Source organism: Pleurodeles waltl, chromosome 2_1 (genome assembly GCF_031143425.1).
Source record: "Pleurodeles waltl isolate 20211129_DDA chromosome 2_1, aPleWal1.hap1.20221129, whole genome shotgun sequence".
Lineage (NCBI taxonomy): Eukaryota > Metazoa > Chordata > Amphibia > Caudata > Salamandridae > Pleurodeles > Pleurodeles waltl.
Window position 1 is genome coordinate 66,279,201 of NC_090438.1, and position 144,179 is coordinate 66,423,379.

A 144,179-nucleotide genomic window follows, 5' to 3' on the forward strand; every position below is an offset into this window, starting at 1 on the left:
TTCTAAATTTAGTGAGGTGATAGGGGTAGTGTTGACTGAACAGGAGGTGTTTATTCTCCTAAAGTACCAATAGAAGTTGTAATGGAGCCGCAGATTTGAAAAGGGCACACAAACAACGAATGATTCAGAGTTTTTTGTTGAATATAAAGGTCTCTAGAAGCCACATGTCCGACCTTCATAGACAGCAGTGCCCCACTAAAATTTTCAATTTCCTGAAGTGGTATTGTCAGTAATTCAGAATATGAGTTTCAGTACCATACAGGCTTTTTTTTCTTTTTATAGAGTCATCCACCCTCTATAGGAAGACACTTCAAATACATAAGCAGTGGGATAATGTGGTGAAATCATTTGCTCCCAGTTGCATTCACTGGATCAATGTGGATTTTTGCGAGAACCGAATTGCCATTATTACACCCGGAGCCGACCAGGGACAGGACCATTTTTCTTTAGGTCCTGCTCGGGGTTAGTGGGATTTTGCTCATGATGCTTTGGTGTTACAGGTTTTCACAGGCTGAAAGTTCTCCAGAATGAAACTATGGGCATATGATGCTGTCAACAAAGGTACATTTTAAGTCAAGTCCGTTAATCAAGTCAATCAACTTTTCACCATGTTTCCGCAAGCAAAGAGGGGAGATGAGTACCTCATTTATGGAGCAATTGAAGTTTAAATGATGAAGAGCCATGCAGGTTTATTTGTGTATAATTTCCTATTGATGGTTTAATGCACCAGTGTTGTACAGAAGGTCACCCAGGGGTTCAGCATATAAATTGAAGGATGAGGGAGGCGGAATGGAGCCCAGAGGGACATGTGGCAGGAGAGGAACAGGGTTTGAGACTCAGCAGTCCAAGTCGATCTGTTGAGAAGGTTTTTATCATATAGGATAAACCATTTCAGGATCTTGTCATCTAGCTCCCTGCGATCTCTCAGACTTGGGTTAGGATAGTGTGACCAACAGTGACAAATGCTGCCAAAAGGTTGAGCAGACACAGCTAGCAGGAATCACAAGAATACAGAAGGCAGACAAAGCGACCAGCACGACTGAAGAAGACATCTGTATTCAGTGTATTTTTAACTTGCATTGCTTTTGTTTTATTCCTCTGTTTGTATCAGTAAGCCTGGGGATTTATCCCTATCATAGAGGTGAAAGCAGTGTAGGTGTTTGTACAATCGTGATCCACTCTCCTTCCAATTAGTAGTTCACCAGCGGTGGCGGTCCAGCTTTCAGCGGATGCAGATCATGAACCTCCCTCTCGAGAGAGCTACATAAGGCTGGTACAGTGTTAATGTGCCAGCAGTGTGCCAAAGGCAAGCCTCTCTGTGCCCATCCACACCCGAATGCGTTCGGTAGCTGACTACGCTGCCCATAGCTTCTGGCATACGTTAAGGACAAACAACCGCACAGTATATCCCCAAAGAGAATTGTTGGCGTGAGCCTCATTTGTGGAGGCTACTATCCCAAGACAAGCAAGGGAGGGTCTCTTTAAGTGCTCCCCCACCTCCTGTACCAAAAACATGAGCCAAAAACATAGGGTTTGGAATTAGTGATGGAATAAAACAGGCTTCTGTAGTGCCATACCATCAATAAATATTTCTGCATTAACTAAAGCCCTAATCACAATACAAAGGGGGTTATTACAACTTTGGAGGAGGTGTTAATCCGTCCCAAAAGTGACGGTAAAGTGACGGATATACCACCAGCCGTATTACGAGTCCATTATATCTTATGGAACTCGTAATACGGCTGGTGGTATATCCGTCACTTTACCGTCACTTTTGGGACGGATTAATACCTCCTCCAAAGTTGTAATAACCCCCAAAGTCTGAAAATGCCCTTTCTCGCTCTAACCTGGGTAAGGGGGATTTTAATTCTTTAGTGAAAGACCTAGGTCCACTAAACTTTAATATCAGATGGCAATATATCACAATTCACCTGAGCTAAGAGTTAACCTGTGCACCCATTAGCTGGGGTGAAAATGCTTTCACTGGAATTGGGTAATAAATTCACCTTGCACTCTTTATTGATTGATAATCACTTCATGTGCCTCAGGGTTTTTAATATCAGGGTAGTCGACTGAAATCTTTCTCACTGTTAGGTATGGATGAAGTGTTAAGGTCCAACCCATAAAATAGGCCGCACTTTGGATGTAATGTTCAGATTGAAATCATGTGTAATCTTTTTACAACATCTGGAATTGACCTGGACACTTTTGATAGTGTTGACAGCCCTAACAGAAACTGAATATTCCTAGAAATTGGTGACACCTGTGCCTTTAAGAAAAGATACGGTAATATAGCCATGGATCTTCTCTTTGCTAAGGTTGGTGACATATTCTGGGAATTAGCTTTAAAATTTTGATGGAGCTCTTGCCTTGGCACTCAATATGGCTGCATCATTGAAAAAAATAACTATTAAGCCTAAATCTAGTTAATGCTGCTGGTTCACACCCAAGATCAAGTGGCAGAAACTAGTTCTGCGAAAATGTAGCCTCATTTGGCAGAAGTATGATGACAAGCTGATACAGCCAAATATAATTGGGCATTACACACATTTATTTATGTGAATTATGAGAAGCCAAGCAGAAGTATCCTGTATAAAAAAATCTTGGCAGGTAATAGTACCTCACACAAAGTATTCTCCATAATTGAGCATCTCACTGATCTGATAAATTGGCAGATGAATTTAATCAGACATTTTTAAATATTAAAGAGAAACTCAAGGCCTCTCAGCCCAGGGACTCAGTGAAATATTTTCTGAAAATATTAAGAATGCGTACAGCTTGAGGGAATACAGCCTCCTTTGAAATAATGTCTAAATATTTTCTATTTTAGGCATCCCTCTTTTGGATTATACATGTTCATTTATTTAGGGGTATGTCCAAATATAAATACATAACTATTAGTGTTATTGAGGTACCTGATGCATTCCAATTAGATACTTCAGCTTTTGTTTAATATATTCATGTTTATGTTTGCATGGTTTGACATGCTTTTATAGTTATTTTTTTTAAGTAATTAACAAGGCTTCATAAAAATTGACACTTTAAAGGTTTGGTAAAAAGGTTGGTAAAAAGCTACAGGAGCTTCCTTATTGATAATTTATTTTGAATGTTCAACATCTGTCAGAAAGACAAAGTACTATTGAATAGAGAAGAACTTAGATCCAGGGATTTTAAATTGTGGGCCCTTATAGAAAAGGCGCATCAAGTCCTCCAAACAAGGTTATCTGCATGTTGGAAGACAACATAGCCCCTGAGACAAAGAGACAAGGAGAGCAGCTGCTGTCTATTGATCACTGATCCTATTGTTCAGAAAAGGTATGCAGGTGTTGACCATCTAAGAGACTCAAATATGTCCCTTTTGGTGCTACGATCAGTATAGATAGCTAAAGGAGAGGAGGAGTTTGGATTATCAATGTAAATTCTCCAAATTTAAACTTTCAGAAGTCATCCATTGGCCAGCTTTACTAGGTAGCTGTTCCACTTCAGTAAATGTGGTCAGAAATCTGGGTATTCACTTAGATGTATATCTGGCTTTCAATACACAACAGTGGCAGTACTCAAATTCTTATTTCAATGGTTGCATTGTTAAAATGTATTTCCCTTTTCTAACACGATCGCATAGAATGACAGTCATAAATGCTTTTGTGGGAAGGCCACCGCCTTCTCCCCCTCCTCAGCACCTTGAGACCCTCATGGGTGAGTAGTGTGCTTTACAAATCCCTGATTGATTGATTGATTGAATCTTGACTATATTTTTGCCATTTGGATTACTTAGGGCTCAAAGGACATGACTGAAATCCTCTAGACAGTCCAGAATGCCATTGTGAGACTGATTTTTAATCTGCACAAAATGGACAGTGTTTCGTCTTATTTCAAGCAACTTTATTGGCTACCAGTTGTCAAACAGCTTTAAAGTAAACATGTGGGAGACCGGAGTGATACTCGTCAAATCACCGTCACACCCAAGACAGATATTAGATATTATACAGTCCTTGATATCCTATAGCGACTGTAGGAAGGTACCCTCTTTCTGGCATGGTTACCCCCACTCTTTGCCTGTTGTCAGTATGTTTTGACTGTGTTCACTGGGATCCTGATAACCAGGACCTCAGTGACTGTGCCCTCTGCCTTTAAACGTGGTTGCTTGGACCATACACACTCCACATTTGGCATACCGGTGTCCCTTATAAGTCCTTAGTATATGGTACCCAGGGCATTGGAGCACTAAGGGTCCCCCCTGGGCTGCAGCAGGTATTATGCCACTCATTAGGAGCCCATGCAAAGTGTATCTGCAGGCCTGCCATTGCAGCCTGCATGAAGGAGTGCATGCACCCTTTTCACTACGTGTTATTGCACCAGGTCACTGTAAGTTCCCCCTATGGTAGGCTCTCCTAGCCCAGAGGTCAGGGTGCAGGCACCTGTGTGTGAGGGCACCCCTGTATGAGCAGAGGTGCCCCCACAAACTCCAGCTCCATTTTCCTGGACTTTGTGAGTGCAGGAACGCCATTTTACGAGTGTACTGGACATAGGTCACTACCTATGTCCAGCTACATAATGTTAACTCCGAACCTGGGCATGTTTGGTATCAAACATGTCAGAATCATACCCAAATACTATTGCCAGTACTGGTTGTATGATTCCATGCACTCTGGACCCCAGCATTGATCCTACCATCTGTCTGGTGTTTTCCAGACAGCCCACACTGCTGCCACCCCTCAGACAGGTTTCTGCCCTCCTGCTGCTTGACCAGCTCAAGACCAGGAAGGCACAGCAAAGGATTGTCTTTGGGAGAGGGGGGTAACACCCTTTGGAAATAGGTGTTACATGGCTTGGTAGCCTTTCCACGCCACTGGTATGCTTAGAAGGGCACATTTGGTGCCCTCCTTGCATAAACCAGTCTGCACCAGTTCATGGACCTCCAGTCCCTGCTCTGGCACGAAACTGGACCACTCCCCTTTCCATTACCACCCCAGGCGTGGCACCCAGAGCTCCTCGAGAGGGTCCCTTGATTCTGCCATCTTGATTCCAAGGTGGGCAGAGACCTCTGGGAGCATCTGAGTGGCCAATTCACCTTACAGGCCTATTTAGGATCTCCCTCTTGGGTGGGTCCTCAGATTTGATGGGCAAGACTCCAGAAGGACTCCCCTGCACTGCTTACTTTGACTTCTGGAACTGCAACTGAACGCCACAGGAACCTTCAACCTGTAGCTACAGCAATGACTCTGCAACATTATTTCTCCGGCTCCTTTCAGCAACTGCAACATTTTCCCGACTGTGCATCTTCCAAGGGCGGCAAGTCTTCAGTCTTCACAAGAAGCCAGAAGGGATCTCCCTTGGAGTGAAGGAGTCACTTCCTTGCGTCCAAAGGCACCAACTGCAACGACGACCATCTGCGTGGATCTCCTCTCATCCTGAGGTGTGTGGATCCCTCATCATGGGTGGTAGTCTGGAGTGGTCCCCTTGGCCCTCTCTGCCTGCTGTCTAACTTTGGTGAAGGTAGGCCCTTCCCTTCCCAAGCAGGACAGTACCCCCGTGCACTACATCTCTTGCAGCTACCAATGCTTGTTGGCATCTCCTCCAAGGGATCTTCAGGCTCCGTGTAGCACCAGCCCCCAGCACTCTTCCCTACGACACACAGTCCTCTGCATGCTTTTCCTGCGATGTGGAACCTCTCCGAAGGTGTGCTGCATGGGCCCCTCTGTGACTCCTGGGCTCCTTGCCTGTGGGTCTTCCATGGGGGCTGTCTCCTCTTCTTTGGATTCTCTGCACTGCTGAGGGTCACCTGGGACTCCCCCATGGGTTGAGTCCCCTTTGGACCTTGCTGGTCCCCGGCAGCTCCACTTTCCTCTAACCGTGACTCTGCCTTTTGCCAAGGCTTGTTGGTGGTTTTTCCACACCACAGACTGACTGCAATCCTTCATCCGGCATGGGGCATCGACTGCATCACCCAGGCACTCTTCATCTGCTCCAGTGCAGCATTGCTGACCATCTTTGTCTCACCATCGACCAACTCTGGCATCCACAGACGGGTGGGTAGTGGCTCCTGCCACCACTGGACACTCCAACTGGAACTGGAATTGGTCTCCTTCTTTTGCAGGTCTTCCTCTTCCAGGATCCACCTCTGGTTTCTTGCAGTCTTGTCTGGGTCCTGCAACATCCTTCTCTGAAGTCCTTTAGGTTGGTTTGGGTAGAACCAGCCATTTACCTCTTTTCTCCTGGTTGCTGGGGACCACTCTAGTACTTATCTTTAGGGTTTCCTAGTACCTGCAGCGTCCCTCTACCAATACCACTCCCTTGGGTGGGGCCCTGTCTTTCGCATTCCATGTCCTTAGTCTATGGTTTGGTCCCCCCAGGCCTTCAGTATTGCCTATTGCTTTTCACTATTTTCTATTTCTTTTTATGCCAATTTCAGATTGCTTCAGTACATACAATAGTGTGTTTACCAATCCCCTATTGGAGAGTTGCCTATCTAGTAATTTAGTATTGGTGTCACTAAAATAAAGTATCCTTATTTTTGTCTGGTTCTTTCATGTGTGTAAGTGCTGTGTGACTACAGTGGTATTGCATGAACTTTGCATGTCTCCTAGATAAGCCTTGGCTATTCACCCACAGCTACCTCTAGAGAGCCTGGCTTCTAGACACTGCCTACACTTCACTGATAAGGGATACCTGGACATGGTATAAGGTGATACTACCATAGCTACCTACCACACACCAGACCAGCTTCCTACAGCGACCAACAAGAATGACTAATACTCACTGTCATTCTTGTGTTAGAGAATATAGCATTCTCAGGCCGTATTTATTGCACATTATAAACATGGAATAACATTACAACCAATAATCATATTAATTCACAGTATGTACATAATCGAGAATCATTGCATGGGCACAACTAATAAATTAGATTTTCAACCACAGTGGTTCTTAACCTTCTGACTTCTGTGGATCCACACTTCATCATTATTGGAACCTGGGGGCCTCCCACTGAACCATTACTGGAATCCGGGGACTCCTACCAAGCGATTACTGAAACCCTGGTCATAAGCATTCAATACGATCTGAACTGAAAAACATAGTAGAAAACATATAGAAACCAGCATTCATCAAAGAATACACAAAAGATTTTATTTTATTTAATTCAAGTAAATATAAAAATATCAACATTTTAATATTAATTGGAAGTTTGGAACTTTTCTAAATTCAATTGGGGTCATCCATCATCAATAATATGTTCTGTTTCATGCACTTGCACTGCTCTCAAAAATCAATCTGGGGATAGTAACTTAATTTTAGCCTTCAATTTCAAATTCCTTCACATTTGCAATTTTAAACATCGCTACTTGATTTATTTACACTTTATTAATCCGTTACTATTACTTAATTTTCTAAGCAGTCACAGATCCCTTGAGTAGACTTGGCAGACCTCCAGGGGACCACTGTCCTACCACAATCTTGAAGGATTCATAGTCGAGCACCCCTCAGGTCCCTTGCGATAGTAATAATTCAATTGACTTTGGCCTGGGTCTATTTTTAATTGACTTCGGTGGGGAGTTTGCCTTTAGAAGGCGAACTCACTCGCTCCCTCACAATAGCAGTAGATTGGGGTCAGCATGAAACCTGGTCCTCAAACTACCATTCCAGAGCACCCCAATAAAGGGAAACTCCCTGCCACCCCTTGGAAGATGGGCCTGGGCGACTGGGCCATATTGTGTTTCCCCGGCACAGCCAGACAACATCTCCCTGCATCTCGAGGGCCATGTCATGGAGTACCTTGGAAGTCTATGGACAATTGCTGTAGCGAACATTGCCACTTCTTCACTGGAGTCCCCATGGCCCGTCTTTAGATATAGGCTTAATCTAATTCCATCCTGAATTCCTGGAGCCAAAGTTGTCTACCTCTTTTGTGGCCAAACACAAATCCTAGCATGCCAAAGGCCTGGGGGGTTCACCGACCATCAAGGCCTCCCCCCCAGCTTCCACTTCTAGGCGTGATGTGAAATTCTGTACTGCAAAAGTCAATAAGTTCTCTACAAATAATGTGTTATCTTGCAATGACAGAAGGACCCCCATCTCTGTGCAATCCAGTCTCCACAGTGCGGACAGGGGGCGTTGGTAGTTGTCGGGGGCAGCAAGGCAGGTATCTGTTTTGTGCTCCGATTGCCGACTATTTAACCTGTCCTGCTGCCCCTGCCCATCGCCCAAGTGCCCCACCTCGAGCAACCAATGGTTAAACACTGTGGGGAAAAGCCTGCAAAAAAACGTCTAAGAGTGTGGCCACCCCTGGCCACTGACCTTGACCGGTTTGATCCAGCACATACCGGTCTCCGAGGCCTGCTATCTAGTGCAGTGGCCTCTTGATCAGAGCTCTACATGATGTTCAAACCTATAATGATACTGGAGTTGCTTTCTGTGCCAGAAAGTTCTCAAATATATTCCATAAAGATCTCTTCCGTCAAAAACACATGCTTTGTTCTCCATTCCTAAGTGAAAATATAAAAAGTCTGGAGAAAGTGTGTAACCGACTGCCAGTCTCACTCTGGATGGAGAGTTCGTTAAGGTGATGCTGTAAAAAGCTAAACAATGTGGATATATGTTCCATAATTGTTGCTGCCTTCTGCGTGTTGTCAATCACTCCCTGGCTGGTTTTCAATTAGATCTGTCCATAAACGCCAAGAAACTCCTACAGTGTATGTTGCACTTTATAAATGTCCACATAATAATAATAATAATAATAATAATAATTTACAACTTGCAGAATAGCTGTTTCAGTGAGTCCTCATGTTCTAGAGTCTGAAAGCCACCCAGGAGGTTATTGACACTGATGAACTATTTCAGTTGGACTATTAGGGTGCCGAATGCACTCATAACTCTTTGGCCACAGATACAAGGATAGGTTTGGAGACATGATTAGGGGGTTTAATTTCAGAGATGATGTTATTAGTTCAGTTTGGGATATTTCACTGCAAACGGACCAGCTGTTCTGAGATTTTCAGCCAGCAAGTATAAATCAATATTGTTGGAAATTAAATCAAAAGAGGATATTTCACCTTCATGTCAAATAATGAGGCAATTCCCTCCAATGAGTGTTGGGGTTCTTATGGCGGAGGTGACCTTATTGGTCACCTGTCAATCCACAGGTAAATCCATGTGCTGAGATTAGCAAGGCACTGACACAAATCAAGTGGACAAACGCGAAGATTATTTCCAGCAGGTTGAACAAGTCTTCATAAGTTTTCACATTTTCCTGTTCACACACACATTCAAATTACTGGTGGAATCACACATCCAAGTCTAGAAACTCTCATGCTGTTGCATACTAATAGTTCTAATACTTAAGCCAATTTTTTTTATTGATGTTAAAGTTGTCTTCTATGATGACTCCTAACATCCTCCAAGGCCTTCAATGAGAGATGTAATATTTCTTGGGGAAATTGATATTACTACAAAATAGGGTGTGGTCTTTTAAGGCATTACTTTTATGTGGATGTTCAATTGGGAACAGGCACAATTCGCAGGTCATAAGAAAACCAAGCAGTGGCCCTCTCATCATGGCTTCTTAGAGTGATCATTCTTAGGAAATAAAGTACAGAGTTTGGGTAATCCTATTGTCAGAGGTTTAAAAAAAATCAGTTTAGTCCCCACCATATATTGTTAAGCGCAGAGGGTGTGAAAATACTCCTTGTAATATTAAATGCCTTCCAAACACTAGCGGAGCAAGTAGTGACAACAATAGGTACACATGAAATTTAAGCTGAATGTGTAGTGCTAGAAAAGGAATAGCATACCACAGCAGGCAATCTGCCTCAAACTATTTAAAATGAGTAGTAGTAATGTGTCAGTAAAAAGTATTATTAAATACATTTTGGGGCCAATGGAGTAGCTTAATCAGTGAGATTTTCGGGGGTATGAATCCCATATTTCCCAACTAAAAAAGCAATGGGGCACAGGATGAATGTGAGCGGTGACCAAGGTTCGAGAGGGGCTGTTGTCATGAGGAGCAGTGTTAGAAATGGGGTCTCAGTTGGCAGTGGCTTGTCCCCCGTCCAAGTAGGGACCCTCACTCTAGTCAGGGTAAGGGAGCCACACAGCTAAGATAACCCCTGCTTCCCCCCTCCCCTGGTAGCTTGGCACGAGCAGTCAGGCTTATCTCAGAGGCAATGTGTAAAGTATTTGTACACACACGCAGTAACACAGTGAAGACACCACAAAAGTACTCCTCAACAGTTTAGGAAAATAGTCAATATTTATCTGAATAAAACAAGACCAAAACGCCAAAACTCCAACATACACAAGTAAAAATATCACTTTTTCAAGGTTTCAATGAGTCTTGGTTCATAGGAATTAATGGTGGTATGTTTTTAGCACAAAGTACCTGGGATGCGAAAACAAAGACAATGCGGGCCCCAGGGGAGGTGAGGTACCGAAAAAGCAAAGAGATGTGTCGATTCCCTACTGCGCAGGGGAGCTGATGGACTGATTCTTTCCTCTCAGGTGCGGCAATCTGTCTGTTCCTTACTGGCAAGGAAGGTGATGCGATGATTCTTTCCTCACAGAAAAGGCGATGCATTGATATCTAGACACACAGCTTTGGTTCCTTACTGCGGTGTGGGGTCAATGAGAAATTGACACCCAAGGACGATGCGTGGAAAATCCTGACATGCTGTGATGATGGAACTGCAATGGAACAGGTGCTGCATCGATTCTTGCAGGCAGTGCGTTGGTTTTTCAACCGCAAGACTGCGTTGATTCTGCAGGCGTTGCATTGACTTTTCAGCCGCAGGGCATCGTTGTGTGGATTGTCTCTTTCAAGTCACCAGTTTACACTTCCAAGGGCCCAGGGACTAGAGTTGGCACTACTTGGCAAATCAGGACTCTCAGCAGAAGAGACCAGGCACTGGCAAATGAACAACAAAACAACAGCCAGAGTGGCAGTTCCTCCTACAGTATCCAGCTCTTTTTCCTGGCAGAATGTCCTCAGTTCAGAAGTGTACTAACTTTGTAGTGTCAGAGGTCCAGTACTTATACCCATTTCTGTCTTTGAAGTAGGCAAACTTCAAAGAGAAGTCTATGTAGTGCACAAGACCCAGCCTTCCCCTGGCATGGCTCCAGAAACACTCCAGGGGGTCAGAGACTGCGTAGGGTGAGGACAGGGACGGCTCTATGCAGGTGCAAGTGTCAGTTCCTCCCACCACTTTGGCTCAGGAAGATCCATCAGGAAATGTAGGGCACACCTCAGCTCACTTTGTGTGACTGTCTAGAGTGAATTCACAAACAGCCCAACTGTCATCCTGACCCAGACGTGTATTCCATAGATAGGCACCGGCACAGAATGGTAAAGCAAGAAAATGTCCACTTTCTAAAAGAGGCATTTTCAAACTTACAATTCAAAAACCAACTTCACCAAAAGTTGTATTTTTAAATTGTGAGTTCAGAGACCGCGAACTCCGTACCTCTATTTGCTCCCAATGAGAATTTACATTTAAAAGATATGTCAAGGCAATCCCTACGTTACCCTACAGGAGAGATAGTCCTTGCAATAGGGAAAACCGAATTTAGCAGTGTTTCACTATCAGGACATGTAAAATACAACATCACATGTCCTATCTTTTAAATATACCGCACCCCGCCCATGGGGCTGCTTTGGGCCTACCTTAGGTGTGACCTACAGGTAGTAAAAGGGAAGGTTTGGGCCTAGCAAGTTGGTGCACTTTAAAACTGACCATACAGACACTGCAGTAACAGGTCTGAGATGTTTACAGGGCTACACATGTGGGAGGCACAATCAGTGCTGTAGACCCACTAGTCGCATCTGATTCACAGGCCCTGGGCAAATATGGTGCACCATACTCGGGAGTTACTAGAAAATCCAAAATAAAGTTAGCTTTACAAAATAAAACTTTGCAATTTTGTTTGTCCTGCTGGGCACGTTTTTACCAGTCACAAGACTTATATTTGCAGGGCACTGGAAGTTGGAACAAAATAGTACCCGGATCATGTCAGGAGCAGCAGACGGGCAAAATTAAGTTGAAATCAATTAGTGCTTAATTCCTGCTCCACACACAGAAACGGAAATGATGCCAGACATGCCTTGACGAATTACGAGCCTGCAAAGAAGAGTGCCACGCTAACCAACAATTGGTGAGAGGCAGGCTCCAAGCCTTTTACTGAACACAACAGCATCTTGCATGTGAGACGCATGCCCAAGCGAATGTACTCACTGGCTCAACCTTAAATAATTACCTCCAATATATTGGGAGAAAACTGGTGTGAGGATCATTCGTTTTTTGTTTAGTGGTACAGTGAGCGTAAAACAATAGTTTAGAATCCTACCACGAGGGACTGCCAGTGATTAAGACTATGTGCAAGCATTTGTCCATTCACCTTTTGGGAGTTTGATTTCTAGTAGTGTGTCTGGAAAAACCTAAGACTGGTGTAGTTTCAAAGTTACTATTATCAAGGTTTGTGAATTCTAAAAAGTAGCACAGTTGTCTCCATTCAGGGCGTATATCTATGAGTACACATGTGCTACTTTTTTGGTAAACCAGTCACTAAGGGGCTTATTTATAAAGCAGGGTGCAAAGTAGCACAGCAAGCAAAATTACTGCGCTCTGTTGCATCATCTGAAAAGAGCAAACTGCGCCATCTCTTTGAAGAAGTGGTGCAGTTATGCTTTCTCCATGCTCTGGCGCACTTGGGGCTACATTGCACCAATGCAGGCACCCATACGCCATAGTGTAAATGGCAAAAAACCCAGGGCGACCATGCAGAAAAAGGCAGATTTCATACAAAGGGATTCCCTCCAGAAGGGACCATCCATTCCAGATAGCATTCATAAAGAAGCTTAACAGCTGCACCAGGTTGGATCTCTAGCAGAAGCAATGGAAATACGTTGGATACAGAATAAGGCTCAGGACAACACAGCAACAAGATGAACATTGGGGCCCTCTCTGGTAGCACGACCCCAGAGATAAAAATAAATGTTGGTGGCAAAGAGAAAGACTGACCATTCTCAGAGAGCAATAGTTTTTTTATACAGTGCAAAGTTATCATATAAATGCATTATGGCCATAGGACAGGACACAACACAGAAAAAGAATGAGGCCATGAAAAGGAAAGATAAAAATCTGCAAAATAGCCAGGTTTTCAGTAGTTTATGAATGGTAAGAAATAAGAAACTTATGAGATTCCAGGGGCAGCGCATTCAAAAGTTTGGAGCCTAAAACCCAAAATGCTCTACCTGTCCTGCGTCTTTTCTATAGCACGAATATTCAAAAGTGAAAGACGGCTGGACAGGAGGTGAGCAGAAAGAGCATAAGCTGCCAAGAGCTGGAAAAACACTGTGGGTTCCTTTGGTTAGAAGGTACAATGAATCAAGCCCATGGTCTTAAACTGAATGTGCTGCTTGTCTGCAAGCTAGTGTAGATTCCGGCAAGCATTGCAGAAGTGATCAGACTTGGGTAAAGCAATATCAAGCTGCACCAATAACAACCACCATGTTTAATGTCTCCAAGGTTTGTTAATCTGGGCCTCAGGGAGACCAAGATAGACAGGGTTAGCACAGTCTAAAAAATTGAGGATTGGAGAGCCAACTACCAAGGCGTGGGGCTCTAGTGGAGGAAACAACAGAATTGTTCTACACAGCCGAGTAGATTTGGAAACACAGTCTGATGCTGGTGGTCTTGGAAGTTAAAGATATCTTTGCCAACCCAGACTTTGAGCTGTTCAATCCTCTGCAGTGTATAAGGCATAAGGTATACAGAAGGTCACTGGACCAGGCAGTTCAGTCTTTATCAATGATCAGGATTATTGGGCTTCAGCAGGTGGGCTACCATCCTACCTTGTAAGGTGAGGATACTATCATTAAGCAGGAGGGACTGCATAGCCTAGAAGGTAGACCAGTTTAAAGAGCAACTGAGTACCATCAGCGAATCAGAGCACCTGGAACCCAAACTTCATAATCAGTTCTTTTAACGATTGAGCATATATGTTAAAGAGAATAGAAGATAGGGCAGAACCCTACCTCCTCACCAACCTTTCACTTGTGGCAGCCTGTAAGAAAGGAGTGAATCCATTTCATGGCACAGCCAGTCAACGCCTATGTTTGCTAGCTGATCAAGGAGAATGTTATGATCTGCGGCATCGAAAGCCGCAGACAGTTTCAGGAGTAGAAATGTAACATTCTGAGTTTTATCTTTTCTGACCTCGGCAAAAGCCCACCTGCAACTTGTCAAGAAATCCTGCACCTTCCAGAGTAGCTGTGAGCCATGTGGCTAGATGATGTTTCATACTCTTGGCCAGTGTTGGAAGAAGGATAATTGCCATATTCTAGTGAGGTCCCTCAGGTCATGATCCGTTTTTTCAAGAATATCGGGGTCAAATCCCTCTTGGAAAGCAGCGTTTACAGCCTCAGCTATGAGAGTGTGATTTTAGCAAACATGAATCCAGACGTGAGCATGACTTGAGGCAGCCAAGAGCTTTTGTCACTTCTTCCAGTGAGATAATAGGTAGATCTGAAATTTGGGTGGAGTGCAGTTTGAGGTTTCCTACAGATGCTGCCTGGGAATTGGCTCTAAAAAAATAGTTTCTTCAGGTATGTTGATGGACTTATTGCTGAAATAGGAGGCCAAGTTGTCACATAGCTTGTGAGCGGTCTTAAAAATGCCACAAGATTCTTGAGATAAGGTTTGGAGGCATGCACTAAAGAAATCAATCTTGGCCGCATGAAGATAGTTCTTAGGCCCCACCTAAGCGGACCTTTCTATCTTGCTCTAGATTCTGGGGAACTGTTATTTCTCCAACTTGTATTGTTGCTAAACAGGCTTTCCTTAAGTTGGAGGTTTACCAGTGATTGATGTATTTGCCATTCAGGCACCTAGTGGGATGAAGTCACTAGGGCATGTGTACCAAGTAGATGTTCCAGTTTCTGTATGAGCATGAATAGTGGCAGTCGCGCTGGAGTTTCTGAGGTAGTAAATTAAAGTCATGTTGGTCTCCTAAGGCCACCACATTTGTAAGCTGACTCGCTTTGTAAAACGTGTTTCGAGGAGGTTATAAATCAACATTGCCTACATTTGCAGGTAGACAACCCTTGCAACAAATAAGAAAATTCTGAAACAATTCCATAAGCTTGGTCTTGGGGCAAAGTTTAAACTCTGGTACAAAAGTAAGCTGCAGTTCATAAGGCAAAGGTGGTGAAGCAACCTACAATGCTTGTAGACCGAAGTAAGTCAGGGGTCTCAGAGGACCACAGTGACGATTCCATGTGAGATTTCAGATAGGTTGAGTGATCCTTGGGGGTCCTGGAGGTAGCAGAGCTCAGCCGGCATCAGGGCAGTGGTATTGGGGGATACTCATTTCTGAAACCGGGCAAGGATGTTGAATTAAGCGCTTTTATCATCCAATTTTTCATCCCAGTTTGTTCATCCAGAACAGGATATACAGGTAAGAGGCAAGAGGGAGCTAACACAAAACACACAATAGATGTCCTTAACAACAGAAGAGAGGGGGTAATGCTTCTGTCACTAGATGCTGAAATTCATAGAACATAGGATACAAGACTGGCGATCGATGAATTTCTCAGATTAACAACTAAGTCTTGGTCTTCATTTTACATCTCTGTTATTGCTATGAGATGGAATAGTTCAGCACAGTTAAGGGCTTCAAACTTAACAATACATACCTGGCAACCTTAAACATTAATATCTCTAGTAAGGACATGCACCAGTTTTCTGGTGTTTTGCCGTTCAGGTGGTGTTCTCCCTCTATTACACATTTGGGCAACACGTTTCAACAACTACTCAAAGACTGTAGACAGATATTACACAAGTTATCAGAGCTTTAATGACAGCTCTTTAGAACAAATATAATTGTCCTGCCAGATACAAATAAAAGGCCGTTTTCTTTAATTTCAAGGTCTACCTATATGGGAGGATCAGAAAGTACTCACCCAATTGCACTTACAAAGGGTGTGCTCTGATGTTATTGGAGGGCGGACCTACATTAGAACAGGTTTCTGGCCCGGCAAATCAGGAGGACTAGGCATCCAGAATTTGACATTGTATTATCAGGTGTCTCTCCTTCACTATCTTAGATTGGTCCAGAGCCATAGTGGTGATTTACTGGTGATGCATCAGCAGGTAGACTCCTGTGGGAGGCTCCATGGCACAAAGCGAAAGATCCTAAGTCACACGGGCTGCACTGAAACTGTGGGATAGGATGGGAACTAAGCTTGATTTAACTATTTTGTCATATTCCAACCAAATTGTGGGAACCCTAAGTTAAGTACAGGTTAGCTATGGAAAGCGTTTGGACTGGGGCAAACACTGAGGAGTGTAAAGCAAGGAGATATGTTTGAGAAGGGTACACAAACGTCCTAGAAACTAAGCAGATTTTGGACTGGGAGAAACAGAAAGATACTGTCATGTGCAGATCCAACACTGGGCCAATTTAATATCCCCCTGAAGATCACCTGGGAAAATCCTCCTGTGGAACATTCTACTACAGCACCTCTAAGCTAAAGCCCCATAAAGTGGTCCAGGAAGGAGAGATGGCTGGCAGCTTCCTCACTGTACAGACTTACCAATAAATCTTGTTCATTCACTACATTCATGTCCCGCTTCTTTACATGGGCCATCTTGAGGATGGAAGATTTGGCACCGTCCCACGAGAGGACAGCAACGAAGACATCTTTAACTTGGGGAAAAGCATCCACCATCACTTCTGCAAGAAAAGGGAACCTCTTGCTGGGTTTCATTGGACTCATTCATCAGCTGGTCCTGCTTTAAACTTGACGCCTTTGGGGGGTTAGCAATTATCACTGAGGCTTGTCTGCCGTGGTGTTGAGTGGTAGCAGGCTTGTGTGGTATGGTGAGCGCAAGGTGGTCAGTGCAGGCTGTTGAGTTGAGCTGCAAACTCCTGCTACTGGCCTGTGTGGTAGCTTCGCTGTGATGTGCTTCCATCTGAAGGGTGCACTACAGCTCAGTCAACGGGGGTGGAGTGTGTCAAGTCAGCAACTGAGCCAATCTTCCTCCTTGCACACCGCTGAGCTGGACAGCTCCTCGACATGCCTGACCTATGCGCCACTCGAAAGACAGAGAATGTCCTTAAGTATAGCTACGAACAAGCGTAAGCACCAGTTCAGGATAACCTTATTTCATTGACGTTTGATCAGATAGATAGGATATTTTCAACAACAAACACTTCACAGAACCACTAATCCCAACTTGCCCTTCTGAAGAACAACTTATGCAATTAAAAAGGAACAATAATATGATTTTTTTTCTCTCTCAAAGCTATTTATTGCATTGCTTTGATGGAAGTGAGCAGCACTTCATAAAAATTTTAAAAATCCTGAAGGACCTGCATTAGTCTGGGATCAGGTGAAAGGTTTGAGGTTTATGTGGAAGCAGTTCGAGGGAATACCTTTACCGCATCTCACAAGTTGGTAGTGCTCAAATACTTTTCTAGGAGCAGAAGAAGGCATTGTGTTGAAACATCTACCGCCGCCTTTGGAAGAAGACTGAAGAGGTGGTGCTAGATCAGCATGAAATACCCACCGTGAAACTCAATAAAACTTATGGAAAGAAAAAAACGTACGTGGTTGAAAGATTCAGGTGAAGGTGCCCGGGGAACATTTTGAGAACTTCAACGTAGCATCAAGACTTTTGGCAGCTACGTTGTCCGGAAGGAAATGCTTAGAGGCCAACTGGTGCATACAGTTTTTAATAGGAAAGTACAGAGAATCCTACTGAATACAAAAGGCCTCAATCTACAAAAAACCTTGTAGACAGAGAATACCAATCAAGGTTTGAAGGAATTGTCTGGAAGCACTACTGAGCATGCGACGTTAGTGAGGAATGGAAAAACAATAAGGTCAAGAGTCCTACAAATATGATGAAGGAAACCAAGACAATGGGGGTATTGATGAGAACTTGGTATTGTGTGAGAACTGTGAAAAATAATGTAAGGAGTAAAGAAAAGGATCACCACTGCTCCTGCCTTGAAAAGTTCGATGAAAGAGACAAAATTATAGTTAAGTGTGGATGCAAGCAATGAGGATTTGGGGCCAGTTGTGCACCTCAGGGAAGGAAGGAAAGTCGCCATTGCTTACGATTCCAGGATTTTGAGAGGCTGAAAGAAATTAATTTCACCGCAAAGAGTTATAGACCTCTTGGTAGGAAATGAATTATTTCAGGAGAAAGAGAAGATAACACGGGGATAAGAAGGTGGTTGCTGAGATTGTAAGTGTACAATTGCGAAATATAATATACAACTGGAAAGAAGAGCAAGCATGTATGAGCACAGATCCAATAGATTATTATCTGGTTGAATGTGTGCAAGAGGTTACAAAAGGCAGAATATCTCATGAACAGTAGATGAGTCCTGTGCAACCAGATGGCATCTTGGCAGAAGTTCACAAATAATTTATGTCTATAGCTGAGAAGTTACTTTCAGTAACGCCTTATCTGGAAGAGACTATCTAGCTGCAGATTCCTTACCTTAGAACAGTACCTCTGTGCTCTGGTACGCACCAACCCCAGCCCGCCAATATGTTTCTTCATGTAACACTTTCTGTGACAGACGCATGGTGCCAAGTCAGAAGTTTGATTGACAAGTGTGCAGAAGTAGAGGACCTACATAGACCTTTTTAGGTAGTTCGACAGGCTCGCAGAAGCATGGCGGTTGGAAGACGTAAGGAATCTGGGGGTCAAGAGAGTCTCTACCAGGTAAGGCATTACCAAAGGTAAGTAACTCGTTCATCTGATGAGGAATCTGCAGCCAGAATTCTCTATCTTAGAAGAGATACCAAAGCAATACCTTCCCGGCGTTCAGTCTACAAACTAGTTCAGACCAAAAAGTCCTGTAACAACAAACAGTAAAAGTGCCCGTCATGACAGACATAGCTGTCAAAGAGTAGTGTTTGGTGAACACGTGCAACGATGCACACGTCACAGCCAGACAGATGTCAAGGATGCCAACTCTACAAGCTAATGTAGTTGTCACAGCTTTGGCTCTGGTGGAATGACCGGGGGAAGACTGAAAACCCTGACGTGGGTTGCAACCACAGCCATCACATTCATGAACATCTGAGGGGCTCTGGTGAGACCGAAGGGAAACACAGCATATGTGCTTGTGGCCCACTGTGAACCACAGGTAATGTCTGTGGGCTGGCAGGACCGGTATATGGAAATATTAATCCTGCAGGTACAGCGCTACTATCCAGTCTACAAGGCAAGACCTGTGCTAACGAGCATTTTTAATGTCTCCTTTTTTCAGGAATTAGTTGAGGGCACAAGTCTACTTAAGGGCGGAGGCCTCTGTCCTTACAGCCAAGGGCTCCTCTAGGTGGTCAGGATAATCGTGAGGATCTTCAGATCTGCCCTAATTGTACTCTACACAAGGCCAGTCAAAAAAAGCACTGTCTCCGGCTCAGAGGGTTTTGTTCTTGTCGGTGATGGAGTTGACGTTGGGCGACGCCACTCCAGCTCCGTATCCGAGTTGGGAATGTGGCCATTGGAATGGACTCGTGGGAAGGTCGCGGATTACTGACCGGAGTCATTCCAGGTCCAGGAATAGATTCCCAGGGCCCAACTGATGGGGAGGATGAACTCGCTGACATTAGGGGCACCTTCTGAGCCAATAGGGTCAGCTTGCCCAAATAAGAAGTGCATGGTCTTGTAAAATTTCTAGACGGGTGAGGGTGCTCTAGGTCTGGGAACTTCTGAGAGGCTCAGAGCAGAACCAGACTTTGGCTCTGCGGGTGAAATGTGTGAGCAGGGCCAGCACTTGTGGAGTTGTTCTCATGTCTCGTCCAATGACTTGGGCTGGCGCATGAAGTCAAAGTATGATTCAACTTCCTGGCCTTCTCTTTTTATGGGAATCACCTGATGAAGATTTCGATCTCAAGGAAGACTGGTGCAGAGCCGTCTGGTACCAAGCAACCAGGAACTTCATGGCACGCTGCCGGACCCCCTTGGGATTCATCGCTCGGCAGCCTTGGTCCCAGCTCAAGGTCCCAAAGATATCTACTTGTGACAGTCTCTGCAGGGATTAAAACCCACAGGTCTTTTAGGGGAAATCCTTAAAGCACACTGGGATCAAAACTCAAAAAAAGTTTGACAGAAAGTCTAAATAAGCCAGTCAGAAAATGGCTGAGATAGCTCTTCCGGATCTTCACTGATGGTTGCAGAAAGAAAAGAACTGAGCTTAACGGGCCTAGGTGGCGCCTAAATAGGCACCAAGCATGCCACATCTGGCGGGGATGGCACTGATGCAGAGCCAATTGGTGCCACCTACCGGTGCGCAGAGGAAGTGCTTGAGATTTTCCAGAACGTGTCTGGCACCTGCAGAATATTGTAAGATGTACAATCTGTGGCTAGAAATCTCTATCTAATACAAGATGAAGTAGAGGCTTTCAGAAGTGTTGGTGTTAAGTGTCATATAAAGAGAGGCTTGTATTCAGGAAACAGCTGCCAGTGGTACCAGAGACACTGAAGGAAAGAGTACTAACCTTAGCCCATGAGACACTGGCATGAGTGCTACCATTCACATAGCTGAGCAGATTTCTGGTGATCATGGCTAGACCAGGAGCTGGAAAGGAGAAAAAAAAACTGCAACCTCAAGTGTGGCGGTACAAATCTCAGAGAATACTGAGTTACCCTTTTGCTTCCTCCTACCCCACCCAGTGTGGTGGCCGACAAGGTTGAAGGTCCCTTTAAGAAGAAAGCGTTAGACAACTCCTGCCCTTTTAATGTGTTGGGTAAGTCCTCTAATATGCAGTTATTTTTACTGAACTACTTTTCGCATTGACTAGTGATAAAATTTACAAGTCAGGTTTCCACAACGGCGATTTAGGAATTTAGGAACATCATTTATTTAGGTCTCGCCTAGACAGCGCATGCACTGCCTATGAGACATGCTGTGTACACTCTGTTGGCTTACAGCCTGCCCATTGCTTTTTATTTGCTATTCCGATTGTCATCCATAAATCCTTGCTTGTATGTGGTCATTTTCTTGTAAATATTCCTCCTTTTCGTGTGTTGTTCCCTACCACAAAGCATGGCCCAGTTACTTGTACTCTTACACTTTTTGGCTTGTTGGTTTGTTTTACAGCACTATTTTTCTCTTTGCTTGCTGTAAATGTTTCTGGAAGCCTGCCCTTTGTTTGTGTGTCATCTGTAGAGCTTTAAAACCTATTATTATTTTGCTTTTCTGTGTGCAACTGCAAGGCAAAGTGTGTTAGCTTTTGAAAGCAATTTTTTAACTTTTCTTTCTGTTTGCAGCATGTCAGCTTTCTTTGCAATCTATATGCAATTATTTATTCGCTTTGTGTTTGTGTCATCTTTAAAGCCTTATTTCTGTATGCATCTCCAAAAAAGCATGTGTTGGCTTTGTAAAACTATTACTTTTCTTTCTCTTTGGAGTGTGTTTTAGCTCTTTAAAGCTATTGTAATTATTTATTTGCTTTCTGTGTTTGTGTGTCGTCTGTAAAGCTAGAAAACAGATGTTTGTTTCTTGGAGTAGCAGAGTTTGCCAAACATGGCCATACATTCCAAAATGCTGTGCGAGTGAGAAGCTGCAGCCATCTGTTTTGTCATGCTGGGGGTTGGGTGCTTGCTGCTGAGAGGAAAGCACAATCATGAATTTATTTTTATTGCAATTGTAACTACAGCAAAGCAGACTTTCTTTCTCAGTCTCTTCCCACGCAGAGGACATCACAAGACATTGTCGTAGTTTGTCAGAGCCTTTAGGTGTCCTGCAGTGGACAAAAGGCCTCACTCAAAATGCAGTTACCTGTACCCCAATCCGATTTTTCCCTCGGTTTTCATTATATAGCTCAGTAGTATTACTTGGTGGCTTCAGTTTTCGCAGCAGATTGAACTAAATCCAGATGTTTCTGACTCCGTCCTTTATTCAGGAGCCCGCTGTATTGATTCTGACAATTTACAGCCAAGATTGCACAAAAACACTGAAAAGCTTCTTTTTTTCTCGTTTGCTTTTTTTGGCGCCATCCACTGTTAACGTTTACTAACACCCACCCTCCTGTTATCGGCTCCCGCCCCCTCCACCCCAATCCGATTGGCAAAGCCAATAGCTCTCCTATAGGAGAGACTTATTGGCTTTAGGAGAGACTTATTGGCTTTGCCAATTCTTGTTTTTACTTAGTGCCACTTACTTCTGTAAAGTGCTTTGTGAATGAAGTGATGAATTGTTCAATACACACCCTTGAAAAAATATCAACTGACAGGAGCCATACAACTGAAATAAAACTTAAAGGAAACTTTATTTTTGTCATAAATATTCACCTTTGATCAAGAAAATAAATCCCCTCCCAAAAAGTAAAAAATATGTACACATTATCGATTTAAAACTAGGTTTATGCAATTCCATCCTTCAGTTTTTAAATGGATTAAACCCTTTATGATTTGTCCATCAGTAGTCCAAGTTATGACATTTTGTGAGTTACCAGATTTTAGCCTATGAAGTCTCTCTTGACAAAATATTCTGGTCCTAACTTCTTAAGTAAACTAGCACAATATATGGACCATAATACACCATGCAAATGCGGATTATAAGACCAGTCTTTCTTTTCACTGCAGGTACCCCCTTTCCTTATTGAGAGTATACCCAAGAGACCTTTCCAAAAATCAATGGTATTTATAGGATTCTTCATTATTGGTTGTTTCCTTTTTTCATGTGTTTCATTTGTGAAACAACTCAGGCAGTAAAATATTCATTGTAGGCACATTGTTCTAGAAAATGGTTGTTAAATACTTTGAAGAATATTTTTTTGTTTGCATACGTACACGATCAAGAGGGAGGCCTGTTTTCTGCTGCATTCTATTTCTCTGAAATTATAGATTCCTTCTTGAAAGAAAAAGTACAGAATGTAATCCACGTAGGTGGCTGTTGAGATGTCCATATTAGTCTACATTTACTTACTTATAAAAACTAGGTTAACTCCCTTCTGTAAAATGTCACAAGTTAGCAGATTCATTTTAAAAATTAGAATGCTGGCAATGAGTTTTCTTCAAAAAATCAAGCAGCCCTAGGGGAAAATATTTATTTTGATGGAACATGACAAATATGATGCTACTGCTTGGTACAATGAATTTACAGTGGAGGATCTGCATGCAGCTGGATTCCTGTCAGTCTCAACAGTGCACTAAGAGTCCAGGAGAAGCTCTGCCGAGAAGCCTCTACACTACCAACCCCACATCTTCAGAAAGTGAGCATACCAGTCTGCGAGGGAACCTCAAGTAGTATGTAAACATTAAGAGTGTCACAAACTATTCCCCTGCAGATGTGAAGCAAAGACTGAGGCAACAACTAAAAAAAGTGTGGTCACCACAAAAAAATCTGTGCATAACATGTAAACGGGTGACGCATGGAGCGAACTTGCTTAATCATAGAGATGACACAAGGTTCTGATAAGTAGCTGCCTTCAGGGACACTTTCCTACCTACTCGCTCCTGGATGGACTGATTGACAAGACAACACTAGTGCTGTAATTTGTAGGGGAAGAGACTAGAAGAAAGTGGTGGCATTGCTGTAAACTGCAAAGCACCCAATGAAAAATAGCTACACCTTGGATTTTGAAAATATTTTCTATGTAATAAATGCACGGAGCCTGTGATAAACGCGTGTTCATCTTCAAGAGTTCTCTGTGACTATGCCTATAATTTCATGTTGTGTTTTTAGAAAAGATGTCCATATGATGAAGATTAATCTTGCATTAAGTTTAAACCGATCCCCTCTGCTGTCCATCAATACTTCCACTACACTGGTAGTCGGTTTACTCAATTTTCTGTTGTATGTAGCAAGACTTTGTTACCCCCATCTTCATATTTAGCTCTCTAATCATCACTTGAGGTTAGAGTCTCAGACCCTTTAAATTTCCATGAAGCTGCTTCCACTATTCCTTTCTTTGTTGCAGTGTGTTCAACATTTGTCTTTGCACAGATGGGCCCGTCCTGAAGTCGCTCACTATGTCTCCAGCCCTTGGCAACCACTCGCGACTAGGCTGTGACAAAACCTTCATTCTTGTTTAAAACCCTGGGGGCTATCCGAGTGAAATTCAAATAAATAGTTATCTTCATAGCATAGCTTTCCCTTCCCTCCCAGTTTTGATTCACTGCTAACCACAGAATGCTTTCCGAATACAAATTGTGCATACATGTGTATTCTGAAGAGTAAGACTTTAGTTGTACTGCACTAACCGGCACCTTTGCATAATATGCAGTTAATCAGACTGTGATCAACTTCAACAGAGGGAAAGACCCCGGAAAAGCTGAAAGACGTCATGATCACTACTAACTACGGGGCACAGTTTAGAAGGGAAGATCTTGTGTTTAGCAATGAATAGTAGTAACCTGTAACTTAGTGCTTACATTCACATTATTGTGACTTAGCAGGGCGGGAACTGCATGTGCTACTATGACCCAACTAAATATACCCTCATGTACTAAACCCGGAGGAGGGACCACTGATCAGACCCATTTGGATCCTAACAAAAGCCTTGCCTATTGCTCTGCATGTGTATTAATCAAATGGCCTATTGAACTTGTTCCGCTCTTGCCATCACTTCTGGGCAGGCTAAGGTTGTGTTGCTTTCTCCCAGTACCACCCATGTGTTTAGGGTTTCAGTGAGACGCTAGAAGTCAGAATCACCGATTTCAACATAAAGTGCTCGCTGCACGCCCAGTTCAAGCCTGCTTGTTTCTTCAGGAAACGAGAGATCTGCTACATCAAAGTATGTTTTGCATTTTTTTTTTTTTTTAATCCTGCTTTTCCTATATTTATATACCTTTACTCGTCTTTACATAACTATCTCACAATACCATCTAGGTCAGTATAAGCAGTCTTGGTTTTAGCGTAGAGATGTGAACTCCCTGCTTTGCATGGTGAAGAGTAAATGCAAGCAACTTAATACAGAGCTAGACCTGTTGCATGAGTAGGACAGTTTCCTCATCAGTACATGACCACCTAGAAAGGCACTCTTCTGCAAACCGATCTAGATGCATTCACCAGAAACCTTTCAACCATCACTTTAGAACAACCACAGCCTTGAAACATTCACCTGAAGCCACCCGTCTAAGCTATGAATCAGACACCACAGGCAGTTTTTTGCCACCACAACTTCTGGCAATATTTGGTCCAAATCCCCTACATCTTACAAGAAGGACCAAGTCTTAAATGCATTAAAAAAATATAACACACCAGTAGGGTTGAAACAAAGACACCTCAGAAGGAAGCAAAGTTCACCCAAAGGCAGTAAGGAACGGAGAATGTGCAAGAGACACTGGAAGCGTGAGCCCATGAGACAGCATTAAACACGGCAGACTGAATAGTCCAGGAAGAGAAAGAGAGAAACAGAGAGAGAAAGAAAGGAAGAGAAAAGAGACAGAAAGAGAGGGAGAATTGCAGCCTGAACAACCCACAGAAATGAGACAAAGAAGGCTAAACCTCCAAGGGGAGTGAGACAAAGCTGGCAGCATTTGCCTTGAGGGGAGCGAGACACTGCTGCTGTACCTCCCTTGATAACAGAGTACGACACTGCAAATGTAATCACTATTGGGATGAGCAAAACTGTGCAGCTTCCACTTCCCTTTAAAAACAGCAAGGAAATGCAAAATGCAACCCCACCCCCCCGGGAGGGAGAGATAATCTGCAATCTGCACTTCGAGCGGAGGCGAGTGAGCCACCACAAGCTGTACCTACATCGGGTACAAATAAATCACAGTATGCTGTACTGCCCTTTGGATCAATGAGAAACGTTCTGGTGAGACAACCACATGTCCTATGGGCCGTCTCCATCACTCAGTCTTTTGCGTGTCTAGCCTAGATTCACAAAACATGTTGAAAACCCACGACTTCCATTGCAGCTTTCCCATAAATTATTTAATATAGTGCCTTGAGTCCATGTGAGCCCTCTTCCTCACTAGGAGCTCGGCGTGAAGGTCAGGATCATCCAACTGATGACGAAATAGAAGAGAAAGATGGGGTAGACTGCAAGGGCTTTGCGGTTAGGAGGTTGGCTGTCCGCCAAGAACGCTGTGGATGCTGAAACAAAAGAAAAGCAGGAGTTACTACTACATATATTTCCATTACCATGCAGGGCTTCAATATAGGTTTTCAATTCTGTACTCTCTAGCAAAATAGTGAGATGTTGAGATGAAAACTGACTTCTGATTGGGCCAGCATGTGCTGCAGGTGAGATGAACAGAATCAGCTTTCAGTTTAAATGCTACAGTGCAAAACTAATAGTCAGCAATACATGTTAAAGTGTCCTGAAGGTCCTTTTTTTTAGGTCTTGCTTACGGACAACTTATATCGGTGTCTGTTGTCGAAGACCTTTTGTGTACAAGGGAGCTACTTTTTTCCTTTTTCTTTCACCACTCCACGAGAGACTAAAGACCTCATTTAATTGTTGGCGGAAGGAGTTTACTTCCTCAGGTTAATGGAGTAAATTACTCTGTAGCCCTGACAGAGTACCCATCTGCCAAATTTAGAAATGTCTGTCTGCCCAACAGACATTTCTAGCAATTCACAAGAACTGCCATCAAGGCCATTCCTGAGAATGTAATGTAACGGATGTATGGCTCCATCCAACATGACGGACTGATACGTCAAAGCTACAATGTTTTTTTTCTCCCCCAAAACAAAACCCCAAAGTGTGATTGTTTTTAAAAATTTAAGACAAAAAATTTCCCTCGCCATGGGAGGCATTTCCCATGGCAAGGGGGGGCATATTTAGGTTTTTACTGCTCTTTACTGCCAGGATTTGTCTGGTGGTAATGGGCAGTAAAAAACGACTTTGTGAACGTCCATCTAATTTGGGTGCACAGACATATTTCTCTGATGGCCCTTACTCCGTCAGAGTAGTTTGGCCACGGCGGAGATGGTGTAGTCTCCACTACTGTCAAACTATGATTCACCCACTTTTCAATTTTGAATTTTGGCCATTAAGACGGAGCGCCCTTGCCACCAACATATAGATTAAATGTTTTGTGTGCTACTCTATTGCCTTTTTGAGAGACTGCTGACCTATTGCTGCAGACACAGCTCTTCTTTGTTTTATGCCTAGCCTCACAATCTGATTGTTGGAGGCCTGTTTAGCACTTCTATGCAGTAGCCATGTTGAACTAAGTTTAATATCCATTTGTCGGAGGTCATTTTCTTCCACTTCTGGATGAACTTCCAGATTATGCCTCCTCCAGGTGTTTTGTACAGGAGGGTCTCCCTTGTAAAGTCACTAGCTGGAAAGTCCAACCGTATCAGAGTAGTTCTTATTCGTTTGGCCCTCCCTCAAAACGTGTATCACGATGGTGGCCCACACTGCCACTACAATCGTGAACTTGGTGGCCCATTTTGTGGCATTGAGGTGCTGTGTTATATTGTAGAATGCAAACCTCCCCTTGACAGTGTTCTCTTCACTGGGTCAATCGCGTCAGAAATAGCATGTTGTATTGCAGAGCCCTCATTACATTGGCCATCTTGTTGCCTTGCTCACATGTTGCAACACGTTGTCAACAGTGCTACAATGAGACCTCATTGTAGGCAGGTTTTGGCAGTATTCTTGCCTTCTTAAATTACTATTTTTGCCCTCTTCTTACACTTCTCTAGCAGATGATGCATAAGGTCCTCAATTTCGTTCCATTGCTGGTGGGCATGCTGGTTGGCAGTGCACTGGAGTTTGCAGTATGCCAATGTGCTGCTGACCTCTCCATCTTTCGGTCAACTATATCCACTTGTTTGCTCTCTTAGCCAGCAGAGACGCCAGTGGGGGTCAGTGCATTTTCCCTCTTTCAAGCCATTGTGATGACCAAGGGGTCTGCAACAACTTTCCCCTTTGATGTAAGGTGGGTCTCGGGTAGAATGCCTGTATTTCTTTTCTACCCTTGCTTTAACTGCCTTTGCAGCAGCTCGTTCCCTGAAAGCCTCCTGACCCTTGCCTGGGAACAACCAGCGTAAGTCAGAATTGATTTCTCTTTTGGGCTGATAACACCGTTTCAGAGGGAAACATGACTCAGGTTGCTCCTCCTCCAGCTGTATGCCTATAAATGACTGCTGCCTTCTTTGTGAGATTGTTGCAGACTAATATCGTCAGGGGGTAGTGGACTGGATTGGTAGAGGTCAAACTCCTCCTTGGGCGAGTTGATATAGTGCTTCTGCCCGTGCTCTGTAGCTTCTCCTCCCTGGGAGGATTCCTGATCAACTAGAAACATCTCCCTCTCTTCTTCGTACTTTAAGAATCTATTCTCAACTTTTCCTGCAGTTCTGATGTTGCAGAAACCTGCCTAACCTCTTCTGAGGAATTCAGAAGGATTTCACGGGAATCGTTAAACTCCCTGTTCCTGTTAATCAGTGTCTCAATTTAGGCCTCAAAGTGTCACTTCTTTCTTTCAAAGTAGAGGGCCTTTTGTCAAAGTTGACCATCTCTAGCTTTCTTTTCAGTGTTTAAACCTCCCTTTTGTGAGACTCATACTGTTTTTCCTTCCAGCGTGCTCCATCACCTCTCGATGTTGAGACCAGTACCAAAGGCCGGCCTTCTACAGTGTCTTTATCCCTCAGCCACTGGGGCTCTTTCGGTTTTCGGTGCGGAAGCCGATTTAGCGTGCTTTGAGTTGGGAGATTTTGGCTATGTTGTGGTGCACCCTTGGTGTACTACCTCGTGTTTTTTAAGTCATCCTCAGAAGTCTTTCCATCCCCGACTCTACTATTTCCTCAGCGTCAGAAACTTCCCCGAGCCTCACTTCGGTGTTTTTGTGGGTTTTGTCATCACTTGACAAATCCTGATCCTTGAGTGACTCTGTTCTGGGGCCGTGCCAGAGCGTCCCACTTCTTCTCTATGGCTTTAAGGGTCTTAGTTTGGAACTCAGCGCACACTGGCACATCCCTCGGACTTGTGAACCATTCAGGAGAAAAGGTTGCACATGCTCTCACTGTCCTGTACTGATCCTGGGGTGGCAGTTAGGGTGTGCTCCATCCCCTGATCATTCTCTTATCAACATGGCTGAAGCCTCTGTTCTCGAAAAACTGTCATTCAGTTTTTCTTGGTGCTTTCTTGCCTTTCCATTGGCATGCGTTGGTAAAAGTGGTTGAATTCCCTCTGACCTTCTGTGTTTTCTTGGATCTTTCAACAAACTCCAGCAACAGAGCCTTCAGCTATGCTTCCAGACCCAATGGCAGAAAAAACAATCTGAAAATGGTGACCATGTCGAAGGCTGTCCGTTTCATACATTTGACGTCATTCAAGGAAGGATATGGCACCAAATGGTTGAATATGCCCACAAAAAAAACATTGATTAGGTCAGACTACATAAAGAAGATTTCATAACAAAATCCTTTTAAGCCTCAAAGGCCACTGATTAACACAGCTAGAGTGGTGGGTAGTATTTTTCAAAGGTAAAAACTTTAGCCACAAGAATACTTCAGTGAGTTAAACATTCGTGACTCATACATACTATGATCTCTCCATGGCCAACTCAGACATTCATAGTTTCTAAGTCAGTGAAGTGAATAACCGTAACACTTGTTACATGCATTGCTTAAAAACTACTGGAGTGCTTTTATTTAAAAAAAAAAAGTTATTATTACATAATGATTCTGCTCTATAGTGACAGAAATGGTGCTCAGCGATATTGGTTATGCTTACCCACTGTCGACCAAGCAAACATAGAGATGACAACCACAAGTCGCACGATGAAAGTAACCACGGTCGTGCCTCCCAGAAGCACTAGCCTGCAGACCAGCATGGCCACCGTCAGAGGCAGGATGCAGTACCCCAAGACGCACAGGCTCTGGAAAAAAGAGCTGGAGGGGGAAAGAATTCACTCAAACCAAAATTCAATCAAGAATTCACTGTATTTCAATGAAGGGTCTATCATTGCTCACACTTCTAAGTGAACATTATCTACACAGCTTTCAGTTACTAACATGCTACCTGCATGTATTACCATATTGCATCTAATACATAAATAATTTAGCCCCACCTCCGATATCTGTGGGAGGCTGTTCAAAACCAGATAGGGGGTAACGAGTCTTAATGCCATTTTACTCTTGCAGATTTATGCTACACCGCCTGCACTGCACCACGGGTAAACATGTTGGGGGAGGTCCATGCAAAAAATAACTAAATAAACAAATAAGAGAGGGCGGGGCAACCCCAGTCCCCGGTATATAACAAAAGAAAGGTGTGGTTACTGTAGGGTGCCCCCCGCACACTGAGTTTATTAAAAATAAAAATACACACACACATCGCAGGCAGAGGTGGGCAGCAGAATCTGGTTTTACATATGGGTCCTGGTCCACTCCTCCTCGATGAGCCTTCATGTCGCTCTTCAAACTTGCCAAATAAAACAGGGAAACCAACAACGAGGTGGAAGGGCAGCAAAAGCAAGCAAATGGGGAACTGGGAAAGAGTTCACGCTTAGTTGAGATTTCGCCACTGAGAAGCCACTGGCGCAGAATATGACAGCGAATGTCCTGCGGAACATTGTCCTAGAACCCCATGGAAATAAGGACCACATACAGTAAGGAATGCTGGCCTGGGAGTACACTTTAAAGGACTGAACATCACTCAGGATTGGTGACAGAGAGTACAGCTTGCAGTGGGAAGTTGTACTGTTACACTTTGAACGTAAAGGGCATTGTAATCCCCATGTGAATTTCATGACTGGCCATGGAAGGGCAGCGTAGCTCTTAACATGCTCTGTGACTGACAAGCACAAATGCATTACATTTGCACTGATGTATAATTCAGTGGACTACTTGATAGAGATCACAGACTTCTAAGTTAGCAGCTTCTCCATACTACACAACAAATGCAAGGTTTCTGTCTAGAATTCCCTCAAGCTACATATTTTGATAGGATGGTCAGAAGTCTGGAAGAGGGAGCATGAGTGTTGCTTTCAGGAAGGTATAGATGCTTCAGTCTCTACCAATGACAATGTTTGATATAATTACTTTACTGAAACAAGTCATTCATTAGAGTCATATGCTTTTCATTTTAGAATATCTTTTTTGGATTATGCTGGATTTAAGTCAGTCAGGCTCGGAGACTCCTATAAATTATCATAATTATAAAAATAAATGCACCAAGTTTCTGTTGTTGGAGAAAGCCATGAAGATACAATCACTCTTACTGTGGAGATACCAATGCAAAGGCTTAAGTGATTACATAAAATAAGAAAGCTGGAGCAATATTCTTACATATAAGTAACTCTGTCCCCCTTCCACATAGATTTGCGTTTACAGGCACAAGGTTTTAAAATGAGAGAACCAAACAGAGAACTGCTCTGACAGCAACAGTGCAGAGATCTAAGCACTTATACTAAGTGTTAGGTCCACATGGACATCTTCCCATGCGTTAAAATTGAAATAGTTGTGCGAAACTAAGTGTTTGGTAAATGTCGTCAGTGACAGCAATGACGACAAAGCAGCAAGTCACCACAACAGTTTAAAATGTGAAGCATAAGCGCATCAACCATTCATAAATATTGAAAGTAGATATAGGTCAACAGCTTGCTCTGCACCTGCCCACAACTCAGTCTCTAGCTCTGTCTTAGCTCACACACCATCATTACTCCAGTGACTGCCCTTGGACTTTAATAACCAAGCTACTGGTCTCCAGGCGACAGTAGGCATTTGCACTATTTTTACATAGAACGCGGTCTTTAAAATCCTAATTCTATGTCTACAACTCACTTCTTATCAGCCCATTTTAAAAGGAGATCTCCAAGGTAGCTACATAAAACTCAGAAGCAAAGACACATGTATGCTTGCTGCCCCACACAAAAAAGAACCTGTGAAAAAATCTTGGAGAGGTCACATTCCGAGGACTTGGAACACCATCCCCACCGAAATCATAAATGCCCCCAGGTTTTCTATGTTCAAGGCATCCCTAAAAGACCTGCTCACTGACAAATCGATTGAATACTTTAATTTTACAGTTTTATATAGCACACCCACACTTCAGAGACCTTGATAACATGCAGACATGGGAAACCAAGAAAAACTCCCACGAGAAAGACCGGAACAAAACGTACAGCTCGATAAAGATACAGAAATGGGTATCCGCTTGGATACCTCTAATAAAATGGTAAATCAAGGACAATGGTATTAGTTCAAGTAAAGGTGGAATAGGTAAGATTTTAGATGCTTTCTGAACTTAAGCATCAATTATAAAGTTTTTATACCCCATGTAGAGACTGGTGTCAGTATCTAAGTAAGCACTGGTAAAGCTAATAGGTCTCGCCTATCCCAATGTTTTTAGCAGTGTTATACAGCAGCAAGGTTGAAAGGAAGAAGAAAAAGAAAAAAAAGCTATAACGTGGCCAGCATCAACAGTGTCATAGGATTTGTTTTTCTTTTAATTTACTTTCACCCATGCTGGTGTACAACACAGCTAAAAACACTGAAAAATTCAAAAAGCTCTATTATTTAGCTCTGTCAATAATTTTAAGCCATGCTGAACAGCAGCATGTTTGAAAGGAAAAGAAAGTGGGCAGTACTGATTCGATGTGATAAAGTCTCCTCAAAATTCAAAACGTGTATTTCACCAACATGCAGAACTGTTTCACCTTAGTACATCAGACAATATCAGTGCACTAAGAAGTATGTTTTTTAAGAGATAGTTTTCAAAATTAATTTAGAAACAAATTCTTCCTCCATCCTGGCAACAATGCCAATAGTGAATAAGAAGCAAGTCAGTTGTTATGTGCAATATTTGCAATATTTACACCTAAACAACATAATAGTTTATTAAATCAAATCCAAGAGAAGGTTTTCTACAGCGCACATCCTGAAGTCATGTATTTTGAGGTCCTCTTATCTGTGATAATGAAGGGAAAGTGAAATAGAGCACCTGACTAGGATCACACATTTTGATAAAGTGGGGAGCCTGGATTAATCCCAGGTTTTCTGGTTTCACATTGTGCAATTCTGTCACTATATGTTTACGTTACGCTTCCCCTACACCCACCATAGCGCCAACCCCTCATGCCCCCCATTCCATCACCCTCAAAACCCTCCTCTTCCAACAGCCGCCCTGCTGGCATCAAAGTGGCCCTCAGTCACATCACAGACCAAGCTTTTGGGTCCCAGAGAAAATGTTTGCAAGCACCCATGTTCTAGAAGAATGGATGAGGCCAAGCAGATGTAACACGTGCAGATCAAGGAGTTGTATCCGAGTCAGAAACCTCTGAATTATTTTCTAAATATCGGTGGTTCCCTAAGGAGAAAAATCCTTCATGCGGGTCATAACCAGAACCGCTCCTATAAGGGTCAACCTCTGCACTTGAATAAGGGAAGACACTTGGGCACCATTAGTAAAAACAAAATTAGGAGAGTCGTCATTCACTGAACGTGGTCCCTGGCGAGCACTGGGGACTCCAATTTTGCTAGCCAGTCGTCAAGGTATGGAAATACATAAACTCCTGAATGTCACAGATGTAGAAGATGTTTACCTCCCAAGAGATGCTTAATTTCTTAAGGTCACTAGCGATTGTTTGTTTGAAAACAGCCTTGTATTTGCTTCAAGCCAATGGTCTGGCTGAGCGTATGAATAGGAGGGTAACGTCTGTGTGCAGAGGGCTGTTGAAACCAGATTCCTGCTGGCTGAAATACTCAGAGAAATGTGATGGTTACACTGTAATACCTCAAATACTATCACCATAATATCTCCTTTCATGTGTTTACGAGGTAGGGTGAGTTGTACCAAAATGAACCCAGCATGGATGGAGGAAATACTGCAGTCAAGACAATGGGAAGACAGATTGAACAAGAGTACTGAGTTGAGAAAAGCGTATCAGGAGAAGTATAAGGCAAGGTATGATGTTAAGCATGGTGTTTCTGATGCTAAATGGGCGGTCTGTGATAAGGTATTGATAAAGAAACATGGATTTGGGGGAAAAGGGAAGATCTGCATTCATTGGTCCTTTCCAGATAAGGAAGGTATGTAATTTTAGAAAATTGTGAAGTATGGAGTATGTTCCACGTTGTGAAATGGTGGGGACCGCCTGTTAGTTATGAGAACGAAAATGTCAAGGCATCCCAGCTAAAAGGATCAAAGACTATGGTTCTTACTAAGGAAGGAAGGAAAGTTAGAATCCGTCACAAATCTGAGTGGATGAAAGATTATGTTCCTTGAATTTACTGTATTGAAGTTATGGCACTTTTGACTGTGCATCTTCTTTCCTCATGCTTTTATTGTTCCCTTGTCATTATTTTCTGGTTCCTCAGTTATAGACCAAATGATGTTGATATATTTTGTTATTATTGATAAGAGTGTGGGGAAGAGGATGTGTTATGGTTTACTTTTACTAAGTGTTATGGTAACAGAACCTGTGTGTACAATAGAGAACTCTGGGAGTCCAGGGTTCTGTATATGGTCAGTTGACTTATGTATTCATGGAGGCTGCCTGCTTCAGTTGGTGGTTCTGCAATAAACAACTTTTAAAATTGACTGTATGCGGAGTCTGCTTTCAACTGATATCTGTCAAAATGTTATGCTTTGTCTCTATTGAGGGAAGGGTCTGTTCCAAAGCTACTACTGCTTCTGCTTTATCGTACATCAGTAGTGAAGAGGTATACTCTGAGGAAGGGCTGTGAGTAAGAGATATCCCCTTCTGCTGAAACAGCCAGGATACTTACATTTTGTAAATCAAGAGATAAGACATCATCTGAATTATTGGAAGGGGAGGGAGGGGTTTGGGGAGGTTATAACCTTCATGGTCATTATCGTCCTTGTGGCTGTAATCCTCTTTAGGCACTGCAAGGGCAATGGACGTGGAGCCTAAACATTCTTCCGCCCTGGCGAATCTCTGAGCCACAGGAAGGTGTTCGATGACAGTTTGTCACCACTACATGCCTTCACTGTCCATTTCAGCCCTCAAATAATCTCAGCAGACTTTGAGGGAAGCACCAGAGTCTGCTCTGAGGTTGGTGCCTATATTGGTACCCAGGGAGGCACCAAAGGTGAGGGATACGAAGCCTTGTCAGAATTCAGTCTTGGGCTCCAGAGCCCATGCCTTTGGAGGCCCAGTCTCGGAAGTGGTCATGTCGGAGCCTCTTAAATCACCAAGTACTCAAGCTCACTCATTCAGGGTGGTCCAGAGTGTACAGGAGATGATCTGAACAAGGCCATCATCGCCCACCTAGATCAGTGGCAGGGTCAGACAATAAAACGGAGAACTTTGCTCTCATCTTTTACAGCATCAAGATTTTATCCGACAACAAGGAAAAATCTGGCATCAAGACTCCAATCAGTCTCAGAACCGGTTCCTTGAGAAATAAGTTGATTTTACTTTCCTAATTTTCTTTTTGTGTTTTTCGTTGTAAGATATTTTTGGAGATTGTTCCCTGTCAGGAGACTTACCTGAAGGCGAAGAGGGTAGCTGCAGTGCCATGTTTCAAGTCAAAATACCACATGCAGATGTCATGTGGATCCAACGAAGACATCAATGAAGCAACTAGAGAGCTCTTGACCTAAGTCAACAATCGATACTTAGATGGGTGTCTAGGTTTTAAAAATAATTGTGTGGCCATGATGTTTATATTTTATGTCACAAATGTTTGTGATTTCTGTAGTAATTGACTTAGACTGCACTGTTTCGTTTGTGAGTGACTTGAAGGTCATTTGTTTCAGACACTTTGTGCACTGTAAATGAAAGATACAAAATAAATAAATACAAATGGTGCCTCACAAGAGACTTCTAGTGTGGCAGAATGCAATCGTTTTGCATTATCTACCGAGATGGCTAAATCTGTGTTGACATCTTACTGAATTTCTCAAGTGGGAATGCAGAAGACAAACAGTCCAAGTAGATTGCTGTGCTGACCCTCTTTCCCAATAACCAGCAATCAGAAATTACTTGATTTATGATAAACTTCGTCAAATCCAGAGGTCATGATGCTGTTCTTGGGGATAGATGAAGATGAGAGTCTCAGCAAAGCCTGTTCCCATATTAATTTCCAACCCAGCATGAATTACCAGGTTCTGTTGGATCTTCTAGTGTACAGTCTCACTAGCTGCAAGCTGCTTTGGAAAGGACAGTGTCAGTGGGTAGACTGTCACCATAGCATTCTAGTTCCATAACACTCGAGTTCTTGTAGAACTAGGGCATGTGTAATGTTAACTAACCGGATATCTGACTAAGGAATTCCTAGGAGAACCAATGGCCTCTTTTGGAAACGGTTCTCTAGGACTGGAATGTGGTGCAATGTGGCGAGCAACACATGGTGAAATGAGAGAAAGCCTGGCAAGCTCCTAGCATTATCACCAGTCTTCTTACCTGAAAAATGAGTAAGGTCTGAACATATTGTGGTTCATCAGCAACACTGATCAGCGATTGTGGTTCATCAGTTAAGGCATGCTGATGGAGACAGATTTACTGGAAGTCGTCAAATTGTCTAACTCCATTCTTTACGAAACACTCATTAGGATAATACTCTGTAAATTCTCCTTGGTAATCAAAATGGTGTAAAGTTGCACTCTTTAGTCCAGGCCCTGACAAAGCATTTCCCTAATCACAAAACATATGACTTAACCTAGGATATGTAAAGGGACTGGGAAAAGAACAGGCCCCTTTGCAGGTGATTTCAGCACACACAGGTCAATTCTGCCTTCATTACTCCCCGACTGTGGCACGCCTCCTGAATCTGTAGATGTATATCTGCTAAACCGTGGTTGCCTGGTGCCCACGTCTCAGACTCAGTGCGATTATGAAGTTCGCTGCCCAAGCGACAGCCAGTACATCGGCTCACGATTCCATCTGTGGCTGCCAAACATCCATGACTCAAGCAGAATAAGAACTCCATACTCTTTTACAGAAGGGGTACCAATTACTTCAGAAAATAGCCTGCTTTAACAAAATGGCCAATTTAAAACACGGTGCTGAATTTCATGCACAGCTAAATTAATGTTAAAATTACAGAGACTAGTAGACCAGTGCATCCCCCCTTCAGAACAAATGCCCCTCATACTTACATGGTGCCTCCGAGTAGCTTTGAGTTTAACGTTATGACAATGGCTCCAAACCAGATGATAACAAAGACTTCTGCAAACTGGGGACCACCTTCTTCCTTGCTGTTTGCTGAACCACCCTGCAGCATTCTTAGAGGAAGAGAAAAGAGAACGCTTATGACTACAGGACTTCAGATACACAGTAGTCACAAAGGTGAAAGACACCTACAGTTGGCAATCAGGCGATAGTACACGTTCAACAAGGGGTGCTTTCCAGATTGACAATGAACAGTGATGGATTTATTATTTGGACATCTGCATACACGTGGCACTGGTGGCATGTGTATATGCATTAATTTAATGATGGCTAAAGAACCTTTCACTACTGAACTACTGAGGGTGTATGGTTCTTATGAAGTTTGACACAGAATCTTGCTCCAATGATTTGGGGCAACATATCCTTGAGGGGTAAAGGCTCTTGGATGGAGAGCGAGAGCTGAATTATGACAACTAGGGTGCACATACCTGGGTCACGTGTATGCATGTAACAAGTGGCAACGTGTAGAGGCAAAACTGCAGCAGACAGTATAGGTAACATGCAAGAACAAAATCACAGTAGAGCAATTTCAGGTTGGTTTACTTAATCCTTTTTTGGTTTCTTACATCGACCGTCTATATTTTTGCTCTTAATATCCCTTCCCCTGCTATTTAGGCGAGGTGTATATTGGAGCCCCAACAAGCTGTCTGATCCTTTCTTATGTCATCAGACTGTCGGTTCTGATTCTGATTCATTTTACAAAGGGGGAAAGCTGTGTTCATTGTTTTCCATCATGGCAATTTGTTGTGTAGTGTGGACTAGAAATTTCTCTACTGTAATTTGTTCCCAAATATAAACATTTTTTCTTGGCCAGAGAGAGTGCAAAGTTTCCCCTTGTAAGTAGAACTTATTTTAATGCACTTTGGTGTGTGCACTTGGAGTTGGACGTTTTGACCATAAAGTGGGAGCACTTTATCCTTTTGTAATTACATTGTTCCTGTTTTAATTAATTCTTCAAATTTTTAAGGATTGTGTTCTTTTCTAAGCATCCCTTTAACACTTTTTGTCTTGATGAGACCCCACATAGACTAGAGGGTCAAAACGTCACCGACTAGGCCTTAATGAGCTCAATGAAATTGCCATGATGGATTATGGCACATGAATGGACATGACTTAACTTAAGTCGCATACCTGTTTTAATACATACATTATATGTATTCTACTATATTTTGCAGGTCCTATTTGTCTGGGACATTATATAACTTTTCATAGGCACCTCACATGAGTAGATGTGTTTCTGGGACGTTGTATAACTTTGTATATGTACTTTACACAAATAGATGTGTCCAAAATGTTACCAGTGTGTAATTATTCTTTTTATACGGGTGTGAGAGTTACCTTTCTGGCTGTCAGTTCTGTTGCCGAGATAATGTATGCCATTGTGCTGGTTTGGATCAAGAATTTAAGTGTATTTATAAATAAGAACCGCTGATTTTTTAAATACAGTAATAAAGCCCAGGTTCTTACGCGGCAGGGCTGCTTTTGTTTACGTGTCTACGTGATCTGGTAAGGGACATCTGGTACCAGTCTCTACTGGGCAATCCCTCATTACAGACATGGAGTTGTGGCCCCCATAATGCCAATGGTCTCTCTCGCCGTTCCTGTTTGTTTATGCATCTGGCTGTGTCCTGTTCGTTTATGCTTCTGGCTGAGTAAAATCTGGAATCCTTAAGTGCTGCTTGTTTGAGTGACTTACAAAAATAACTCAGAAGTACAATGCACTTGACGTGAGCCAATGTCTCTACAAATATTTCAATAAAGATGAACGAATAACCCAGAGCAGGTGACCACCTGTTTTACTAAATACGTCTTACAAAGCTGGGTTTCTTTAGCTCTTCGAGTATTAATCACGCAGTGTTTCATGTATAAATAACAATTTTGTTGCACATTCAATTTTACATTTCGATTTCTATGGTCCTTTGTCGATTAATGAAAGTGTTCTCAAAATTCACAAAACTTTAATAAATATTGCCATTTAAAGTTGGTCTCTGCCATTTCATAATTCTTACTGCAGCATTATGTTTCTTCCAGTGTATCAGTCCTCTGTTTCAGCAAACAATCAGTTTTCTAACAGCCATAAGACATGAGCTAGGAATGCACGCATACAACACAGCTCCACCCCCCCAGTGTAACATGCCTGCTACACAGCACGCTTCCCTCCTTCATACCCTTCATGACCCAAGTGTAGGTCGCTCCCCCTGCCGCTGCAGCTCCTCCAGGTTCCTGAGTTCCTGAGACCCACCCCACAGTAAGTACCCCCCACCTCTCAGCCCCTCGCTCTGCCCCGCGCTACTCACCCTCTCTCCTGCTCCTGCTTCTTTTCCTCTTTTCTTCTTCTCTGTTCTTCCTCCTCGCTCCTCGTCTGTATTCTTCTTCTGTACTCCTCTTCTCCCCGTCTTCTCTCCTCTTCTCTTCTTCCTCATCTTCTGCTGTGGTCTTCTGCCCTCTGTTTCTTCGTTTTTTGTATCTTCCTCCGTGTTCTTCTGTGTTCCTCTGTCTTCCTCTCTGCTCTTCTGTCTTCCTCTCTGCTCTTCTGTCTTCCTCTCTGCTCTTCTGTCTTCCTCTCTGCTCTTCTGTCTTCCTCTCTGCTCTTCTGTATTCTTCTCTGTTCTTCTGTCTTCCTCTGTGTTCTTCTGTATTCTTCTCTGTTCTTCTGTGTTCTTCTGTGTTTCTTCTGTTCTTCCGGTCTTCTGCTCTTCCGGTCTTCAGTCCTTCTGTTCTTCTGTTCTTCTGTTCTTCTTGTCTTCTTGTCTTCTTGTCTTCTGCCTTCGGCCTTCGGCTCTTCTGCCTCCTCCGTCCTCTTCTCCCCGCGCCTGCCCTCCTGCTCCTGCCTCATCCCCCTCCCCCACTCGCATCCCCCCTCTATCTCCCCTATCTAACCCGTTCACTTTCTACCTCCCTCACTCCTCCTATCTACCTATCTCTCCATCTCTCTATCCCACTATCCAACTCCCTCACTCTCCACCTCCTCCTATCTTCCTATCTCTCTATCTATTTCCCTATCTACCTTTTCTCTCTACCTATTTCTCTATCTCTCCCCCCTCCCGCCACCCCCTCTATTACCTATCTTCCTATCCTCTCACCCTCACCCACCTCTACAACCCCCCCCTCCCCTATCTTCGCAACCCTACACCTATCTTTCTCCCTAATCTCCTAAACCTCCTAACACTCTCCCCCCTCCACCCTTAAACCCCCCCTCCCCCAGCTCTTCTCACTCTACCTGTCCCCCCCCCTCCCTCGCACTTTCCCGCCGCGACCTCCTGCACGCCCCCAGCTCCCATTCGCCCCCAGCTGACCCCTCCCCCCCTCCTACCTCATATGGCGGCCGCTGCGCGACTGCGCAGTGGGTGCGCGCAGCGGGTGCGCCGCTGGGGCGCCGGAGGCGCGCCAGAGGCAAGCCCGTCTGCGCCCCTCCGCGCCTGGCCCGCGCCCAGCGCCACGACCCCTGGTACCCAGCTCTCCCAAGCCCCGCTGATCCGCTACGACCCCACCACCCTCCATGCCCTCAACCCAGGACGCTCCAACACCTGCTTCCAAGCTCACCCCAAACGCATCTCACTGTTGATGTCTGTATATTGGCTCGCACAATGAAATTAAACATGATCAAATGGAAGTTTTGTCATCCGATATTCAGTAGATTAGAGTTCGACACTCCAGCACCTTCTGAAATACATGTCACAAGCCCCCAATTTAATAGGATTTCTTCTTTTGTTCTGGAAGCTGCTCATAACTCTGAAGAAAATGATTCCACTTCTCCCTATTTTTCCAATAAGTTGTGTTTGAGGAAGTTAACTACTCCTTATTTGACTTCAGTAGGCCCACATTTCTAATCTGCAGACTGCAAATGATTCAACTACATATCCCTTTAAAATTCAGACTTGTGGCTTACAATGAAACAGCATACATGGTGATTAAATGTTTGATATAAAACAATGTATTTTGAACTTAGTGAATTATTAGCTTACGTCTGATTTTCATAGCAAAATATAAATAAATGCATGCTAAAAAAGGAAATGTATGCAGAGCAGTACGTCCCTAGAAAAAGCATTAATTTCATAGTATCAGCCATTACAATGCCTTCTCATACTCGGACATCTTTTTCTATGTTGAAAAAGGAGCTCCAGACACTTATTTCAAAGGCCACTGATCAGAGGTACCTGCGGATACTGAAGGTACAGAATAGAAAAACAGCAGATGCACGTAGGCGCCTATGCTGCAATTGTAGATTTTGGAGTGATTAGAAAACATCAGTCTAGTACCTCAACTAAATAGGCTCAGTTTATTTATATGGATGTGTGCAAAGCAGATATACTTTGATATACTTTTGTAAAATGTACATTTGTCACAGATGCGGAATAATTTACTAATATTTAGCAGCAGTAACATTTTCATCAAGAACATTTTACATAGCAACAATGGTGGCACAACGATCAATGAAGGTGGAGTGTTAAAAATTACGGAAACTATAATTGTGGCGTAGATTTAGCTGCACCAAGTTTATGGATATGATTAGCAATGGGAGCAAACATATCTAAGTTACATCAGTTTAACTGCAGAAAAACATGCAGCATAATATAAACAAAAATACAGGGAGTGCAGAATTATTAGGCAAGTTGTATTTTTGAGGATTAATTTTATTATTGAACAACAACCATGTTCTTAATGAACCCAAAAAACTCATAAATATCAAAGCTGAATATTTTTGGAAGAAGTTTTTAGTTTGTTTTTAGTTTTAGCTATGTTAGGGGGATATATGTGTGTGCAGGTGACTATTACTGTGCATAATTATTAGGCAAGTTAACAAAAAACAAATATATACCCATTTCAATTATTTATTATTACCAGTAAAACCAATATAACATCTCAACATTCACAAATATACATTTCTGACATTCAAAAACAAAACAAAAACAAATCAGTGACCAATATAGCCACCTTTCTTTGCAAGGACACTCAAAAGCCTGCCATCCATGGATTCTGTCAGTGTTTTGATCTGTTCACCATCAACATTGCGTGCAGCAGCAACCACAGCCTCCCAGACACTGTTCAGAGAGGTGTACTGTTTTCCCTCCTTGTAAATCTCACATTTGATGATGGACCACAGGTTCTCAATGGGGTTCAGATCAGGTGAACAAGGAGGCCATGTCATTAGATTTCCTTCTTTTACACCCTTTCTTGCCAGCCACGCTGTGGAGTACTTGGCGCGTGTGATGGAGCATTGTCCTGCATGAAAATCATGTTTTTCTTGAAGGATGCAGACTTCTTCCTGTACCACTGCTTGAAGAAGGTGTCTTCCAGGAACTGGCAGTAGGACTGGGAGTTGAGCTTGACTCCATCCTCAACCCGAAAAGGCCCCACAAGCTCATCTTTGATGATACCAGCCCAAACCAGTACTCCACCTCCACCTTGCTGGCGTCTGAGTCGAACTGGAGCTCTCTGCCCTTTACCAATCCAGCCACGGGCCCATCCATCTGGTCCATCAAGACTCACTCTCATTTCATCAGTCCATAAAACCTTAGAAAAAATCAGTCTTGAGATATTTCTTGGCCCAGTCTTGACGTTTCAGCTTGTGTGTCTTGTTCAGTGGTGGTCGTCTTTCAGCCTTTCTTACCTTGGCCATGTCTCTGAGTATTGCACACCTTGTGCTTTTGGGCACTCCAGTGATGTTGCAGCTCTGAAATATGGCCAAACTGGTGGCAAGTGGCATCGTGGCAGCTGCACGCTTGACTTTTCTCAGTTCATGGGCAGTTATTTTGCGCCTTGGTTTTTCCACACGCTTCTTGCGACCCTGTTGACTATTTTGAATGAAACGCTTGATTGTTCGATGATCACGCTTCAGAAGCTTTGCAATTTTAAGAGTGTTGCATCCCTCTGCAAGATATCTCTCTATTTTTGACTTTTCTGAGCCTGTCAAGTCCTTCTTTTGACCCATTTTGCCAAAGGAAAGGAAGTTGCCTAATAATTATGCACACCTGATATAGGGTGTTGATGTCATTAGACCACACCCCTTCTCATTACAGAGATGCACATCACCTAATATGCTTAATTGGTAGTAGGCTTTCAAGCCTATACAGCTTGGAGTAAGACAACATGCATGAAGAGGATGATGTGGTCAAAATACTAATTTGCCTAATAATTCTGCACTCCCTGTACAGAAGAATGTGGGATCAGTAATTCTGACCTTTTAAGCTGCAGATGTTTTTTTCTGTGCTAAAGGAGTTACAGTTGTCTGGTGGTGACTTTAAGGGGAAGGTGTGAATCTAGTACAAAAACTGGAACTTAGGAGGAGTCACTGGATGGTTTGGGTTTAACTAGGTTGTGTTTAACTGCTGTTAGGTTCTTGGTATGTATCAGGAGAGCATGCCCAAGACGTAATTGAGGAGCAAACCATTCAGCGCTTTGAATCAAAGGACCAGTATGTTGTACACTGTGCTATTCTTGGAGGTTCGTGAACTGGCTTCCTTGTTGTATGAACGAGAAATGAAGAAGTGAAGGCCACCTAATATGGCTATAACCCAATCGACTGAATATTACTGACGATGTGTGTTTTGGCTGAACTAAATGGTATATGGCTTGAATCCTACGTATGTTCATTAACTCCCAATATGCAGCAGCAGTTGTAATAATTATGAAAGGTTCCATTTTCGTGGATGGGCTGGTACGACATTTGAGCTTTCTCACTGATTGGGGCATCTGAGAAAGTCAGCGGGGAAGTGGATAGAGTCAGTAAGAGTCAGTAAGGGAGAGGAGTCCCAATGAGGGAAAAAGTACTGGACCACAGTTTCAGAAATGGTTACTGTAAGTAACCATGGTGTCATTCAATATCAGATGGCAGTAATGTACTTTAAGATGGAGGAGTGGACTGAAGGTAGGGGAAACGATTGGGTATCATCAGCAGAACTGATGTAAGAAACAAAAAGATGAAATGATATTGCCAAGGGAGCTGGCGTCAAGTGAGAAAATGGTGGAGCAAAGGACAGAGGATGGTGGGAAATAGGGTTGGTGTTGATATCCAAGCCCATGATAAATAGGAAGGAAGGTATGAGGAGAGCCAGTTGTGTTAGGCATGTGAAGCCTTCTGTCCGAGGAGGACAGTACAGTAAGGCAATCATCGGTGTTAAAAGGCACAGCTATGCCTAAAAATAGGAGAATGGAAGACAATTTGTTACAATGGGCAATGATCAAAAACTTTTAAATGTGTGTACATGTTCTTTCCATGGAGTGGAGTGCACAAAATCAAATTGAAGGTAGACAACTATGTTTGTTTGTAGAAAGAGCGTGAGGCGACTGATGACAGGCCGGTTGAGTATTGCAAAAAAAGAAAAAAAGGAAGTTGAGATAGTGTATGATGCGGGGGGTAGGTGTAAAGTCATCAGTAGCTTTTTTCCGTTTAGAAGAACAAGAACTGCTCCTGCTTTGAAGCATGTCCAGTATATGCCACAAGTGAGCGGGTTGTAAAGGGAGGTGAGAGAAAGAAGACGTCTGGACATCATGGTTGAATGTGTCCGATGGCATACATTTACACATTTAGAAAATAGTACTGTAGGAATCAGCAAGCCTAGTCATTGTCAATACACTGAACATTGCAAGATGAATGCCCTGCATAGAAGAACAGTGAGAAGGAGTTCCACCAATAAATCGCCTCAAATGCAGATCCTACATCATATGCACATTTTGCAGGGTGGGTGTCAGTACAGAGATGGAAGTGGCGACGAGTGAATGGCACATGTGGAGTAGGGACCTAAGGTAAGCCAGAGCACAATGTATGAAATTCCACAATTTAGGATGAATGAGCCATACATGAACCTACAGGCCATTAGGCATGTACAATAGCCACTTTCTTGCATAAAGTGAAGGGCTGAGATAAGGTGATATGCATTGTCACTTCCACACCTAAAATATGCACTCCTTTTAAAAAATGAAAGCCAACATTTTGCTACAGATGAAAACACAGTTACTGAAACAAAGTCAATTAATGGAAAGAAAGGTAAAATAAAATAAGGCAGCGGTTACATTATGTTTCAGGAAAGAAAAAAGGAAATTATATTTTTTTAATAGAAAGGCAAAGGCCCCTGGTCATCTATCAGAACTCCTGCCAAAATGACAGTGTGCCTTTATAAATCGGGGAGTTTGTATGTAAACACTAGGATTATGAAACCACGGAATACAGTAGAAACAGATCTGTGGAATCATTCATCTGTTTAGTATTATTTTCACAAGGTATGATAGGAACAGATATAACAGCAGTGTACCAACATAAGTACCAAAGACGCAAGAATGCTGACCTGTCTTACAATTCAGAAAACATTTACTTAGAAGATAAGAAACACATTCTACACGAGTCCCAGGCAGCATGTTGAAAGACTTAATCAGAAAAAAAAAACGACCAACTAACAGTATAAAACGTGCTGTGATTGTTAGAATGATAACTGCAGAAACTGTAGGGTGCATGGGGACTATATTTAAATGTTGTTGACCCACAGATTCCAGGGCATGCACTCCTCCCCCAGCATCCTCCACGTGTGATGATAAGTGTGACCTCGGTATCCCCCATGAAGCGCTCGCGGGAGATGGGTGACAACATTGGAGGTCCTAGGAATGACAAAGTGGGGCGATGAGGAATATAGGTGGAATGGACCGAGGCAGTCGATGTGGACTGCGGCGAGAGGACGCTGTGGAACTGTGAACAGAGGCGGACCATGGGGATGAACTAACCTAGAATGTGGAGTTAACTAAAGTGAACCTACTTCAGCAGCTGACGCTTTCAGCCCTGGACAGTCACTGAGACACGAGAGTAGGCAATCCCATCAGTACTGCCTCTTGCCTTTTTTTTTTTTCTACTTGATTCTTTTCTTTTGCAATTTTCACTTCCACCCCTTTTTCTCTAAATGTTGATGTGCACTGCACCGTTTCCCATGGCCGGGATGAGTGGTTATGGGGAGGGAATGGCATGAAAGGATACATCATGGGATCTCCATCAGTGGGAACGGTCGGTTGAAATGTTTTTAATACACTCTGGTTTGTTTGCTCCAATGTTGGACTGCATTGGAACTTTTGCTACTGACATGTACGGACGAACTGTGCTCACTGTGTCAAGTACGTGGTAGACTCAATGAAGACATGTTTTAAAAAATAAAATGATAAAAAAAATGCAAGATATAAAAGGAAAGGGGGTGTACTTACAGTGCTAGGGTCACACATAAGACCAGGGGTCCCCATAAATCCCCTGTGGAAGTAAAACAGCGCAAGTATTAAAGCACTAGCAAAGAAAATAGAAACACATTTCCAGGAAGAAAAAAAAACGTCAATGTTTTTTTTAATTCCAAATCTTAAGCAAAAACAATTCTTATTCAAGGTTTGATTTTGAATTCGCCTCTTAGGCAGATACTGATTACAAGAAAAGCCTTCAAGTTTGTGCGAGTGACCCATTTTGGCTGTGTGTCGCGTGGCAACTGATACTTCTGCTGCAGTGTCGACCTCAACCATCTGCTTGGATGAGGTATAAAAGCTACAGCACTAAATGAACAAACTGCCTCTCACAAGAGGAAGGAGCCCTCTCATTTTCAGAATGTTGACCCAATATATCCCAAATTTACGCCTACTAGAATTATAACAGGACGTCTGGCAATAACATTTATTTTCAAAACGTCCCTAGGCTCAATTCTACATGTACTTGACATCTACTCCATGCAAACCACCCTGAAAGCCCATCAGGTGACATGATGGCACACCACATTTGTGGTGCTACCCAAGGTGGTCATAATTCATCAATCTAGTAAGAGTGCAGTATGAAAACACATTAAGGAGCCAAAACGCCCCAGGGAGCACTGCACCCCTACTTACAGTCACGGAGCAAAGCTGTGCTCTTCTTGGGGTACATGACATGGACAAACTTCTTCCCAACGGCCTTCAGGTCACGCAGCTGAAACAGCAAAATAAAAGCCTTTTGCCTTACCAAATCAAACACAACTGCCTTGAAGTGCAGTGCAGAATACCAATGATTTGTAGTGAATCTAAATGTTGTTTTTATTTACGAGTCCATTATTTGCATATTTCTTGCAAGTTCTGGCTTCAATCTGCATTCTTGTCAAAATACATTTTTCTGCAACGTGACAAACGTAACAGTATTTACATTTTACGTTTCTGCAATACCCACGGTACTTGCGTATTGATTTATACAATCTCTAGGAGAGTAAATCCGTGTACAAACCTGTTACTAAGTAATGCAATGTGAATTGAGAAAATCAGTTTAGGACGTGACATTTTGAAATACATGACTAATGGCAATAAAAGCAACATGTTCGATACTAACTGCTTACCTCCTACCTATGCTACTCTGCGATCCCCCCATCCTCCAATGTCAGCACCGGTCCTTCACAAAGACACGTATCATTACAATCAAAATACATTGAGGCACTGACCACTGTTATGAAATATACATTGGGGAATGTTTGTTTCTGTGACATTTAGGAGTTAATGTGGCAGATGTCTAAACTGACTAATAATCTAGGAAATCATCTCTCCCTTAGTCACCAACCAATACTGGTGCCAACAACCCTTGCTTTCGATATGGAAACATTGTTTCCTGGAAACTTAACTGATGGAAGCCTCTTCATTCCATTTCTTGCCTAGTAAAAAGCTAATCATTTTGAATGACACCTCTAACTTGCAACAAATATCCAATCATTTGTTTCAGCAGAATATTTACTTCAAGAGACTGGTGATGTGTTACCTACCTTTGTGCACACAAGAAACTAAAATAAAGCAACATTAATTCACTTACCCTTCTATTGTACAAATCTGGAATACAATATGCATTAAAATGAGGCAACGGAAAAGCCACCATGTTATGAGAATCTCCTGCATGGTTATTTATTAACCAGTTAGCTTAGATGTCACCTGCGTCTTACTTCATTGGAGTACTCCCAAAAGTCTGGTAAAAGTAGATTAATCGAGAGAGTTCGATAAGGTGGCCCCTGCAGTTTCACTGTCCAGAATCTGCCCAGAGATGGAGTGTTGAGCCTGTGGTCCAGGATAAGTCGTGCATGCGTGTGAACAGATATGGCCTATGATTGCACTATTCAATAGCGCCAATAGATTCAGGGATAATAAAGTCACACCAAACTTCAGCTGCAATTGTGTTTTTCCACAGACCTGGAGTTGCTTTGCCTAACAGGAGCACGTAAGATTTTGGAATAACACTACAAATAAGGAGGATCCTTACATAACCGGCAAACATAAACAGGGAGCTAAACGACCCAAAGATACACTCAACACCTTACTCTATTTCAAACTCCTCTAAAAATCGACCTTTTAAGGCTAAGGATTTACCAGAACGAGCGATATGCTACAGATGCATGTATGTATGCAAGGCGATTTGAAGTTCTTTAGTGCTGAAACCCATGGACAAGTCAATCTGTCTCTACAGATCTTGGTTAAAAAGGTACATTTTAGGTTTAACTACCTACCCACTATAAACACTCTAAAAACAGTATCTGGGATCAGTATAGCTACACAAGCCTAATCACTGAGAAACAAAGTTCAGGAACTCTAGATGTAGTACAGGTGGCCTCACTTGCAAGCTCAGTAAGGTCTAAAAGCTAACAATGTACTGCATCTCATCAAAAAGAAAGAGGCTCAGATTCGTCCTTATACATAGATAATTCATTCATGTGTTTCCTAGAAAACTAAATGGTGAGCTCCACCAACTGGGCAGCCACACAGGAACCATGTCACAGAATGTGCAACACATCCATACCAAAACAATGGGCTTACATAGTATTTCACGGCAAGTGCAAGACCACAAATTAAAAGATACCTTACCTAGTGGCCACGCAATAACATGCATTTAATCATATGTAGAATGGGAATAATTAGAACTCACTCCACTGGAAGCAGAGGTGTGAGAGCACAACTGAGAGCATTCTGCTGCTCACACAGCAGCAAAAGAGCTTTCCAATAAGAGCTCTTGAAGATAAGAGCCTTGTGGCTTATTCGTTCAGTCTCCTGGACGGTGCCACACTGCTAGTGCAATTCTTTCGAATTCTTAAGAGTTGGAACCTGCCACCACGCTCTACACAAGGTCTGAAAAACTGATTCAGAAAAAATCCTCTTCTAAAATATGATCTACTTCCCTTCTAGAGTGAAAAGGTATCATTGACAAGTCTTTCCCATCACCAAACAGAAGATTTTAATGGGGGTCTCTTTTATGGGAGACTGAAGGAACAGAGAAGGTTTTACAGTGTGAACATGTCCTAGATTTACATGCTGTGCATTATTCCACCCTCTCATGGCTAGGTTCAGAATTGTATCTTCAAAATAAAGGTTTCACTTTTTAGTGTGAGTATAACCTTCATGGCATCGACCACAAGGCTGCAATGTCCCAGAATGTAACATGTTTAGATTCTGTTTTTAGCCGGTGGGTTCGTAAACAAAGGGAAGGGCTCTGCAGAAACTTGTCCTGATGCAGGACGTTAACCAAGAAGAATGGGGTATTTTATAAGTTCATATGTGCAAGAGGGATCAGTGTTGATACAGATAAATGTTCTAACACCAAATACAATGCTGACTGGCCACATGACCCTCAGAATACAGATTTTCCTCACAGTGTTTGACCAAAGGAGGTCCAGGTCAGAGAATGACTTGACGTTCCTGCTGTTTATATTGTGTGCTTGCCACTCCTGGTTAAAGTCTTCAGTGATGGAGAGAACACTATTAATGTTCTATTCAAAGTGTCATCAATCCACAAACTTTGATGAACATGATGTACACAACGTATGTCTGTTCTTAGAGTTGAAGAGTGTGAATCATGTTTGAAACTGAAACTAAAGACAGAGAAAAGACTAAAAAAACTATGGTGAGCTTTTTATCCCATGGTGCAGGGGCCAAACTAAAATGCGCTGCATTCTACAAGACCAACAGCGAAGCAGATGTCTCAACTCAAGTCAAGGCTCTGACAGACTCAAGTGGGCAGAGGAGGGTCAATAGATTGCCTCTTTAAGTTCAGGAAATGAGTCTTTTTTTTAGCAATAGATACTCTCTCAGCAGCTGGGACAGGGAATCCTCTAGGTTGTGGAATGAGATGCCGACTTTGGAGTAAGTGTGACTACAAGGAGCAACCCCCACCCCACCTTCCCAGACCTGAGGCAAATTGCCTTTTCATCATAGGAGCGTGACTACAGGGGGCAACTCACCCCCTTCCCAGACCTGAGACAAATTGCCTTTTTATCATAGGGCCACTCTAACTGTTATCTTGAACAGGTAGGCCCAGTGTGTATTTCAATGTATTTGCTCACTCTTTAGCATAGCCATCCACCCCCATAAATAGGAGGGATACTAAGCCCCGACGAATGCCCCAGGCCAGTTTGGGTATAGGAGAGGGCAGAAACATGTTGGCCATATAAATTTGGACGACACCTTGAACCATTACATTCAAGATTGTCTCAACTGTTTTTAATCTTACCAACGAACACCGTTATTAAAGGATTACATTTTACAGGGGATTTGTTAGGTAATTTTAGCATATATTCCCCTTCAACTGGATCCCCCCTTTATCCAGAAAGATTTATGTCAGCACTCCCTCAAAGTTCTTTTAACAACAAGGTTGAGTCCGCCCAGGTGGTATCATCTTTCCTGGGTGGGGGTAGGTGGTCAAATTATGAAGCATGACACTATAATGTGTATGAGACTACTTAGTCCATAAAGGGAGCACCCCCACCCTTTTTTAAACACCCAGCTGCCACTACCACACCCCATGCCGACAATTAGATCACCAAGTTGGTGATCTGCTTACCAGCGGAACGGGCCAGAGTAGCCTGTTCACAGTATTCCCCATACACTTTGTGGTATTGATTCTTGTGTAAGGGAGACCGTATGGGTCTGATACCCTCCCAGAACTCTCTTTGTGTGTAATATTTGATACTCTCCTAGGACTATTCCAAAAGACATATCATCAACACTGAAAATGATGATATTTAGTTTGGGACTCAAATTTAAAAAAAATAATGGTGAGATTTCAAGGTTGAAACATAGGAGTAATGAGAAAGGGAAAGTGTTGAAACCTTTACAGAACACAAATTTCTCGAGATGAATGAAAAAAACACTGAATGCAGATAACAAAGCACAAGATTCGACTCTGAGGGTGACTGATCTTAAAAGAGATGAATGAAACGTTTGATTCTGGAACAGAAGGATAAGGCATCAGATCCTGAAATCCAAACGTTCACTAACACATTCAGTTTCAAAAATCAAAAAGACACCACAAAGTTGAAATCAAAACAATTGTTGCAAAAAAGAAAAAAAAACATTCAATGATGCAGAACATTTTCAGATCAGGAAAACTGAGAAAGACGCTGACTTGCACACGCAAATAGAGGCGTAACAGTACTCTTCTAAGAAAAAAGTAGGAGGAGGAATGGAAGCTAATTCTCTGAAACATTCAGAGTGGATGAAACCTATGGTATACACCCGGAGCAGAAAAAGAACCTTGTTTTCTATTAGAAACTACAATCCAGTGCTGCATCTAGAGAAATATTCAGGACACCAGAGCCATAACTGGTCGCACCAAGGACAGAGAAGAAAAACAGAGTTTCCCTACAGGCTCCTGTCCTATATATATACAGGGAGTGCAGAATTATTAGGCAAATGAGTATTTTGACCCCATCATCCTCTTTATGCATGTTGTCTTACTCCAAGCTGTATAGGCTCGAAAGCCTACTACCAATTAAGCATATTAGGTGATGTGCATCTCTGTAATGAGAAGGGGTGTGGTCCAATGACATCAACACCCTATATCAGGTGTGCATAATTATTAGGCAACTTCCTTTCCTTTGGCAAAATGGGTCAAAAGAAGGACTTGACAGGCTCAGAAAAGTCAAAAATAGTGAGATATCTTGCAGAAGGATGCAGCACTCTTAAAATTGCAAAGCTTCTGAAGCGTGATCATCGAACAATCAAGCGTTTCATTCAAAATAGTCAACAGGGTCGCAAGAAGCGTGTGGAAAAACCAAGGCGCAAAATAACTGCCCATGAACTGAGAAAAGTCAAGCGTGCAGCTGCCACGATGCCACTTGCCACCAGTTTGGCCATATTTCAGAGCTGCAACATCACTGGAGTGCCCAAAAGCACAAGGTGTGCAATACTCAGAGACATGGCCAAGGTAAGAAAGGCTGAAAGACGACCACCACTGAACAAGACACACAAGCTGAAACGTCAAGACTGGGCCAAGAAATATCTCAAGACTGATTTTTCTAAGGTTTTATGGACTGATGAAATGAGAGTGAGTCTTGATGGGCCAGATGGATGGGCCTGTGGCTGGATTGGTAAAGGGCAGAGAGCTCCAGTCCGACTCAGACGCCAGCAAGGTGGAGGTGGAGTACTGGTTTGGGCTGGTATCATCAAAGATGAGCTTGTGGGGCCTTTTCGGGTTGAGGATGGAGTCAAGCTCAACTCCCAGTCCTACTGCCAGTTCCTGGAAGACACCTTCTTCAAGCAGTGGTACAGGAAGAAGTCTGCATCCTTCAAGAAAAACATGATTTTCATGCAGGACAATGCTCCATCACACGCGTCCAAGTACTCCACAGCGTGGCTGGCAAGAAAGGGTATAAAAGAAGGAAATCTAATGACATGGCCTCCTTGTTCACCTGATCTGAACCCCATTGAGAACCTGTGGTCCATCATCAAATGTGAGATTTACAAGGAGGGAAAACAGTACACCTCTCTGAACAGTGTCTGGGAGGCTGTGGTTGCTGCTGCACGCAATGTTGATGGTGAACAGATCAAAACACTGACAGAATCCATGGATGGCAGGCTTTTGAGTGTCCTTGCAGAGAAAGGTGGCTATATTGGTCACTGATTTGTTTTTGTTTTGTTTTTGAATGTCAGAAATGTATATTTGTGAATGTTGAGATGTTATATTGGTTTCACTGGTAATGATAAATAATTGAAATGGGTATATATTTTTTTTTGTTAAGTTGCCTAATAATTATGCACAGTAATAGTCACCTGCACACACAGATATCCCCCTAACATAGCTAAAACTAAAAACAAACTAAAAACTACTTCCAAAAATATTCAGTTTTGATATTAATGAGTTTTTTGGGTTCATTGAGAACATGGTTGTTGTTCAATAATAAAATTAATCCTCAAAAATACAACTTGCCTAATAATTCTGCACTCCCTGTATATATAGAGTCGTATAGAGTCTAGATGGGGAGGATAAGGAGATTTAGAGGACTGGAGCAGCCACAGTTTAGCACTGGTGAATGTACAACTTTCCTTAGCACCAGTAACAGAAGGAAATATAAAATATTCTAGGACAATATGAAAAGAGAGAAAAGCCATAGTAAATGATGCGAAACTCTGTCAAAAGATGCTTAGAATTGTCTTGGATGTCAGAGAAACTTTCGGCAGACATTACTGTACTGGTTTGCTTTTATGCAGGTATTCCAAGCTTAAGATCTCTGAATTAAAATCCAAGCAAAGCAAATTAAATAACATTCCAAAGCACAGTGAACATTTGTTGAGCACACCAGTGAAAAAGCCTTTCAAAAAGATGAAGAAAAGTAACAAAACTGCAAATGCTGTGGAGATTTAGCAAAGTAGAGACATTCTTCCTAAAGGCACGACAATGTATAGGAAACTTCAGTGTGGACAGCTCTATTAATTGCAATGTTACTCATTACAACAAGAACTAGGAGTTACTTAGTCAATAAAACCTTGGCAACAGCCCAGTCAACAAAAGCAGCCCTTTCATGGCAGGAGCCAAACATTACTGCCAATACCTCAAAATTACAAAATCCATCAACCACCACACAATCCTAACACTGGAAGGAAGGAGACGTGGAGTTTATTGCAGAATTGAAAAGAGATTACCTTCATGGGTGTTACAAACAAAAACACAAACATTATTGTATAGAATAAATGGAAAAACCAGCAAAAATTAATAAGGGCAGCCAAGAGGAGAGAAGATTATGCCAACCAATCTGCTAGAGAAGGAACAGGCATCAAAATGCAAAGTTCGGTTAAGGATGTGTCTCTCCAAGAAAGAAATCATGGAGTGTATTTAATGTACTCTTTTTCCAAAGGTGAATTTAGTGCTAAGTGTAATATACTGAATCAATACATCAAAATACAAAAAAAATAAATCAAGAAGATAACATTGTAAAATGTGAACCTATGTTGGAACAGAAGGATTTCAATCAATCAATCAATCAGGAATTTGTAAAGCACACTACTCACCAGTGAGGGTCTCAAGGTGCTTTCGTAGCATACTGAACCTGAAAGCTGTATGTTTCACATCCCATGCATCACAACCATTGTAAAAAAGTTTGCAGCAGAGCGAAACATCATTAGTTTAAGGTACTTGTAGAAATAATGCCTGCTCCGACCGTGTTTACAAAATGGCTGGCAGAGGTAGCAGTGGATTTAAGAAGACAGTCCCTACCTTGTAAACTATTTGGATGAGTAACTTTTAAACCTGAATTCGTTCTAACATTGCCACAAATGCAACACTTGATCCATTTGTTGTGTAATTTGGAATTCAAAAAAAAAATCTGAAAAAGTTGTCTCCTACGCCTGCTCAAAAAACGTTTTTTTTTAATGCAGCAGAGATTCATATGGACCTAGAATTGGCCATATCAACTACACAGCATTTAAGGATCAGGTTTGTCTTTGCAAGATATCAGTCTCTGAAAGTAAAACTAGTGAGAAAATATCTGCGAGTGTTGGCATGAAGCATTCCCCTAACAACATTTGGGCACCTACACATCTGCAGGAAGGCAGTGGCACAGTCTGCATGGGACGAGATACATCTAGAGGCTGTCACTTTGTATATACAGAAGATCTTAAAATGATGGATTCAGGACAATATTAAGAAGAACAGGTCATACAAACAACCAGTCTCAAATAGGACGGTAATGACAGGTGCCTCTCCCTTAGGGTGATGGATACACTTCAAATGATTGGCTGCTGGAAGACGCGGTCAAACATATCACTTGGATGGAACTGAAGACTGAGCATTTGGCGTTGAAGGCAAGGTGGTGCAAAGCCATATAGGAAATGCAAGAACCATCTTTTATCAGTACAAACCAGGGGGCACAAAGCTGTGCCTTCTGTCAAAGATGTCACAGAAAAATTAGCAACAAGACTCCTACAGTCATCGAATGTGGACATCAGGAACTACGAGAACTACACAGCGAAACATGTTGGATTCTGTATAAAGTAAATAATTATCAAAGACAATTACACAATGAAAGATGACTTGTACAGCAATTGTACAGATTATTATGCAACAATTTAATATATGTGATGCAAAAAGTGTATTTATCGGCTGTATCTGTTGAAGGTACCAGCTGTTACATCTTATTGCTTTTATAAAAATCATTGTGGGACTATCTCACACATATGCCACCTTTACCAAACTAGAAACTAAATGTTGCTCTAAATACACTTATGTTGCCACCCTTCGAACCAAGAAAAGGTCAAAAGTCTTACTTTACTGCTTTTATATTTTTGGCATCACTAGGGAGAGTTAGTGAATTTTAGGAACACACAGATCGACATCCATAATTTAAATGCACAAGTATGAGGTAGTAATGGGAACAAATCCACTCTTAAAATCTCTAATAGAAGGGAAAAGATTGACATTAAGACTAGACACCTTTTAATTTTTTTACTAGGAAAAGGGTTACATTGGCTTGTAGGGATCTAATGTGACTCCACCTAACACTCAGGTAAGAACTTTGGCTATTTTTGGTATAACCAGTTTCAATATTACGATATTCCCGTAAACTGGCCCATTTGAGTTCAAGTAGATTGATCTGAACCTATATTGAAACAGTTTTTCCACCGGACTTAGTACGTTTTTGTTCTCTCACAAAGATCAGTACGAATACGAGGTCAATTTGAAGACTTCCAAATAGAACATCTTATCAATACTCCCCACTTGGACCTTAGGCGACTACCAGCTGTTTCTATGCAGGTATTTCTTACTTATTTCAGTTTATTTAAAATACATAATTGACTCTAGTGTAGTTTAGCTTCTCTTTTATTCGAATCTTGAACGTTCGAGTATTCACTCAAGTCTCTTTCTTTACCAGAATGGTTAACCTTTATTGACAGCAAAGGATATTCTCTCTAGCATATGAGAAAATGGAACATCTCTATATAAGTAACTACCCTAGATCCATATAACAGGTACTACATATATAAAATTAAAAATAATATTTTGGTGTCACTAACCACACAGAGCGCACTGGTGTACCCTTCACAATTTTGGAATAAGGAAAAGAAACCATCTTGATGTTTGGATGTTTTATACAACAATTCTATTATTCCATTTATTCTCTATTAATTACTCTTATGCTTTCATTCTTCGAATTCTTTAAATATCTTTGTAGGTGCATGCCAGCAACCATTCCTTCGGTATTACTCTGCTCAGCACATATGGTTTGCACATCTCTGGTGTCCGGTATCTCATTAAATGCTAATACTCTATAATTAGAGACCAACTTTGGGTCTCTAAGTACTAACATGAAGATCTAAATTAAAAAAATTCCAGACTATAATTCTTATGTATATATGTTTTTCTGTAATAGATATCGCGTAGGCGTTTGTTATACATCTAGAATATGGCACAAGAAACAATCACTACTACTTTGGGAACTGCCCTGAAGAAGGTGGCCTCAATAATAGAGGAATACCGAAACGCGCGTAGGCGATTGGTTCCTACTGTATCTCATTTGAGATTATAGTATTATCATCACTTGGCGATTGGTTCCTACTGTATCTCATTTGAGATTATAGTATTATTAACATTCCTCTGAGTTATAGATCGGTACTGTATCAAAGTATAAGATTGTAGTATCAACACTGTTAGATTCGTATCAATAAAAGTTCTTATATACGATATAACAATGTATTGTTTTGAAGGTATTCTTGTCTTTATTCTCATTGTATTAGATTAGGACTTCTTTAGTCAATTGGATTTGTAACTTTTGTATTTTTTACTTTTTCTGATTTAGTGTGGGGTGAATGAGGAATGATCGAGTTAGGTATATGCTATTGCTTCTTTGTATTTGGTTTTATGAATTTCTTATTCTGTAAATGAATTTAATAAATGTATATTTTGTTGATAAAAAATTGTATCAAGTTCTGTAGTCTGTTGTGTAGCCTAAATCATGTATTGTAGAGTTGTTATTGCTTATGACATACAAAATTATAGTCTCTAATATGTATATTGACATGGTACTTGAAAGAATATCGACTCTATAAGCAATTCTTTGTAGCTCTTTCTCTAGATTTACTCCACAATGTAGGGAAACTACCACCACAGGTCATCTGTGCAGCAGCCAACTTGGTTATCTGTATAAATGTTTGCACAACACTAATGTGTAGCTACAAAACCAAGGACTATGTCTAGTGTGGCATGGTGGGTGACGGGTGGGTTGGGAGAGGCTAAGAATCGATGGACTGGATTGTGGCTGAGTGATCGCTAATGGTTGAGATGAATTCAACCATTTGTTGCAACCAAAGAAAGAAGCATACACAGGAAAAACGGTTTCAAAAACTTTGTTTGCTGCTATCCAATCTTAAAGCCCTCCTCTATAACTGTAAATTTGACTTTAGAATAGGTTCTCTTGGCAAAAGAAATTAGTGATTTACCTGTAAAACATCTTTGACACTTGGAAGACTTCCAGACTCACTAGTGACTTGCTCACCTTTCCACGTAGGGGTGAAGTGCAGGGCAAAACTAAAATATAGAACTAATCCTGAAGGGGCGCCATTGAAGAGAAAGGGGAAAGAATCTCCAGATGGTTGTCATGTACGGGGGTTTTGCGCCTTATGTCAAAGCAGACTTTCTTGGTTCCATTTACAGCTGTAAAACTTTTAAATAAGACAAAACCTACACTCAACCATTAGATGGTGGACTAGTGCACAACATGTGAATGTAGAAAACTTTCAAGCTGCAAACTATTGTTACTACTAAGTACATAGTTTAATTCTACATACTCTACTACTACAACTATGTCATAGCCACTTACAATAGTGTCTTTAACAGGTTCATCTAACGTAGAGTAGTCTTCCTCTTGGGACTGGGATCCCATGGGTACTGTGATCTCCCCCTCCACAGGTATGTCTTCTGATATGGAGACATCGGCGAGCCCTGCAAACTAGAAAGGAAAAAAAAAACACATTAAGTAGTCATGTATTCAACCACTGATACCAAATCTGGATCAAACAAACAAGACCCGTCGCTATTCTTTAAACACTAAGACTAGCTCACGGCTGAGTAAGCTTCTTGGTGTTAGAGGCCAAGAACACAAGCTAACATTCAAGGATTCAGCGGCTCGTGGTGCAAAGGTCGGTGTGATCCTTGCCTGATTTTCTGGGAGGCTCTTTCGTACTAATTAATTCCTCCTATTTATTTAGGATCTACTTGGAATTGGTCCTGCCTCCAAATCGAACAATCAAATGGGATGTTAACACTTTCAGTCAGTTCTGTTGCTCTTCCTAACCATGGGAACAGGTTCCCCGTTTTCCAGTATCCTTCAACTTTTTTACGGCTCGAGATGCCAAAGTCAGAATACTTGCTTAGTATAGATAATGTTATATTTGTAAATTGGTTTCCAAGGTTTAATCATTGGAAAGACTGTACTTGTTCTGTTGTTTTTGTCAAGTCATTAACACTAGGTTGTAAAATATGTATTGCTTCAGTAGAGAATAGAGGCACTCTAAAGGCACTGGCATCACGTTTCTAAGCTCGTTAGAGACCAGAACCCTTGGCGTCCTTAGCCACCACCACATCAGCAGTCATTTGCCAGTTTAGAGTGTGTTTTGATGTTTTACACAAAACAGATGTTATATACTCTAAAAAGGCTACTGAGGTTTGAGGAGAATCAGTTTCTATTTGTATTGCACCAGCTTTCAATGCAAAATTGTTTCATAGTAGTACACTATTAAGCATGATTACACTATACTCTTACTGGAGTGCAGAGATGTCAGCAAGATGGCAGTGACGGTGGCCACTCGTACAGGTGGCACTGGCTGGATAGTTGCCACAATATCACCCATGTATTGGTCTCAGGGCAGGATCTCGGAGCGTGATTCTTCTAGAGTTTCACCAGCTCTTGGCATCAGCCTTTTCATGCAGCAACAGAAACTTCTAGGGCAAAATCTGCATTTCTCACTGCTTTTCCCAACCCCTGTTTATCCATATGACCTCACGTGCCAAATCATCACGTGGAGTATTTATGAAGCTGTCAGCTGCTCCAAAAGCTCAACCAGCACATGCCAGGTATCCAAAGCCTACTGGGAACACAGAAGTCAGTCTCCATCGGATGTAGTGTATGAGGGTCTAGGTGCTTGCCAGCCGAAGACCTAACCCAGCCCATGCTGCACATAGCTAGAGGTTTCTGTCCACTGAGCTTCGGGGTTGGGAGGACTAGGTACAAGGAGAGTTGACCACATTGTGTGACCAGAATCCACTAAGCACCGCCAATGAATGTGCACAGTGAGTTATGGCACCAACAGGAGAGGATGCAGGGCATAGTCAAAGTGCATACCTTGTGCCCAGACCTATATCATAATAAATTCAAAAAAGCTACTAAGAATGTTAAAAGGGAGTGCTGTTTCTTTACTTGGCTCATACATTAAACAATCATTGGCAAAGACAATAGGTCTCACCTATGTGAGATCTTTTGGCTTTGTCAATGATTTTTAGCCATGTTCTACAGAAGCGCAGCAGCTTTGAAGCATGGTTAAAGTCCGGAAAAATGTTTTCTTTGCCATGGTATACAGCTGCGTGGCTGCTGTGCAGCCTGGTTGAAAGTAAAAAAAATAAAGACAAAAAGGCACTATATAGCGGCCTGCGTTGCCCAAATCATAGCACTTAGTTCAAACGTTTAGCCATGATGTACAACATGGCTAAAAAACATTTACAAAGCCAATAAATATTGTATAGGCAAGACCTACTGGTTTGTCCATTTTTTTTTTTGCAGTGTTTATAAAGCGCAAACTCAGAGCAAGGGCATTGGAGCATTTTACATCAGCATTTTACATGACCTTTAGTTTACATGACCCACCACAGTTACATTACAGAAGGCCAGGCACAGGAAGATAAACTGATGTACTCAAAATCATAGGATGTTGAGTGGATGCTGGGACTTTAACCCCAGTTCAAAAGTCGGCTGTCATGGTGCTAAGGCATTACTTCTTTCTCAAATCCCACCCATGCAAATACCAAACCGGTGGGGCCAGAGAAGAATTGCGGGGTGCAGGGAAAGGACAAAGGTTACAAATACATTCAGAATGTAAACAGTAATCTCGAAAGAGTGACTGATATCATGCGAGTCAGTGGCTCAGGGGCATGGATGCAGGAGCCAGTCCTACCCACCTGAAATGATAAAATATGCATTTAATGATTGGGGGGGTGGGTTTCATTTGCCTGTGAGGAGCGCTGTGTTTTATTATTTGTATTAGAATGATGTCACAGTTCTACATATGGCTTCCTGGCGCAGGGTGAGCGTCGAGCTTCCTGTTCTCAGACACAGCCTTGCTCACTCACACCGATAGTGAACTCTCCTTATTTTGTGCAGCAGTTTATATAGCGCCAACTCAGTCCCGATTGTAGCACTTTACATAAGCACAAGTTACTTTTACACAAGGACACGGTTAATTTCGTTTTGCATTTTTCTTTTTAGGCACGGGGGGGGGGGGGGGTGGGGGGGGGGGGCTTAAGTGATCAGGCCAGACTCCGAGGATGTAGCGCCGATGCGGGAATGGAACCTGGTTCTCCAGTCCCGAAGCTGTGAGCTTTTACCGTTTCCTGGCTACTGAATGATCATTCTGCAGAGTGACTGCTATTGCATGAATAACCCTGGCTGCCACAGGAGCAATCTGGTGTTAACTGGACACATGCTTCGAGGTGGAGCGTGGTGGAGGTGTGTAACACTGCACTTGTGCGAAGAGAGAAAATCACTTGGAAGAGCTCCTTGTCAGAGCAGTACACCAGGACATGCAATGTTATTAAATATGCTTATTTTGTTCAACGGAGGCTGCAGTACAGGGAGCCTCCCCATAATCTAATTATTCTTATTTAGCTGACAGGGAAGGAAACACCCTGTTCTTTCAACATCAACAGTAGTGGGCAGTTGTGGGGTGGCACTCTCAAACTCTATTCCGAGTCATACACGTGTTCCTGAAAGGGGTTTCCACCGAACTGCTGTGGAGTATCGTGCAAGGGTGGGTGAGCGAGTGCTTTCTAAAATGAAGGAAAGAGTATATGGGATGGAAGCACAAAGGAGCATTTCCGAGGAAAGAAGAATGGCTGCCTCCACATGAAAGAAGAAAGAATATCTAAATGACAGCGCGGCCAGCAGACTAAACAAATTAAGACATTAATCTGTACTGTGAGACACACAGACGGAAGTGACGTCTTTCATTTCTTGCCAAATTAGAAGATGGCAAAGAAGAATGATTATGATACCAACGAATGGTACGTTGTGGGTGGGTTAAAAGCCCCTTTTCTTAAGAGCTTTTTAGGTCGAGCATAGCAGCGTACAAGCGCTGCTTTTCCTAGGTGTTGGTATGTATCTGGGCTTTTAACCACACCCACTGCACGCCCATCACTATCACTCGTTCATGGGCTTGCCCTTCAAAAATCCTTTATTTTCGTTGGTAAATGCTTTACATTTGGCCCTCCTTGGGGCGGTTTAGTTACCGCCTTGTACATCGACCCAGTTACATGGCTAATTGCACTTTTACCAATATGTTTGAATGCGAGCGAACTTCTTTTTCCTTTTCTGTGCTGCTTCACACTGATGCCGTGACGCATGGAATCGGCTCCCTTATGTGAAACTGTATTACTTTTCATTTTCAATTTATGTGGCAAGAAAAGTCCGGATAGGAGTTTACAACGTTAAAAGCTCTAATTCGAGCCAATGCAAGATGCATTGCATTGCAAATACTTGTTTCTCTTTAGATACAATACGCCGCCAAGCAACAGCGCATGCACGCTGCTTGCAGGTTCGACCTAAAAAGTGAAACAAAAAATACCTTTAGCAAAATCTTCACTTAAAAATGTGTTTACAAACCAAAACCCAAAACAAACGTGCTGCTCACAAATTATAAATGTCACATACGTCATAAAAAAAAAAAAAGCATTTGCAATGCAATGCATCTTGCATTTGCTCGAGTTAGAGCTATTAGCGTTGTAAATTCATAACTGGAGTTTTCTTGCCACATTAAAAAAAAAAGTAAAGTAAAACAGTTAACATAAGCAAGTCAATTCACAGTGCCCCGGCCGCCATGAGCATAACCATGAAGGAGAGACGCAAAAGGAAAAAGAAGTTTGCGCGCGGTGGAACGTATCAGCAAACGTGCACTTATCCATGTAACAAGGTTGATGGCCAAGGCTGTAACAAAACTGCCCCAAGGAGGGACAAACGTAAAGCATTTACCAATGATAAAGGATTTTTGAAAGGCAAGCCTACGAATGAGTGATAGTGATGGGTGTGGTTAAAAGCCCACATAGATACCAACACGTCGGAAAAGCAGCACTTGTGCGCTGCTATGCTCAACCTAAAAATCAATGATAACCATGCTTGTGAGAACACTCACTATATCATTAGTAACATCGTTAAAGTTGCATAAATTAATATTTTTCACACCTGCTCATACTAGAAATAAAGCTACTGTACAAAAGAAATAAAGCTATTGTGTTGAAAAGGGCACTCACTGAAGGCTTCCATTTACTTCGTCTAAACAGTTAAGAACTGCTAAAGAACAGAACTGTGGCAGCCTTCGAACCAGATGATGTCCCTCCTACATCACTGAAGCTACAAACAATTGGTCTTTTCCATACCTGTTTGCTATCACTGGAAAAGCAATCTGCTTCACCAGAATCTACATAACGACACTGGCACTGGAACCAAAGTCTACATTTACACTATAATCAATGTTTGGGGCATTACCTATTATCATTAACTCCGCTAAGGACTTCTAACAAAAAGTTACTGATATCTTTATGTATCACCACTATCTGCACTTGGCTCTTCATTCCTATGGGTACTCTATTCGCTGCTCATAACTAGTTGATTGTATTTTGCCATTGTTCTCTGTAAAACACTCAGCCACCCAAGACGTGAAGTCAACACAATAGAAAATTCTACATAAAAAAAAAAAGATTACATTGGTTTTGTTTGTCGACTGTGGTAGTTCAGCCTTTTGTATAGGTATGAGCTGCATTAAAATCCATGTTTATAGCAGTACTATAGCTACACAACTGTCTATAAAATTAGGATGTGCATTACTAGTGAGTTTAACTGATTTCCTGTCCCCTCTACGTACTTCCCCTTTACAAGTGCATTTAAAATAGTAATGTCATTGATGGTGTGAATGGCGAAGTGACAATTGCTTCTAGTAGCGTAGTCATTGATGATGACACTTCAGGTGTCATCTGCATGATGTCATGAGCATGCATTGAGGGATTATATTTGTGCAATTTACCATATCTAGAAAATCTCTGTGGTTTTAGGCTTTAGACCATGAACAAAGCGTACAGTTAAGTTTTTTTTTTTTTTTTATGGGGATGTATTTATACATACCCATTTCTCTTAAAAGTCTATCTTCCCATCTTACCTCTTCAATCTTGAGATACCTGTTCTTTTCAAAGTGGGCAATAGAGTGGGCAAGATTGATTTGGATCCTGAATTCATAACTGTGTTTTAGCATGGTTGAGCTTGCCAATGCCTGAGGCACCAACTTTCAGAGGCGGGTACACATCACGCAGCAGTTGACATCTTCATCTGATTCAATTGAAAACTGCTTATAATTCATTTTAAGTAAACGTCTACTAGACAGCACAGCTTTCTGGTTTGCTAATGAAATCGTGGGGATGTTCAGAAAGTTTCCGTGGGAATGCATTTCACCCACTGCTTACCACTGGCTTTTTGGTTTGTAACTCAGTTTTTCTATCTTTCTATTTGCTGTCTTTATTTGTTTTAGGCTGTCCAGCTTGAGTTTGTCACTCCCGTTGCCCAAACCTTGTTTACTGCATTCTATGTCAGGACCGGAGGCTTCGGATTATGCTTTCTCTCTCTTTACTGTAAACTCACAGCAGCCAATGAAACGTTTAAAACAGAAAAAACTAAGTTTCACAGGATTCCCAGTAGTCCAACACATTGTCCAATCATATATAACTTTTGCATATAAATATCACCACCTCCAGAGTCCTTCCTCTTTCATTGCTGCTCACAGCACGCGATAAAAAAAATCCACTTAACTCTTAATATTCATGCATATTGTGTTTTTTCTGTGCAGCTCTCGTGGAGTGGGAACGGGATGTAACCCGGTTTGCCTTGTGTCCGTTTTTGCTTCCACTTGTGTGTGACCTATTTGCAGGGTGATCGCGTGATCGGTAAGCCGATAATTTTTCCCGGCCCTCTGGGCTTCTCTGAACACTCGGAGCGCTTCACGCGCTCCTGGAGGCAACCGGAAGTTAGAGGACCTCATCCTCTGTCCATTTCCAGCTGCGCATGTGCTTTTCGAGACATTCCGATTCTAACGCATCTCGGAACACAATGCAGCTGGAAATCCCCAAATTCTCTGTCCCTGAATGCCCAAATGGGAACAAATATGTGATAGGGCTTTGCCCTAGGGGTCGCAGGTGCTCCCTCCACAATTTACCTTGTGAGAGCTAACAATTGGGATTAAAGTGTTTTTTCTACCTGCTGGGTGCCCCCCACCCCTTTTGAACTCCTCCAGCCCTCTTATTAATATGGAATACTACGCCAAAGAAGAGGATTTCTATCAGGACCATCCTGATGTCAATCAGCAATATGGTATGGAGGAAAGACCGGTTGAGGCCCTGGGCTCCCATGAACAGGTCTCAGTGAATCAGGCTCTAATAAAGGTTTTAAAACCTTTTGCGCATCCTTTATTCAGATATGGCCAACGTGAATTGTGGGGAAGACTCCCTAAGGTGAATACATCCAGGGATGACCTGGCACCTGATGTGGGCTTTGCCCAAAGAGCCTCAGTAGGTCTATCTGCATCGGCTGACATTCTTGCACAGATTGCGGCTTTGGTGATTAAGGACCACGAATATGACCTTTTTCCTTCCTTGGAAGCTTCTGGGTCGCTTCCCACAACGTCCGCCAACATTTTGGACGATGCAGAGTCAGATTCTTCCCTTTCCTCTGCGTCTCAACACACAGAAGATCCTAAACACACGGGAAAACACAAACGCAAATCCCACACCGTTGAGGAAGAAAACCAAACCCAAAAAATGTTATCCTTTGACCCAGAGGCCATTATTCACCCGCGCTCCACTGAGTGGGTTCCCTGTACCCAAGTAGCTCACTATGTCTAGGATAGAATCCGGAAAAGTTTGGACCGTGACGTACGTAACACCTTGCGCTCAGAATGTCCTCGCCTGTCACTCCTAGGGAAGGTCGCAGATACTCCTGAACTAGATCTTAACCTGGCAACCCTTATTAAAAAAATGTCAAAGGATCCCAAGAAGGGTTTAGATAGAGCCTGAAAAGGGTGCCAGGACAAACTGTTGGACATTTCTGGACCGTTACCAAAATCCTTGAACTTGCTGTGCAGAATAAAGAATGAAACTCTCAACTGGACCCAGACTCCGTTTTGCAATGGTCCCAGAGGGCTATATGCCTTCTTGGCAATGAAAACTGCGCTGTTTCCACTGAAAGGTGATGGTCCTTCCTTATTAGGATCAATCCAAAATTAGCTGAACTAGCCCCCAAAGAGGCAGGCTCTTTAGCGAATGAGATGCTGGTCAGAGACAAATTAGTTAAGGATTTAGGAAAATACGTGGCCACATTTTCTGCTTTGGACAAAGCACAGTCATCCATGAAGAAGATGTTTAGCGGGGGCCTTTTTGTCAGGGCCAGGCGGTTCAGAGGCCAAGCGCCGGGCCAAGGTTTCAAATAGGCCTCAGGAGGAAATGGGCGACGAGGAAGAGGCTCTTCCTATCCCACATCAAATTTGTATCCCTCCAGAACACTCAGAGGTTACGGCAAGGGGTTCCAGAGGCAGTAATCATGGCGGTTCCTCCGTGTCAGGCAACACCACAACAGGTGAGAGTTATTCCGTTCTCAGATGTAAAATTCCACCGCCTGGTGTTTTACCAAACCATTACGTCCAGTGGTCCTATCCTTCAGAGAAAAGGTGTTCGTCTAATTATTTATCTAGACGACATCCTGATCATGGCCCAATCCAAGGAAACTCTCATGCAGCATCTATCATGGACAATCCATCTTCTCCAAGACCTAGGTTTCCTCATCAATCTAGGAAAGTCGATCCTGATTCCTTCTCAGAATATAGAATTCTTAGGATTTCAAGTAGATTCAGTAAAAGCTCAACTTCTGTTACTCCTTTCAAAGCAAGCTTCTATCAAAAAATGAGTTGAGGAGAGCCCTTGTCTCTCGGACTATATAACTGAGGACTTTATCTTGCCTTGTCGGTCTGCTAGCCTCCTCCATTCAAGCACTTTTTCTGGGCCCTCTCCATTATTGGGCATTGCACCGCCTGAAGATCATACACCTTCGCAGGGGTCTAACGTATTCAGAGCAGATACAACTTTCCGAGGAAGCCAAAGCGGAGATCTTTTGGTGGCTGTATCACAATTGCAGAGCAATATTTTCAGCCACCCCGGAATTGATAATAGAGTTGGATGCCAGCCTTTGAGGCTGGGGAGCCCGTTGCAGCTCAGTGACTACCGGAGGGAGATGGACCCCTTAGGAGAAAGCTCTGCATATCAATTGTCTGGAGCTTTTGGCAGGATCGTTTGCGATTCGGTCACTATCGCCCCAGAAAGCAAGTTGTTGCATTCTGCTCCGCATGGCCAATGTTTCAGCAGTACGATACATAAATAATCTTGGGGGGGTTGGTTGGGGGGGGGGGGGGGGGGTGGGATGGGAACCAGATCCCAAGTGCTGGTGTCAATAGCCAAAGACTTTTGGGAGTATTGTCCCAATACCAAATATCAGTTTTGGAGGACTACATTCTGGGCAAGTCCAACCTGACTGCAGACTGGAACTCATTTCCTGAGGGACGCAGCGACTAGAGACTAGATCCTCAGAGGTTCTCCAATCTCAATCAGATTTAGGGGCCGTGCTCGATCGATCTTTTTGCCTCACGCCTGAACATGCCACTTCCTCGTTTCTTCAGTTGGAGGCCAGACCCTCTGGGATCGGATGCTTTTCTGCTATCGTGGGAGAGGGGGATATTATATGCTTTTCCCCCGTTCTCCATGATGGCGAGAGTACTCTCTCATGTGAAGAGGCAATCAGCGGAATTAGTCCCGGTGACTCAGCTTTGCAAGGCTCAACTATGGTTCCCAGTGGCTATGGAACTATCATCCGCCCCTCCAATTCGAACTCCTTATCATACATCCCTGCTCCTAGACCCAGCAGGACTACCACATCCCTTAATAATGGCGGGCAATTGTCCCTCATGGCATGGAGAATTTCAGGAAACGTTGGCAGGTGTCAGGAGTTTCAGACAACGCTTTGTTTTTCCTTTGCCAATCCAGGGCCCCTACTACTCACAAACGGTATGAATCTTCTTGGCGAAGATGGACCTGTTGGTGTAGTGAAAGGAGTGTCGATCCACTGGGGGCACATATTAGCTTAATTGTGAATTTCCTTTTGGAATTAGCAACACAAGGTTTCGCATATAGAACAATCAACAATTTTAGGTCAGCGATATTCGCAGGACACCCTCATATTGATGGTAAATCTGTGGGAGAACACCCCCTAGTTTGTAAACTATTAAGAGGTATCAGTTTGGTTAATCTCCAAAGCCGAAATAATCTGTTCTTTGGGATGCTGATGTGGCATTAAGATTTTTTAAGGCTTGGCCATGTAACGAAGACCTTTCTCGCAATCAATTAGCAGCAAAGCCTACTACTCTACCTTGCCATATCTCGTGTCAAAAGGTTTCGGATGTAAGAGCTTTGGATTTGGCAGGTAGAGTATTTACTCTTTTTGGAGTATCCTTTACCATTTCTAGAAGAACAAAAACTGATTCTAAATGTATTTCTTATCCTGCTTTTCCTCATCATCAAAAATTGTGTGTGGTTAAATGTTTAAAAGTGTATGAAGATTCTACGCTGGAGGTTCGTCGAGACCTCAACGGTCAACTGCTTATCTCACTACAAAAACCTTTTGGTCCAGTATCTTCTGCTACCTTAGCCAGGTTGGTTAAATAGTTGATGAATGAAGCAGGGATTGAAACCTCTAATTTTGGAGCACATTTTGTCAGAGGAGCTATGGCTTCTAAGGCTTTTGTTGTCGTTTGGAGGACATTATGGCAGCGGCAGATTGGTCATCTGATTCTTCTTTTAAAGTTATTTACCATAAACCTATTGTAGATGTGGCTTCAGTCATTGTGGATCAGCTTTGAACAAGCATAATCTGGAGTCTCCGGTCCTGACATAGAATAAAGAAATTTCTAGCTAACACGTCAAGAATTTGCAATTCTATTAAGGACACGGAGGCAAGGATTATCCCACCCTTTTTTGGATTATATAAGATAAAATAGATTACTGTATGTTGTTGACTACTGTACTACTACCATGATGTCAAGAATTGACATGTTTTATTTTCCCACCTGTTTTTTCTGATGCCAAAAGCCTTTAATATGAGATTCTTTATATTTTTTTTCCTAGATGTGGATAAAAATGCATGAGACACAAAGAACAGGTCTTGGATGCTGCAGAGGTTGAAGTTCCTTGGTTCCTTCGTTTGGTTCACAGTTCGTTTGTTGAGGACACTTTTGATTGCAACTGCCGCAAAGAAAGAGGAAGGACTCTGGAGATGGTGACATTTATATGCAAGGGCTATGTATGAGTGGACAATGTGTTGGACTACTGGGAATCCTGGGAAACATAGTTTTTTCTGTTTTAAACGTATCATTGGCTGCTGTGAGTTTACAGTAAAGAGAGAGAAAACATAATCCTCGTCTCCGTGTCCTTAACAGAATTAAAAATTCTTGACGCGATACCACAAACCCGCTTTCTGTAAACAGGTCTTTAGATTGTGTTCCTATCTTGCTGTGCATTCAAAGACAGAGGTCAAATGTCAGGCTGTCTTCCTATGAGCTTGGTGTTTACTTTTCTTTCTCTCACTTCAAAGTGAAAGAATTTATCTGACAACCCTGCTGAGTACCCCTGTGAGGGGAGGTTATAGAAGGTTATTTTCATAGCACACAACAAAAAAATTAACTGTGCTGGTGTTTCAGAATACATCAGAATTATTACAAATGAAGCACATTTTTTTTATTCTGAAATGTGGTGGAAACAATTATTTGAAGATGATCAAAACCCACAAATACACTAGATGATGATATTTGCACACATTAACATCTGCATGTGATAATATAGTATTTCAGTGCAAATATAATGGCCGTTTCAATTGAAAATGTGTTGTCTATAATGGCAGTGCACTATAACACTATGCGTACTGCACACTACGCCACTTTACTCCACACTATGCCCTTCCACTCTATACCACTCCACTCTATGCCTCTCCACTCTAAGACACTCTACAACACTCTGTTCGACTCCACTCCTATCTACCACTCACTACACAACACTCAATGCCCCTCCACCCCACACCACTTACCGCACACTCCACTCCAATCAATCTACCCCAGTCTAACCCAACCTACCCCACACCACTCTATCCAACTCTACTCCTCTCCAATCTACCCACTTCAATCTATCCCACTGCAATTTACCACTCCAATCTACCCTACTATAATCCACCCAATATACCCCACTCCTAAAACCCACTCCGATCTATCCCACTCCAATCTAACCCATTCTACTCCATTCCAATCTACTCCACTCCACCCTACTGCAATCTAACCCGCCCTTATCCCAATCTATCTCAAACCACTCCAGCTACCCCACTTTCCCTATCTACCTCACTCTCCCAATTTACCCCACTCCACTCCTTTCTAACCTTATCTACCATACTCCAAAACTACCCCAATCTATACACACTCCATTCCAATCTAACCTAATATAATCCACCCATTCTACCTTTCTCCAATTTACCCCAAGATATCCTCTCTGCTCTATCCCTATCTACCCTACTCCAATCTACCCAACTCCACACTACCCATCCACCTCACTTCATTCTACTTTAGCCATGCTGAACAGCAGCCTCACTGGTGTACAATATAGCTAAAACACATTGCCAAAGCCAATAGCTTTTGCATAGGTGAGGTCTATTAGCTTTGCCAATGCTTGTTTTCTGCAGCCAGTGAAGCTATACTGATAAGTCGTCAATCTCCTTGTCCATCTCCCTTATATGCTTTCTTATCCCACCCTCCTATCAAGCCCTACGACTTCTACAGTTCCCATTTAGTGATATGTGAAAGATTTAGATGAGAAGATTCAGGTGATATGGGGGAAGAGCAATTCGATAGCTGCTCACAGCAGACCAGTCACTGCTCTGAGTGAATCAGTCAGTGACTGACCTGTGCACACAAAAAAGGCCCAACAAGAAGATCACCACAGAAGGGAGGCAGACGGGAATGATGCGCATACTTCTGGCAGTGAAGTCCATGGGGAGGAGAGAACCCTCTATACCTAGCCAGAAAGTTTGCTTTTATAAGCCCGGTAAGAGGAACAGACCGGGTCAGAGGAGGGATGCAACCTAGGCCCAGTGTAAGGTCAGAGCTCTAAAGTTACTTAATGTTCAGGTGGGGTATTTAATAGGTTCTGTGTTTTCTCTTTGCATTTGGTGCTGTTTTATTTACGAATCAAACAAGCAATGGCAAAGCTAAAATGTCTTACTGTGACAAGGTTGCACATTGTTTTATTTTTTTAATGTAACTGTAAGCCTATGAAACAAAAAGAAGAGAAAAGGAGAACATGCAGCTGCCTAAATATGGCAGCCATTTGCTTGCAATAAAAAGGTTACATTTATGAAAAATAACCATAAAAACTATTAGATACAATTTTAAATTGAACAGTATGTGTACTTCAAGTATACTTTGGACAGATAAATAACCCCTTTTTAATTCTAATATACATCACAGGGAAATAGGATTCTTATTAGTGCAAATAAAAGGTACTATTGACTTTTAAGTTCGGTAACCCCAAGACATAATTTAAGTACATATGGATGACTAAAAAAATTATTAAAAAATTGGAAAGATAAAAGAGCATTGGCAAAGTTAAATTGTGCTCCACTAAGTGCACTTCTTTTTAGTGGAATGTTAGCATGTGATCAGACAAAATGCTGTTGTTCACAGAGAAGATATTAACAACACATGCCATTGGTTGTGGTGGGAAGAACAAAAATGTGAAAGACTGTTGAACAGACCAGTGGAAGAAGGGGGCTAACCCAAAGCCGCTCATGTATGTTCTTGCAATGTATTTTTTTATTACATGAGGCAGACAAACAACTAAATCTGTCCTCATGAAAAAGAGTATTTATAGTCTAATGTTATTTGTACCTCTGCAAGTGATAACGCTGTGTGCTGCCGCATGGTGTGAACTGAATATCAGAAGTTCAAATCCTAGCAAGGGCGACTCAGCCTTCCTTTCTTCCAAATTGAAAAACAGTAATAGTAACATGTTATTTAAGGTGCTTAAGAATTGCACAAGGCAATGTGAAGCACTAAATAAAAACAAACTATAATTATGATACACACAACTGCAGTGGCAGCATCAGTGCATGAATTCTCGCATATGCACACAGAGCAAGCATCAAAGGTAGCATCAATACAGCTTCTCTCACACAAGCAAGAACATCAAACACAGTAACAATACAATAGACATGCATGGTCACCCACCAGTAGCAGAAATGTAGGTTACTCTTACACACAGACCAGGTATCCAAAAGTAAGAAAATGTAGAATGCATTTAAGTCTATACAAGATGTTATTCTTGGTCTGTGTCACAAGAACACACACTAAGCACAGTCAGCAGTAGCAGAAGTATACCTCAGTCTCTGACTACAGTGGAACCCTAGAGGTTATAACCCATCCATTGCACAAGTGCTGTCTGCGATGTATGATGTCTTGGAACCACCTTTTCAATTAAATGTTCATATAAGTTGATAAGAGGCATCAGTATTTTGAAAGTCTGTTGAGCAGACCTAAGTATTACCTGCAGATCACAACTCTTGATCGTAGCATTTTAAAGCATGGACTTACGTACGTTGAGTTCTGTGTAGCCTGAAGACAATGCATTTTTGTTTCAATTCCACTCATATAACTTAGTGGTTTAATCACCCACTGCAGAGGTTGATCAATAGAAAAATATATGCCATTGGTTGTAATCCACATGGGGTCAAGCAGCCTCTTATCGTTTCAAGATTGATACTTATAAGTATCAGCAACTAGGTTTGTGAAGTGAATATTTTGTGTCACACAGCTCCAAGTGATTATTAGCTAGTGGGTGTGTAACTACTCACAACCTCTGAAATGTAATTTATTACTGGGGTCTGTCTCTGGCCCAGCCAAATAAAATGTCTGACTACTTTTTAGGTTGAGTCCTACCAGACAGCACAGCTGTTTGGTTGTGAAAAGACTTATTGGGGGCATTCTGAAAGCCTCCCTGAGAATGCATACCATCCACTGCTTACCACTGCCTTTGTAACTCACATTTTCTGGCTATTTGCTGGCTTTATTTGTTTTAGGCTGTCCAGCATATCTTCATCTCTCCTGTGGAGCAAAGCTTGTTCACCATAACCCCCTGTATCCTTCAACAAGTGCTCCCTTTCTGTGAAAAAGGGCTATAAATGTTATCTTGTCACATCTGCTGTTTGTTTAAAGATATAGGTCAAATTTTAAGGATGCAAGGGATCCGGGTGTTTGCTTTAATTTCTCAAAGTGCAAAGTGAGAGGATTTATGTCATAATCTTGCTGGGTACTGGGCATTTGTGTGCTGTATAGTTTTATCAGTAAACTATATGTGGAAATGTAATGGTCATTTGAACTGAAAATGTGTTGTCTGTATTACTAGTGCTCTAATACACAAGGCATACTACACTCTACGCCACTCCATTCTACGCCACTACACTACTTCACTCTAAGCTGCTCTATTATGAGACTTTCCTCCACTCTATGACAGACTATGCAACTCCACTCAATATCACTCTAGGCCACTTTATGACACTCCATGACACATTACCCTCCTCCACTCTACACCACTCCATTCTACAACACTCCACTCTCTTTTACGCCACTACCTTTTAGCCATAATGAACAGCAGCTACATGGTATACCACATTGTTGAAACACATTGGCAAGGCCAACAGCTCTTGCACAGTCGAGACCTGTCATTTTTGTCAATGCATGTTATGTATATACTGTGAACGGCCTCTAAATTTACCCCAGAACTCATTATTTTTGTTACCCTTATCTTCCTTTCAACATCAACTTTTGCTACAGAAAAGTAACACCGCTACAGCCAGCTATTCATCTTACTATGACCACTTGCACAATCACTCACCTACATTCTCCGAAAAAAATGGCTATGCCAGGTAGTATAAAGTCTAACAACTGACAAGACAACAAAAGACAGACTACATCGCAACAACTAACAAAGGCTAGGTGGATGGAGCTCACAAGACCCCCACCCAAACTTCAATGTACACTCCAGTAATAACCTACAACCGTTATGAACCAGAAAGCTTTGGCAGAGACGTTGCAAGCCTTTATTCCCATTATGAAAATACATAAGTATGTTGGTCAGAACCTTTTTGGACTCCTCTTATTTAATACCTCTGTGAGCTACAAGCCCTAAATCGGTTATCTTTCAGAAGCTCCATATTGTACTTTGATGTTGTACAACACATATTGAACAGAGGAGAAACCACAAACAGTTGGATATGTCAAGCTGCCTTAAAGAGTCCTACAGATGTCGGGGGTGTGGGGTTGGAGTACTTTGGGGGGAAGGGAAAATACTCACCCAAAAGCTGTAGGCGGGCAGCAGATTTGGATAACTGCGGGAAAGACAACTTGTTCAGTGCCTAAGAAAGGGATCTCACTGCTCTTGCCTGAATAACCATTAAGGGACTTGGGTCCTCTTTCTAGGAGAGGAAAATACTTGAATATGTGTCCCATTACAGAAGTGGCTTGCAATTTTGACAGGCTAGTCGTAATTGACCCCAATCCCCAGGCACAATTTATTGGGTGGGGTCCACGGTGACTCTGCCCTCCATCAACTCTTTTACACACCAGGATTAGAACGCTTACAGGCCGATTTCCTGCACCCTCTCAAAGCACCATGGGCATATCATTGGTGGGTACCTTGCCCCCTTCCTCACTCACTACCTCCTCACCAGCGGTTTGCTGCTCTCGTCTTCAGCTTCCGCCATCTTCACCTAACAGTGCGACGTGGAGACGGATTTTGTGACGTCATCAAGTCGCGACCGCTGCGCACAGTGACAGTCGGTCTCCGTGGCGACCACCAGACGCTGAAGCTGCGGAACGCAGCGGCCATCTTGGTACTGGTTGACTCCAACGTAATAACGTCGCGTTTTTAGCAACATCAAACATTCCTTCCATGCAACCATACTGCTCAAGCCTGTTCTTTTATCGACTGCGCTACAGGAAGCCTCCAATCCATTATGACCGCCCATACCTTCACTTGACCATATAAACAAAAAAAGGACCTAATGTCTACGTCTTTGTAATACATTAAGCGAATACCCTACTTCAGGAGTCTGTGAACAAATGCGTAGCCGTGTTTGAAGAAACGAATACATTTTGAGTATTTCATTTTACTAACACGTAATTTATGTATGCATGTTTTATATATTTAGCAGGCATAGCATCCCCATTAGAACCATTTTACAGAAGAGCTGAAGCAATACATAGCCTCAGGGCTTTAAGTGGGTGAAAACAGCTGGAGAAGGCCTCTGAAAGGGGCGTGGCAACCTAACAAAGGGCGTGGCTTACACGCGCAGGGGCGTGGCCTAAATCAGAATGTACCCTGTACAAACAATTCCTTTGGCGTAGTAATAGCATCTGGGAGGGGCAGGATCAGTGCGTCTTCAAAAACCCACTTTTAATAACGTCACTGATTAGGTATATGAAAAATCAAACAAGAAAAATTCCAGAACAAACAGACCAACCAACCAATACCTGAGGTAACAACACGAGCAAGAGGAAAATAATCGACCGGTAGAACGTGAATTGCATTACTATGCCTATATGAGGGAAATTCCATTGGTGGATTTTTCTCCAGATTTACAGCTACTTCTAGAAGTCTGAATATTCAATTTTAAAGCCCATCCTGAAATCAGTCCCATAGACTGCTGGGTCGCTTGTTATCTGAGATAGTGCCAAGGTCACAATGGGCCATATGTACTAAAGCATTTGTCCATTGACACAGAATGTGTAAATCCCTTTGATACATATGGCCCAATATCCACACTTTCTTTATTTTTACAGACTAGGAATCTCGTCACACACGTTCCCCTCCTCTATCATCCTTCTCTTTGCTGCACAGTCTTCTCTTTCTTTGTTCCCTCCCTCCACTGCATTTTTGCTTCCGCACCCATCTTTCATCTCCCACCCTTTCTCAATCTTGACCTCTCCTCCTACCTTCCCCTCTGTTCATTATCTACCTCTCAACTTTCCATCCTTTCTTTCTCAATCTCTCATTCTACTTTCCTCCACCTGCTGTCTTTTTCTTTCCCTCCTACTTCCCCCCTCTTGTCATTCTTTTTGTCAATGTCCACCCATCTCTTCATCTTCTTTTGTCCCCCTCAAGGCTCCTTTTATCTCTCTTCACTCCCCTCTCCCCGTCCCCAGCTTGTGATCAATAAAATATAACCCCTAACCCTTAATAAGTCAAGGCTGCTAAGTATTATGGTAAATACACCTATTGTAATGTTAAATATGCAGACAAGCTTACAGTGTGCCACAAAAAAGTTCACATTTTCAAGTAAAATAGCAGTTTTATTGTTTGTATCAACATTGTTATGAAAAATATCATTTCTATAATGCAGCAAAAATGACCTCCTTTACCTTTTCGGGGAGCATCAAGGAAATTGTTTATTGCTCATGATATAGGCCCTCATTATGAAACTGGCAGTCACGCTGGCGATGTCGGTAGTACCGTTGCCAAGCTGGCGGTGAAGACCGCCAAATTATGACCATGGCGGTTATCCCTCCCATAGACAGCCAATGTACTACCCGAACCGCCAGTGCGGTCCGTCCACTGACCACGGCAGTAGCCATCTTCTGGCTGGGAAACGACAACGACCCGCCCACCATATTATGACATAGCAGACTGCCAGGATATCCGGGGCAGGACCACCGCCATCACCACATCATATAAAAGAACACACTCAACTCCAGGGACACAGAGGAGTCCGCGGCCACCATGAAACCCAAACTGGAAGTCCTGCCGATGCTGTACCACGCAATGGCAGTCCAGGAGCAGCAAAACCGTTGAAGACGATGACAGTGAGTACAGCCGCCTAGCACACAAGGGAGGGAGGGGAAAGCCAGGACCCATACCTTTGGTCTAACCGCTGTAATAAGTTGGGTATAGCGAACTCAACAAAATATAATATATATATATATATTTTTACAGAAAAGGCCATTGGCCAGTTCAACGTAAGTATGAAGCCACAGGGCAACGTCCAAGGCCCAAAGCTCGAGTTGTCAGAGGAGGTTTGGGATTGGAGATAGAGGGAGTGGTTGTAGGGGGCATAGGGGTGCTGGACTTGGGTGCAGTTGCATGGACAGTGTGCGTGCGTTAGGTGGATGGCTGTTGAGTGTCTGAGTGGGAGAGTTTATGTGTTTTTGGAGGGGGGCAGACAGGGTGGGAGAGGACAAACAGGCCATGTGTATGTATGTTGTTGTGGTGTCTGCAAGTGAAGTGGGTGCGCTGCATGAGGTTGTGATGGTGGTGGTGACTGCGCATGTGGTGAATGGGGTGCTAGTCTGCATGTCTGCTGTTGTTACTGTGGGCAAGGCTGTACAGGTGGTAGGATCTGGGACTGATGATGCAGTGCATGCAGGGGTGTGTGTGTTGATGTGACTGTGAGGGAGGAGGAGGAGGGGGACACAGTGGAGGCAGTGATTATTTTTGTATGAGCTTCTGTGTGTTGGCTGTGTGTGCTTGTGGAGTGAAGTGTGGTGCCTGTGCTTGTCTGTGAAAGTCCTGTCTGTTGTTTTGGGTGCATGCTTGTCTGATTGTGTGTGTGGGATGAGTTGAGGGACAGGGCTTTGGGACAGGGAACAGGTAGTTGGAGGGGGGACGGAAGAACCAGAGATACTGGCTGCCGTCAAAGAGGAGGCCAGAGCATGAAATGATCTCTGTAGGGCAGCCAAGCCACTGTGAATGCCCTCAGGTAGCTCCAGGTAAGCATGCATTGCACATCTGGGATGCCAGCCCTTGTATGGCTTTCACTATGGTTGACTGCCCTACAGAGCTGGATCTCAGGAGGTCAATAACCTCCTCAGTGAGGGCAGCAGGGCTGACTGGGGCAGGGCCTGAGGTGCCTGGGGCGAAGGAGACGCCCACCCTCTTGGGTGAGCAGGCACGGGCAACTGGGTGGGGGGCTACTGGGAGGGCAGTGCTTGTATGGTGGTGGCGGAAGATGTTGTAGCTGGGGTGGTCCCAGAGGGGTCCGCCACCACCAGGGAGCTTCCATTGGAGGAGGAATCTGAGTCAGATGTTGTTGCTCCAGTCTTCCCCGTGGTGTTCCTCTCGCCCTCCAACCCACTGGTCCCCTCAGCGTCAGTGGACTCTGCCTCATGGGTCTCGTGGGCTGCAGTTCCCCCACTCGCCGGTACCCTTGCTCCTTTGCCAGATAATGCTAATGCACACAAGAACAGGAAATAAAATGAGAGAGGGTGGGGGAGGAAGAAAGGGAGCACAGGTTCAATCACAGCAACAACAGCACATATGGCATACACATCACAATCACTCACTGGGACTAATACTGTGCACTATGGACCACAATCACAAACCATTACCTGGGTACAACAGCAGTATAGAACCCAAACAGCACCTACATTGCTAAGTAGGACCCACAAGAATTGCTAAACCGGCATATTGGGGCATCCACTGACTAGAACCTTGCACCCAACCCCATGGCAGGCAACAAAAGTAAACACCACACAGTTTGTACTCACCCCCTTGTGGCTGCTGTGCTGCCCTCAAGCGCCCATCCAACTCAGGATTGACCACCGCCAGTAAGCAGGCCATTACGGGGTCAGGGTCTGATGGGCACCCCTCCCTCGTTGGGAGGCCGTCCCCAGTTGGGCCTCCGCGGTCTTCTGTGCCCAGCGTCTCAGGTCCTCCCACCATTTCCTGCAGTGGGTGCTCCACCGGCAATAGACCCCCAGGTTCTGCACGTCCTTGGCGATGTCACACCACAACCCTTTCTGTTGATGGGCGCTGATCTGCATAGGGAACACAGACAGAAGGAAACCATGAACTCAACACTCCATTCTGTAAAAGAAACGGCTTACATACTTCATAGATCCCACATTAAGCACACACATGACCCGTACCTCTGCATATACATTGCATGCAGCCAAAACAACCCCCCCAAATTACACACTGCCAGCACAAACATACATCTTCATGCAGCCATGTCACATCCAACGTACCCATGATGTACTCACCTGTTGGTCTGGAGGCCCATACAACTGCCCATACAGGGGTAGGACCCCATCCACAAGCTTCTCCAACTCCTCCGATGTGAAGGCTGGGACCCTTTCCCCTGTAGCACAGGCCATCGCGGGTTCCAGACACACAACACAGCAGCTCACGCAGTGGAGGTGTTGAACCGTAGAGAGTCAGGAATCAAGTGAAGCACTTCAATACTGAACAATGTCCTTGGTTTTGCAGTTTTACAGAGTGCAAACTCGACCCCAAGGTTTTGTAGTGCTTTCCAAGCACCAGTTAAGTTACATTTCTCAAGGTCATGTTTATTTGTTACCCACGGAGACATTCAGTGATTTGCCCAAAATCACAGGATGGTGAGTTGTCATCAGGACACAAACCTGGCTCCCTGGTTCTGAAGTCTGCAGATCTGGTTCTTAGGCCTCATCTCGTCTGCATGTCACTATACAACTAGAAACAAAAACAATAGGTAGCCATTAAACCTTGGTTAAGTGAGGAGCAACATGAGCAGAGTTTTCGTGACCACATAGAATTCGAACAGGCAAATGAATAATTGATTGTAGTGAAAGTACAGATACTCCTGTTGAGGCCTGTTGTTGAACAGTCCATGGCCCCCATGAACTATGTTTATTGTTTTTCACTTTGATTGCTCGGAACGCAGTTATAATGCATGGCTTGCCACAAAGACAGCACCATGGTGTACTCATGCATGCTAACTTGAGCAAAATATTAAGACAATCTTCCAGTGCATGTGTTGTTTTTTGTGAACAGAAAGTCTCCTGGTCATTATGTATCACACTTAGGCCGTTATTTTGTAACCACTGTGACTATATTAGTTTGTCTGACCTTATGTACCAATATTATGAAAATGTAACTGGAATCATGGTTGTAATGTTGGAGAATTGACCAGGTGGCGAATACTGACTGGACCAGACATGAAACACCTGGTTACGCCTTTGTGGTTTGAGAGAATAAAAGACTGTATATAAGTTCTGCAATTTGGACTCTCTAACCTGGCTTTGCCAATCAGAGTCTCTGTGTCACGTTAAAATACATTTTCTTTTTACTTTCCTTGCTGAGCTCCTGTCTTTGATTTTCTTCAAGTTTTGAAGCTTCTACACTCACATGTGGTGACTGGAAAATTATGACCCACTCTGCACCTGGACTGACGATCTGGAACCACCTCCTCAAGTATCCAAGGAACTTAAAAACCTTTGAATTACCATGGACTCATAGTTAACAATAAATGCCCAAGAGGACAAATTAGCACTATCAAGTTTCATCACTTTGAAAACTTTGCGACACATCTTCCTTCACCTCAGATTTTCACAAAGGGTCCAGGCTACTATCTCCCTTGTACTATCTAAACTAGATTACTCCAATGGCCTCTACCATGGATCATCTCTATCTACTATGAAAAAAACTACACCACATTCAGAACTCGACTGTCAGGCTACTACTACATGTAAAGCCTCAAGCCCACATCTCCCCTGACTTGAAGGCATTACATTGGTTACCAGTTGCCAGAAGATTCACCTTCAAGCTGCTTTATATCACCAACAAAGCAATACATGGTACAGGACCACTTTTCATCAGGAATAAAATCACCAAATACATTCAACATTGGCACATCACCTTAAAACACCACCATACAAGAAAAAGACTATAGGTTGCACATCCTTCTCTGTTCAAGCGGCAAAACTATGGAATTCATTACCCTCAAATATAAGATCCACAAATAACTATCTTGTCTTCAGAAGACTAGTCAAGAGTTGGTTCTTTCCTTCTTCACCATCATATCCAAACAGCAATGGACAGCACATGCCTGAGTTGATAAACATTTAAAATCGGATTATGTGTATATATCTAGATATGTGTATTTCTTTAACCCCTTAGCTGCTGGGCCTTTCCCCACTCTCAGTGCTGAGCATTTTTTCTGGCTATTTGGGGTAGTTCGCACTTAGGCTTTCATAACTGTTTGTCCACGTAAGCTATCCATGCCAAATTTGGGTCCTTTTTTTCCAACATCCTAGACATTCTAAAGGTACCCAGAGTTTCTGGGTTCCCCTGTAGAAGACCAAGAAATTAGCTAAAATACAGCGAAAGTTATTATTATTTTTTTTTAAATGGGAAAAAAGGGCAGCAGAAAAAAGCATGTGTTTTTTTCTCTGAAACTGGCATCAACAAAGGGTTAGTGGTGCTAGAATAACCATCTTCCCAGCATTCAGGAACAGGCAGACTTGAATCAGAAAACCACATTATTCAACACAATTTTGGCATTTTACTGGGACATACCCCATTTAAAAAAAAAATTGTGCTTTTCGCCTCCTTCCAGTTAGTGACAGAAATGGGTGTGAAACCAATGATGGATCCCAGACAGCTAAACATTTATAAAAAGTAGACAAAAATCCGAATTCAGCAAGGGGTCATTTGTGCAGATCCTCAAGGTTTTCCTACAGAAAATAACAGCTGAAATAAAAACATATTGAAATTGAGGTGAAAAAAACAGCCATTTTTCTCCACGTTTTAATCTGTAACTTTTTCCTGCGATGTCATATTTTCAAAAGTAATATACTGTTATGTCTGCTGGACTCTTCTGGTTGCGGGGATATATAGGGCTTGTAGGTACATCAAGGACCCTAGGTACCCAGAGCCGATAAAGGAGCTGCACCTTGCAATGGGTTTTCATTGTATACCGGGTGTACAGCAATTCATTTGGTGAAATATAAAGAGTGAAAAAAAGGTATCAAGGAAACCTTTGTATTTACAAAATGGGCACAAGATAAGGTTTTGAGAGCAGTGGTTATTTGCACATCTCTGAATTCTGGGGTGCCCATACTAGCATGTGAATTACAGGGCATTTCTCAAATAGACGTCTTTTCTACACACTGTCTTACATTTGGAAGGAAAAAATGTAGAGAAAGACAAGGGGTAATAACACTTGTTCTGCTATTCTGTGTTCCCTCAAGTCTTCTGATAAAAATAGTACCTCACTTGAGTGGGTAGGCCTAATGCCTGCGACAGGAAATGCAACATGGACACATCACATTTTTACATTGAAATCTGACGTGTTTTTTGCAAAGTGCCTAGCTGTGGATTTTGGCCCCTAGCTCAGCTGGCACCTAGGGAAACCTACCAAACCTGTGCATGTTTGAAAACTAGGCACCTGGGGGAATCCAGGATGGTATGACTTGTGGGGCTCTCACAAGGTTCTGTTACCCAGAATCCTTTGCAAACCACAAAATCTGGCAGAAAGAAAAACTTTTCCCTCAGATTTCGGTGCTGCAAAGTTCTGGAATCTGAGAGGAGCCACAAACTTCCTCCCACCCAGCATTCCCCCAAGTCTCCCAATACAAATGGCGCCTCACTTGGGTGGATAGGTCTAGTGCCCGCGACAGGAAATGCCCCAAAGCACAACGTGGACACATCACATTTTTCCAATGAAAACAGACGTGTTTTTTGCAAAGTGCCCAGCTGTGGATTTTGGCCTCTAGCTCAGCCGGCACCTAGGGAAACCTAGCTAACCTATATATTTTTGGAAAGTAGACACCTAGGGGAATTCAGAATGGGGTGACTTGTGGGGCTCTTACCAGGTTCTGTTACCCAGAATCCTTTGTAAACCTTAAAATTTGGCATAAAAAACACTTTTACCTCAGATTTCGGTGCTGCAAAGTTCTGGAATCTGAGAGGAACCACAAACGTCCTTCCACCCAGCATTCCCTAAAGTCTCATGATATAAATGGTATCTCACTGGGGTGGGTAGGCCTAGTGCCTGTGGCAGGAAAATCCCCAAAACACAACATGGACACATCACATTTTCCCAAAGAAAACAAACCTGTTTTTTGCAAAGTGCCTAGGTGTAGATTTTGGCCCCTATTTCAGCCGGCACCTAGGGAAACCTACCAAACCTATGTATTTTTGGAGACTAGACACCCAGGGGAATTCAGAATGTGGTGACTTGTGGGGCTCTCACCAGGTTCTGTTACCCAGAATACTTTGCAAACCTAAAAATTTGGCAAAAGAAAATACCTTTTCCTCACATTTCGGTGATGGAAAGTTCTGGAATCTGAGAGGAGCCACAAATTTCCTTCCACCCAGCATTTCCCCAAGTCTCCCGACAAAAATGGTACCTCACTTGTGTGGGTAGGCGTAGTGCTGCGACAGGAATAGATCACACAACGGTCAATGTTGGTCTTTACATGAGGGCAACTGTTGACCCTGGATTGATCCATTCCTGACACAGGCACTCAAGTAGGGTAGTAGGGCGTAGGAATTTTGTGGATACCAGCATATTCCTGTAGTTTGTGTGACAGAAATGCAAGAAAAAATTGAGTTTTTCTTCAACATTTCACCCTTGCAGGGTATTCTGGGTAAGAAAACTTTGGGGAATCCACACAAGTCACACCTCCGTGGACTCCCCCGGATGTCTAGTTTCCAGAAATGTCTGGGTTTGGTAGGTTTCCCTATATGGCCGCTGAGCCTAAGACCAAAAACGCAGGTGCCTGCCTTACAAAACCAGGTTGTTTTGTGATAGATGATTTTGATGTCTGCACAATATGATTTGGGCGGTGAAATTTGGGGCTGAACTAAATTGGGGAGCTCCCAAGAGAGCACTCTCTTTGTGCTTGCCACTGCATTCACCTGCTCTCTGGGTTGGGCTAACTCACTATTGCCCCGTTGCACAGACTGTGCTTACGAAGGGACAGCAGGACTGTCCTCATCACCTCCCTCATAATGGAAGAGGAGTTATTGAATGGGACTCCTCCGACTGAAAAATTACTCCCAGAGTCTGTGCCATTGTCCTATCCCTCAGATGCTGTCTCAATATCTGCTGTCTCAGTCTCTGATCCTACATAAGAGCTGTCCTCTATAATCGAGTGAGGGCTTGAGCAGCAGTCATCCAACGAGACGCCATCTCTGCTACTGGCTAAACTGTCGCTCTAAAACACTAGCCTACATAGACAGTCACAAAATTGCTGGTGGGTGTGTGTGTGATACTTGCAACCTTACCTTCGCTTCTTCTCTCAATCAGCATGTTCTTTCAAGACACTCAAAAAAAGACACACTATTATTTCACCTTGTCACATACCAATCGTCACAGTCTTTAGCACCTCTAGCGCCCAGTCCAGCAATCATTATTGGTGCTCCAACTCCCATGACCTCCTCCTCGGATTCCCTCACTACCACTCAGCAAAAGTGCCCTTCATCTCTCCATAGCCCCCCGCACATACATTTCATATGTATTATAGCGCAGGTAATGGCTGACTTTACTAATCTACTCAGCTACTTACGTAAAATACAGATTTGATCTTTGCAATGGGCATATAAACCCTCTGAGCTACTTTATGGCATCAAAACTGCCACTAGACAAAAGTCAGATCCTTTTGTAGCAGAAACATAATCCCAAGACTTACTTGACTTTTTTATTGCTGTCTAAAAGCTAGAGTTGAAACGCGTCAGTTGAAGTATGTGCATTGCTTCGAAGACGCAAGCTGCAACTGCAAGATAATTGGTGGCGAATATATATATATATATAACGAGGCCTTCCCAAACATTGGGAAGGCCATTTGGGCCTGTTTTCCCTACTGCAGCAGGAAGCGAACAGTGACGTCAGCGAACCTCGTGGTGCCCTGACGTCACAAAGGGGCAAGAGGGGGGTGGGGCGTTCGGAGACACGAAAGATCTTCTGTGTCTCCTGGGGTTTTTTAAAATACAAAAATCCTCTGGTTTGACGCACCTGAGGATTTTTTATCCCCCTCCCTGGTGTCAGACACTGGTCGTGACCCATGGAGGTAGTGCGGGCGTCGGCCAGTGGCCGACGCCCGCACTGAAGCGGTTAAGAAATATGTATAATTACTATTTCGTAATAATAAAATATGTACATACTCTTTAAGCATGTTTAACAAATGTATATTTACTCACGGTTAAATGTATATATGTGTGTGTGTATATGTATGCATATATGTACATACAAGTATGTATCCTATGTATATATCTATGTTTACATATATATATGTGTATATTAGTCTATGCTCAACACGTTCATAGGTCATTGCATAGTTTCTAGATAAATTGTTAGATTAATTACTTATGAATCCCTACTTTCATTTTAGCTCTCACAATGAGCAAATGTTATCCTAACTATTTTATCAGCAAGCTTTTCACTATGGAAAATTGAGGAAGGATAAAATGATGCTAGAAGAGTGCACACATGAATTAACCTCAAATATTGCTAATCTTGAAACTTTGTGCTTATACAACACAACTTTAAATCTCCAAATATTATATCCATTATTATATTCCTTAAACATCTATTCCCTTACTATGGAGGTCATTAAGACCCTGGCGGCCGGTGGAACACTGGCGGTAACACAACCAACAGGCTGGCGGTGTTCCGCCAGTGTATTATGACTGTGGCGCATTAGACACGGCCATACCGCCGGCCACTCCACTATACTGCCAGGCTGCCGCCAGGCAATCATAAACCCCAACTGCCAGCCTGTCCACAGCGGTAAACAGCGCCATGGAAAGGCTGGCGGTAAGGGGGACTCGGGGTGCCCCTGGGAGCCCCTGCACTGCCCATGTACTTGGCATGGGCAGTGCAGGGGCCCCCAGGCACAGCCCCATCGCGCATTTCGACGGGTGCTGCTGCACCCGCTGCACATCAACATTGACGCCGGCTCTATTATGAGCCGGCTTCAATGTTGATGTGACTTTTCCCCTGAGCCAGCGGACGGAAATGCTGTTTCCGTCCGCTGGCCCAGCGGAAATGTAAAAATAGGGTGCCACGCATACCACCAGCACTGGCGGTATTGTGGCGCCAGCGGCTTCGGCTGTCTTTTTGGAAGACCGCCAAAGTTGTGATGAGGGCCTATGTATTTACATATCTATTTTTTATTACTTTAGTCCTACTGTACAAGAGGAAATAAAATATATTTAAAAAATAATAATTTAAAAAACTTTCTTATAAGCTTTACTGCGTCTTCCCATAACCCATTTCCCTCTATCAATCTGTCCTCCGTCCCCTCTCTCTGACTCATCCCAAACCCATTCTACTACTGTGATCTCCAAAATAACCCTTCCTAAGCTCTTCCCTCCTGTATCGATCCCATGCACGTCAATTCACTGAAATGCCAGGGGTAGCGAAAGTGACATCACATGCCCCTTGACCTCCACTTTCACTCACACACACTTACACATGAACACAAAATCACACTTACATACACTCTCTCTCAATCACACATAAACACACTGTCACCCACAAGCGCGCACACACAACATACATTTAAAATAATTTTTACTTATCTCAGCTGCCATAAAAGGGCAAATTCCAGCTTATTGTACTCCATTTTTATTACACTAGTATGAAAAATACATTATTATTCACTATTAGTGTAAAAAAATTGACAGAAAGCAAAGAGAGTGGAGCCACAACTGACCTCCATAAGGACTAGTTGCACTGTGTTCCTGGCACTGAATTTGCCACCTATGAGGCCAGTGGTTGCAAAGGCAGTGCCAGGGGTCGCAAAGGGCAAGCTGGGGGTCACAGCTGTGACCCCTGGCGACCCCTAAATGACGTCCATGATCGCTCCTGGCTTACCCCAAACCTCAGTTTACTACTATGATCTCCCAAACAACCCTGCTATATTCTCCCTCACTTATATCACCCTTGACTCATCCAAAACTCCTTCTATGACTTTGATCTCCCTAACCCCTTTCTAGAGACTCTTCCCTCCTCCAGCTCTCCTTTACTCATCCCAAGCCTCATCCTATCACTATAAACTCCCAATTAACACATCTGGTTTCTTCCCTCCTATATCCCTCCAGTATTCTATTCAAACCTACTGACAAACTCACATATCCTTCTGCTCAAATCAACACATACTAATACTAATACTTTCCTCATATGTTCCTATGCTAATCCACCACTAATCCTTTTGGGTTCCAGAGTAGCGTGCTACTGGCTGAAAAGTGCTAGGGTCTTAAGCGCTTTATAAATACAATTACAATTAAAAGGAAACAGGATTGCCTGCATTATAAATCTGAATGCAGTGAAAGGAAGAACATTTAAACATGAATGTTGCTAATTTTAAACAATTGTTTTACTAGATTCACTGTCGCCGCAGATACCTGCTTCCACGCAGTGCTGCCTTACTTTTCTCTAAACCCAGGTGTCAGTGCCCAACACACACTAGTGTTTTCTTAATACTTCTAAATGAAGCCAGGCATTGGCTGCAGTAAACCATTGAAAGCTCTGGGAGAAGTCTAACCTCTTGCTCATTCTTTTAGTAGTGATGACACAGAGAGCAGTCTGCCCTGAATAAACAGGCTTTGTTGCAATTAAAAAGAAGTAATAGCTTCACTGGACTAGTGAGAGCTACGCAGGGCAGTCACCAATGCCTTTCTTTTGCAAGACACAGGGGGTGAAATCGAGATTATCTTATAAGGTTCGTTTCAGCCGCTACATTGCTCTGTAAAGGCACTAGAAGTTACTTTTGGCGCTTTGCCGACTCCATCACTTGAACTGGTTCCTCAGTTCCAAAGTCAGCACTCTGGCTCAACACCACATCCTCTTTTAATCCAATTCCCCTGCTTTTCCTTGAGTGCAAATGGCTCACTTAAGTAATGTATTTGACAAGCTTGTATCGTGGAGCAGTCCGATTCTCTCGCCATGCCTGGTACAGATGGCCTGACCTAGTGTGTGTAGTGTGTGTGTGTGTCGGGTGTACACGTGGAGCACTGGGCCTAGAAAGCAGCACGTGCGCAGCAAGAACCACCCAGAGCCTGATTTGTGTGTTCTGCCCATCTGTGACTAAAACTAGCCACGTCCAGGTGCTCTTTATTAAATCTCCGGCACATGCTGGGGTAAACCATTATTCACAGCGTACGTGGGTGAGTAAAATAAGACCACACCATCAAACATGACGAGGTGGTATGGTACATTCCTCCCCTGCTTTACTGCTTTAATAAATAAAAGGAAAAAGGCAACCACTGTGCAATACACAATCTACACAAATATAAACATTACCATTTTGCGGATTGTGACTAGCCACTTTGTGTCCACACTAGGAAGTCCCTAGCCAGGATGATGGAGGAGGGTTATGATGCAGGTGTTATCTAGGGCGTGACTCTGTGTTGTGGCTGCTGGTCTCCTTGTCCAGCTGAGTCGGAGGAGACTCCTGGGTCTGACTGGCAGACACTGGTAAAACTTCTAAGGGTGACTGACAATCCGGGGAGATTCCAGGTTGAGGAGACTTTGGGATGGTCGTCCAAGTCGGGCTCTCTTTTGAGGGGACCTGGCTGTCTCTTAGATTTGAGGGTCTCAAGGATATCTCTGAAACTTTTTGAAGAACAACACATTCCTTGTGACAGTATTATCACCCTGACGTGCCGTGACCATTGTACCCAGTCTTTTGACTACCCTTCACAGGTGCTGTTCATATGGCAGCCTAAACTTAATACCAGAATACCAGTCCTTGGCGAATACCCAATCCTCTGTCTGAATCTCACTGAACGTAGGATTCCTCTGGGCACTAGCTCTGTGATTAGTGAATATTTTCCATACTAGCATGTTCCCATGGCATATAGGGGTTTCCTTCGGTGATGACCGGTCGAAGTGGTTTAGATGAGCCTGTTACTTGACACCAATTGCAGGATCTTACTGTGACTTCCACCAGATCATCCATGCCTGGGAACCAGACTTTAGTGCAGAGTCGTTTTGGCGATCCCTTGATGTCTGTGATGGGCCAGCTGAACTGCTTGCTGGGTCATACTAGCATGAATGACCATGCAAGGCCCTCGCAATAAACACCCACTATCATCAGCGGACAGCTCTTGGTGAATATGGATCAATGATTTCATTGTTTTCCTTGCTTCCGAGGTCCTTTGCAGTAGATGTGCATTGAGCGTTCTCCAGTTGTCCGGTCTGATTGCCTCCAGTGCGATGTAAACATTCATGTTCGTTGGTGGCCCCCTGTAATGTTTCCAAAGAGATGGGAAGTGGGCAAGATCATTCAGCAATGTAGTGGACATAGGCTTCTGTCGCTTCTGCTTCAGCTTCCTCTTCTTCCTTGGGTGTTGCTGCTCGAAGATGCCTGGAGAGATAGTCTGCTGGGTTGGTAGAGATGGGCTGAAATTCAATGCAGCAGTCATACTCTTGGAGCTGTAACATTCACTTTTCAATGCATGGCAGGAGCTTGGACACTGACCCTTGGATGAGTGGTATCAATTGCTTACGGCCAGTGGTGACGACGCAAGGGTGGCCATAGAGCTAGAGGTGGTAATGTTGGCATGCCCAGTATGGCAATAGCCTCCCACTTGGTTTGTGAATATTGTTTCTCTGTCTCTGTAAATGATCGGCTTGCATATGCAACCGGGACCCAGTCGCCATGGGGTGGTGGTTGCATGAATACCGCCCCTACTCCCTTTGGGCTTGCATCCACTGCAATATTTATTGGCTTGGTAGGGTCGAAGAAGGACAAGGTAGTACTCGTGTACAGCGCTTCCTTAGTCTTTTGAAAGGCATCCTCTTGTGCAGGCCCCCATCCCCAGGTTGTGTTGGCCTTGGTGAGTTCTCGCAGAGGTTGCATGAGGCTTGTGGCGCTGGAGCTCCTTGGGTGTCTTTCACTTTGTCTGGGTCTGGTGCCTTTGGTCGAGAAGGTGTATCCAAAGAAACTTATCTTTTGTTTGAGAAATTCACATTTCTCCTTGTGCAGGGTGAGGCCGGCATCTTTTATCATCTGAAGGACTCCACGCCGGTGTGCATGAGGTTCTTGCATTGATTTGGCGTAGATGAGTATGTCATCGCTGGCGCTGATGACACCTGGCAGTTCACTGAGCTTTTGTATTTTGGAAAAATGTTGCAGCATTGGAGATGGGCCCATGTGGGTTGAGAAGGTCGTTATGTAGCAGGATCCTCGATGGAGTGGCAGTTGATGATAACATGATTGAAGATCGACCTTATAAAACCATTTGGCCCCATTGAGTTCACCGAGGATGTCATCTACCGTGGGAGTTAGGTGCTGCTCCCGCTTGATGGCAAATTTGGGGGGTCTCATGTCCCGTCACTTTATCATTCATGCCTGCCTGTTCTAACTTGTTCAGTTCTTATTTCACCTTGGGTCTAAGATGGAAGGCTATGTCTCAAAGCAATCGGTTAAATGGATTAGTCGATATGAAGCTTGACTTCCTTTCATATGAGGCAACCGATGCCCTTGAAGACGTCTGCAAATTCTTCCAGGAGATCGGATATCTCTTCTTCTTGCACTGCCAGGGCAAGTTAAATCAGTTTGAGCGTTTCTACCATCTGCCCGCTGATCAGCATGCCTTGTCCTTTTTTGGCCACATAGACCACAGTATCAACACTGAAGTTTCCATGGGACACAGTTGCTTGGAAACATCCTCAAAGAAGTACTGCCTATGTTTGGCCATACGTGAAAACTCTGATTTTCGCTTTTGCTAATGGAGGAGGGTTGTTGAGGAAGCGGTAAAAGCTCGCTGACATTAATTCGATAGATGCCCCAGTGTCGATGGTTGATGTGAGCTGCTGGTTCCCTACTTTGATCTGCCTTTTTGGGAGGGTGAGACGGGCAGACTGGGTGGTTCCCATAGCAAAGATGGTGTGAACCACTAGTCTTCGGTGTCATCGTCCATGTCTTCTGAGATGTCCGGAGTGTCTGATACAGCTTGTACAACTTCCTTGGAGGGCTTGAACTTGGAGGATCAACAGACCTTAGCGAAGTGGTTGTATTACCCACACACAGAGCAGCTTTTACCTTTCGTTGGGCACTCATTGATTCTATCTGGCAGTCCTCCACAGTATCCACATTCTTTGTGCCTGCCTTGTGACCCCTTTGGAGCTGAGGGGTTTACATGTGCTTGGATGGCATTGACTTGCTCTGTCTTGATTGGCCAATGGAGGGCGGCTTCCATGTGGGAGATTCTGACCTTTGATAATTCTTTTAACTTCCCCAGGGTCAGGATGCTCTGTAGAGATGTTCCTGGTTCCTGAAGGATTGCCTCTCTTAGCTTTGTTGATGAACACCCCTGTCTTCTTTGGCCACAGATTTCTTCTTGCTCGTCCGTGAAACCGAATGTGCGAGCCAGTTCTCAGTAAACTGTGGAATGCGTCAAGAGACTCTTCTGTTTCTTGATGAGCCTGTCGGAACACAAACCGCTCATTGTATCTGTTGGCAATAGGCTCAAAGTGTCCGTTCAGTGCTTGTAGCAGGGTGGCGTATGTGCTTGGTGTGTCTTCTGCTAGAGTTTTATATATTTTATGACTGTCTTTCCTGCATAAATGCAGTAGGAGAGCTCTGCGCTTCTCACATGGGTTATAAGCCCCTTCAAAGTAGAACTGAAGGTGGTCCACCCAGGCTTTCCATTTTGTCGAAGCACTGAAGGTGCCCTGTCTACACTGAAAGGCTCTATGGCAGGGATTTATGCCATCCCGACACTGTCTCTTATGTGTTCAGGCTGCGGTCACGGCACTGTATGGATGGTTGCTGTCTGGGGTGACTTGCAGATTTCATTCTCACAGCACAAGCACTGTCACCCTTGGCACATGGGACAACCGCCAGACTGAGTGTAGGTATTGCTATGCTGCCTGGTGTGCCTCTGGTGTGCTGGTTGCATGACACGGCAGTTGCGAGAGAGCTGTGTGTGACTAGAACAGTAGTGTTGGCCTGTTACATGGGTTACTGCTTCCTGAGTTGCAGTGCTCCTGGATGAAGGGGTATAGTGACCAAAGTCCCTCTGCGCCTTCTGATTAAGGCATTCCCTCCCTCCCTTTTGATCACCAACCAGTGCACCTCGGATCTGGGTCCCAGGCCCGTAGCAGAGTAAATGTGGGTTGAAACTCTCACCGTTCTGTATTTGTGGCCCTTTTGTTCACGTATTGATCATTTTGCAATTTTTTTTTTAAGACTCTTTCTCTGGTGTCGGTGTGGCAGGCGGTCGGGGTTGAGGATGTGCAAGTGTTGGGGCTGAGCAGGCCTTATTCGTGACAGAGCATACTGTTGTTTTAATGAAGCCAGTGCTGCCGAGCATATTCGGCCGTGCACAAGAGCGGGGCGGGGTTCGCACACCCACCTCATCGCCAGTGTACTGTGTGCGTGTGGTGCACACGTGGAGCGCTAGGCCTAGAAAGCAGCGCCACCTGGAGCCTGAGTTGTGAATTCTGCCCGTCCATGGCTAAACTAGCCACGACCAGGCGCATGCTGGGGTAAGCCATTATACCCCGCATATGTGGGTGGCTAGAATAAGACCACCCCGTCAAATATGACAAGGTGGTAAGGTACAGGGGGAGACAATTAAATTGGAGGAAAAAAACTGAAGTAAAGACTGTTCACTCCATAACCACCTCATCACCAGGATAACCATCAGGACGCCGTGCAAAGTGGCTGACAGTTGGAGGGACGATACTCGCCCACTGACAGGACCACCGTACAGTCCACTGCCCAGCACAGGAAGAGAGAATCATAGAACTGCTGCCACCCGGAACTCATCAACTGCGGCAACTGGTAAGCAGAAGCAGGTGTGAGATCCACAAGAACTGGCCAGCGTCTGCTGCTGTTTATGTTTTAAATGACACCCCCTCCTGATTGAAGTCACCATTGTAGCAAATCCAAGCCCGACCTGCAGGGAATAAATAACCTGGGATTGCGAGCAATGCAGAGCATCCTTAATTGTGCTGGTTGCTGTTTAACTATATTTCTGCATCAGATTTTGCATAATTTACAGGAGATCTGAAGAGGTGTAATGCATGACTAATGCATTTACTGAGGTGATGTAGACACCATCACTAAAATATGTTAGTTTAATCCCTGATGCGTGGTACTTGGCAGGGCTTGGTATGTGACCAAAACACAAACTGATCTTATCAAATTTACACACAAACTTAAATTGGTATCATTCTTTCAGGACAAAACACAGAAACCCCCTACTTGGTCTGGAATTACAATGGCGGATATGTCTGTACAAGAGCTGGTGGATATAGACGTCCTTAACAACCTATCAGAAATAGACTAGTAACAACTCACCCATTATGACTACTACCTTGGAACTAGGAATTGACACCAGTGCTACTAATGTTAAAACAATGAGAACAAAATCAACCTTCTGTCCTCAATTACAATCAAGAAATAGTATTGATGCATTTCATATGGCTGTTGCAATGGATATGGACCAGGCATTCATCAAATACACCTGAAAACACCGCTTCTTGCCACATAACATTTCCACCCAATAACGGATGGCAATAAGACCCCTACACCATCGAGAGGATGTAAGCATTAAGGAGGCCGATAAAGGAGGGAATGTAATGGTAATAGATACATACAGATGATTACATACAGGAAGCCATTCGGCAACTTGCATATACTACCTGCTATCAGGAATTAGATTGTGACCCTAGCAAACAAATACAATCCAAAATAAAAATGTACTGGAAAACTGGTACTCACAGGATCTTCTCAGCGCAGATGAGAAAAGTGACCTATACCTAGAACACCTGTTACATTTAATTACCGCCACAAACGAAGAGATGGATTTCTTCAGTTTATTCGCACATCAAATGGATACTCCATAAATAACGTCCCAACCTCCTCTCCTCACTCCAACTTCGTCCTCGTCCCTCTTCCTCTCCTCGCGCTCCCCTCCTCTCGAACCTTCACAAGAATCTCATTCTACGCTCTCACTAGGTTTAACTAGAATACAACATATCTCTCCCCTTTCATAAATAACCATAAAGCAACAATAACATATACAAAACAGATAAGTAATTCTTGCAAGAGTTACAAAGCTTATACCTATATATACAGAAACACTTAAAAGAATCCTTAGAGAAGAAAAACTTGAAAACAATAACATTACCACAAAAAATAATAATCACATCAATACATAGGGGGTTATTACAACTTTGGAGGAGGTGTTAATCCATCCCAAAAGTGACGGTAAAGTGACGGATATACCACCAGCCATATTACGAGTCCATTATATCCTATGGAACTCATAATACTCATAATACTCATTAACACCTCCTTCAAAGTTGTAATAACCCCCATAGTCTTTTAAATGTGAAGGAGTCTTGATGGTTTTCTTAGATCTCTTTACCTCCATATCAGCTGTAAGATGTGTGTTTCTAACTTGCTGTCCTTTTAAAATTTCCAAACTTACGGCGTTACCACAAAACCTGACAACCCTGTTCAAATTCCATATTCGGCCATCTTCAAGTTTCACTGCGTTAGTGAAGAGTTTCACAACCTTCATGGGAGAAGACAGTTTCTTCCCACCACCTTTCAGAAGTGGATTCTTAACCATAACCCAATCACCAACATTCACTACAGTCCTTTTCACAGAGTTCTTCCTATCGAAATTACATTTACTCATTAAAGATTTCTTCAGTTCCTTGCTTTTCCAATCTTCGTCAATGATATTCTTCCTTTTCACACTCAAGAAATCATTGACCCAATTCGGCTCCAGAATAGTGTTTCCTCGTCTCCCACGAAATAGGACAAAAGGAGTTTGACCTGTAGTGGAATGTGGGGTATGTCTATATATAGCCACCTTTTTGATTACCTCTTGTTTCCAGTTAAGTTGACTGTCCTTAGCTAAGGTGATAGTCTCTTTTGAAACCCGATTAAATCTCTCAATTAAACCATTACATTCAGTATGATATAAAGCACACAACTTATGTTTGATTCCACATCCCTTAAGAACATTTTTCATCTCTTTTGAAGTAAGTTGTACACCATTATCCGTAAGAAGAGTGGAAGGAATCCCCTCCTTAGTTATTAAATCTTTGAGAAAACCTATCACCTTCTGAGTTTCTATTCCCTTGGTGAAACAGACCTCAGGCCATCTAGAAAACATGTCCATGATCACAATAACATAATATGGAGAACCTTCACTATATATAGGACCTAAAATGTCCAGAGATATATCCTGCTATGGTCCCATAGGTTTGTCTCTTATTATCATGGGTTGTACCCTAGGCTTCATGGGTTTTTTACTTACTGCACACCGCACACACTCTCGAACAACCCTCTCAACTTGAGTATCCATCCCAGGCCACCAGTAAGATGAACGTAATCTTTCTTTTGTTTTGGAAATTCCCATATGACTGCTATGCGCATGAGCAATCAGCTGATTTCTTACACTAGATGGAGGGATTAACCTCATCCCTCTAAGTATCAAGTCCTGATCTACTGCCAACTATTCTTTCACACTCCAGAACTCTCTGCACTCCACACTAGATTGACCTTTGCTATTCCATCCAGATTGTAACAACTTCACCAACTCTTGTAGAACACTGTCAGATTTAGTATCTTCACGCAACGTTTCCTCCGAAATAGTTTCAAATTCTACCTCACATACTCTATCAAATTGTTCAAAGTCCTCAGCCTCATCCGAATCCAACAAAGACAGTGACACAAGTCTAGACAACACATCGGCTGAGAAGTTGTCAGATCCGGGAACATACTTCACCTCATAATCATACTCCTGCAAAGCTATAATCCATTTAGTGATCCTGCTCGAAACAGCTTCAACACCTTTGGACTTAAAGATCTCACACAAAGGCTTATGATCAGTTTTGACTACAAAAGGTCTTCCCCACAAAAACTTCTTTAACTTCCTAATTGCCCAATAAACTGCAAGAGCCTCTCTTTCTATTACTGAGTACTTAACTTCAGCTCCTTTCAAACTCCTGGAAATAAACGCAATAGTGTTCTCCGGACCACATACACCCTGTTGCAGTACCGCACCCAAACCTTTACCACTGGCATCTGTTGTCAAAATTGATCGTAAAGCAGGATCAAAATTCTTTAGCTTAGGAGCATTGCATAAGCAATTTTTTAACACCATAAATTCTTTCTCACATTCCTCACTCCATGCAAACTCCTTCCCTTTTCTCAGTAGGAGTCTCATATTGTAACAAGAGCTGGCAAAATCTTTAATGAATTTATTGTAATATTCTGCCATTCCCAAAAACCGCATTAGCTCTTCTTTGGAAGTAGGAGAAGCTAGACCTCTAATGGTGTCTACCAGATCTTTCTTTGGTATCAACCCATCTGCAGTAATAGTATGTCCTAAGTAATCAATAGTCTCAACTGCAAACCTGCACTTCTCAGCCTTTATGGTTAAACCATATTCAGAAATCTTGCTTAACACTTTTCTGAGAGTTTCATTATGTTCAAGATTATCTTTGCCATAAATCAAAATATCATCTTGATAGACACAAACGCCCCTAATGCCTTTCGATATTCGTTCCATAGCTCTCTGAAATACAGATGCAGCAGATACCAAACCGAAAGGTAGGTGAATGAATCTAAAAGTTCCAAAAGGCGTAACAAAAGCTGTTAAATTCCTGCAAGATTCATCCAAAATTATTTGATGGTAGGCCGAGGTTAGATCTATGGTGGAAAAAATCCTGCCACCCGACACCATAGTTAATAACTCAGAAATATTGGGAAGTGGATATTTATCAACCATCACACATTTATTAAGTTTACGAAGGTCTACACAAAGTCTAATATTGCCATTAGACTTTTTGGCTATGACAATGGGAGATAACCAATCTGTTCCCTCCACTTCCTCAATTACACCTTGATCTTCCAGTTTCTTTAATTCAGACTGTAATTCATCTCTCACAGAAAAAGGGACATTCCTCACCTTGCTACAGAAAGGTACGGCACCTGGAAGTAATTTGATTTTATGAGAATACCCCTTCATGCATCCTATTTTCCCACTGAAGACATTTCTAAACTCTTTCCGTAATTCCTCTGTAAGATCAGTGGTAAACATTACACCCTCCCTTCCAGGATTCTGTATCTGTTTCACTGTAATGGAAGGTGAACTATTTGGGTAAAGCATTACCCCGAGATCTTTCTGATGCCACCAACTTATTATACTATCTCCTTTCTTTGAAACATAGACTTTTCCTGAAGTGTAACGTTGATCATATACAATTAGCCCAACAAAATACCCATGTAAATCAATTGGCTCACCACCATAACCACATGGCTTGATATCAGGTCTTAACAAGTTAACCTTCCCCTTTAATTCATTTTGATAAAATGTGTTGGAAACTATTGAAATCTTTGCGCCAGAATCAAAGAGCACTGTTGTTTTCTTTCCTTCTACAGTAATGTAATCGAGGGGGCCACTCAAACTATCATTAGAAACTTGAAGTACAATTTGGCCACAAGCAAAGTCCGACTCATCATGGTTGACGTCAGAATGATCATCTATAACACTTACAGACTGTTTAGCTTTCTTTAGATTACAAACAGCAAAAAAGTGTCCCTTCTTCTTGCAATACAAGCAAAAACTGTTAACAGACGGACAGAGTTTAATATTTGCAAGATGACCATCTTTTCCACACCTATAACATTTCTTTCTGTTGATGGTACCGATTGCTTCTTTGTTAAAAGACTTGTTCATTTTAGACTTATTACCTCCAACCACACTCACATCTTTTGATTCACAGTGTTTCACCACTTCGACACACTTGAGAGAATGTTCAATCCTCTTGGCTAGTGATATAACTTGATCAATATGAGGATCATCTAGTAACCATAACTCATCTCGTACCTTTTCAATATTGCAACCCAGCATAAATTGATCGCAAATTCTCTCCTCCAGTGTTGAACCAAATTTACATGTTGAGGCTAAACGTCTCAAATCTGTAATGTAATTTTCAACAGATTCTCCTTCGGTTTGTTGTCGTTTGCCAAAGTAGTATCTTTCCAAAATGATGCTAACCTTAGGTAAATAATGCAGATCCAGTTTTCTAATACATATCTCATATTCATTTAGATTGATTGCTTCACTATCTGGAAGGTCAGGAAGATGGTCAAAAACTTCCTGACCCTCTGTTCCCAAACAGTGAAGTAGTAATGCAGTTCTTCTTTCATTACTCCAAGAGGTACCACATACTCTAGAGCAGAGGTCTTCAAACTTTTTGATGCCGGGACCCCCTCTTAAAAAAATGTAGGTGTAAGGACCCCCTCCTGATAAACAATTCTAGAACCTGGTACTCCTCATCATCAACAATAATAAACATCCCTATTTTGCACAGCAAATAATTTTTACTGTGAGGAAATAATATTAAACAGTGTTTAGCAAATTAAAGATCAGTGAGTGTGGGGGCGTGATCAAGGGTGTGGCTAAAAACAAAGGTCCTCATTTATTAGGAATTGACATGGGGCAGAGATGCAAGGCTTCTTGCTACACTGCCACACTCCAATACAAAAGGGCAGGAATGGACCGTATTTATGAAATACAGTACATTTCTGTCCTTTCCCCCTGCGCTGGTGCACAATTGCTGCCTAGTGCCAACATAGGCAGGATTGTATTTGTGCAGGAAGGGGTACCTTCCTGCACAAAAACAATCCAGAAAGGCATTGTACCTCTTTCTACATGTGTGGCAGATAGCAGCACACATGGAAAGAGAAAAAAGCTAATTAAAACATTTCTCCTGATTATGCGTGCTCTAGGGAGACGTAAGATTTTGGTACTGCTCCAGTTTACGGGATTTTGTAAATCTGGAGCAGTGTCAAAATCCATCTGTGTTGCATAGGAACACCCAACACTACGCCCGTGGATCGCCTCCTTGACGCAAAGTAAGGCAATGCAGCAACTTGCACTGCCTTGCCTTACTCCATATCTACAAGGCCGTTCAATCCACTCATGGTGGCTTTGAGTCAGCTCATCGGTACGATTGAGAGGCTTGTGATGCTGGAGCATCAAAAAAAGTGATGCTCCAGCAGCGCAAGCCTCTCATAAATAAACCCGAAATATTCTCTACATTTTTTTAAGTCTTTCCCCGCCAGGTAGCTACATATAAAATAATAGCCAGCTGAAATTAAAAATAAATAAAATAAAGTTGTTACTCATTGGGAAATGCACTGTAGTGCATTATGAAACCTCTATTAGTTAATGCACTGCAGAGGTCTGTGTTTAACCGGAGAGCAACAGAACTAAATCTTTGTTAGTACAGTTGAGAATAGTGACTTGTATATTTTTAGTGCCATGAGGTCACAGCCTGTGACAGAAAGCACTGTGAATATATAAAAAGGCATTATTTTATACTTGCATTGCACACAGTATAATATAGGCCACTACAAAAAGGTTTATTATAAAACTGTGCTTCCAAAATGTGGATTTAAGTAATATCAGAGCATATGCAATACCTTTTTTTTAATAGCTCTCCCTTCAACACCTCCAGGTGAAGTGAGCGCTGTGTAAATACAATTACAAGCATGCACTTCACAGCTCAGTTGTTAACTCTTCGCACTACCCCTCAAAAAAATAAATGTTTGTCCTCACAAAGCTTTGATCATTTAAAGCTGCTCCCAAGCACCCTTTACATTTTCAGATCAGCTCGTAGAGCACATTTGCTTTTCATTCAGGAAGCAGAAGCCCTGGGCTGAAAGTTTCCTTAGCTGTCTGTGCGGCTTTCACAGCACAGGAGACTCAAACTAAAGTTCAGCTGAGGCATTTTAAGGATCAGCTGGGGGAATGTGCGACCCCCTTTCCAGGTCTCCATGGCCCCCCTGGGGGGCCCGACCCCCAGATTGAAGACCTCTGCTCTAGAGTATCTTTCGAAAACCTTCTTCCACTTTGCCCACTTGATTGGGGGTTCACCAGGAGTGGAAAGAAAGAAGGGTGGGGAGGAAACGTTCTGCATTATTAACAGTTTCAATACTATGAGGATAAAATAAAATACCAGAAGTTAACACCAATAATACAGAATCATACAATAAGAGGGTATAGACTAAAAAGAAACTTAGGTACCAAGTCCTTCAGAAATAATACATGAAGTAAATTTAGAAAGAATGTATCATGGCTTTTTGACAGACTAGTTTAAATTGTTGGTAAAAAAAAATTGAGAGTCCCATTTAAACTAAATGTTTCAATGGAGAAGCATATAGCTGTAAAACAGAAATATCTCCTTGAGGGCACTAGTCGACAGTAAGTAGTGCAGTTCTGTGAAGATCACGTTGTAGGAGAGCGGCGTCTCTCAGAAAATGTTGTTAAAAGAAAAGAGTGTTCTTGTTACTAGGAAACCAGGTGCAGCTGACGAATACCGCGGAACTGCTAAGATGGCGTGTCTCGAACAAGGTTGCTAGGAGACCGAGCGACGCCTGAAACAGCAGCGATGGTGTCGCTTGAAAATGACCGTTGATGGAGCTGAGACAAAGTTAGCACACAGCCGCCGAAAACAACAAAGATAGCATCCTTATATAGGCGATCAGTAAATATCACGTCTCTCGGTGAAGGTTTCTTGGAGACCGAGAGACGCTATGAGGAAGACTGACAGGGCAGCGGCGGTGACGTTGTTTTTATTTTTTTTTTTCTTTGGCACGGCCAGACACGAAAAAAAAAAAAAATACAGAAACAGTACCTTGAAGAGAGCAACAAAGTTGCCAAAAGCCGCTTCGGCAGTGTTACATTTAATTACCGCCACAAACGAAGAGATGGATTTCTTCAGTTTATTCGCACATCAAATGGATACTCCATAAATAATGTCCCAACCTCCCAACCTCCTCTCCTCAGCTCCAACGTCGTCCTCGTCTGCTCTTCCTCTCCTCGCGCTCCCCTCCTCTCGAACCTTCACAAGAATCTCATTCTACGCTCTCACTAGTTTTAACTAAAATACAACAACACCCTAGCATGACAACCTTTTACTTACTGCCCAGAATTCATAAAAACTGGTTCCCTCCACCGGGAAGACCAATCATTGCGGTTATCAACACAATGTACTCGCATATGGGTGAATATATTAACTGGAGATAAGAGTAAGTGGGAGAGAGTTTGCAAATTAATTGGGAGAATAGAAAACGGTGATTGGGTCAAGATCAAATAAGGGCGTTTAAGAGAGGTCTTTTTAAATTCAAAGGTCCTTTACGTGTAGACAGAATAGGTAAATTCTTTGCTGTGATTGAGGGTGGTGAAAGATGGAATTTCAGGAATGTAGCTTTCTATCAAAAGGGAGGAGAATGTGACAGAAAGGAGAACGAAGAATGATGTTCAGGAGCTATGCTCATGAGGAATGAGGAGATGAGTAAAAAAGAAGATTGTGAGAGATCCAATATTGGTGATTCTAGGTCCAATTCTGACGAGTCTAGTGATGATCATGATCTACCTGAATTCATCAAGGAGAGCAGAATTTCAAAGCCACCTTCTTATCTTGTAGAATATGTAAGACTATTGTTAGACCTGTCAGCTCTTGGTGTGGTTTCCCCCATCTGTTTGCTTCTGACCTCCTGTTTTTGATCCTGTGCCAAATTTCATTTTTGCTGGCTTTAGGGCTCTGGGCACTTTACCACTACTGACCAGTGAAAAGTGCTCTCTGTCCAAATGGTATTGGTGATTGGTTTATCCACGACTGGCATATTTGATTTACTAGTAAGTCCTACTATAGTACAGCATGTGTGCCTAGGCACTGTAAATCAAATGCTGCTTGTGGGCCTGCAGCACTGATTGTGACACCCACATGAGTAGCTCTGTAAACGTTATCCCAGACCTGCCACTGCAGTGTGTGTGTGTGGAGTTTTAAACTGCCATTTCGACCTGGCTAGTATACCCACTTGACAGGCCCAAACCTTCCATTTTACTACACGTAAGGCACCCATAAGGTAGGCCCTAGGCAGCCCCATGGGCAGGGTACAGTGTATTTAAAAGATAGGACATGTGCTGGTGTGTTTTACATGTCCTGATAGTGAAATCCTGCTAAATTCGGGTTTCACTACTGCAAGGACTATCTCTCCCACAGGGAACCATTGGCATTGCCGTGAAATATCTTTTAAGTGTAATTTCCCATTGTGAGCAGATAGAGATTTGGAGTTTGAGGTCTCTGAGCTCACAATTTAAAAAAAAATCTTGTGGTGAAGTTGGTTTTTAGATTGTCTGTTTGAAAATGCCACTTTTAGAAAGTGGGCATTTTCTTGCTTGATCATTCTGTGCCTCTGTCTGTCTGTGGAATACATGTCTGGCTCAGGATGACAGTTGGGCTGTTCGCAAATTCACTCTAGACTGTCACACAAAGGGAGCTGAGGTGTTCCCTGCAAATCCTGATCGGTCTCCCTGAGCTAGAGTGGTGGGAGGAGCTGACACTTGCACCTGAATAGGGCTGTGCCTACCCATACACAAAGCAGTCTCTAACCCCTTGGAGTGTGTCTGGGACCAGGGCAGGGAAAGGCAGGCTCTTGTGCACTACAAAGACTTCTCTTTGAAGTTTGCCTACTTCAGAGACAGAAATGGGTATAGGTACTGGACCTCTGACCTCACAAAGAATGCTTAGAACACTTCTGGACTGAGGACATTCTGCCAGGAAGAAGAGCTGGATGCTGTAGGAGGGACAGCCACTCTGCCTGTTTCTTTGTTGTGCTGGCACCAACTCACTGCATCATTTCGAACCAATTCATCACTTGAAGGATTAGACGCATCGCCGCTGCCTGCACCGGAGCGTGGACCCCGCTTGATGCAACAACCATGTTTTTCAATGCAGGCCCCAGCTTTCCATTGCAGCATGTCAGAAGAACCACTGCTGCATGAGTTTTGAGCACCGCATCATTGAAGTTTGTGATGCACCACCCTGACTCCGACGCAGGACGTGCTTCATCGCTGTTAGATCAACGCATCTAGGCTTGACTTCTGACACATCACCAACGCATCGTCCCTCGGTGCCATTTTCTTCATTGACACCACAATGCAGTAAGGAACCGACACTTCGTGCCGCGAGTGATGCATCATTTCCCCACTAGCAGTAAGGTTTCCGAAGCATCACCTCCCCTGCCTAACAGTAAGGAACCAATGCATCACCTCCCAGGCAGCATTAAGGAATCAACGCATCTCTGGCTCTTTCGATGCATCACCTCCACTGCAGCCAGCATCGTATTTGTTTTTGTAGCATCAAGTACTTTGCCTCAGTCAAGCACTTCATTGATTTTAAGGAACAGCAATTACATCTAATCTTTTAAAAGTGATATCTTTGATTGTGTATGTTGGATATTTATTGTTTTAGTCTTGTTTTCCTCAGTTGAACATTGCTTATTTTCTAAACTGGTGTTTTCACTGTGTTACTATGTGAGTGTAAAAATACTTTACTTTACACATTGCTTCTAAGATAAGCCTGACTGCTTGAGCCAAGCTACCAAAAGGGTGAGCAGGGGTTATCTTAGCTGTGTGACTCTCTTACTTTGACTAGACTGAGGTTCACTACTTGGACAGGGTGCAAACCACTGCCAACTAGAGACCCCATTTCTAACAATCATAATAGAGCCAGGCATATTATGTGTTTCTATAACTATCTTGACCTAGAAGTTTACACGAGTGGTCATGGTATACTATATGTGTGCCAGCTATTGTAATCTAGAAGACTACAGTTGTGGTCATGTTTATTTTTACATTTTCTATGTATTGTTAGTTATTTTCATATGTGTATTGTTTTCTTATGATGAAGGGAAGGAGATGTGTTATGATGTAATATGTTGAGTCTAGATTGCTAGGCGTGTGGGGTTCCATGAGAGACAGTTGATCCCTGGCTCTCAGGGAAGACTTACGCCAGATTGTGTGCTGAATAAATATCTTCCTTCAAACTCCATTGAAGCCTCCACAGTCATTCCTGAGACTGTCAGAACATGAAGCTTACAAAATACCGGCTCATGTCTTGCATACCTAAAATTGGTGCGGTTTGACATTCACATAGGCACGGCTCTTTTGGGGCTTTGCATCATTCTAGGAGCTATACTGCTACTGCATTTGTTTACTGACTTGTTTGACCCTGGGAGATACATATATGCATCCATCCCCGAATCCTGTCTCTGCAGCTAAAAATGGAATCCAGCAATATCAGGCCTTGAGAAGAGAAAAAGGTGTGACAAAAAGAGGACATGCACAGTCTTATGATCATTTCTTAAAACCAGGCCACTCACCTTTTTCTGAGGTGTGCCAATGCCACACCACCAGCAAAGGTCAGGAGACCAAACTGGGCAGCTGCAGGAGGCTCCAAAGTTATTCTAGGCAGGTTGTTTGAATTAAGCATATAAAGGAGGTCTGGTGACCCCCCCAGGATGCCTAAAAAACATCCCAGGCCTCCTCCTTTCAGTTACATTTCATTTGCCCTATTTGTGACGGAGATGGTGGTAGATCTGGCAGGTCTTACATGAGACTCACCATGTAACATGAGCCAAGTTTGCAGGGCCTGTCCACAAGTTGGTATTGCCACTCCAGGGCATAAACACAAAGCCTAATTGGGACCTGTTTCAATGCCCTCTTTTTTAAAACTGCCAGTGCTTAGCCCCGACAGGACCTGGCCCATTTAAAGCCCTGCATAGCCTCCTTTGATGGTGACAATCAATGGTGCTGTTTTCTAAGACTGCACTGTAAAGACAGTAGACATATGAAGGCAAAACTTGAATAACAAATGGGAATAAATTAACCCCCTTGCAGAGCCCTTAGTTCTTACCTATCAATAGATTTCTGATGTTTTTTGTCTAACACATATTATGGATGATACAACACTTACAAAATCATCTGCTAGCTTCTTATACAAAGACTTTTTTAGGGTTGAGCCTGCGTTGCATGCGCTCGCGCATGCGTATCGCAACGAGACTCTTTAGTGTTCAGAAAAGGGCTCGGAACCCTGTCAACATCACGTCAGTGTTTTTTATTGGTTCGTGGGCTTGCCTAATAAAATCTGCTTGCTTTCGTTAGTCGAAGGCACGCATAAGTCATGCCTTTTCCGGTGGCTAGCCCTCCTCGAGCACAGCGACCAAGTACAGAAAACATGCGAGGCTCGCTGTTTTCCATCGGGATCGTGGACTTCTTTTTCTCTAATTTACGAGCGCGATCTCGCTTGGCAGAAGTCAAGAAAAGCAAAAACAGGGGTATGACACCAGGAGTGTGCTCCGGAGTTTAAAAGTAGGAGATAAGGCATTGGTACTCCTTCCCAGCTGTGAGAATAAACTATTAGCTCAATGGCAGGGACCATACGAAGTGATTGAACAAATCAACCCCACTACCTATAAACTGGCTCTTCCCCACGGCCATAGTAGGGAACAAATATATCACACAAATATCTTTAAAAAATGGCAGGAACCTGTTCATGTCCAAACAGTCCAATACATCACAAATAACAGTACTGAGGGCATCCCATACCCAACCCTATCCCTACCACTCTGTCCAGAGGGGTCTAGACCTCAAACCAATACCACCCTCCCTGAACCACAGCTTATATCCCTATCCCAAGTTACTGAAACATATCAGGACGTTTTTTCCAAACAGCCCGGGCATACCCAGTTAGCTGAACATATGATACAAACCAAAAATGAATCTATATCAAGACAAAGACCCTATCACATCCCAGAAGCAAAGAAATCCCTAATAGAACAAGAAGTACAAACCATGTTGAAAGCAGGAATAATAGAACTCTCCAACAGCCCATGGTGTTCTCCGGTAGTACTGGTCCCAAAACCAGATGGGAGTTCTCGGTTTTGTGTAGATTATAGGCGGCTCAATGAACTGACTTACTTTGACGCTTATCCCATGCCCCGTATAGACGAACTTCTGGAAAAACTAGGACAAGCCAGGTTTTTGTCCACCCTGGATCTAACAAAGGGGTATTGGCAAATCCCCTTAAAAGCAGCCGATAAGGAAAAAACTGCCTTTGCGGCCCCATCGGGTTTATACCAATTTACTGTTCTCCCCTTCGGTTACATGGGGCCCCAGCCACATTTCAAAGACTAATGGATAAGGTCCTATGTCCCCATCAGGCATGTGCAGCGGCATATCAAGATGACATAGTGATATACAGCAAAACATGACGTGACTGATCATCTAGACCACTTAAGAGCGGTCCTACTGGCCTTAAGGGAAGCTCACTTAACGGCGAACCCTGAGAAGTGTAGTTTGGGGTTTACGACAATCAGATATCTAGGATATATATTGGGGGAGGGAATGGTTCATCCCCAGGTAGAAAAAGTAGACGCTATCCAACAAATACCATTACCAAAGTCCAAAAAGGATGTACGGGCTTTCCTCGGCCTAGTTGGGTATTATCGGCGGTTTATCCCACAATTCTCAACATTGGCTGAACCTCTTACCAACTTGCTAAAGAATTCCTCTCCCAAAACCTTCTCCTCGCTTCCCGCAGTAGCCTACCACAGTTTCGAAAAGTTGAAACACGCCCTGTCCACCGACCCAGTACTTTGTTGTCCGGATTTCCAAAAACCTTTCTATCTCCAGACGGACGCATCTGATGTTGGACTAGGGGCGGTGTTATCTCAACCTCAACAGGATGGGTCTCTTCACCCTCTACTTTATATCAGTAGGAAACTGCTCCCTAGAGAGACACATTACCCCACCATTGAGAAGGAATGTTTGGCCATTAAATGGGCTATTGATGCATTGAGATATTATCTCAGTGGGCGCACCTTTACCCTACTTACGGACCATGCCCCTCTCATGTGGCTCGCTCGCAACAAGGACTCGAACGTTCGTGATCTAAGGTGGTTTCTTTCTTTGCAACCCTTCTCCTTCCAGATTCTGAACTCTCCGGGCCGCCACATGTTGAATGCTGATTTCTTATCCCGCTATCCTGCTACTGAGCGTCATCTGCAGCCGCTCTCTTGGGGGAGTGTCTGTGATGGGTCGGACCTCCTCGACCCGCACACCAGGGCGACTGGTGCTGCCGCTGTCGGGAACGACCCGGAAGTGACCCCGAGGTCTCAGCTTCCCCTTGGTTCCTTCCTCCATTCCCGGGACTCTGGGAATTTAAAGGGAGAGGTCCCGGAGATCGAGGGGATGGAGGAGCAAGGAGGAAATGGCCCAGGAGACGTCCGGAGAAGAACCCCAAAGAGCGTGAAGACACCGCAGCAAGGAGGAACCCTCGGAGTATCGCGGATCCCAGGGGTCGGAGACCGAGCCGAACGGAGAATCAGCACGTACTCAACCTGCGACGAAGACCACCGGCCCCGGGAAGCAGCTCCCTAGGACCCGCCATGCTTCAGGAGAAGCGTGGCAAAGGCAGGTACGGGCTGGAAACGGGTAGGGTTGGGAGGACGGATGGGTGGAGGCACACAAAAGGGAAAGTTTGGGCACAGGGCGGGAGGTAGAAGGAACGGGCGGGAGGTCAAAAGGAGGGAAGGGGAGCACGGGGAGGGGAACAAATGAGAGCCTATGAGAAAGGGAAACTAGGAAGCATAAAGCGCTAGAAAGAAAAGGAAAGAGTATACCAGAGTGCAAAATATGCTCCAGAAATAAACGAGAACCAGAAAGAGAAGAGACTCTATAAGGAAGGAAAACAGACAAGAATGAAAAGTTAAGCGGACAGTTCTGCATAAGCCCCGAAGACAGAAAGAAAGGAAAAGATAAGTCGAATCACAGGGAAAGAAATAAAAGGAAGAAGAGAGCAAGGAAGAACAGCAAGGAAGGAAAAGAGTGAAATACAGAAAAGAAAGAGCCGGACAGGGACTAAGGGAGAGAGAGAGAGGGGAAAGAAAAGAAGAGGAAAAGAGTAAATGTACACAAACACTTACCGTACCTATTATTCTTCTGTCCCCACACGCTTCCAGAGAGGCCTATGGAGAACACAGAAAGAAGAAGACGAGATTAACCCTACAGGACGGAAAAAGGACATACCACGGAAATTCTTACTATATGTGGCGCTATAAATTTAAATAAAATCTCATGTACCTATTGACTCTAACAGTCTTGTGTGATCGATTCCGGCCAGCCTACGACATACCTATTAATATTTCAGACCATTTAAGGACTGTCTGGTAGCCTGTCAAAGTACCAGACCTGTGCTATATCAAGACTGGGTGCCTTGTAAGTGAAAGGAATACATTGCTCTAAAGGAGTACATAGGACCGAGGATCATATGACACGCCTCAACTTGCAGCAGAATCCGAGAAGCAGAATATCCAAAAAGCAAAATGTTGATAGTTACACCAAGCATGATGGCACTTTGTACATCTGACAAAGGCACTTACCTTGTCTCTTGTTGTCAGCTGGAGCCAACCCTCATGACATACGAAAAGGAACAGGGCCAAATGTGACATGGAGACTTGGCTAGTGGAACCTGCCACATGTAGAAAGCAATAAAGTTTAATGAAAATAAATGGTGGCCATACAAGTTGTCAACCCAATAACATATTAAAAGTTGCTGCAAAGGGAGCGAAGGGATAGGCCAGGAGAGTGTGCTTTCTCCATGGTCCATTAATATGGTTAGGTTTTTGCCACAGATAGTTACAACCAGTTTGTAACTGCCCACGTGTGGTAACTGCCCACTTGTCGCTGGTGGTAACTGCCCTTGCAAAAACCTGAAAAGGTGCAATTTGCACTCTACTGCTAATGGGAGCAACTGTCAATAGAGCGAAAGTGCTATTTGCACCCATTTAACCACTTGCAGGTCTAAGCAACTATGTTAAATGAACCTCCAGCTGACTGTATGTGCTAATTGTACTTGAGGCGAAGGCTCCACATTTTCAGTACTAAGAGCCAAAGTGACTGGCAGCCAGTTGAGATATCCTTATAATGTGCAAAACACCTTGACAAAGATGCAAGAATGGCTTCTAAAAGTTTTGGCTTGAGTTTTGAAAGTAAATATAAGATTTTTAATATTAGAGTAAATTCATCCACAATTTTCTTGAGCAATTTCTTTAAACAAACTAGGGACTCCAGCAGTATGCTTGCTGGTTAGATTTGTTCTGTTTAATTTTCTGTCCCCTGAAATCAAAGAGATCTATCAATTAGAAGAAATGTGTACACAAGTTATATTTTAAAGAAACCACATAGATACCATTGCTTGTAACATACACAATATATCTTACAATCTTGTTATATACTATGTTGTACATCATAGATAGTGAAGTACAATTTTGTTGACAATTCCATAAAGCAAAGACTCATTTGTTGTGTCGAAGTGTTGACGCATGAGCAATCCTTCCATGCTCTCTTTGCTATGATGCAAGTCTATGAACACAACAACTACATACAGGTCATGCATATATAACACTACAACACATAGGGACTCCTCGAAGATCTCTGTGGCCCTATCTGTGTTGCATGTTCTTGCAGCTCCAGTTTGTCAAATCTTCTTTTCAATTTCTTGCCAGTGTTTCTTTGCATCCACCCCAACTCTACCCCTCTAAATTGTACCTGTTCCCATTTACCAGTCAGGGACAGGTAGTAGTCTTTGGGGGTATGGTGGGATAGATCTGTTTCTCACTGCTCTTAAGAGCATCTAATCATCTGCTTGTGGGTTCCGGTTCCTCCAGCCAGACGTATTAAACTTTTGCTGACCCAAAAACTCAATAGGCCGTAGTAGGGCAGGCCAAACTCAAAGATAACAGGCGGCAACCTAAGTGTCAAAATTGTGTAAGAAAACCTGTACATTCCACTCTACACAAGTTGCCATTTTCCAAATACTAACCTTGCAATATGCTGTTAGGAGTTCCACATTAGCAGCGCCTACAGAAAGTCATTACTGGGGCCCCTACCTCTCAGGTAAAGGTTGAAGGCCTTTAGAACTCTTAGGTGCACTGGCTGACCAACCAGTAATTGCAGCTTCTTCAGCCATGTTGTGAATTCCTTCCTTCCATTCATTCAAGTTTTATTTCAAGCTCTTCGGTGCTGTGCGTGGCCTATTGTATTCATTTTGTAATAGTTCTTTTGTTTGTGGCAATGCAATAGAAAATCATATATATATATATATATATATATATATATATATATATATATATATATATATATAAAGCATTCCTCAATAATACAAGATCTAATGAGATTGTGTTATTTCTAAGTTAAGGATATTAGGCAGGGTGTCAGCATGGGTTAGTTGGCTTTTCCATGACTGCAATTCAGATAGCATTAGATAGGTTTCCCATATTGGTTTGCACTCTTGATTTTAAGGATGATTTGAGTGTCTTTGGCATATGATTGAAACTGTAGACTGAAGAGTACAATTGTGGTGGCATTACTTCGCCCTTAAACAAGACAGAGGCTGCTTTAGGATTGCAAAGCATGTGCCAAAGTAGTGAATTATTAACAGTTCAGTTGAAACAAAAAGCAAACACTGGCACACCCTTGTAACACACGCTTATAAAAAGGCAAGTACATTAAGTCAACTTGTTCAAATAGGCATATTTTCCCATAGACTGTAGTTTGTAAAACAAAGCTCATGTCAAAATTTATCAAAATGAGAGTTAGTTGACAAAGTTACTGGCACTGCGATGTCAATTTATAACAACCAGTAAGAGAAAAATAATGTAAATATCAAAAAGAAACGGGGCAAGGAATATATAAAGTAGCCGTACCCTAATAAATGTCACACTAAGAAGTAACCTACACTTTGACTGATAAAACATCTGTTGGCCATGCAACTCAACTCCTATGGTGGTGGAGGAAAGTCCACACGTGGGAGACAGCCTTTACAGCACCGCCCGAACCACGAGTGCATCTTTGCAATGCATCCCTTTACCACGCAAGTCATTAAACACACAACCTCCACACCTACCATACGTGGAGTTTTCTGTGAAGGCAGAAGAGGATATTCCACTATAGTGGCTGAATCTGCCACCCAAAAGGTGATTGTGGGAAGCACACTTTGAGTGGAATATCCCTCAATACCAGTGATGACTGGGGTAATATCTTACAGAAAATGTAGGCAGGCGAAGTGAATCCCCCAACCAGATAACATTGTCAGTTTCTACATGCAGACTTCTTAACATACTGGTGCTGGGCTGTTTTCCACCAATTTAGGGACTGCAAATGTTAATTTCGGTCAAAATCTGCCACCTTTTCCTTGTTGGTTTGGTCTAGCAGACATGGTGGAGAATCAGGGACTTTAGGCCGCACCGATGACCTGTCGCAAATGTTGTTGGAGTTATCTCCACACATTAGTTGAGAGGACGATGGAGCTGGAGGAGTTTCCACCTCTGACATATCCTTCTTAATCCCATGAACTCTAAGTATGGCAGATTCCCCATCACCATCTTCTGATGAGTTCTCCAAAAGTATGCCATGTCTCGTCAAATAGGCAAGCTCCCTCTTATTTTTTAACATCTTTAACGTGATCTTTTCATATTTTGCTGAAGTAACCTCTTCTTGAATCCACTCCCCACTGATAAATTTCTGTCTGAGGAGAATTAGATTTTTTATGTATCACAAATCCTCCCTCCCTTGGAATTCTAGGTAGAGTGTGGTCTTCTACATTTGCAGCAAGGATTAAGGGAATGTTGCTTGTTACACAAAGGCTGGATTTGTTAATGATAATTCACTCCACAATTATTTCACTCACTGTCACCTTCTTCAGGGATCCATTCTTCATCATAATAACGAAGGCTTGCATGGAATACTGCCAGCTAAATATTACTAAAATAGGTTACCCCCTCTGTAGGAAAGTGTCTCTTTCGACATGGTCACCCCCCCAATTTGTGCCTTGTTTCTGGTGCATTTTCGACTGAACGTGCACTGGGTCCCTGCTAAACAGGTCCAGGTAAGCCATTTTAAATACATATACTTGACATTGGTCATTACGAGTTCCCCAGCTACATGGTGGCTTCTATGAATCCTGAGATGTTCGGTATCAAACATCTCAGAATAAACCCTCATTGACCCAGTTATGGATTTATTAAAAACTGCACACAGAGGGCACCTTAGAAGTGCCCCATGAAAACCTACCAACTCCTTGCGTGGACTCTGACTGGTCAAAACCAGTGCAGCCACCTTAGACAGAGTTCTGGCCCCCAGAGGTGAGAGCCAACACTCTCAAGGGCTCAGAACAAAGGCCTACTCTGCTCGGGGATGCTAACACCTCATCCAGGCAGGATGCATATTCCAGGGCAGGGAGCTTCAAAGGCCTTGCTGCCTTTGTAATGCGACCCAGGCCTCTCCACATGGTAGAGAAGGCTGATCCCAGTACCTGACCCCACTTTTGGCAGCAGGGCTGGCAGGATAATTAGTCAGATTATGAGGTGTGCCCACTTCATGCCAGCCCCACCCCTAAGGGTGGACGAGCAGAAGTGGACACTGCCTTTTCAATTCCTCCATCTTGTTTGGAAGGAATTCAGGACACTATGGTTAGGGCTATGCCCATTTCCAATTGGAAGTGGTCATAAAAAGGGTGTAGCCACTCTAAAGGTGAGTTGCCCATTGGCAACCACCTGGCACTCCCTGTAATGCCCCTAAATTCAGTATTTAGGTGGCATCCCTGAACCACAGAACACAGATTCCTGACGACCTAAGAAGTGCCGGACACTACAGTCACATCAGCAGAGAAAACTGCAGACACCAATTTGGCCTGTCTTCAGCCCTCGACGATCCTGCGCCAAAAGAAGATCTGTCCTGCAGCCCAGTGACCTCCAAAGTTTTGGGAGGACTTCCGGCCTTCGACAAAGATCAAGATCTCCCGAGATCAGCGGACCTGTTCAAGAAGAAACCAACTTTAAAAGAAAAAGTACTCTGCCCTGAGGAACCGCAAAACCGACTCCAGGCCCACTTCTGCACCTGACGCCCACGGCCAGGTCCAAGTGGCCCACCGGTCCTTTGAAGGTACCCCAGCAATTCTGAGTCTGAGTCCACCATGGGCTGACCTCTGCCGGACTCTGCCTCAAAGCCTGCAGCCTCAAACCAAAGACTCCACCTGACCGCGACCTGCCCGGTAAGCTGTTCCCGACACCAAAGGACACCCATGCACCTGGAGCCCCTGGGCCTTGGTGAGCTCAACTGTCAGTGTCCCTCTGCCCCCTAGCATCAGAAATTACCTGGACAGCTGTGGTTTTCTTCGTTCAGCCTCCTGGCCCGAGCCTGCAACCTTTTCCAGAACTGATCTCCCCCTTTGATTTGCACTGGGCGTCTGATGCTGTTGGCACTCTGCACCGAGCCACCCCTGTGACGCTGAGGGTGTAAGTTTGATGCTGCCTTGTGCCCCTCCCTTGTGCTTACCCCAACCTCAGGAGATCGACCCCTGATACCTCTTTACTCAACCGTGAGCCGCGCATCTTCATTCACCCCCAGTCGGCACTGGTTAACATTGGGCACCCAACTCCAAATTTGACGTCTGCGCTCTGCCTCCCCTGTGCCACTGTGGGAGCACTCTTGGTACTGATTTGAACCTTAGTTGGTGTTGACCTAAATCCCCGAAGACTGGATTTTTAAGTTGTGTACTTACCTGCAAAACTGCGTTTTTGTTTCCTCCCATAGGTTAACATTGCTGAACTGAAAAATTGCACTAAGTATTGATTTTAGAAATTGCAAAGTATTTTTGCTTGTAAATCTACTTACCTGAATACGACGTTCTTATATAAAAAGGAATGTTATTTTTCTCAATTTGGCTCGGATTTATTCTTTTGAGTGTGTGTCTCATTTATTGCCACTGTGAGTATAATAAATACTTAGCACTACCCTCTGATAAGCCTAACTGCTCGCCCACACTACCACAAGTAGAGCATTAGTCCTATCTACTTTTGCCACAGCAATACCAATTGAGGATCCACTGGACTCTCTGCACAGTGCAACTCATTTAAGTGCATTATATAGAGAGCCAGCTTCCTACACCCTACCTTTGATTATGAATGATGCTCAAAGTTACTATCACCAGCAAGTTCGATCTGGGGTTGGAGTTTATAACAGAGTTCACATAAATACAGAGGATGAACAGGAACCAAGAACATCTATCTCGGCCACGAGTGGGTAAAGAACAAGCCGGGGACACTGAAAGACTGTACCTTCTGGTCAGCCCAAGCTGCTTCTCTCTTTGCTCCCACTGAACACCTACCTTACAGCCCGATAGTCCTTGAACCACTGTTGGAAAGGACTTGCTACACTTTTACTTTTGTGGCAGAATGCGGGGGGTGCCGTGGACCTGCTAGCTCTGGACTGCAACCAGTTAGTCCTGCGATAGGAAACCTTATATTTTGTGAAAACCAACCACAAGAGGCTCCCCATTTCCCTGTACCCATTAGCACCATCAGTTGCATTGGATTTAGCGCAAGCTGGTACATTGAACTGTGCTTGTTATCCCACCCTCCCCCATTACAGACACAGAGCACAGAGGTCCAGATGTTCCACCCAACCAGATTCTTATGATACTGTGTCATCTCCCCTCTATCAACCAGTAACACCTCTTTCAGCAGTCTGGGTCTCTCATTCTACTTTTGGGTGCTGTGCTTGTTGGGTTTGGATGGGCATCATACTATTGGCCCAGACCCACTGAGCAACTTTCTGTGAATTCCTGATTGACGAGAAACAAGGACAAAGGGGAGATGTATCATAGCCACATTAAGTACATTCTATCCAAAATGACCAAATGTCCCAGATTTGACAGGACAGTTACAGTGTTTCATCATCTGTTCCCTCAGGTTTAAAAAATGTAGCACGTCCTGGCTTTCAGAGAGGATCAACGAAAGCCAGAGGAAAGCACATTTTCATGTGTTCCACTGCGGGATTAGATAGCAGCCCTTATCGGGAAAAAAGTAATTAAGATAGACGACACTCTGTGTAACTGTTACATTTAATATCCTGCAGAGCCTCATTATCTGTGTCTTTTATGTTGGCGAGGCCAGTCAATTAAGTAATTTATCTCCCTCATTGATGCAAAAATACATGTTTGGTTTTCAAAACCTGGTTACCCTACTTGTATTGTATTGTAGCATTTATAAGTGTCCCATTTTATAGTTTTCAAAATTTGGTCTACTTATCTGCGTTGTATTGTAGCATTTGTAAAGTGCTTACTACCTCTAGGTGGGGTGTTGAGCCCCCTTGCCCACAGGGTGGCATGCTACATCATGTAGGTTGTTTGGTTGGGAGAGTTTTGTCTTAGCATTGAGCCTGTGTGGGAGGTGTTTCTACATCATGGTTGATAGCCACCAAGGTGATGTTATCACATTATGGAATGTAGCACTTCAGTGTAGTGAGTGAATGGAGTGTCATGGATAGGCCCACATCTTACATTTTGAGACCTGGTGGCAGCATTAATTCGCTCTGCAAGTCAATTTTGGGCATCTGTGGTTATGTTAAAGAAGATTCTTGCCCTTTATTGGTGCTGTATTGCTTGACCATGCTCCTACTTCATGACCGTGGACAGATATAAGGAGGAGGGAACAGAGTTTCAAAAGTCTTTGCCACTGTCTTACAGTGATGGTTGGAAGATAAGTGAGGGTCAGAGCATATAGCTTATGGAGCCTGCAGTGTTGTACTAAGCTAGAGTTCTACGATGGCCAACCTTTTTCGGCAGATCTTTCTGTAGTGTGCTTACATTGTAGTTTGCCCATCAAGTTGCATTTGGGTGGTGTGTTGTAGCACTCTAGGATAGACCTTGGCTCCTACAACCATTGAGAAATTGTTCCATCTCATGTCTATCTGTACTAACAAAAGATTGGTGTGTATCGTGCACCCTGACTTGGTTACGAGCAGCTGTAGGACCCCTCAGTGTTTAATAGAGCACTAAGCCATGGCCGCCCCATTTTGAAAGAGGGTTGGCTGAAGGCAGCAGCCATCAGTGGTTATTATCTATGGCATTATGATGCTCCAGGGTCATAGGTTAAAGATTGGGAGTGGCCATCTTGGGAAGAGCCAGGTTTTCAACTTTCTCCTGAACTTTAAGTGTTCTGGAATGCAGGGAGTCTTGCTGCTTGAACTGAAAGAGATCTTCCTATGCATTCTTTGTTATGAGGCGGTTAGACGATCCCTATATCTAGTCTGGAGGAGAGAGGTCCGTTTTGTTTCTACAGTTTTAATTTTGTTTAAAGGGAGAGTGGTCCTTTTCCTTGGGAGCTTTGGTGTACTATGCATATTGCTTTGAACATGGGTCATTCTGCTTTCAGTAGCCAGTAGACTCCTAGAAGAACTGGTGACATGTGTACCCAGGGGTGGAGGCAGAGTAGTAGTCTTACTGAGTGCCAAGGTATATGACATTAATTTAGTAGTAAGATTGGTTATCATAAGTGTGAGAATAACCTGCAGCTTTTGTTGGTATCCAAGATGGGGGTAGATCTCCAATAAAAGGTGCTTCTTGTGACTTTGTTAACATGTGGTTTCGCAGATAGGTCTGAGTCCATGATAACTTCTAAGTTCCTTTCTATTCTCGCTATGTGGTTGGAAGGGCGTCAAGTTACTTTAGCGTTATATCCGTAGGTAGATGTGTGTGTGTGTAGGAAAGTACCATCTTGCCTGGCATGTTACCCCCATTTTTACTTGTGTGTCAGTTTGTTTTTGCCTGTGGCACTGGGATCCTGCTAGCTTGGACCCCAGTGCTCATAGTTTGTGGCCTATATGTGTTCCCTGTGTGGTGCCTAACTGTGTCACTGAGACTGTGCTAACCAGAATCTCAGTGCTTATGATCTCTCTGCTTTTAAAATTGTCAATGCAGGCTAGTGACCACTTTTACCAATTCTGATTGGCACACTGGAACACCCTTATAATTCCCTAGTATATGGTACCGAGGTACCCAGGGTATTGGGGTTCCAGGAGATCCCTATGGGTTGCAGCATTTCTTTTGCCACCCATAGGGAGCTCAGACAATTCTTACACAGGACTGCCACTGCAGCCTGAGTGAAATAACGTCCACGTTATTTCACAGCCATTTTACACTGCACTTAAGTAACTTATAAGTCACATATATGTCTAACCCTCACTTAGTGAAGGTTAGGTGCAAAGTTACTAAGTGTGAGGGCACCCTGGCACTAGCCAAGGTGCCCCCACATAGTTCAGGGCAATTTTCCCAGACTTTGTGAGTGCGGGGACACCATTACACGCGTGCACTAAATATAGGTCAATACCTATATGTAGCTTCACAATGATAACTCCAAATATGGCCATGTAACATGTCTAAGGTCATGGAATTGTCCCCCCATGCCAACTCTAGTATTGGGGTGCCAATCCCATGCACCCCTGGGGCTCCAGCATGGACCCGGGTACTGCCAGACTAGCTCTCTGGGTTTTCACTGCAGCTACCGCTGCTGCCAACCCACAGACAGGCTTCTGCCCTCCTAGGGATTGGGCAGCCCAGTCCCAGGAAGGCAGAACAAAGGATTTCCTCTGAGAGAGGGTGTTAGACCCTCTCCCTTTGGGAATAGGTGTTAAGGGCTGGGAGGAGTAGCCTCCCCCAGCCTCTGGAAATGTTTTGAAGGGCACAGATGGTGCCCTCCTTGCATAAGCCAGTCTACACCGGTTCAGGGATCCCCATCCCCTGCTCTGGCGCAAAACTGGACAAAGGAAAGGGGAGTGACCACTCCCCTGTCCATCACCACCCCAGGGGTGGTGCCCAGAGCTCCTCCAGTGTGTCCCAGACCTCTGCCATCTTGAATGCAGAGGTGTGAGGGCACAGTGGAGGCCTCTGCGTGGCCAGTGCCAGCAGGTGACGTCAGAGACCCATCTTGATAGGTGCTTACCTGGTTAGGTGGCCAATCCTCCTCTGAGGGCTACTTAGGGTCTCTCCTGTGGGTTTCTCTTCAGATAACGAATGCAAGAGCTCACCAGAGTTCCTCTGCATCTCTCTCTTCAACTTCTGCCAAGGATCGACCACTGACTGCTCCAGGATGCCTGCAAAACTGCTACAAAGTAGCAAGACGACTACCAGCAACATTGTAGCGCCTAATCCTGCCGGCTTTCTCGACTGTTTCCTGGTGGTGCATGCTCTGAGGGCTGTCTACCTTCACCCTGCATTGGAAGCCAAGAAGAAATCTCCCATGGGTCTACGGAATCTTCCCCCTGCTACGTCAGGCACCAGACTTCTGCATCACCGGTCCTCTGGGTCCCCTCTCATCTTGACGAGCGTGGTCCCTGGAACACAGGAGCTGGATCCAAGTGACCCCGACAGTCCAGTGGTCCTTCTGTCCAAATTTGGTGGAGGTAAGTCCTTGCCTCCCCACGCCAGACAGTAATCCTGTGTACTGCGTGATCTGCAGCTGCTAGGGCTTCTGTGCACTTTTACAAGGAATTCTTCGAATATAGCATAGCTCAGGTCCCCTGCACTCCGTCCTGCATTGCTCAACTCGTTTAGCTGACCACCGGCTTCGTGGGACCCTCTTTTGTAGTGTTGAGACGACCGCTGTGCTCAGATTTCTTGAACGCCTGTTCAAGTGCTTCTGCGTGGGCTCTCTGTGCTGCTGAGCGCCCCCTTTGTCTCCTCCTCCAAGGGGCGACCTCCTGGTCCTTCCTGGGCCCGGGCAGCACCCATTTTCTTCAATTGCGACTCTTGCAGCTAGCAAGGCTTGTTTGCGGTCTTTCTGCGTGGAAACAACTCTGCATCCTCCAGCAAGCCGTGGAACATCTTGTGTGCAAAGGAAAAGTTCCTGGCATCTTCCGTTGTTGCAGAATCTCCAGCTTCTTCCACCCAGAGGTAGCCCTTTTGCACCTTCATCTGGGGTTTAGTGGGCTCCTGCCCCCCCTGGACACTTGCGTGACTCTTGGACTTGGTCCCCTTCCTTTACAGGTCCTCAGTTCCAGGAATCCATCTTCAGTGCTTTGCAGTCAGTTGTTGTCCTTGCAGAATCCCCTATCACGACTTTAGTGTGTTTCTGGGGTAGTAGGGTAATTTTACTCCTACTTTTCAGGGTCTTGGGGTGGGGTATCTTGGACACCCCTAGTGTTTTCTAACACTCCCAGTGACCCTCTACACACTACACTAGGCCTGGGGTCCCTAAGTGGTTCGCATTCCACTTTTTTAGTATATAGTTTGTGTTGCCCCAGGCCTATTGCATCCTATTGTATTCTACAGTGTTTGCACTACTTTTCTAACTGTTTACTTACCTGTTTTTGGTTTGTGTGTATATTTTGTGTATTTTACTTACCTCCTAAGGGAATATATCCTCTGAGATATTTCTGACACATTGTCACTAAAATACCTTTATTTTTAGTAACTCTGAGTATTGTGTTTCTTATGATATAGTGCTATATGATATAAGTGGTGTGGTAGGAGCTTTGCATGTCTCCTAGTTCAGCCTAAGCTGCTCTGCTATAGCTACCTCTATCAGGCTAAGCTGCAAGAACACTACTAATCTAATCAGGTATCCACTATAAGCCAGGCCAGCCTCCTACAGTGTGCCATAGTCAGCAGGTCATGATCTTTCTTTTTGTGGTGGGTGCCGTGCAAGGGCCTATGGTATTCATTTTGTAATGGTTCTTGTAATTGTGGCAATGCAAAAGAAAATTAATAAAAAATATATGCAAAACATTGAGATTATCCCAGTCTTGGTGTCTGAAAGGCTAGATAAAGACCGGAGGCTCCTATCATGCTTTTTTAAAGCAACAAAATAACAGTGTCCAATGGATGATCTTCAGGTTTACAATAAAAAGTTCTAAACGTATTAACATTTGAACAATCTGCAGATCTGAAAATGTCATGTAAACTAGCTCCTGCCCAAAAGGCTTGAGAGGCCGCAGCCCCTCTCACCAAATGAGTGCCATGAGGAAGGGTAGAGACACCAACCAGGAAATGAGCCATCTAACCCTACAAGCCAAGATGGGAGCCGAGACTGGTTTGTGGGGTTTCTGAAAGGAAATAAGTTATTTGGAAGAGGAGGAAGTTCTGAGATCTGCAATTCGAGAAATGTAAGTTTTCAAACAATTACCAATGCTCAATTTAGGTTGAGAGGGTAAAGAGAGGTAACGTACAGCAGATAAATTCGTTTTGGTACACCTACTGACTTGAAAATAAACACATAGAGAGGAATAATGGAAGGAGGAAACATCCAGGGCCTCCACATCTGATACACGTTTAATAGAGACTAAACACAAGAGCATAGTCAATTTGCCGGACAAATGTTTCAGCGATAAATCAGCATTATCCGGTCATGCGAAAAATAATCAAAGTACTGAGTTAACATCCATTGTATTTGGGAACAGGAGGTTAAGCAAAACGTACTCCCTTTAAAAGTTGACAAACCAATGGGTGTTCTCCAATGGGCCTTCCATCCACTGATATGCATCGTGAAGGAACTCTCCAACCCTAACACCAACGTCAACGACGTCCCTCCCTCCCAGAAACTCTGCGACAATCTCTCCACCTTCTTCCACCAGAAAAATCGCAGCCATCCACGACAGCTTCAACACCGCACCTCCGCCAGACCCCACCCCCGACGACTCCTCCCACGCCTGCCGCCTCACCACCTGGACCCAAGTAGACGACGCCGAAACCCTAACAACCATGAATTCCATCCACTCAGGCTCTCCCACGGACCCGTGCCCACATCACTTATTCAACAAAGCCGACGCCACCATCGCCCCCAAACTCCGCAAGATCATCAACCTCTCCTTCAACACCGCCACCTTCCCGGACAGCTGGAAGCACGCAGAAATCCAACCCCTCCTCAAGAAACCCAAGGCTGACCCCAACGATCTCAAAAACTTCCGACCGATCTCTCTCCTCCCTTTTCCAGCGAAAGTCATCGAGAAGATCGTCAACGCACAGCTCGCCCACTTCCTAGAAGACAACTCCATCCTAGACCCCTCACAATATGGATTCAGACGAAACCACAGCACTGAGACCGCACTCCTCGCCGCCACAGATGACATCAGACAACAAATGGACAACGGCGAAACCTCAGCCGTCATCCTCCTCGACCTATCAGCCGCTTTCGACACAGTCTGCCACCGCACCCTGCTAACCCGTCTCCACGAAGCCGGCATCCAAGACAAAGCCCTCAACTGGATCTCATCCTTCCTCTCCGACAGAACCCTGAGAGTCCGACTCTCACCCTTCCGCTCCAAAGCCACCAACCTCATCTGCCACGTCCCCCAAGGCTCCTCTCTTAGCCCAACGTTGTTCAACGTCTACATGGCCTCCCTCGCACAACTGGTCCGTCAACACAACCTTAGCATCATCTCCTATGCCGACGACACCCAGCTCGTCCTCTCACTGACCAAAGATCCGCTCACCGCCAAAACCAACCTCCACGAGGGACTAAAATCCATCGCCGAGTGGATGAGCAACAGCCGCCTGAATCTCAACTCCGACAAGACGGAAGTCCTCATCCTCGGACGCACCCCCTCGGCCTGGAACGACTCCTGGTGGCCCACTGCCCTCGGACCCCCACCCACCCCAGCCAGCCACGCACAAAACCTCGGCTTCGTCCTCGACTCTGCTCTCACCATGTCCAAACAGATCAACGCCGTCTCCTCTTCTTGTTTCAACACCCTCCGCATGCTCCGCAGGATCTTCAAGTGGATTCCAACAGGAACCAGGAAGACGGTGACTCAAGCCCTCGTCAGTAGCAGACTTGACTACGGCAACGCACTCTACACAGGCATCCCAACGAAAGACATCAAACGACTCCAACGCATCCAGAACGCATCCGCCTGCCTGATCCTCGACATACCCCGCCGATGTCACATCTCCCCCCACCTGAAGGACCTCCACTGGCTCCCCGTGGAAAAAAGGATCACCTTCAAACTCCTCACCCACGCACACAAGGGACTACACAACACCGGACCCACCTACCTGAACACCAGACTCAACTTCTACGTCCCCACACGTCAACTCCGCTCTGCCAACCTCGCCCTCGCCCCCCGAATCCAGCGCAAGACCTCTGGCGGCAGATCCTTCTCCTTCCTCGCCACCAAGACCTGGAACTCTCTCCCCACCTCACTACGCCAGACCCAGGACCTCCTCACCTTCAGGAGACTCCTCAAGACATGGCTCTTCGAACGCTAGCAGCACCCCCCCCTCTCCCCAGTGCCTCGAAACCCTGTCGGGTACATAGCTTTATAAATTCACTGATTGATTGATTGATTGAAGAGATTGCAGATCTGTAAGTATTAACAGTACGCTAATCCTTACCTCGCGAAGCCATGGGAGCCAGAAAATTCACCACTGAGGTTACATCTACTGAAAAGGGATCTGAATCCCTGTCCAAACACCAGCTACACCAAACCAACCAGGCGGATTTGTAAACTCTTGATGTACCCGGAGCCCAGGATTGCTGGATGAACTGGACAGCTTCTTCTGAAATTCCTGGGGTTCTCCGGGAACCCCCGAAATTCTCCACGCTATGAGATGCAGGGAGCCTTCTAAGACCGGAATGTGGGGAAGACCCTGAGGGTTCATGAGTAGATCGGAAAAAGGAGGGATCAATACTGGAAGATCTGAGGATAACAGAGTTTGGTACCAAGGCTGGGACTGCCAGAATGGAGTGATTAGAACAAGGAATGAGTGCTGTCTGCGGGCCTGAGCTAGCACCCGAGCAAAAAAGAGGAAAAGAGGAAAAGCGTAGAGGAGAGAAGGAGGCCATGACTGGTGGAAAGCATCTGTGGCTATAGCTAGCGGATCTGACCTCCAGCTGAAGAAGGAAGGAAATTGAGTGTTGATCCGGGAAGCAAAGAGGTCTATTGACATGGGACCGAAGAAAGATGACTGAATACGGAAGGATGAAGTTTCCAATCTCTTGACTCATAGGTATGCCTGGAAAACCAATCTGCCACTACGTTCAGTTTGCCTGGCAGATGTTCTGCCCTGACTGAGATATTCCTTGGGAGACAGAATTCCCACAGACTCCTGGCCAAAAGAGCCAGAGGTTTGGATCTCGTTCCGCCCAGACAGTTTATATACCTGACTGCAGACAGGTTGTCCATTCTCAGAAGAACTGAGCATTTTACTCTGTCTTTTATAAAGGCCTGAATGACAAAGGAACCTGCAAGCATCTCTAAACAATTGATGTGCAGTGAGGACTCCTGAACAGACCATGGACCTCCAGTTGAGAGTTGCCCACATCTTGCGCCCCAACCTGTCAGACCTGCATCTGACTCTAAGACAAGATCTGGGGCGGCAGAGAAAATCGTTCTCCCGTTCCAAGCGTTTAAGTGACTCATCCACCAGCAAAGTTCTTCAATCTCTGAAGAGCCCTGTAATGAAGGGGCCCCTGAAAGATGGCCTGAATGGAGGAGGAAAGAAGACCTACTAAACGAGCTATGGATCAGAGGGAACATAGAAGGATAGATAAGGCGTGACGTACCTCTTTCTTTATCAGCATCACCTTCTGTTGGGGGAGTTGAAGCACTGATTCAACAGTGTTCACCATGAAACCTAGAAATTCAAGACGTTGAGAAGGAATTAGAACCAACTTTTGAAGATTTATTTAAAAAAAACAGCCTTGACAAAAGGTCCCGGCAAAGGTTTAGCTGATCCAGCAGGCAAAACTTGTCTTGTGCCATGATGAGGAAATCGTGCAGATGGACTATGAGTCTTATCCCCTGACCTCGGAGGAAGGCTACAACCGGTTTGAGGATCTTGGTGAAGCACCAAGGAGCTGATGAAAGATCGAAAGGGAGAGTTTTGAATCAAACGAAAGAGGCCCCCCATTGAAACTGAAGACATTTCCTGTAAGAAGGATGAATGGGTACTGAGAGATACGTGTCTTGGAGGTCCAGAGGATCCAACCAATCGTTTTGAAGCAGAAGATCTCTTAGATGGAGAATAGTCTCCATCTTGAAATGGTGATATACCACAAAATTGTTGAAGAGCTTCTGGTTTATAACTAGTCGATGTTTGTTGTTCTTTTTCTGAACCAGAAAGATGGTACTGAGGAATCCTAAAGGGTCGAAGGAAACTTTTTCTATAGTCTGTTTTGTCAGTAAGGACTGCACTTCCGCCTGAACCAGAAGGAACTGATCTTGGAAAAATGAAGAGGTTGAGGCAGGTGAATCTGACAAGGAACCTGATATAGCTCTATGCAGTAACCTTGAATGGTTTGGATAACCCAAGGATCCGAGGTTAGCGATAACTAAGCATCTAGACAAGATCCTTAGGCTACCTCCTACGGGAGGAAGGCCAGAACTGGAAGTCCTTACCTGCAAGCTGGTCTCCTTTGGATCTGTATCCCCTGTTACAGGCTCCACAGAAGCGTCAGGGATAGAACTGAGGTTTGTACCCCTTGTAGAATTCTTGCTGGGTGCCCTGGTTGAAGGACTCTCTGTCGAGGGATTGCCCTCTGGAAGAATAACAGCCGGCAAATCGACCCCTTCCAAAAATACACTGGGAAAAAGTTTTCTTCATCCTTCTTGAAGAGGGTGTTAAGGGTGGCTAAGGATGGCAGTTTGGGGTCTGCTTGCACATGGGTTCTGTCAGGTGTGGATGCCCAAATGGGACTTTTGTCCATAGGGTAATTTCCCCCTTTTTATATGAATTCTGTGGCGATGTTCTCATAAAATGTTTGTGATTGAGGGGTTTCTGAGTTCTGGCACTCTGGGTTGCAGAGTTCTGCAAAATTCTCATGTAGTTCCATTGATTAGCGATCTGCTTTCGAGTTGCAAGTGGAGCAGGGGTCTATGGGGACTTTTTCCTTCAGGTTGGCTCAGGAGGAGGTTTTCAGTGGTATCTGGTAATCCAGTCATGAGGAAATGCATTTATAAAATGTAGATACATCTTATGAACTCTTGTTGATCAGAGTTTATTAAAGGTGGTTATTAAGTCCTAGTAGGTTCAGTTTGTTCCACTGTCTGCATGTGGTGTATGTTGCTGTCACCTTCCCACTGATCTCATGATCTGGCAAGGAAATTTACAATTAGATGATGTAGTGGTTACAACAGATGTCAGGGGAGTTGTTGGTCATACCTGCCTGTCCTTATGGGGTTCATATATTGTCCAGAGTGCGACTATTGGTGTGAGTGGGCCCTGATATGATTTGCTAGAGGTTGAGAGCTTCCAGAATGAAAGTAATACCATGGCTCTGATAGATCCTTTTTACCAAACCCTCCGATTGAAGTTTCCAAGAATATATAGGTTTGGGTAATTTAGTAAGGACTTGGTCACTATGTCCAGTCGCGGCTCCTTAAATGTGCCATTGCTGGGAGATCTGTAGATCATGAGGAGAGGGCAGGTGAAATTTGGGGTGGCAATTGTAAACTAGTGGCTTTACACAGTCTGCATGATTTTCTAAAGTTGATTTCTTATGAAAGAAAGCTGAGCTTCCTCCCGCCTTGTCGGTGGTATTCTTCCTGATAATGTTAAGTCCAGGAAAGGTTGTATCATGGCGTGTGGGTACGGAGTCATTGCTGAGCCAATGTTTCTGCGATGAAAGTGATGTCTGGGTTTGGTTTTGAGAGAAGATCAAATATATTGAAGCTGTTCCTGTTCATAGGGCCTGATGTATGAAATGCTGGTCACAATAAAAATGGTCCTAACATTCAACTACTATTTTTGCAACCAGTAAAGTTTTTTATGAACTAACCTATGTACTAACAGGTCAGTTCATAAAATTATGATTCAGGGTGGATCAGAATCCTCCCTACCTCACAAATAGTAATGAGATAGATCGCAAATTTTGACTCACTCCAATTGGCAATCATCACAGGGTTGGTGGCCTATGAGGGTCAGCTGACCACCTTGTCTTTGATCGCCTCTAAATAACATAAGCTTCTTAAACATAATGACGCCCATTTTCCTTAAAGAAAAATGGTTCTATGTTAAAAAATAAAAGCTTACCATATTTGAAAAGTTTGTTTTACAGTTGGCAGAGAGCCCCTAGACCACAGCCTACTTCCCAACAAAGCATTTTATTTCATTTGTAAAGGGGTTCCAAGTGTCCTAAAACCCCAGCATGTGAGGCAGTAATTTCAAAACATTGATTCATGTCATGACAATCTGATCAGTTACACGTAAAATACGTTCCTTTCAAATAGCGAATAGGTATGAGGCTGCATTCCTAGTTTACTGACTCCTACAATGTGATTGTTACATATAAAAAACAATTTTGCGGTTGCAAACCTTGAATCAAGTGTTTGTGACCAGAAAGTAGGTTCATGTATCTGGCCCTTAGTTGCTCATACTCTATTTACTTGTTAGTCAGCGAGGAAATGATAACAAACTGGAAGACGAGGGAAGTGGGATAAAAGTGATGGGTGAAAGGGAAAACTATCTGTGGCTTGTGAAGGGTCAGAAGCATGTCTAATGTGTCAGGTATTCCTCGGCATCTGTGGCAAGAGGGATTCAGATCGTCCTATCGATAGGGTGGATGTGGGAGGGGTTGCGTTGACGTTGGAGGGCTGATCTGGAGTTTCAGGGAGCCTCGTGATCATAAGCTCCTGCCTTCCTTTTGTCTTCGGTCTACTCCTGATAAGTGACATTGTAGAATTCCACCACTTGGTCTGTTCTCTTTTGAGGGTGATATGTCCTGAGGTGTGTGATTGTAATTTCTGCTGTCGGTGTATGAGCCGTAGAATTTAATGGATTTGGGTGTCCCTAAAGATTTCCTGATTTCTTGCTTGTAAGTGTTCATGAGTCTTGTTATCCTGAGAGTGGTAGGAGGTTGCTCTGAGACCCGTTAGGTCTTAGTGCTGATGATTTGTAGCACTAATAGCGTCTTCACTCTATGGATTTATTCTGAAGTGGTGGTTGTCCTTTCTCTGTGGAGTTGTCTTCTGTACCTTTGAGTGTAGGTTACATCAAGGAGAGACTATGTACCACCTCCTAGTGATTTTATGGGATGTAACCAAGACCAACTATCCTACACCTCCTAAAGACCTTCGAGTGACTATCTCAAAACTTCTTGCGGTCTTACCGGCTATACTCAAGTTACTATCCCCCACCTCCTGTAGGTTTTATGTTCTGTACCCAAGAGTGAGTATCCCTAGAGATCTTACAGGCTGTATTCAAGTGACTATCCCCCACCTCCTAGCGGTCTTATGGACTGTACCCAGGAGTGACTATCCCCCACGTCCTAAAGATCGTATGGGATATACCCCAGTGACTATCCCTCACGTCCTAGAGATCTTATAGGCTATACCCCAGTAAATAATTCCCATCTCCTAGTGATCTTATGGGCTATTCCACAGTGACTACCCCCCATCTCCTAGTGATCTTATGGGCTATACTCCAGTGACTATCCCTATCTCCTAGTGATCGTATGGGCTATACACTAGTGACTACCCCATCTCCTAGTTATCTTATAGCCTGTACCCTAGAGTTACTATCTCTAAATTCCTTGAGACCCTATGGGCTATATCTGTGTGACTATCCCTCACCTCCAAGAGATCTTATAGGCTGTACCCAAGAGCGACTATTCCCCCACTTTCTAGAAAAAGTATGGGCTCAGGTGACTATTCCCCCACCTCTCAGAGAGTGACTATACTCCACCACCTGGAGTTCATATAGGCTGTAACCAACAGTGACTGTCCCCAATTATTAGTGTGCCTGTAAACTGTACATAGGAGTAGTGTATCCAGGAGGTGCTATCCAACCTACTTGTGTGGATGAGATCTCTGTCAGAAGCTGGCAACTTGTGTGGTTTTCTGGGGTTACAGAGGTAATGTTTCTGGCCTTAAGCCCATCCCAGGCCCTAACAGACCCAAAGAGGGAAGATAAGCTTGTCCTCTTCATCCTTTGACTCGATGCCCAGTTGAGACACCTTGGGAGAGGGTTTTAAGGAGAGAGGTTGGGGTTGCATCGGTTTCTGGTCCCCTGACCCACTTGCAGGTCACCATTTGTTCCTGAATAGGGCTTTCTTAACCTTTGATTGGCCAGCTCACCCCCACAGAATTGAGGTCCCGTAAACCAAAAACAAGGGGTTGCTGGGGTGAGGGAACTGGAGGAAACAGGATGGCAACCAACCAGACACTCTCACAAATCTGCAAAATAGTCTGCCGTTAGGGTTTGGCTTCAAGGTTATGTACCCGAGACAATACTCGCAATACACTTTTTGCACACAAAAAGAATAAACTCTATTGTTAAAGCAGGAGCATTGTAGCATCAATATTACTGATGTCTTCTTGCGCTGAGCCCCCCTCTTTTTTTAAACAAATTAAAACTGTGAAAATTACAGTCACATGCATTTGCCCCACATGGTGATAAAAAGCCACTGCTTTCACTAATCACATTCTCTTCTTTGATGAAATCCCTTCCCTTTGGGTCTGTTTTTAGTGGCTACACATGAAGTTGTGACAGTTGATTTCAGTCACATGAGCTCAACCCACAAAGCTACCAGATAAAGGCACTCTCTTTACTAATCATGATTATGACTCCCGGTTTTATGGTATTTTTTTTTACATTTCTGTCTGTATTTATCCATATTTATTTTTTAGCCACTTTATTGGTGTTTATCCTTACATATTGTATTGTTTGAGAATAGATGAAGTCATACAATGGTATATTTACACATTTATTTAACTGATAAAGGTGCACTTATAGTTTGATGCAAGTTGGGATTTAGCAAATTAAGCAGCCGAATATAACAAAACACTACACTGACAGGTAAATACTAGCATTAAAAACAAATATATGTTAACATATGGTTTGATTTAAGGGAATCTCACCCTGTTTTTAAAACCCATGGTGTCTATCTGCTGGGCAGTTGGTGTGGAATTCATTAAGGACAACGAGGAGAATCACTCAAAAGAAGTACAATTTTCTGTATTTTGCCCAGGAAATAGATTGTTTTCTGCCTGTATTTATCTGTAAAAATCAGAAAAAACAGAAAACGGGAAGCCTTAATCATGATCCCTTCTTTGATGATATTTGTTCCCTTTTAGGCAGCTTTCTATAGTCATGTGATACGCAGGAGGTCTTATCGCCTAGAACTCAGTTGCAGCAGTCCTTACCCTGTGGGTGTAACTAGGAATGATAGTTCCGTAAAGGCCAGTAATAGCTATTCCTTTAATGGTGAGTGGCTGCTTACAGAATGGTTTAGAGCAGGGGTTCCCAACCTGTGGCCCGGGGACCCCTGGGGGTCAGCGAAGTCTCCTCAGGGGGTCTGCGACTGGTAAGAAAGTTTGAAAACGCACTGTAAATGAGAAGGAATTTGAAATTGGAGACTAAAAATTAAATCAGTTTCCCCAGATTGATTCATGGGAACAGCGCAGGCGCGTCAAACAGAATACAGTATGGACGACGTGTGGCTTCAATTTAATTTAGAAAAGCTCCAACCTTCCTATTAAAATTATTTATTCATTTATATTTGTTTGCAAATTAATTAAAAATGTGTTATTATTTGTCTGTGTATTTGACGAATACTTGTTTCTGTATTGTTGTGTATTGTTCTGCCCTTCAAATCAGCAATAATCTTTAGGCTGGGGTACCTGGCTTCCGGTACTGACTCAGGGGAGTTCCCCGGTTTCCCATAATGATTCAGTGGGGGTCCCTGGGATCGAGTAATGATAAAGTGGGTATCCACACGAGTCAAAAGGTTGGAAACCACTGGTTTAGAAGTAAAGTTGTGTTGTGTTGTCGCATGACAAAACAACTGGCAGTAAATTCAAACCATTGTTTGAACTGAGCCCCTGGGTGGTGACAGAACTGAAAAGTAGGATGATTACTGCACAGTGCAATGGGTTCAACGCGACCCAAAATGTTTCCTTGTTCAACATACTTTGAGGGTCAATGAGTGAACCAGTTCAATCAGAACCAGACCACAGGAGTGATTCATCTGATGACTCCCAACAGCCAAGTATGCTGTCTGGTACGAGGTAGCATTTCACCCGTGAACCGGCCCTGGTCCGGAACCATAGGTTCTCATACATGCCAATAGCCTTGATTCAGGGCTGCTAACTTTCCAGTGGGCTTATGTGTGACATTTCTATATTTATAGTGTGCTTATGTGTGACATTTCTATGTTTATAGTGTGCTTATGTGTGACATTTCCTAGTCTCAAGTGTGACACTTTAAGTGGCACTGTATTGTAAAAGTACTCAATGATGAAAGCAGTGTAATTTCATTCACTAGCCCTCATTGCGTAATCACTGTCCCATAGCAGAGGACTTGCATTAACAGCAGTTCAAGATAGCCTGGTATAATCTGACTTTAGAGTGGACTCTTCTGGATTACCCCGGATTACCCTGAAAGTAATATTTCCCTCAAGGGTGCCTGTCACCGTCACAGCCTGTTTTTGTGTCACTGATGACTGTTGGAAAGTAACATGTAATGCACAGCATTGAGTAACAGCTAATTCATTTCCTGTTGCTCTTGCAGTGTTGTGAAACTATGTGCACTAGGACCCTTGCTGTTCTGGGCAGATTTAACAGATGAATTACGTAACTTGCTGGGATGTGTTAAGGTGTGATTATTTATGGTTATGATGTAATCACAATGCAGTGTGTGATCGTATGCTGAGGAATAGAGTTGTCTGTTACAGAGCTCTGTGTGTGGCTTGTTCATTTACATTTACTGGTGACGAGTAGGCAATACGTGCCCGAAGAAATGAGACTGCTCTCCTTGAGAGTTTTGAATGATACAGCAAACTGCTCATGTGTGCCACATGTGCCATAACTGATGAGAAGCAGTTAGAAATTTGTGTGTGTGGAGTGGAAGGCCTGCTCCACCCCATATATAGCCCTCAAAGAAGTTGAAGGCCCTGCGGAGGAGAACATTCGAAAAGGCTGCCAGAAACCCATTGATATTGCCAAAAGAAGAGATACTATGCCAAATAATAACACAGAGCCATCAGCCAGGCTAAGCAAATGCTAAAGGTAGTGATAACCAAGTATGAAAGTACAAATCTACTTACCAGCACGAGCGAGGGGAGTGTCACACGACCTTGAATCCTTTGTGACGACCCACGTCCGGTTGAGAGGCCAATGCGTGGACACCGGCAAGAGGCATCCAGTGCAACAAAATTCATCGGAATAGTGAATATTTTCAATGGCTGCAGAAGGGAGCACGAAGTACGTTGCAGCTGTGTCTCTGAAATCACCACTGCCATTCGACATTGGCAAGAAGCAGAAGGTTGGCGCAGCTGGACCACATGGATTGAGACATTTGATGACTTCATAAATGCTCTAGAAGAAGTAAATGATTAGAAAATCATTAAGTATTTAAAGGATTGTGATGGAGTAAAAGAAGTGCTGAAGACAATCTCAAAGGCTAATCCAATATTGTACCGTCAGATCAAAGAAGCATTGGTACCAAGTTCAATCCATTGATGAATGTTGATTATGAAAGGTACATTTTCAATCAAATGAGACAGCAAGCTGGTGAAATGATGGATGAGTTTGTTGAAAGACTTGAGGTGCTTATCAAAGACTGTAAGTGTAGTGAATTTAATGATGAAGAAGCCATACGCCTCAGAGATATCAATGGCGTCTTTTAGACTCTTTCAGAAGACGCATGTTGAGGGAGATGCTCAGTTTAGAAAAAATACTCATGGCTGCAAGGGCCGATGAAAGAGCAGATCAACAAGCTGCTGATATGGAAGTTAGAACAGTGAAAAATGAATCAGCTTTGGTCATGAAAAGCAAGCACAAGTACAAGATAGATGCACGTAAGTCGACGTCTTCAAAGAAGAAAAAGTTGTGTGTCCGATGTGGGTTTTCATTCCACTTCATAAAGGTTTGAAAAGCAAAAGAGAAACCAAATACATCACAGCGAGAAGAGAAAATGGGTGCCAGAAGGTTCAGAAGCATTCTCGCCATGCCCACAAGGCCAGAAAGCAACATCAGTTACGACAAGTAGAAACCAAGGTGATCATAGTCAAGCTCATCCTACAAATGCTCTTCAACATCATTATCAAGTGTCAGTGAAGAAGATGGATGTGCAATGATGGTATCAACCGAGGAACGACAGGTGCATACCAGTTTGGCTGCTTGCAAGGGAGAGCCAGAGACAAAGGCAAACCATCAAAGGAAACAACCAAATTCATTTGACTACTGCCCCAAGATTACAATAAAGGTCAAGCGTTACCCCATAACCTTCATCATATACAGTGGTACTTTGATTAACATCATGCCAGTCGAGAAGTTCAATAGCCTGTCTCCTGTGCCACGCCTCAAACCATCAAACACGAAGGTATACACATGGGCTGCTTTGAAATCATTGCATAGTCAAGGATCATTCACAGCGACAATGCAACATAAAACAGTATTCGTGCAAGCACCAACTAACGTTCTTCAAGGGACTTCGTCCAGTGCATGCTGACTCAGTTTTGCCACTGCTGCTAACATGTGGCTGATATCTCTGAATTACAACCTCCACACTCAATCTAAAATTGTGAGTTAGTTTTTGTCATTGTTTCACAGCCTAGGAAGGCTCAAGAAAATGAAAGTGCAACTTCACATTATTGAGGACATTCGCCTTTTTGCCCAGTGGTACCGCAGAGTCACTTTTCACTTACAAGAAGCCGTTGAGAAAGCCCTAGTAACGCTATTGAAGCATGACATCATTGAGCACTACACTGGTCCTATGCCATGGGTTTCGCGCGTACTGGTGGTGACCAAAAAGGACAGTGGAGGTGCAGTCGCATCTGTATTGATATGCGCCAGGCCAACAAAGCAATAGAGTGAAAAAGACATTTGAGTGCACTCATAGCAGACATGATCATGCAAACGAATGGTGCCAAAGTCTTCTCCTGTCTCGACCTTAACAAGGACTACCATCAACTCAAATGGGAAGAGAACTGTAGTTACATCACTACTTTTTCAACTCATGTCGGTTTGTTCAGATACAAAAGGTTGAGTTTTGGAGTGTCATCAGCTTCAGAAATATTTCAGGATGTTATACATCGAATAATTCAACCTGTCACACATGCTTTTAATTACAATGATGAAATACTGGTATTTGGAACAATGCAAATGGAGCATGACAAGGCTCTTACACAAGTGTGCCAGTTACTAGCTGAAGCAGGTCTTACTCTGAACACAGCAAAGTATGAGTTTCACAAGACCCAACTTAAAATCTTTTGGCACATATTCTCTGATGGACGAATGACTCCTGACCCAGATAAAGTACAAGCACTGTCAGCTACTTGTCCCTGTAAAGATGTCACCATGCTGCAGTCCTTCTTAGGCATGGCCAGTTATTGCTGAAGGTACATTTGTGACGTTGCTACTGTAAGTGCCTTCAAGGGGGTTCTTGGGTCCAGGCTGGAGACGTCAATGATATCAACTGAGTCACTGAAATGTCTGAGTATGTTTTTATTAGAGGTTTTAGATTTTTCTTGTTCACATATACTGATTCAGTCTCTTGAAGGATTTCTGTCCTCTGTTTTGTTCTATGTCCCTCCTTTTTTTCCTCTTCTTCTCCTTTCTTACTCTTCCGTTCTCCTTCTTCTGGTTAAGTAAGGTCCTTTCCTTTGCTTCTTCTCTGTTCTAGGCTTGTCTCCCTGTGATCCAGAACACCGTCGTAGGGTCCAGAAAGCAAGAACAAAAGCAAGGGACAGGGTAAGTGGTCTTCCTTTCTTTTCTGTTAATGAAGGGCTAGGGAGTGTGGGGGTGGGGAAGAAACACCCAGCGAGTGTCTATAGAGATCCCGGAGTATCAAGAACCACTGTGTAGGTATACTTTTCTTGTGCAATCGAGAAAACAGATAACCGTTCTCTAGGTATGTCACTCCTTTGTCAGGCTTCAAGAGGGGGGGGTTTATTTGGTGAAAACTCAGTGGATGTTAGTAGACAGAGAGAAGAAAAAAAACGAATGGAAAAGACAACAAAAGGATACTGTTCTCCTTCTACTTCTTCCCTCTTCCTTTCTCCCCACCCCCTCCCTTACCACCAGTACCCTGTAGGGTTAGAGAAGCAGGCACGTACCTGCATAAGCCACGTCCGGCCAGGGACGTGGCGGGTTCTGTGGCTTTGCACCCCAACCTTCGGCGGCATTTCCTACTGAGAAAGCGTCTCCGACTCCCTTCCTTCGTCACCTCGCGTCTGCGTTGCTCCTGTCCTCGCCTTTTTCCTCAATGTCTTCTTTGCGTCCTCCTTCTCCTCCCAGCTCGGTCGCGTCTTCAGAGTTCGACTCCTTCTAAACCCAGATGTCCGGGTTATAAAAAGTGCTTCCGCGTTTTCGCCGGCGATGGTGCCCCTGGGGTATCGTGTTATTGTTCCCAGGGCATCGTCGCAGAACAGAGCGGTCTGAACTCTGTTACATACACTCCCTCTAGGAGAGGGCTGTTCGAGACCCTGACCTATGGGATGCCTAGGAAGGTAATCCACAGTACGTAACTGGCTCCCTGGTAGATGACGTACCTGAAAGGTAAATGGTTGAAGTTCCATGAACCACCGCAAAATTCTTGGATTTGTATCCTTGTGTCAGGACAACCAGGTGAGAGGTGCATGATCAGTATGTAACACAAAAGGGTGGCCCAGGAGATAGTATTGGAGGTTCTCTATCGCCAATTCAATCGCCAAGCATTCTCTTTCAATAACAGGATATCGTTGTTCCCGTGGTAAGAGTTTTCTGCTGATGAACACAATGGGATGGTTACTACTTTGTTCATCTTTTTGAAACAGGACGGTACCTATCCCCACATCTGGGGATTCTCTCTGTCTGTAAATAGAATTCTTTGGCAAAATCAGGACAACATAACACAGGCTCGGTGGTTAGGCTTCTTTTGAGAATTTCGTAACTACGGTGTTGTAAGGGGCTTAAAGCCTTTATCTTTGAGGGCTGTTCTTTTTTTATTAGGTCAGTTAAGGGGCGGCTAAGGTGGAATAGTTTGGAATGAACCGTCTGTAATAACCCACTAGTCCCAAAAAGGAACAAATCTCTTTTCTTGTAGTTGGGGTTGGTACCTTGAGAATGGCTTCTACTTTATTTAACTGTGGTCTGATCTGGTCTTTCCCTATGTGATAGCCGAGGTACACAATATCATCGCATGCCAACTTCTCTGGATTAGCTGTGAGTCCTGCTTGTCTTAGTGTATGGAATACATTGTCTAAATTGAATACATGCTCACTCCAAGACTCACTATAAATTATGATATCATCAAGATATGCAGCGGCATATTTGGAATGTTGTCTTAATAACCTGTCCATCAGTCTCTGAAATGTCTCAGGGGCCCCGTGTAGCCCAAAAGGAAGGACTGTAAAATGGTACAATCCGAATGGAGTAGAAAAAGCTGTTTTTTCTTTATCAGAGGGACACAGGGGAATCTGCCAGTAACCCTTAGTAAGATCTAACGTGGATATGTATTGGGCTTTGCCCAGCCTTTCAAGTATTTCATCAACCCATGGAATAGGGTAAGTATCAAACTGTGATATATTATTTAGTTGTCTAAAGTCAATACAAAATCGGACAGACCCATTCAGTTTGGGTACCAAAATGACTGGGGAGCACCAAGAACTCACTGAGGGTTCCATAATGCCCATCCGTAACATATTTTGCACTTCTTGTTCTAACAATATTTTCCGAGCTTCCGGTATTCTATAGGGGCGGAGGCGAACTATTTTCCCTGCTAGAGTCTTAATATGGCGTTGGATCAAGGGAGTTTTTCCTGGGGTTGTAGAGAACAAGAGTCTATGTTTATGTACCACCTCTTGTGACTGTTTTTGTTGTTCAGACGGAAGAGAGGAATTAACAGAGGGCATCTCTGTTATTTGTTCATTGGGTGCTGGACATAGGTTGATTTCTAGTGCTTTTATATTATTGATAAGGAACCCTGTTCTAGGAGGATCAAGAAGGTCATTGGTGTCTTCCCATTTTTTTAATAGATTTATGTGATAAATCTGTGTTTTCTTTGGGTTTTCAGATAATTCGATTTTATATGTAACTTGGCTTATTGTTTCTAGAACTCTAAAGGGACCCTGCCATTTGGCCAACAGTTTATTTTCAGAGCTAGGCAATAGAATGAGTACCTGTTCACCCAGTTGGAGCTGTCTATGGGTTGTATTTTTGTCATAATATTGTTTTTGTTTTTCTTGTGCCTTCGCGAGATGGATTCGGACGTCTTCCCATACTGTATGTACTTGATCTTTTAATTGTTGCGTATATTCCAGGAGATCTTTATCGTCGTTTCCCTCTTCTTCCCACATCTCCACAGCCATGTCTAAGAGGGTTCTGGGCTGACTTCCAAAAACCAGCTATGACCAGTAGAGGACTGCACATGCGTTCTTATGGCATAGAGAACCAATGGTAACTTTTTATCTCAGTCTTTACCGGAATCTGTAATTATTTTTTTCAACAGTTTTTTTATAGTGCGATTGTATCTCTCTACAAGTCCATCCGTTTGGGGATGATAGACGGAAGTGCGTATCTGGGACATCCCTAATATCTGACATAGTTGTGCCATCAGACGGGACATAAACGGGGTGCCCTGGTCCGTGAGAATCTCCTTGGGAAATCCCACCCATGAAAAGAACCCTATCATAGCATGTGCCACGCTTTTGGTGGTCATGCTAGTCAGTGGGATGGCTTCTGGGTACCTCGTTGCGTAATCAACTAAAACGAGGATATACATATAACCTCTTGAGGAGGGGATGAGAGGGCCCACTAGGTCCATACCCACCCTGGAAAAAGGGATATCAATAATGGGTAAAGGAAACAAAGGTGCTTTCTTTTGGGGACCTGGATTTACCAATTGACACTTTGGGCTCTGCTGACAGAATTGAAGTATCTCAGAGAAGGCCCTGGGCCAATAAAAGCGGCGTAAGAGATATTCCTCCGTCTTCTCTCTTCCGAAATGGCCACCTCCCCATGACTATGGGCCAGATGCAAGGTTTGAGTGCAATAGGGTCGGGATACTACCAACTGTACTATTTCTTGGTTATTATGTTTGGTTATTCTATATAATAGTCCTTTCTGGACTAGGAAATACGGACCCACCTGTCCTGATTTCTCTTTTACAGCGGACTTCCACGCATGCTGTACAGTAGGGTCTTCTTTGTGACTGGTGCGACAAGGAGGTAGGGAAGCTAGCACTACCTTACTAGGGTCATCTCCCATGGTGAATACCTTTCGTGTTTGGTATAGTTTATTTCCTTCTCGTTTCACCTTTTTACTTGGTTTATATCTTTCTTTTCCTGGACTAATGTGTGTTTGTGAAAAGGAAGCTTCTTCCCACCATAAATCTGTCTTGTTTCCACTCCTGATACTATCCAACAGTTCGAGAAAGTGGGCATTGTTGGCACCTATGATGACTTCCTCAACTAGATGTACAATAACCCCCATCATAATCGTGTCTGTCTGACCATTCCATTCGATGGAGACGGGGACTAAAGGATATCGCTTCATGTCTCCGTGGATACAACAAATAGATACGGTTTCAGTGGGTGCCCGTGTTGTTGGGTTCACTAGACTCGTCCTAATTACTGATTGGCTACACCCCAAGTTGGTTAATACTCTAGTGGTTTGGCCATTAACTCTCATCTCTTTCATATACCAGAAGGAATCTTTCCCTGTATAAAACACACTCCCACGTGTGACCCCTATTTCCATGGGTTCTGGTTTTTCATCCTTATGAGGACAATTGCGGGCAATGTGTTCCCATTCACTGCAGTTGTAGCACTGGGGTTGCTGATTAGGGGTTTTCTCTGTGACCCTAGGGATGAGTACTTCTTTGGGCCCTTTAAACGATTTTGGATGATAGGAGGGTCCAGAGAGGCGTTTTCCCGTAGAGTGCCCCTTTTGTATCCCTGGTTTAAATTCAGGGGCCCAATGGTATGCACAAGCCAAATCTATTGCGGTAGTGGCATCTATGTTAGGATGTTGTTTTATCCAGTTCCGAGTCATTGAGGGTAAGGCCTCCAGGAACTGCTCGAGTAATTTAATCCAAATTACTTCGTCCCGATCTGTGCCGATGGGCCCCAGCCATTTTAATCCAAGATCTTGTATCCTAAAGTAGAGGGCACGAGGATTTTCCATGGGACTCTACTTAGTTTTCCGGAATTTGAGTCGATAATATTTTGTATTGAACCCAACCCACTCTAGTATACCCTTCTTTATGTCTGGATAGGGAGTGGTACCTCCGGGGTTTACAGCTTGATACGCTGCTTGTAAAGTTCCTTTCAGGAGGGGGGCTATGTATTGGCCCCACCTGTCTTCTGGCCAAGTAGCAGAAGTGGCTACCCTCTTGAAGTTTGTGTAGAACGCATCTGGGTCCTCTCCTTCTTGGAATTTCTGAAGGACTGAACTAGGGACTTTGGGGTGTACACAGGTTGCAGCAATCGTATCTGTTAGTTTTTGTAGGGCGGTTTAGTGCACTAACTGGTTGTTGGCTATCATCGTAGCCTGACTTTTTAAGGTGTTTTGGAGGGTCTCTCTGTCATTCTGTGCCTCTCTTTGTTGTTCTTCCCATACGACCTGCCAGTGACGCTGTCCTTCGGCCAACCTTTGAATCATGTCTTCTAATGTAGGCTTAGCTTCCATTCTCCTTATGTACCAGTAGGTCTTCTCTGCAAATTTAGTCTCCTATCCCACTTCTGACACCACTGTAAGGGGGTTCTTGGGGCCAGGCTGGAGACATCAATGATATCAACTAAGTCACTGAAATGTCTTAATATGTTTTTATTAGAGGTTTTAGATTTTTCTTGTTCACATATACTGATTCAGTCTCTTGAACGATTTCTGTTCTCTCTTTGTTCTATGGCTCTCCTTTTTTTCCTCTTCTTCTTCTTTCTTACTCTTCCGTTCTCCTTCTTCTGGTTAAGTAAGGTCCTTTCCTTTGCTTCTTCTCTGTTCTAGGCTTGTCTCCCCGTGATCCAGAACACCGTCGTAGGGTCCAGAAAGCAAGAACAAAAGCAAGGGACAAGGTCTTCCTTTCTTTTCTGTTAATGAAGGGTTAGGGAGTGTGGGTGTGGGGAAGAAACACCCATTAAGTGTCTATAGAGATCCCGGAGTATCAAGAACCACTGTGTAGGTATACTTTTCTTGTGCAATCAAGAAAACAGATAACCGTTCTCTAGGTATGTCACTCCTTTGTCAGGCTTCAAGACGGGGGGGGGGTTTATTTGGTGAAAACTCAGTGGATGTTAGTAGACATAGGGAAGGGGAAAAACAACGAATGGAAAAGACAACAAAAGGATACTTTTCTACCTCTACTTCTTCCCTCTTCCTTTCTCCCCACCCCCTCCCTTACCACCAGTACCCTGTAGGGTTAGAGAAGCAGGCACGTACCTGCGTATGCCACGTCCCTCCAGGGACGTGGCGGGTTCTGTGGTTTTGTACCCCTACCTTCGGCGGCGTTTCCTCCCGAGGCAGCGTCTCCGATTCCCTTCCTTCGTCTCCCCGCGTCTGCGGTGCTCCTGTGCTCGTGTTTTCCTCGTTGTCTTCTTCACGTCCTCCTTCTCCTCCCAGCTCGGTCTTGTTTTCCGAGTTCGACTCTTTCTTATCCCGGATGTCCGGGTTATAAAAAAGTGCTTCCGCTTTTTCACCGGCGATGGTGCCCCCGAGGTATCGTGTTACTGATCCCAGGGCATCGTCGCAGAACAGAGTGGTCTGAACCCTGTTACAGTGCCCCATTGAGAGAATTGACAAAACCAAGGGCCTCATTACGACCCTAGCGGTCGGTGGTAAGCTGGCGGTAACATCACCAACAGGCTGGCGATGTACCACCAGCATATTATGACCGCGGCTCATTAGCCACAGCCATACCGCCGGCCCCTCCAACATACCGCCAGGCTTCCGCCTGGTGGTCATAATCCACATCCGCCAGCCTTTCCATGGCGGTAAATACTGCCATGGAAAGGCTGGCGGTAAGGGGGACTCAGGGTGCCCCTTGGGGCCCCTGCACTGCCCATGCACTTGGCATAGGCAGTGCAGGGGCCCCCAGGCACGGCCCCATCGCTCATTTCACTGCCCGAGTTTCTGCTTCTGCACCCGCTGCACATCAACATTGCCGCCGGCTCTATTATGAGCCAGCTGCAATGTTGGTGTGACCTTTCCACTGGGCCAGCGGACGGAAACGCTGTTTCCGTCCGCTGGGCCAGCGGAAGAGTCATAATAGGGAGCCACATGTACCGCCAGCACTGGCGGTATATGTGGCGCCCGCAGTTTCGGTGGTCTTTTTAAAAGACTGCCGAAGTTGTAATGAGGGCCTAAATGTCTCTTTCCTGTGGTCTGCAGAATGTGGTCAAAGCTTCAAAAGAATAAAACATGCGATTAAGAATGCAACCGAGCTGGCCTATTTTGACCCCTCGTTACATACTGAGATCACAGTAGATGTGAGCTCGGTTGGGCTGGGGGCAATCCTTGCTCAAAATGATGGTCATCCGAATGCTCAGAGACACACTGTGGCCTAAGCCAGTCGAAGTCTGAAACAGAACGTGCCTATTTTCAGCCAGAGAAGGGGAGTCTGGCTGTACCGTGGGCATGTAAATATTTTCATGTGCTTCAATATGGAAAACTTTTCACTGTCATTACAGACCACTAAGCGCTGCTCACTATTTTTGGAAACCCAAAAGCCAAGATGTCCTTGTGTTGAGAAGTGGGGATTATGACCGCAAGAATACAACTATGCAACTGTACATTAGCCGGGTAGATCAGATTCCTGCTGATTAGTTTTCACGAATACTACTACTACTCGTCCCATTCGACATGCAAAACGGCTGAGAAGTAGATTGACTTCATTGTGAGGTCCAATTTGTCAGCAGCTCTGTCCACTGAACAGATTATTGCTGCTACCAATGCCGATAAGAACATGCTTATCTCCAAAGACATCATTTCAAATGAATCATGGAAGAGTAGTGCTCGACCTTTTGCTGACGATGTTGAATTTCAAAATTTCAAAAATTTACAAGAAGAACTGTCAAGACCAGGGAAGGTGTTGTATTGAGAAGCTCGAAAATCCTCATACCTGACAGCCTAGGACAGCAAGTCATTAATCTAGCCCATAAAGAACATCGTGGCAATGTAGCCACCAAAAGAGCCCTAAGAGACCGAGTGCGGCTCCTACACCTAGGCGAGTGAGTTGAGAGGAAACTAATAAAGTGCCATCTTTGCAACTGTCTTTCTACCAAAGTGACGCAACATCCATTGACAATACCTAGCCTTTTTGCACAGGCTTGGGAAAGAGTTGCTGTTGACTTCTTTGGGCCTTTAGGAAATGGACACCATCTCATGCTAGTCAAGGATGAGAATTCACACTTCCCTTTAGTAGATGAGTTATCATCAACAACCCATGACAATGTCATAAAGCGACTGGATGCCATCTTTGCAGTGTGGGGTATACCTGTCATTCTCAAATCTGACAATGGTCTGCTGTTCAGTACCAAAGAATTCAAGGAGCTTCTAGTCAGATTAAATGTAAAGCATCAAAAGAGTACACCTCTGTGGCTCCAACTCAATGTTGTTGTGGAACGATTCATGGGTACCCTCAAAAAGGTCATTCAATGAACATCAATGGAGGAGGTTGAGCTAAACCAGGCCCTGTGTCAAGCCCTCCGTGTGTATCATTCAACTCCTCACTCCACAACAGGTGAGAATCCTGCCATATTGGTATTTGGAAGAGCAATCGGAACCAAACTGCCACGGTGGACAGTGGATCGATCCTTAAATGCCGTTAAGGTTCATGTCACAGACACTTCTCAAAAGTACAGAATGAAAACATTTGCAAATCGGTATCGGTATCGGCAAGCTCAGGAAGCAGGCTTCGATGAAGGTGACTTGGTCCTGGTCAAGCAGAAAAGAAAGCGGATGTTAGACACAGTGCATCATTCCATAAAGCCCATCACAAGGGACTTGTCGCACTTTAAGCACCTACCTCTGCGTTTGTCAGCTCCTGCAATTATGTATGAGTTGATCCCACCTAACAGTCCAGATCAAAGCATCATAACCTGTGCTATCGGTACACAACCAGAGTGTATCTAAACAACTTCATACCACTTAATCTGGCCAACTAGTTCAAGTGCCTCTACAACTTATTGAAGAAATATAATGTGACTGTTGTTTATACTTTTTATTTAACAAAGACGGAGATGTAGTGTTGGGTGACTATGTGTGCTAGGACCATCGCGGTTCTGGGTGGACTCAACAGAGGAATTACATAACTTGCAGGGAGGTGTTAAGGTGTGGTTATTAACAGTTATGACGTATTCAGAGTGCAGTGTGTGATCGTATGCTGAGGAATAAAGATGTCTTTTACAGAGCTCCATGTGTAGTGTGTTCATTTGCATGCTCCTGGGCTGTGGAGGACGCTACAGCTCTGTCAAACAGTGAATAAATTAGAATGTACTATCAATTAATAATGTTTAGCTGGCAAGCAGTCATTTATTGTGTGTGGCATTTGTTGCTAGTTCTGACTTTTCAATCCACATCTGATTGTATTGTTGGACTTGTAGTTTCACTTTTTCAATTAGGAATTTGAGTTTAAACCAAAGTGAAACCAAAAGTGCAAAGTGATCCTAGGTAAAAAATTAAAACCCTTGTTAACGACTGGGTGGAGGTGACAATCATAACACAGGCATTTGGCAACTATAACCAGACCTGCCAACTCGCACAGGGCCACCATGTAACACACGATATTGGCTCCCGTCACACGGTCTCCTGGTGACGAGCCAATATCACACAGTGGCAGGGAGAATGAGCTGAAAACCACTGTAGACTGTGGTTTCAGCTACTTTCTGGGGGCTTTTAACTGCCAATGTCCATTAATAGGCATGAAAACACCACAGGGCATCACAATCAACCACAGCAAGCTTGTTGTTTATTTTTTAGGAGGGGGGTTGGAGCTGAGGTGTGGGCAAAAGTGCCTCTTAGGTGCTTCTCTGGACAAGACCACGCCCCCTCCAAGGCCCACCCCCTCCTCACACTATGAGGTTTTTGGTGAAGGTGGCAGGTCTGTATAACTGAAGTGAGCATTGTAGGAAGCTGGCCTGGTATGTGGTGTGGTTATACCAGGTCCAGGTATCCCCTTATTAGTGAAGTGTAGGCAGTGTCTACTGAAGCCAGGGCTCTCTAGAGGTAGCGGTGGATGAGGTGCTGAGACCTATCTAGGAGACATGCAAAGCTTATGCAATACCACTACAGTCACACAGCACTCACACACATGAAAGAACCACACAGTGTTACAAAAATAAAGGTACTTTATTATGGTAAAACAAATACTATAATACTGCATGGCAGTACTCCACTAGGAGTTGAGTAAACACACTATTATTTACACATCAGAAGTCAGTGATTAGCATAGAAAACAATAGCAAACAGAAAAATAATAGGAAATAGTGTGGGCCATGAGGGAGACCAAACCATATACTAAGTGGAATGTGAAAGGCAGTCCCCCACCCAAGGAAGTGGAATCTGTAGATGGGCACTGGAGGAACTAGGACCCTCAAAAGGTAAGTACCAGGGTGCCCTCAGTGACCAGGAGAGAAGCGGCAAGTACCTGTTTTTTCCTCAAACCCACAGGTAACCTTTAGGAAAGCACTGTGCAAGACCCAGGCAAGACTGGAAAAAACAAAAGGTGGCTCCTGACAGAAGAGTGCCTGCAACAGAAGGGGACCAAGTCCAGTTTGAGGTGGAGTGTCCAGTTGGGCAGGAGCCACTACTCACCCTTCTGGTGGTGCAGGAACAGGTCAATGGTGAAGACAAAGAGTCGGCTGTGAAGCACTGGAGCAGAAGAAGAGTTCCAGAAGTGATGCAAGCAATGTCCCACGATGGAAGAAGAGTTGCAGTCAGTCAGTGGTGTTGGAAAACCACCAACAAGCCTTGGCAAAGGTAAAAGTCGCAGATTAAGAGTTGCACAGCTGCCAGGGACCAGCGAGGTACAGGGGGACTCAACCCAAACAGGGGAGCCCCAGGTGACCCTCAGCAGTGAGGAGAGTTGGAAGACGAGGATGCAGCCCCTAGCAACTCATAGGCAGCTGGCACAGAAGTCACAGTGAGGGCCACTCAGCACACCTGGAGAGGAGTCCCACGTCGCTGGTGCAGCAGGCCAGAGACTGTGCTTTGCAGGGAAGAGTGCTACAAAGAGTCTGAAGATCCCTTGGAAGAAAAGACAACAAGCCTTGGTAGCTGCTAGAATAGTGGGGATGCAGAGAGGTACTGCCCTGCAAGGCGAATCAATGCCTCACCGTCTCCCAAGTTGGACAGCTGGTAGAGAGGCCCAAGGGGGCCACTCTAGACCACCACCCGTGATACAAGATCCACACAGTTCCGGCTGAGAGAGGATCCACACAGCCGGTCGTCGTGGCAGTTGGTGCCTGCGGATGCAGGGGAGTGACTTCTTCACTCCAAGGGAGATTCCTTCTTGCTTCTTATGCAGGCTAAAGACTTGCCGCCCTCAGAGGTTGCACAGTCAGGGAAATGTTGCAGTTGCTGGAAGGAGCAGAAGAAACAATGTTGCAGAGCGGAGCCATTGCTGTAGTTGCAGATTGTCGGTTCCTGGAGGGTCCAGTTGCAGTCCCGGTGGCCAGAAGATTAAATAAACGATGCAGAGGAGTCCTCCTGGAATCTTTCAAGTCGGATCTGGAGAACCACCCTGGCGGGAGACCCTAAGTAGCCCAAGAAGGGGGATTGGTCATCTAGCAGGGTAACCACCTATCGGGAGGGGGCTGTGAGGTCACCTGCCTGGCCTGGTCACTCAGATGCTCCCAGCACCTTGGATTAAAAATGGAAGAATCAAGTGGCCACCTGGAGGAGCTCTAGGTACCACCCCTGGGGTGATGAACGACAGGGGAGTGGTCACTCCACTTTCCATTGTCCAGTTTCGTGCCAGAGCACGGACTGGGGGGCCCTGGACTGGTGCAAACCAGTTTATTGAAGGAGGACACCAAATGTGCCCTTCAAAGCATACCAGTGGCTTGGGAAGGATACCTCTCCAAAGCCTTGTAACACATGTTTCCAAAGAGAGAGGGTGTTTCCTCCCTCTACCAAAGGAAACCCTTTGTTCTGCAGTCCTCTGCTTGAGCAGG

General features: G+C 43.7%; 1 protein-coding gene across 1 annotated transcript; it reads right to left on the reverse strand.

Moving 5' to 3' along the window:
• Positions 1-22,261: 22,261 nt before the first annotated feature.
• On the reverse strand, positions 22,262-74,501 carry YIPF6 (Yip1 domain family member 6). The gene is made up of 7 exons (XM_069210153.1): positions 74,393-74,501; positions 58,106-58,234; positions 46,908-46,986; positions 46,248-46,290; positions 36,992-37,117; positions 29,660-29,817; positions 22,262-26,064 (listed from the first exon to the last, which is right to left on the reverse strand). The coding sequence occupies exons 1-7, from the start codon at positions 74,426-74,428 to the stop codon at positions 25,943-25,945; spliced, it is 693 nt and encodes a 230-aa protein (XP_069066254.1). The 5' UTR covers positions 74,429-74,501; the 3' UTR covers positions 22,262-25,942.
• Between the last annotated feature and the right edge of the window lie 69,678 nt (positions 74,502-144,179).

Coding starts and splice junctions, on each gene's coding strand:
- YIPF6 (XM_069210153.1), bottom strand. CDS start 74,428: ATGGCGGAAGCTGAAGACGAGAGCAGCAAACCGCTG. Junction 46,987..58,105: donor AACCTGTTAAAGACACTATT/GTAAGTGGCTAT, acceptor TTGCTGTTTCAG/CTGCGTGACCTGAAGGCCGT. Junction 37,118..46,247: donor TTATGTGTGACCCTAGCACT/GTAAGTACACCC, acceptor TCTTCCTCTAAG/AATGCTGCAGGGTGGTTCAG.